Source organism: Epargyreus clarus, unplaced genomic scaffold (assembly GCF_041222505.1).
Source record: "Epargyreus clarus isolate Ecla_fem2 unplaced genomic scaffold, WU_Ecla_fem_2.2 ptg000007l, whole genome shotgun sequence".
Taxonomy (NCBI): Eukaryota; Metazoa; Arthropoda; class Insecta; order Lepidoptera; family Hesperiidae; genus Epargyreus; species Epargyreus clarus.
Window position 1 is genome coordinate 20,687,530 of NW_027332215.1, and position 121,370 is coordinate 20,808,899.

The 121,370-nt window shown below is 35.2% G+C and overlaps 4 protein-coding genes and 1 long non-coding RNA gene across 6 annotated transcripts; 4 read left to right on the forward strand and 1 right to left on the reverse strand.

The window, feature by feature from the left end:
* The first annotated feature begins 1,750 nt into the window (after positions 1-1,750).
* On the forward strand, positions 1,751-29,809 carry Atg9 (autophagy-related protein 9). The gene is made up of 15 exons (XM_073075067.1): positions 1,751-2,235; positions 2,792-3,062; positions 3,210-3,330; positions 3,412-3,536; positions 3,629-3,756; positions 4,075-4,259; positions 5,407-5,585; positions 10,458-10,589; positions 11,239-11,413; positions 12,308-12,457; positions 14,058-14,127; positions 16,222-16,385; positions 18,095-18,205; positions 25,451-25,618; positions 27,092-29,809. The coding sequence occupies exons 1-15, from the start codon at positions 2,064-2,066 to the stop codon at positions 27,203-27,205; spliced, it is 2,265 nt and encodes a 754-aa protein (XP_072931168.1). The 5' UTR covers positions 1,751-2,063; the 3' UTR covers positions 27,206-29,809.
* A 4,571-nt stretch (positions 29,810-34,380) lies between these two features.
* LOC140743641 (uncharacterized) lies at positions 34,381-38,346 on the forward strand. The gene is made up of 2 exons (XR_012102482.1): positions 34,381-34,433; positions 34,484-38,346. It is a non-coding gene; the product is annotated as an uncharacterized LOC140743641 (long non-coding RNA).
* Positions 38,347-45,042: 6,696 nt separating this feature from the next.
* On the forward strand, positions 45,043-83,396 carry LOC140743642 (uncharacterized). 2 transcript variants are annotated; one of them, XM_073075068.1, is made up of 11 exons: positions 45,043-45,162; positions 45,414-45,521; positions 73,311-74,258; positions 74,797-74,973; positions 75,059-75,717; positions 76,171-76,277; positions 77,177-77,283; positions 78,111-78,251; positions 78,678-78,855; positions 79,815-79,970; positions 80,479-83,396. In XM_073075068.1, the coding sequence occupies exons 2-11, from the start codon at positions 45,502-45,504 to the stop codon at positions 80,689-80,691; spliced, it is 2,706 nt and encodes a 901-aa protein (XP_072931169.1). In that variant the 5' UTR covers positions 45,043-45,162; positions 45,414-45,501; the 3' UTR covers positions 80,692-83,396. The 2 variants fall into 2 exon arrangements, with proteins under 2 accessions (XP_072931169.1, XP_072931170.1); XM_073075069.1 differs by having other exon boundaries at positions 45,155-45,271.
* Positions 83,397-85,346: 1,950 nt separating this feature from the next.
* On the forward strand, positions 85,347-92,411 carry LOC140743643 (D-3-phosphoglycerate dehydrogenase). The gene is made up of 8 exons (XM_073075070.1): positions 85,347-85,508; positions 86,047-86,188; positions 86,510-86,661; positions 87,881-88,100; positions 88,928-89,060; positions 89,753-89,868; positions 91,593-91,695; positions 92,023-92,411. The coding sequence occupies exons 2-8, from the start codon at positions 86,054-86,056 to the stop codon at positions 92,145-92,147; spliced, it is 984 nt and encodes a 327-aa protein (XP_072931171.1). The 5' UTR covers positions 85,347-85,508; positions 86,047-86,053; the 3' UTR covers positions 92,148-92,411.
* Positions 92,412-93,581: 1,170 nt separating this feature from the next.
* Positions 93,582-111,554, reverse strand: LOC140743645 (uncharacterized). The gene is given in 7 exon segments (XM_073075071.1): positions 93,582-93,841; positions 96,345-96,437; positions 98,098-98,172; positions 99,475-99,658; positions 104,141-104,257; positions 111,296-111,491; positions 111,493-111,554. Coding segments are annotated over 7 exon segments (825 nt in total). The 3' UTR covers positions 93,582-93,743.
* Positions 111,555-121,370: the final 9,816 nt, after the last annotated feature.

Consider the following 121,370-nt stretch of genomic DNA (forward strand, 5'->3'; position numbering starts at 1 on the left):
GAAACCTAGTTTTTTATTATTTCGTGGTTGGAACCTACCAATTTTATGATTTATGTAAACGTAATAAAAAATATATTACTCTTTTACGACTTAGAAAGAAAAATTGGTAACAAAATATGTAAAATTTTCTACACGTAGGTACCTACTCGATCCACAGCGGGTACCTACTACATTTTGTGGTACTACTGTTTTTAAAAAGAACGATGTTTTTAAAATTGGACTATCTTATGTAATAATAAGTATTATGATGAAATAACGTATCATAAATTCCCTGGGGTTCATTCGTTTATTTAGTCAATTAGTACGGATTACTCCTATTACACTAATAAACAATGATTGATAAAAATTACAATTTGAATAATTAACACAAATACATTTATAAAATGATTTGGTTTTGATTTAGGGGTTTGATTCTCAATGCTCCAAATCCATTACCGAAAGTACATTTATTACTCTTCTTCGAAGAGAGAGTAAATAAAAGTCTAGATCACCGAGTTTTAAAATAAAAAGTTAAAAGGTTATACACATAAAAATAAACCGAAAACCTGTCAAGGTTTTGGTTTAGGAATACTATAAACAGGGTAGTTTCGAATTATGTTGTGCAGACTTCGATCACTAATAAGAACGTGCAGATTGACTATATGTTTAAAACTTTTGATTCGGAATAAGGGCTGTAAGCTGTAATGGAGACATCTATCCGTTTTCATTACATTTTTTTGGTTTCTAAATTAGCATTGAAGATGGCGCTATTAGCGTTGTGGTCCTTGTCTATTTTTTATTATTAAATAGTATAGAATGGATATATCTTTGCATACATGGATATTTGGATGTCACAATAAATTGAATAATTGACCACGTACGATTTAAACGCGCACATGGAGCATACCGTCCTACCACTTACACCAAAGAGTATAGTAACCTATGTAGGAAAAGAGAGGCATCTTACGTGATAAAATTGATACGCTTGCGCACAAGCGCTGCCAAGTGAATTGGTGAGTAAAACTAGGCACGCTATAGGTATATAATTATATATATATACGTATAAATAGTACGTATCTATATGATTCATATAAAATACATCGTACCTATAATATCTCATATTTAATAAAGATGATTATTTTTTTATACTGTGTGGAGAGATACAAAATTAAGAGTTATAAAGACGCTTATATTTATTTACTATTTACTATATAAACAGTATTTTATAATAATAAATAAATGCAAACGTCCATATAACTATATTTATTATGAAAACGCTCAGAAGGAATACCAGAAATACAATATATTCTTCCATAATCATCAACACATCGCAAGAACTTGCGCATCGCGCATTCCTGCGATGTTTCGTCACAGTTGTTGTTATTGTTGGTCACCCTGGGAGACGCTATGCCGCACGATATCGCATCGCAGCAATTCGTGTCGCAATTTTCTGCGTTGCGAATTCGCATCGCAGTTTTGTGTACGAGCCCATACACTATCATTTAAAAAATCATTCCGAGGTTTTATAAAAATCAGAAAATAAATTTAGACTATCACCAATATCTTTATTATTTTTATTAATAATGCAATGTTATTTACATTTTAAAGAAATAAACTTTCGAACATTACCACGTCCTTTAACAATATGTAGATAAGATAAAACACGTTTCGTTTCTAACACATATAGAAATGTCGCATGCGTGAATAGAAACGTATATTATTTGACAAAATATGAACCTGTCATTCTTCTAGTTTATTTTCGTCATTTGGTTTGTGATGTGAAGTGTATTCATCAATACTGTTTTATTAGACACTCGCAAAATTCTTTGTATCCTTGAGCTATATTTTTTTCAAAAGATTCTCACGTACCTCCACATGTTTTCTCAAAACAAAACAGTTGTCAAAATTAAAATTCTTTGTGTTTATATTTATTTGAAAACCTATTATTTATGACTTTTTACGTTTCTGGGACAAAGTCGACCGCGTAGACATTAGGATTCATTAGATGCCTTGTACAAATAATGTTTAGGTAGTATATAATGTTAGAGGCTAGAAGATATTAATGTTAAGAGCGACGAGAAACAATGGCTCACTTCAGCAGACGTGATATTACTTATAGCGCATTGAACAACGAACTAACTCCGCCAATGGGGAGAGCCGTGGAACCCATGAATGCTGCGCCTACGATGATCACTCTGGATCACGAACACGACGATTCCACCAATGTTATAATACACAAAGTGCCCAAAAACAAAGGTAATTAGCAAACTATATTATTAATTTCATTCCTTTGTTACTCTTACGAATAAATTACGACTTAAGATGGTCATTGGTGTAAAAGTAAATGCCACATGTTTTTATTATTATTATTACTTGTATAATTAAATTATACATATCCAGTAATAAACTAGTATTACATGATTGTTTATCAATTTGTCATTTAATTTCAGTTGTATTTTTTCCTAAGGTTTGACAAAAACCTTGTGAATTGTTTATATTTATTTTTTATTATCATATGAAATCAAGCAACTCAATTTAACATATAAAAGTACTGAATAATTGAAATATTAACTTTAAGTAAATGAATATCTGTTACCTTTTAATGGCCTTCTTTGACCTTGTATAGTTTGGACAGAAATATGATTATCAAACAGCCTTAATAACATTCAGGTATATTTATTTGATAATTTATTCATATTAAGCAATTAGTTATTGAATCAAAACAATTATGGCCCTTCAAAATTAAATGTGTTACTATAAACCATGTATAAGTGTAAATTTATCTTAGTAAATATAAATGTGGTTGTTTCAGAGGGATGGACACACATAGAAGATCTGGATTCATTTTTTACAAGAATGTACAGATATTATGTATGCGGTGGTTTCTATCCCATGATAATGTCCGACCTGTTCTACCTACTGCAATTTATATTCATTGTGTGGTTCTCAACATTCTTGGTGCACTGTGTAGACTACCCAAGGCTATTTAGGAATGATCCTAAAGCCAACAGGAGTGAGAAACTTACATTAGATGATGTAATTTTTGATACTCCAACATGTGTAGCCAGAATATCATGGCAATGGTAAGATCTGTCTCTTTGCATTTAAATGTGTGAAAGATTTTTGTCTTTTTTTAAATTTTTTATGTTGTTATATATGTTCACCTCATAATTAGTGGTGTTGTGTTTTGGTGGTACATTATTTTCACTTGTGTTTATTATTTCTTTCAGGTGGACTCTTGTTGTGTTATGTTCCATCATATGGTTAATGAGATTAGTCATATCAACATATCACTTATATTATGCTTATGACACAAAATTATTTTATAATAATGCTTTAAAAATTAAAGAGGTATGTACCTTTTATAATATAGACAATGTTACTATTAATTTCTTTTTATATTGTTAACTAAATTTATTTTACACTTTGTAGAGTGATTTAGCATGGATTAACTGGTCCACAATTCAAGAAAGAGTGAGAGAAGCGCAGCCAGAACATCACATGTGTGTTCACAAGCAAGAAATCAACGAATTAGATATTTATCATAGAATACTGAGGTTAGATAAAACTTAAAATAATTATTCTGATTTCAAATTAATTCTCAACTACAATTACCACAGTTACTTCATATCATGATGTTTTTTTGCAGATTTAATAATTACATGGTTGCAATGGTTAATAAGAACCTGCTCCCACTGCAAATACATGTGCCTTGTGTTGGAGATTTCCATTATTTATCCAGGGGTCTTAAATGGAATTTAGAGTTTCTACTATTTTGTAAGTATTTAAGTTTAAAAACACCTGCATGTTTTAACTTTTTTATATTATTTTTAGGTATTTATTTCATTGTTTCCTGAAAAACATCTATTTTATTATTTCATAGTTTTAATGAAACAAGTTACTATAACACACATTATTATAATGAGCATTACATATAACAGGTTCTTCTTGCTAACAAACAGGTTCTATCTACTTTTACCAAAACTTACTAATGCTAGAAATATATGTAACAATGGTACATCTTGTTTGAATCATACAGGTTCTAGCACCTTTCAAATGTATATTAAGAACATGTATAATTGTATTGTATTGCAGCTAGTCCATGGAGTCCGTGGGAGAATTGCTGGCAGCTCCGTGAGTGCTATAAGGATCACACAAAGCGGATGATGCTGGCTAGGCATCTGGAGAGACAGATCTTGCTGCTGGGGTTGATCAATCTGTTCCTAGCGCCCCTCATACAGGCGTGGCAGATACTATACTTCTTCTTCAATTATGCTGAGGTAGGGATTTATCGATTTTGTTACTATTTATTGTATGTGTGTTGTATGCTACCTTTAGTTGACCCAAACACATACAAAGACATCAATATCATAAAAAAATGCAAATTGAAATTATATTAAATTTAGTACATTGAGATTATATTTAAGGGATTGTTTAGATGTATGTGTATGAAGTATTTCCTTTTTTCACAAAACATTATTACTGAATTTAAATCAAGGTTTTCTGTTTTAAGACATAAAAATGCAAAACAATGCAAGTAAAAATTATAGCCTTCGTTTTTATCTTGTGGTTTCTAATATACTTTCTAAAAATAAAATATAAATAGTTTGTCCGATATGCGGTAGGTGCTAAAATGTTAAATAAAATACGATATGCTAGTTATAAAACAAAATTAGCGATCTCTAGCAACACGTGTGGTATGGTGATATATCTATATACCATGCGGATCCCAGGTTCATTCATATATGTATTCTTATGAAATCAGTTATATATTCCAAACCCTTATCACTTAGGGGTATGAAAAATAGATAGTAGTCGATTCTCAGACCTACTGAAAATGCATATAAAATTTGGTGAAATTCGGTAAAGCCGTTTCGGAGGAGTATGGTAACTAACATTGTGACACGAGAATCTTATATATAATACTTATATATAAAATTATTTTATATATGTTTTAATTTTATATATAATACTTATGTATAAACATATTTTTTTTTATATAAGATATATTTTTTGCTATTGTAAAATTGTTGTATATGCGTGTTTGATATATTTTGCTATTAGAGATGTGCCGAGTCAGGTCGACTCGAGTCAGTACTCGAGTACTTACATAAACTCGCATACTCGAGTACCAATAGTGAGTACCCGAGTACCAGTAATACTCGAATACTGACGTTACTCGTACACTACAAATACTATTTTTTTTGCTCTTCCGTATTTTTTGTGTAGTGAGTGGCGTTTTTTTTTTTTGCTATTGGACTGTATGTTGTACAAAGTACTCGAGTACTTTGTGAATACTTTGGACTCGAGTACTGACTCGATTCTTTTTTATATGAGTACTAAAGTACTCGAATACCAAAATTGACCGACTCGGCACATCATTATTTGCTATTTTAATATACGTTGACGTTGTGTACCACGTTCCAGTTGATAAAGCGTTCGCCGGCGTCGCTGGGGCTGCGCACGTGGTCGCTGTACGCGCGCGTCACGCTCCGCCACTTCAACGAGCTCGAACACGAGCTGCGCGACCGTCTGAACAGAGCGCACAAGCCCGCCACTAAATACCTAGCGAGCTTCTCGTCACCGATCACCACGGTCATCGCCAAGTACGTATCATATTTAGTTATTATGAAGGGTAGCTAGTGTTGTGCGTATTGACGCTCATCATCAACACATTACTGTTCCACTGCTGGGCACGGATCTCCTCTCAGAATGAGAAGGATTAGGCCATAATTCAACGCGCTGGCCAAGTGCGAATTGGTAGACTACACATACCTTTGAAAACTATTTTTTTTCAGATTAGATTTTACACGATGTTTTCCTTCATCGTGAGAAATTTTAAAAAAATTAGTTTTCAAAGGTAACCTTGGACCCTCTATTAAAAGACCGAGTTTCTTAACTTATCACTGCTCTCAAAACTACTCGAAATACTCAAACTGCAAAAATATGCAAGTCTCAGTACAGAATACATATTTTTGTCGTTTGGCGTGGAGTGAATGGGACCGTGGGGTTCTGACGGTCGATCTTTCAATTAGCTTCTTTTCAAGCGATTGATCGAGTGCACCAATGACCAAAGGGCTGGTGCTTACCTTGACCAAAGAATTAGCTTAGCTATTTAGCGGGGTAACGTCGCCAGTGTTTTGAGTACTCTTCCAAAGGACAACAATTTGGATGAAGGCTATTATGTTTAATTAAAGCTATCACTATTTTTATAAAGCTTTTGTATGTATATGTATATACTACTTAATTTTGTTTTGGTATTATATATTAAATATCATTTATGTATATAGGTTTCATGAAAATAAAACTTTGGTGGTTACAAATAAAATTGAAGTCGTCGTCGTCAACCCCGTACTGTCCCATTGTTGGGCACGGGTCTCCTCTCAGAATTAGGAGGAAAAGGCTATAGTCCACCGCCCTGGCCAAGTGCGTATTGGTAGACTTCTGTATTCAAAGATACCTTTTAAGATACCTTTGAGTACTTTTTTTATGATCTCTCAGGTATGCAGGTATTTTCCAGGATGTTTCCTTCACTGTTGATTTTTCCACAAAATTGAAGTGTCTGTTTGTAATTTCAAAATATTTTTATAGGGTAATTATAACTAATACACAAATTTTGTGTCTGTCTGTCTATGCTTTATAATTTTCTAAAACGCATACGGCATTAACTGGCAGTTAGCTAATGATAAGTGGTAATTTGGGTTACTTTTGTTTAAGAAGAAAATTGCCTGTCCGCGAAGATAAACCCCAAGAAAAATCCATATTTAATTATTTACACTTTAAACGCGGCTAATATCTATCTAAATATATTCACATTGCCTTGCGCTTTGTCTATTTGCGATTCAAATCTGACGCGACGTAGTTTTCCAAATTATGCGCATACTCTTACGTTGGTAGTCCGAGGCATCAATCTCTGATATACCGATAGTTTGCGAGGTCATATGTATATTGCGAATTATACGACTGTTATAACGTTGAAGGAAAATATCGTGAAAAACTTAAACGCTCGAGTTTCCTAAAAGGTACCACAAGTTAGTACAAAGTCAGCGGGATGGACTATGATCTAAATGTCTCTCAGTCGCAAGAAGGTCATGCCTAGCAGTGAGAAAATAATGGGTTGATAACGCAGATCTATATGTATGATAATTAATGACGAGCATGAAATCTATTAAAATGTTGTTACATAACATTATGGTTAAGTTGCATGGTAAGTTGGTAACTTGTAACTGCCACGGTAAAATTGGTGGCAGGATAATAATAGATTAAACTTACGCATATTTTGTTACGATTTTTTTCATATAAAATATTACAAAATACTTATGAGTGACCTTCTTCATGAATTAATAATATTATTTTCGTAAATAAATTTAATTCTATAAATGTAGTTATTTTTTTTCCTGAATTGACTGCTTTTTAATTGATGTCATTAGTGTATTACTCTTCTTTATTCGTAATGATATTTCTTTTTATAATTTTCATTGAATAAATTAATTCATTCTGGTACGAAGTTAAGTGACTTAATTAAAAACACTGTTTTATTGCATCATTTATTATATTCACAATAGCTGATGACAGCTATGTATCTTGAAAGATGAAATTTACACAAATTTCTGGTTTCTATGGTTATTATGTTTACGTTTATGCACAATTAGGTTTGTACAATAAACTTTCTCCTGAGGTATCTGTAAACGGCTAAGTAAAGAGTTTATTAAAGAGAGTCATAAAAAAGTTCTGGTGCATACAAGAGTGTTTTTTTGCCCCTTCAGACCTTGCTATTGTTCATAGACTTCTGTGGTATTTATCATAATGTATGTAAAATGGCTTGCGACCAGTTGGCTTTATTTTTTGCTTGCATGATTCACATGTTACTTAATACATTTTCATATTAACCACAAACAATATACATTTCATCTAAAGTACTATAAGTAGAAAATAGTTTATTTATATTATTGTAATTTTATTGACCATAATGATAAAATTATGTTATTTATCTTACAATAACTTAAAAATAACAGTTTCTTCATGTTTTTTTAAGATATGTTTTGATATTATATTTCGCGACATACTTAAGAACTGCAATTGCGAATATTTATGTTAAAAGTTACGAATTGCTTGCAATGCGTGCTGTGTGCTAGCTCCTCCTAATAAATAAAGTCAACGTTTTTTATTCAATATAACCATTGTATGTTGTGGGCACTGGGTGGTATTTTAACGTATACAATCTAAGTATTCTGTTCCCAAAAAATAGATATTATATTCTTAAAATATTTATGATTACACAATTACAATTTGTGTATTAAAATTTTGTAACAGTTTTAAGAAAAAAATTGATTGTTTTGGGTTGTAAAAATATTGATGAAGTTCTATATTATTTTTATATTTAGATAAAGAGTAGATCTTTATCATTAACTAATGATTGAACTACGTTTAAGTACAGATGCAAAGGAACCCTAAAGTATTTTGCATGCATGAATGTTTGCATTGCCTATTATTAAAGCGTAATCTATATACGCTTGCATGAACCGACATGATGCCTTGCATGAACAGACAAGTAAATAAGTATATTCATTTAGTAAATTATGAATGTAGTCGCCTGTCGAGACCGACCGACGCCGACTGTCGCCACTTATTGTCAGTGACGGTGGTCGGTTTGCACTGTCATTCATATAAGGTGGATTGACTCATTGTTGTTCGACTTCGGCGACACCACCTCCACACTTCTTTCTGCCTCATAACAGCAGCGTTAAGCGCACCTGTGTTCTGGTTTGAAGGGTGGTGTGGTAAGGGAGACATACTTTTCCGAGGCGTTCCAGCTCAGTCCTCAGGGGTTGCGGCCGACCTCAGTATTACAAAAATAATTTATTCGAATTTAGTTGTAATTACAATGTCTAAATTTGCATGCCTCGACAGGTGGAACTTGGCGAACTTACATACTTTTATTGTTATCTTATGTCTTACAAATACATGTTCTTGCAAATAAATATATTTGAATTTGAATATCTAATCCTATCTGGAGTTGATTACAGATGACCATCGGCGGCAGTAGACACTTACTATCACGTGGACTGCATGCTCGTCTGCTGCTCCTGTATTATAAATATATATTATAGCCTACTATCGCTTGTGTGTTGCCTTCCTTACTATGAAGACTTGATAAGTTAGATTTTTGTATGCAGTTAAGTAGGTATGTATATGTATATTAAATATAATTCTATTCAATGTGCATAGCATTGACGACAATGTCACTTGAGTAGGTTAGTATTACGTCTTTATTTTCTTTGGAACATGTTTATTTTAATGTGAAGCTCAAGCCAAGATTTATTACGCAATATTGTTCTTTTTTTGTCCACGTGTCAATATCAGTTTTGTGTTGAAAATATTCATTTGGCGTCGCTCCCGAATTATTACTGAACTTGCGAATGGCGTGGGAAGAGGGAATGTTTTGGAAGCGTAGAATAATGGTGATGACGTTGCATTTTACCTTGTGATAGAAACACCATATACGATTGCAGTCTTGCTTAGATTATTAAATTTAGTTATAAGGCGGACGGCTTCCTGATGGAAAGCCATTTTCCCCTATGGAAATTTGAGTAGAAGAGTCGTTAATGCATGAGCTTTGTTCAATTTCATATTACCGGAACACGTTCGAAGAATATGAGGAAGATCGTTCCGACTTTTTTGTACGCCTGTATGATTTATTAATGGGTTTTAATCAACTTATAATAGTGTTTGACGCAGTCAAAAAATAACAGTACATACGATATATTTTATGAAAAAAAGACGTTGAAAATATATTGAATCCGCTATTTATCAACGTTTTTCAATTCTCATCGTTCATCTATTGAACCGTAATAGGAAGATATTCGCGTTCTTTATTATATAAATAAATACAGTTTTTAATTGTGTGGCAAAAGCCGTTGTAAATAGCATGGATTTGTTACCTGCTAAAGGTCTCCATCAAGTATTTATAAATATTATATTCCTACGACATAAATATGATCTTTTTATAGTAATAAATAAGAATTCATACAGCACGCTATTTACGACAATTGCACAATGAATCGTACCATTGCGCGTAATGACGCGAATCGAAACTTATTTTATAATTGCGAATGTGTTTTTGTTTGTTGGCTACACTTTCACGTCTTATCTACGATCATTATAATTTTGTACACATGTTGTCAGGCGCCCAACAGGACACAGGATACTATTCGGCGTGTATATCATACCTTTTATATAATTATCCTCTTTAGTTCGTACGTATATGATTGTGTGTGAATTTTAAAACCCATTTTAACCCTAACCAATTATGGCAATATATGATTAGTTTAATGACGTTATACTTAGTATGGGAATAAATCTAAGGATTTTCTAAGAAGAATGAGAAAAAAACAAATTTTTAAATATCTTTTTAATTTGTAACTTTATGTTGTAATAAGTAAGATATATCATTATCGTAAGCTCTATTAACTTTGCAGGAACATAGTGTTCCTATCTGCGAGCGTATTGGGTGTGTTGGTGGCGCTTTCGGTGTACGACGAGGACGTGCTCACCGTGGAACACGTGCTCACCATCATCACCATACTGGGCTGCGTGCTCGCCGGAGCCAGGTTAGTGTTGTATATTATATGAGTTATTATTTGTTTTTTTTTTTTTAATATAGTGTCCATTTTGCTTTCATAATTATTTATTATACACATAAAATAGTAATGTGACTGACTGACTGTGCCAGAGATTAATGTATAACCAACTTCTTAAAATTAAGGCTACTTACTTTGGTAACTACTGTAATTTTGGTGAATCCTACTACCCCTAATATGTTAAAATCTGTCAAGTCGTTTGGGCTGTAGAGCAGGCCAAAGAAGGAAACAGATATACATAAATAGGCTCGAATAATATTACCCTGCATCATCATCAATCATCATCAACCCATTACTGTCCCACTGCTGGGCACGGGTCTCCTCTCAGAATGAGAAGGATTAGGCCATAGTCCACCGCGCTGGTCAAGTGCGTGTTGGTAGACTTCACATACCTTTGAAATCATTTTTTTTAAGATTTCTCAGGTATATAGGTTTCCTCACGATGTTTTCCTTCACCGTTTTAGCAAGTGATAATTAATTTGTAATACGCACATAAATTTGAAAATCCAGTGGTGCCTGGGATTTGAACCGAAGTTCAAGAGGCTGAGTTTCTTAACCACTAGGCTATCACTGCAGTTACCCTGCATAGTAGAGTAAAAAGCATGTTACAACGTTCCAGGGCCCTGATGGGTGAGGAGGAGCGTCTGGGCGGTGGTTGTACGGGGCCGGCGCGCGGCGAGGAGCTGTTCGTGCAGGTGCTCGGGCACGTGCACTACCTGCCCGCGGCGTGGCGCGGCCGAGCGCACACGCGCGACGTCGCCGCGCACTTCCAGCAGCTGTTCCAGTTCCGAGCGGTGAGACAGGACACCAGTTATATATGCAAGACCAGTTTTCGTCTAGCAATCGAAAGTTAGAGGATTATGAAGTTGATTTGTTGCAAAGACCGACAACTGAAACCAACACCATAACAGTAAATACTGGAATTTTTGCAGAAAAGGCTAAGTCATTTTAAATATTTTATTTTCTAAGTATGCTACGATATGATATGATATCCTAATTAAACGTATGTCATACATGACATTATAAGAAGAACGTATACGACATGATGCGTTGCGCGTACGATATGACATATCTCGTGCGCGACGCACACTTTTTTATTGTTAAGGTCGTTTATATCTGTCTGATAAAACAAATGAAAGAATCTGTTGATAAATAAAAGAGTTCTCTTTTAACTATTTTGTCTTAGCCTATTTATATACGCCACTTATTAAATATCAATCTATCCAATTTTTGGCTTACGAAAGATCGAAATTTAACAGAGTTTAGTAGGGTAAGTGTCAAACATAGAACTTTGGCAGGCATAACTTTGGATGGATTGATTAATAATGGCTATAACATAGATAAGGCGGATAATAGATATCTTGCCGCATTGTAATTGAAAGAAGCCATTAAATGCCATAAACGGCTGACAAATCTGTCAGACATTTAATGACTGTTATGGTGTAATTTAATCGGAACAATGCCGACATGTGCAGTTAAGTGGTGTAAAAACAGGAAATCGAAGAAAAAGTGCGGAGAAATATCGTTTCATTCGTAAATTATCTAAAATTATTTCTTTTTTATATTTTTCAAACACAAAAACAGATGACAGTGTCAATTTAAATTGTCAAAACTGTTTACATTTTCTTGTTAGGAGTGAGAAATCTTTACTAATGTATGGACGATAATGAGTTATAATTTGATTGCAGGTGTACATCCTGTTCGAGTTGCTGAGCCCGTTGCTGTGTCCGCTGGTGCTGTTGGTGTCGCTGCGGCCGCGCGCGCTCGACATCGTTGACTTCTACCGCAACTTCACCGTCAGCGTGCTCGGCATCGGCGACGTGTGCTCCTTCGCTCAGGTCACTTCATCATCATCATCATCAACCCATTAACGTCCCACTGCTGGGCACGTGTCTCCTCTCATAATGAGAAGGATCAGGCCATAGTCCACCGCGCTGGCTAAGTGCGTATTGGTAGACTTCACATACCTTTGAGATTTTTTTTTCTATCTCTCAGGTATGCAGGTTTCTTCACGATGTTTTCCTTCACCGTTTAGCAAGTGATAATTAATTTTTAATACGCACATAACTTTTAAAAATCAGAGTTGCGTGCCTGGGATTTGAACCTCGGGCCCCTCGATCGAGAGGCCGAGTTTCTTAACCACTAGGCTATCACTGGTACTCAGGTCACTTGCTACCATACATATAGAATGTCAAAGATACAAAATGCCAAACGCATTTATTAATTAACATCCAATATTAAGATAATGAGCCTGACTTGGCAACATAGCTTTTGTGTTCAAATCATTACACAAATTAATAAAATACTAAATTTTTATACTACTATATTATTTATTCATATTATAAAAGAAGTATTACGAAATATAAATAAATACGATAACTTCTTTGTATAAAACATTTTTGCTCCATTCTGGCCAATTTATTATTCTTATCCACTTTTCACGTACCTCACTTGGCTGACTTGGTATCCTTGAAAATATATAGGTGATACAAATTTTATTCGAGTTATAATAACTGGCTATTTGACATAAAAATCAGAATATGTAAATTCCGTTACAATCCGTCAACCAAGTTTATTTCCTGTTTACGCATAGGAAACAAACATCATCGCATTTATACTATTTTTGTGATGCATGAAACGATCTTTATTATTCGACATAATGTTGATGTTACATTATATCGAAACATTATCGATATAATATAACATCAACATTTTGTCAAGCCCGAACGTAAATAAATAAATACTATATTTTGGTAATTTTACATCTAGCTATGAAATATATGTATTTATAGCAAGATAAATGAATAGGAAATTGTAAAAACTATGTATGATACCAAATAATATGAAATTCGACGAAATATTTCTTAAAACCCTGGGATAGAAAAATCGTATTTACCTGTGAAACGTATACTTCTGTGAATTATTTTTCCTTGTAACAGTACAATTGGCAATAGAGCAAGACACCATTGTAACAAAAAGTCATTAATATATTAATAGTAGTATTACTTTCGGTAAAATCCTAAAACGTCTCGTAATCGGGGCAGTTTAGGGCCGCTTATTCAGAGAGAAATTGACATACCATGACTTTTCGTGGCATCTCTTTTTCTCTAGCAGATTGTCTATATGGGTTGACATATTGTCTTTCTCTTGCTTTGTTGGTCTGTAGCGCAGCGAAAAAATTCTAAGTCTATGCTTGCTACTATGGTTTGTTACACTTGCCACGTGACGTTTAGGTGGTATAGCGGCGGTGGAGTAACTTGCGTTCAATGACCGAGTTCAATTTCGTGAAAAATAGATAAAATTCACATATAAAAAAAAAGTTGTTTTAGTCTGTACCTGTGAAATCAAATAACAAATACTTAGCACATTTAGAATTTAGATATTTTAATATGCCATACTAATAAATGATGATAAATAAAAAATATTTCATAATTACAGTTAGACATCCGACGTCACGGGCATCCGGATTGGCAAGCGAACGGGAAATATAGTGAAAAGCTTAAAGGAGGTGAGACATCATTGTAATAATATTTACTAATACTACAGCATTAGCTAAACAGAATCATTATGCACTTCGGAAATTATTATTAATAACACTGTACCTAATAATGTAATTTCTTGTTTTTAACCCAGCGTTGTGCTTACATACGCAGGATGAACATAACTGGTAAAGCTGTTTAATACATTGCAGTATATACAGATGGTGTCGTTGATAGTTGTCTCATTCCCTCTTATTGGCATGGAACATAGTTATGTCTTATAACATTGTATCTGCATTGGTAATCATTATGTTGATATAACACCCCTGTTGTTCTTATCAGAATAGTAAACAGTAGTATCATCTATAGATGTTTTAACTGTCAAATTATTGAATGTGATTCCTAGTATTATACGTTATGTGTAATAAATTACTCTATTGTTGTGTGCGTCTTAACTTAAAAACCTGAACGCAGTATATCTTATTCTGATGTTATCAATGTTTATTTTTGTATATCTTACATATGTATACCTTATGTACTTGGTAGTCTATGGCGAGGCTTTAAAACATGGGTAGTTATGGCGGTTGCCAACAGAAGAGAAAACTTTTAAAACTATGAAATAACAATGTTTTTGCATTTATCGGAATTTCGATACATTTGAGCAATATACTTATAAAGAATAATCTTTTTTATAAATTATTTTTTTTTTACTGACATAATTAAAAATCTTATTATATTATTCAATTTGTCTATAAAAAAGAAACGTGAACGCTATTTTTCCTTGTAACTAATGAGTCATCGATGAAATATAAATTTATGAAATTTTGCCACATAATATGGGACCATGGAATGGGAGCAAAAGAGAACCATATATACTTATTACGATATGTCGTTCTCTTTCGTTTCATTTTCATTACACGATATTACTTCCTTAAAAGTTTGTTCCCAATTCTATTCAAGGCTAAAAAATCTTAACTTGAATATCGTTTCTTGAATTATCTTTCATAATCATTCTTAACCTTCGTCCACTTGTTACCGAGTCGGTGTTCGGAGTTCGGAGGGTTTCAAATGAAATGAATGAAATATATTTATTTTGTATAGCTGTATACCTACAAACTTTTACAATCCTACAAAGTAAAATTCATTCGTACATCCAAACACTAAATTGTTTTTAATATTTTTCAAACCCGACAATAGATGATTGTGACAATTTCAATTGTGTAATCTGGTTACATTTTGTTGTTGGGAGTGATTAATATTTAGTAATCTTTAACTATAATTATGTAATTTAATAAATGTATTTGTAATCATATACAGTGAAACCTGGTTAAGTGAGACATCAAGGGACCTGCAATGTCGTTTCACTTATAGAGGTATTCCACTTACCCAGTGTCTCAGTTTTCCTTGCCCTTCGGAACATTGTGATTCAATTTTATGTTTACTCTGAATTATTCTACAAAGAGTAGATTTTGGCACATTAAATTCGGCACAAACTTCTTCGCGTGTCTTCCCACTTTCATAAACGGATATTAACTTCAGTTTTTCACGTAATGATAACGATTGTAGCTTTCGTTTTGACATTTTTCAAATAAACATCTGTATGATAGTAAAGCGAAACTAAAACTGAAGGTAATTGAAGCTCAAAATTTGTACTTACGTACTTGGAATTACGTGTGGAATTTGTGGGTAGAATAAGAATGAGTAAACAAACAATGTTACTCAGTTACAGAGGTTTATGCGTATAAAATTTACTCGCTATCTCAGTTATAGAGGTAACTATGATGATAAATCGAAAGAACAAATCCCAGATATAGAGGTTTACCTCGTCCCACTAACAGAGGTAATTCAGTGCCAAAGTGTTGGGACCTCAGCATGAGTTCCAGTTATGGAGGTTTCTCACTTATCCAGGTCCCACTTAACCAAGTTTCACTGTATATTTATTATAGTTGTAAAAGAAAATTGTATTAGTTCAGTAAGCAGAATATACTTCCCCAATTTGTCCAGAGGTGTGCGTAAATGGCTACGTCACAGTTTTTACCTATAGCAGTCGTTTACGAACAATTACTATTTGTGAATTAATGTTTTATGTTCAATAAAAATCTTTGAAAAAAAAATGTGTGCAGGTAACACGCAGTACAACCAAGGCGAGGGGGGCAAGACGGAGCTCTCTCTCGTGGCGTTCTCGTGCCGGCACCCCGGCTGGCAGCCCGCGGAGCCCGCGCAGCGACACTTCCTGCGCTCGCTGCGACAGAGCGTGCACCACGCGTTCCCGAACAACAACGTGCCTGTTAGTCCCATTTTAGTTACCTACACAAATATAGGCTTATTAGCCACCGCTGTAAGTCTGTCAGACACAGGCTTAAGTAATAGGATTAGTGGCCTCCGCGTCTGTCCGTCTGTTTGTCTGTCTGTCACAGGGTTCTCTCACTTGAACCGTAATAAACAAATTTGGGATTTTTGCTGTATATGTATGTGGCCACTACAAAAATAAATAATAATAATATCTTAAAAATAACCATGGGTCACCGTACAAAAAATCGCTGTTTTTCAGCGTTTACGTTTGTCTTCATCTATAGAAACATGTCACAATGATTATGATAACAAATATAGTAAGAAACCCTGCGGGTGAGAGTTTGACTCGCGCTTGGCCAATTATTAGGACTCCGCAGTTCATACTTCAAACCCAATGGGTGCATACGGATATACTAAAGCTCCGCTTGTCCGTCTGTCACGGGGCTCTTATCTCTGGAAAATACAAAGATGGAATTGATTTTGCAGCGCTGTAACGGTATATACTAACATGAAATAAAAATAAAAAGAGTCTTCATATAGGAGACTAGTATTTTCGGTTTATCTATTAAACCATAATGGGAAGATACTTTAAAAAAATTAAGTGCATCTACTTCTATAGCTGCATATCAACAAGTATTATAAAAAATAAAATATGCCGATATACGCACAAGTTTGACATACACCTCTCTAATTAATTTTAGAAGCCCGTTTACCTTATCGCTAGGTTTAACGGTTAAGGTACCGCCATCACACCTGTGCGTGAAGAAGTTCTTGCGTTATGGTGGAAAGCTGCAAATGCCGGCTGATTTACATATGAGGCAACCTTCCCAATCCCCAGTGGTAACACATGTCATTAACTTCAGATAGAACCCCTTTTATAGGAGTTGGTTGCAGATACCCATGGACAACAAACGCCATTTACTATCAGACGGACTATACGATCGTATGTTTTTTCAAACTTAAAAACCGTAAGCACCGAATGATTAACTTGTATGTAGGGATTCTTCGGGAAATAGTTCGTTTTTTTAATCGATTCAAATTGGTTCTTTCTTGATTTTTTTACTCGGGCTTAAGCGTGATATGTAACCGGATAGTGCATAGTGAATAACCGGATAATTCGGAATAATACATAGTGAATACACTTTTCGTATTTCGACTCCGGTAGCATTACCGCCACATGTATTTTTGAAAGGGAGATATTATATTACTACGGATGGAAATAAGTAAGGAAAAGTTGTCATATAATAACTAAATTTTCTAAATCAAGACTTTTTTACATCAAGTTTCAATGGTTGTGGTAGTGTCATGTTTTTCGTTGCTTTTTTTTAAATTTTTCATAATTTTAATTGCAATTATTTTTAAGTTTTCCTTTATTTCAAAATAATTATCTTTTTTTTATTGCTTCAAAAGTATAAGCGTATTTATGTCACACGAGCTATAAAATAGTATACGATACTTGTGACCTAAGTAGCCTATTATGTGCACGGCGTTTAGCGTCCTCGCTGCGCTCGGGCGATAACTTCACGCCGTGCCATAATAGGCTACTTTGGCCACGCGTATCGTAATGTACTATTCATAAAATCTTTTCTATTGAAGATTGAAACAATAGCTCCGAAGAATTCTTACATTTTATTGTAAAATCAAAATTTCATTAGAAGTAGTATTGTAACGTACTATTTCGAATGAACTGTTGATATTTTTCAGAATAAAACAATGTTGGGCTCGTATATACAACAAAGTATATTTGGTGCAAACACGCCGCTGCCTGCAGTCTTATCATACTACCAGCAACACAGACAAACCTACAGGTTACCTGTAAGTAATACAGTCTTCATTAATAACGAACGGTGATGGGATTGTTTGAACAAGCTAATATTTAACGCCTACGCTATTTTCCTTTAACGTCGTAAATTTACCGTTTGGTATGTGTTGGTATTTTGCACGTTTCAACTTTTTTATCCTAACCACTTTTTTCGTAATTTTTGTAATTAAAATTAAATAAATATCGACCGATTCTGCTGTAAAATGAGCCAACTCCTGTCGCCCATGTTTTAAGGCCTTATTCTCTTCGGAGATCTATTCATGCGAGGCGAAAATTGCGCGAAATCTACGGCTCCATTGCTTGTTATACTAACCGCATTATACTAACCGCTCTTGCTACTTTATTCTCAGAGAATGAGTTCCTGATAGGTTGCGTACGAACGAACAATGTTAGTTTGAATTGGCGTTGAATTCACGATGAAAATATTACAATCGTTTATTTGCTCTTCAAAAGAAAAATATGATTAGTAACTTTACCTTTTACTCAAATTACAAAAATAACTAAACGAATGAAATAATTAATCAGCATTAAAATGAATGATTTTGAAATTCACCGAATGCACGAAAGCATTTGTTGCTTTTTATAATTGTCGTGGACACTGGCGACCTTAAATGGCGTGTTGAGTCGTCATTGTGTGACAAAAGTCATCTTAGATAATTTTGAACAAGATATTAGAATTAAGAGATAATAGTTTATCTATCGTATATATATATGTAGGTAATATTATTCTTTTGTTATGTCGTGTACCTTTTTTTTTTAGTTTATCTTTTATATATTTTTTCCGTTATGTTCAGAAGTTCAGCGCAATAATAATAAGTGTTAATAGCCATCTCTAGTCACATGACTATTGGACATCCAACTTCAGGAATGCATTCTCTGAGCGGTCTGATTCATGACAAGATTAGGGAGGTAGATTGAAGTAAATGTAGATATAATTTTTTATTAATATAAAAAATATTTTATGAGAAGTTAGCTATTTAGTTTTTTGATGCATAGGTATGTAGGCTATACATAGCTAATATTGCAGCTTATTAAAAAAAATTGAATTGTAAAGTTATCAAAATGTTTATAATTTTTTTATTTCATAACATAACTAGTAGTAGTTGTAGTGTGTATAAAGTAACGTATTGATACTTGGCACTTAGACTGTTGAAGTAGATCTAGGGATCACTTTACAAAAATTAATCTAATTTAAAATATAGTTTAAAAAAATTAAAAAAAAAAGTTTTTTTTAACTTTTTTTAAATCGGTTCAGAGTTGCATATAATATTTTTATTAGTACTCTTAATAAGTCCCGTTTGTTATGGACTTTAAATTAAGAAGACTTACTATTAATAAAGTGATGACGATGAAAAAAATAATGATAGTACGTTTAAAAATAGTTTTTCTGACTTTCTGAAATTTAGGCTAGAATCTGAGTTTCTAAAAATATAACCCAAATTATTTTAAAACAACTAAGAATCTGTGGATATTCATGGGGATTCGATCGAGATCCTTCACCTCCCTGCCATCTATTATCCTTCGCTTAGAATACACCTTGTATATAAAAAAGTAACTATAGTATAAGCGTTACGTATATAGAAGATTTTTTATTATATAGATTGTTGTCATTGGCGAATGTTTCATGTACTTTTCAATTTTATCAAGCGCACAATATTCTTACTTTCTTATGTATTTACCTAATTTACACTTATTATTACACAGGCGTTTTCGGAGGAAATTTCACTAACATGCTTGTTCGGTATTTGTATTGGTTTGGCATTGTTGTATGGGTTTTGCGAGATCTGTAATAAATTAGATTATTTAAATGGTACGAAAATATGTTTTTGACTTACTCATTAAGCTTTATAATTTCTTCGTTAGTTAATGTTATACAATACCAAAGCTTTAGTTTTTATTACCAATAGTACGGGAGTCAAAGAGGGCATTTTTTACTTTTCTTACACGAGCGCGGCACAGGAACGTACAGGGGAATACCTTACACCCTATAGAATACCTGCACTTAATGTATGACGCTCTTGCAGGGCAGTCGATCAGATGAGTAAAAAAAGAAGATAGTTTGTAAGACTCGAGCGCGTCTTACTGGTGTATGCTATCTCTTATGCGTCACATAATCAAATTATAAGATAAAAACAAGACAAAAATATTTTAAGTCGTTTTTATAAAATCTTCAAATAATGGTCAGATTATGGATGAGCACGATCAGGACATGAACCTGAACCATGTATATAAAAAATCTGAAACGTCGAATATGTCATAATGGCCACGCTTTTACATTTTTACATTTTTTACATTTTTTGTGAATAAATAAATAAATAAATAAATTTTCAACAAGGTGCATTGAGTCTGCGCCTCCTCCGAACCTTTCTGAATAACTGACGAGCTCGAGTTTCTCCATGATATTCTTTATTTTTACATTTTTATAAAAATGAAGAATTGTTCGTACCCTATTTAGTGTATATGCTTCCCATGGGTGAAAAATTGTAGATCATATAACCATTCTTTATAACATCTAATGTTTAAAATACAATAGAAGCACAAGAATTAACACACACACGGATATAGCATCGTGGGCTCCCCTACTAGACTTAAATGTATATTACCGGTATAAGTAACGTAAATTAAATAAAAAAAATAACTAGCTATGAAGCTTAATTTTTCATGTCTCATTAGTATTATATAAGCAGTTATTAATGAAATTATGTTTCTTATGTTATGTACCTATATTCTTCACAAAAATTTCATCAAGTTGTTCTCTTCGTTCGCGTAATTTGTTCGTAATACCAACGAGCCTACTTAAAGAATGTTCCAGATACGATGATAATAAATTCTGTTCAGGTTAAAAAATCATTTCGATTCTTAATGATGATATAAAAAATGATGCCAATGATCGACGATCACATCCGTGTCTTCTGCGGATCTGATTATGACAAGACTGAATTTAAAAATGAATTTAATATCAAATTAGTGCAACATCAAATGGAGTGTGTAATACGTGTAATACGGTTATTTAGGGTACAGTAAGGTTTTAAATATTGGAATGCTTTATGAAGAGATTACATATACATATAACGAAGCGTCGAAATAAGGCATGGCGAAATTTGTGTTTTGCTTGTTTTTTACGAACACATTTGTCATAAGTATTTCCTGCTGTACACCTGCATACCGTTCTAATCCGAGGGCCACGAGATGCGACGCTCATAGCAAATCGCTCTGCAAGCGTCAGAGTTGAGCATTAAAAACAAACAAACGAAGATCGTTCACATGTGTTAAGGCTACGAAATTGTGGTGCACGTTTTAGAGAAACTTGGAATGATGCTTGAAGCGAATAGAAATTTCTAGTGGGGCGTATGTTTCGTGGTCTAAGAGAATACCTACTTCTGTAATTTGACAGCGAATGTTTCACTGATAAATCTGCTAGCGAGGTGCAAACAAGATGGACGAATTATTTGTTATTCAATTGGTGTTACTGGTACTACTATTTCGACACCGAAAATTGTTATTGTAAGCGATATCAAAATGATTAATAGATGTGTGGAATACTTTATGTATACCTCCTTTAGGCAGGTATTTTATAACAGGATGAGATACGTGGAGCGTCAGAAACGTTTTAGTGTTTTGTACATTCATAGTTCCACACACAGGATTTTTTCAAGGGAGAACGACGAAAATATACGAATACACCTTCGATCACTAATAAGAACTAGATACACAATCCCATACAAAAATGAACTTAAAAAGTGGCGTCAAATTGACGCTAAAAACAAAGAAAAAAAAAAATTGACGACCGTGGTTTGTCACTTGGACAAGGAATTAGTGGAGACGAACTGTCATTACTTTTAATATTCTTATTAGGTCGAAGTAATTAATTTTAATGAACATAATAATAATTTATCAATGAAAGTAAGTAATATGCAGTCACAATTTATTATAATAAAAATATAATAAGTTTAAAATTAAAATATAACCAAATACAAGTAATTTAATTAAAAAATCAACAAGCTGTTTACGCCGTTATCCAACGAAATATATTGCCCACGACTAAATAAATATGTAGTAAACCAACATTTATTTCAATTATTTTTACCTGACTGCCAAGGAAGGGTTATGTTTTTCGCGCGTATCTTGTATGTTTGTCTTTATTTATTTGATCGGATCTAACAAACGGCTGGATGAATGTCGACAATTAAGGTGTCATTATATTCGTCTCAATGACCCGAGTGTCCTTAGATAGGTGATAGAAAAAAAAATCAAGATGGCGGATTTTTGGCGCGAAATAGTAATATTTAAAAAAAAGTTAACCGAACCTATCGAGTATGATATCAAATGAAAGGAAATTAAACGGAGATTATAAAAACATATAATTTGTATATATATAAAATAGCAAGGTGACTGACTAAATGATTTTTTCATTTTTCAGAAATCAACGTACAGCCAAAACCGCTTAATTTAGAGTTCTGAAATTTTGCACATGGGTTCGCTATATAGCGTAAATAAGTACTAAGAAAGGCCTTTTGGAAATTCTACCCCTAAGAGGGTAAAACAGGGGATGACAGTTTTTTTCAAATCCTTTAATTTTGAAGCAACTACTGTAAAATTTAGTATTTGGCTTTCTGGATAGGAATAAAGACACACCTATTTATCCCTTTCCGAAAAATCAACCCCATAGAGGGCAAAATAAGGGTTAAAAGTTAATTTGAACAACCGTCAATTTTGACGCAAACACTATGAAATTTTGTATCTGGCTTGTTGGATAAAAATAATGAAATTCTACCCCTAACGATATAAAATAATCACTAGAACTTTGAATTACTGAAGTTATATATTCTATAAATCGTAAATGGTGGATGTTTTTCCGAAATAGTAACACGTTTTAAAAAAAGTTAACCAAAACTATGGAGTGGGGTATCAAAATAAAGGAAATTAAAAGGTGATTACACACATATTATATGATATATACATGTGTATAACACATCGAGGTGACTGTCTGACTAAATGCGTAAGTTGCTGCGCCAGACACCAACGTAAAGGGAAACCGCGGATCTTTAGCGTGCTGGAATTTTACACATAGGTTCTTTATATAGCGTAAATGAGCCCTACGAAGATAAAATAGGATAATATTGTTTGAACATCTTTTGTTTTTGAAGCAGATACCTATTATAAAACTTTTTTTTGGCTTTCTTGCTAAAAAATGACGAAACGCCTATTTCACTGTTTTTGAAAATTCTACTTCAGCCTTTATAGTGCAGTCGGGTTTTTGATTATTTTAATTAAATTACTTGCTTACTTTGTAGTGACAGAAATCCGTTGTATATTTCTTCTTAAATTTAGAGTTTTTTCCAACACCTATCTAAGGACATTTGGATATTTGAGACGAATATAATGACACCTTAACTGTCGAAATTCACCCAGCCGTATGTTAGATCCGAGGGAATAAAATGCAGTGCAGCTTAAGTCCGCTTATAAAGATACATACAAGATACGTGCAAAAAACATAACCCTTACTTGGCAGTCGAGTAAAAATAAAAATATGGAATCAACAGGATGCCATTAATTCCCTTGAATAAAGTGAGTTTATTGGAAAACAGTCTTTTCGATGGATTTTTATTTTTTTTCCGTATCTTTTTTGGCTATGTTAAGCAATCTTATTTTAGTGTATCTTTCGACAATAGACTTTATTATAATAATTCTATGACTATTGTCGCGGCAGTTGGATGAAAAGACATCATAAAATATTATATATATTAAATAATAATTTACTTAATAATTTAATTTCACTCATTTACTATTTACTCATTGCCTATGTTTAATTATTATACAAAACAAATATTTTTATATAACAAAAAAAAGAAAAAATAATAATTAAATTAAAGAAAAAAATATAAAACAATAGCGCCTCCATTCAAGTTAGAACAGAGTCACCATGTAACCCGAACAAATCAAGTGGGCTTGCAATAGTAAGAATTGTACGTTTAGTAACAGACTTTACAATTTAAATGGTTTATACATTCTGTTGATTTTTGTTGATAATTTTTAAAACTTAAAAATAAATTATTTACGAACGAAATAGCAGTATTTATAATTGAGTGATAGCAATTACCTACTTATAATAATAATACTTACCGAAAATACGATATTCCATCATTTGTTAGCGTACTAGACGTGTGATATTTGCAGTTTTGAACGAGCACTGAGGCATGTTTATTCTCCGAACGTTCAAACACTACTAACTTAAAAGCGCACCCAAATGTCTATTTGGGTGCTCTTTTCGTCGCGCCATTTTTTTGTCGCTGATTGTGTATCTAGTTCTTATTAGTGATCGAAGGAATACACAAAAATAAACCGAGAACACATGATCTATATTCATTATTTAAATATCTGGCTGGCTGGGATTGGAATCCGGAACCCACTGCGAAGTTGTCATCGTCAAGTCATTAGTTTTGGGCACAGGTCACCTCAGAGTGAGTAACTAGGTCACAGTTCACCGGCCCAATGCAAATTGGTATACTTAACCACCAACTTTTTTTAAAGAACTTTAGTGAAATAATACTTAAATAACTGTACAAAATTAGAGTTACGTGCCCGGAATTCCAACGTCGGAGTCCGCAATTTATAAGCCGAGTGTTAAGCACAAGGCTATCACTGTTTATCATAATGAAACTAGGGTATCACTGCAATACTTGGTGGTCATAGTCTATATTGAACCACCCACTTAACAGTGGGTGGTTCGATACAGATGTTCACAATGCCGCAATATGTGCACGCCCGGGGTTGTAAGACGTCCTTTCTTAGCTAGGCGTTCATAGTCGTTGTCCCCGTAATTCCGGGACTAGAATAGGGCTACGGTATCCCCTGCCTGTCGTAACAGGCGACTATAAGGGGGCTTCCGGGGTTGCGGGCGGCAAGAGTGGGAGCTCGAATCGTCCAGTAAGTGACCCCGGGAAGGACGGTGATATTATGTGTTGTCGCATACCATCGTAAGTACCACTACATGGTGTGGGAGGAGCGAAAATTGCTCCCCAGGTAAGAGCTCGTAAGGGGCATCGCGCTCGGAGGACTCCGGTTGTGTTCCATCGGAGATCCCGGAGTTCTCCACCAAGCGCTGAGGACGGCCACCGGTGGGGTTTTAGTGTGGTAAAAATTCCACATAACCCGGCGTCGCTCCCACGTCGTCGGGTACCTTTTGTAGGTTTCCCCCTCGAAAAAAAAGGTGTTCACAGTTGGGCAATTGTTTTCAGGACATGGACGAGACGAGCGACGAGGAGGAGGCCGGGGACGTGGGCGAGGCGTCGGGCGCGGCGTCGGGCGCGGCGTCCGCGCTCGCGCTGGACGCGCCGCTGCCGCCGGACGAGGCGCGTGACCTCTCCGTCAGCACGCTGCATCTGTACGACTTACATCTGTCGCAGGTGGGCGATGGCTTCTCGATACCATTTGCATTAAGGCCCGGCCAAACAGTACCATGAGTTTTTACGTTTTGACAAATGTGACTGTTTTGGTTTTTTTGTTTACGTATTGCCCATACAATTTCCAATCAGCGCCCCTTGCGGATTATATCAGAACTTGGAAATTGTATGGGCCAATACGTAAACAAATACCAAAATAGTCATATTTGTCAAAACGTAAAAACTCATGGTAAGGGTACTGAACGCGTATTTAGCGCCGCGCTAGGCGTCAGCGCTAAAACAAAATCCTGACGCCGCGCTCTAGCGCCGACGCTTGTCGCGGCATTCGGCGTTCTTGTCGCTGGGCGTTGTATTTTTTACAGATTTGCGTACACGCGTCATTGTATGGGAAATATAACGCGCGTACGCATACGTATTCTGTGTGACCGCTTACTAGTAACTCAGTACAATACAACTCAGCGGCGTCAGGAATTACTTCTAGCGCTAACGCCCTAGCGCGGCGCTAAAATACGCGCTCTGTGTGGCCAGACCTTTAGCTTTTCTTTGTTTCGTATCCTACGGGTAAAAACGACGGTTACTAAGCTTCCACTGTCTATCCGTTTGTCTCTCTGTTCGTTTATAACAGGGCTCTATCTTTTGGACTGTAATAGATACGATACTTATTTTTTTACAGTTTATACAAGTATGACTGCTATAACTCATACTAAAAGTAAAAAAAGCTTGAAAATAAATGGATATCAATATACAAGAAACGGCTATTTATCGGGGTTCTTCTATTGAATTTTAGACTGTTTTCTTTTGAATCGTAATAGATATAATAGATAGACAGTGTAATTTTTCACAGTGCATTTACTTTCATGGCTGCTATAATAAATAATAAAAATAAAAATTATGTATTATGTAGGATAATATTAGGTTAGCAAGTAAGTTCCTGCCATTTTCTTTTTAATTTAAACATTTCGATTATTAGGAATTTGTGGCCCTATGTTTTCAATAATTTGATTACAAGAAAAAAAGTACATTATTAAGTGATCAATTCTTATTTTTTATAGAAAAATAAATGTTAAAAACAATGATAGGAATTTAGTAGCTAACCCATTCATTACAATTAAGGCACCTTCCATTTAAAATACTCCCAATTATACGCTGTCACAGTGCAGATGTAGTGGATAAAACTTCATGTTGTATGAAGAGTTTCAGCCAATATATCGTGACTATGGTTCAACTAAATTATTGTATCATCCGCGCCAAACTGTTAGTCCGTTCTGAAGTTGTTGCGTGCAACTAAAAGCATATATTCCGTAGCAACATAAGCGCTTACTAACACAACTATGTACCTGGAGGGTCCCGCGCTGTCCTTCCCCGCTAATATCTACAATTTGTTATTCGACGCGACTCGTTTCTATATTCAGAGTGGACTAGCGGTTTGCAAATAGAAAACATAATGGTGTGAGTACACTCCTGCCGTATTCGCAGGCGCCGCAGAGCGCGTCCGTATCGGCGTGTTGCACGAACAACTGCGGCTCGCGGTCGCGGTCGGACGCGCGGTGGGAGACGGGCGAGCACACGCCGCTGCTGCACCGTCCATAACAGTGGCGGTTCTCGCCGCGCGCACCGCCCGTGTGGCTCTAGCGCGCCGCGAGACTGACGAGCTGACGTCACGTCGCTACATCACGAGGTGTTTGTCATGGCGCTGCTTCAATTCCAAAGTATCACAAATGAAAAAATATCAAAAATGTTTTTTTTTACGCAATAATGCAATCGTAATTTTATATTTGAAAAAGACTCCCATTGATTTTGCATTCTCAGATACAAAAATCTCTTTTGTACAAAAATGCCACATCTCGAAAACTAATCTGTGTTTAACATTAATTTTAGAAAGGCAAAAAGTACGTTTATTATTAAATTGGCTCTCCTGTAAAGAAGTGTTATTTTGATTTATGGTAGTTTTGAATTGAAGCAGCGATATGTGTGTACGGACGCGTCGGGCTCGGGTTGTTATCTATACTTGTCTTGTTTTTCATCAATGGCTCGCCCGAAAGATAAGAGAGACAAAAAAAACAATTCTACAACGAATCTGTCCTTGTGATAAATATAAGATACTAAACCGAAACTTGATCAGTTATAAGACAAGTGGAGAAATTCGGTTTGTTCCGGTCTTCCATGTAAGTCTGTAAGCATTAATATGTAATAAATGTGACCGAGGAAAACAATTATTACGATGCCCGTCGACGCCTGTCACGCATTATTTATAAATTAAGCCATTCTCGTCTTATGTATACTACGATTTTGACCTCAAAAGTACACAATATCTTGGATATCATTATTATTTAAGCTATTTACGAAAATTGTCTTTCTTCCATGGTTAACTCTAAATAATACCCCAGTTTCGACTTCACGTACAAATTTGAACGCATACTTAAATTTTGTGCCTATAAATTGTTGACTACAATGTTACATTTGTCACGTACTGACAGTGGCTTAAATTTTTCATATGATCAGATGAATATAAATGTTCTACAATAAATCCTTTGACACGAATGAAACAATTAGATAGATTTAACTTAAACAAAGTACATAACGGTTGAAAAAAGGCGTTTTCGTACCCACTGAATACGTCAAATAAATTGTGAGTGATAATTCTTTAACTATTTGTGTCTTCCTAACGATCAAAATGATATTTACGTATTTATTACGTAATACTTTACATAGTAATTAAACTATATTAACGTCTATTCATAGACGAAAATGACTAAAAATTTACATATAATTAAATCTAATAAAGTGAATTAATATTATACTCGTCAAATTATAGAATGGCGTCTCTGACCATTTCAATCTTTGTCTGTTTATATGAAAGATCAATGTGGCTAGGAAATATTTTTGGCTCAGTCTATCTATACGGAAAGTAACCTTAGGTAAAACTAGAGAGAAATTAGGTTAGAGAGATTGCGAATTGCCAAATACACGTTACCAATTCTCCACATACGTTTGTATTTATACTGTGTACTGAACTTTCCACAGTTATTTGTGTGAAGGAAATATGCTATTAAGAGCGCAATTCAACTTCCACAAACACGGAAATCAAGTCTTATGCTCTTTCTATCTTCCTTCACCTACATTTAACATAAAGCAGTGGCCAGAACTATACATATATCAATGTTTGATGGCAACGAATTTACTATACACATGCTTTGAAACAAACAATCTTCAAATTTCGAGCATTTTCCTTTTGTTAAAGTTAAATTATAATTCAGGATGTGGAGGAGATGGGAACGTGAGGCAATCCGGAGATAGTTGTACCACCACACATTGGTTGTACAACTATCGTCATAGTGTAGGCTTCGAAACTTTGTCCATGTAACTTGCGTGCTAGGGTGCAGTTGGTCAACACTTACACTCGTTAGTAAAAATCTAAATAGTTTTCGTCTACACAATGTTCGACCTTTGGCAACCTTTCTGGGTAAAAATTTGGAACATTTTGCAGGCAAAAATTGTTAAACAATGATTATTACTGACGGGCGTTTGTTTAAAATCCCTGCCCTTTACGTATTTGTTATTTGTAACTATAAGTACAATTCTAAGGTTGAAAAATAAATTGATACTCGTATGCTACCTTCATACGCACTTTATGCGACGATTATTATATGTAGCAGTAAAACTCGCCATTATAAGTGAATAATAATCTTAAGTTTTGATATTAATGTCGTTCGGAAAATGAATTGTTTACAAATAGAGCTGATAAAATATGAGCGATTTTTACACGCGTAATAATTACATTTGTAATGTAAAATTTAAGATATAGTAACATTAACCATCTGCCGGCATCGGCGATTGAAAGTTTGGCATCGAGTTGACGCTCAAGTGATTTTTAAATATTAAATAATATTTTTATATCTATCCGATTTTGAAATTTACAGGTAAGAAGTATGTAATAAGTGCACGATTGATTAATTGTCTATTAATCGCATCAGTAATGAATATTATTATATTCATCTATCATATTCCCGTTATTTATAACCTCTCTTGCTTATAGGTCGATGGCAACATATTGATAGCATCTTGGCTTGTAATAGTAGAACTTATGTATATATAATGCTTCCGGCAGAAATATTTAGGAGTAATCAATGCACTAACAGTGAACGATCAACGCGGTATAAGTTCACTATGTTAGATTTGACCAGGAATAGAGAAAAAAAGCATATTGGGGTGAAAATAAGAATTTTAATGATACATGTACAAATTATATTATAATTATAGATATTTATTTACATAAATGGTATTCATTTCGTTTTTATAAAAAAAATAACATGTAAAGAGTAAGTAACATGCGAAAGAGAAGACAATAAAATAGGACACAAATAAACAGTTCAAATCTGGACAATATTTAGCTAAATTATACAAATCCCTCATAATCTCAAATTGAAATATTGGAAGAGCACAATGCTAACAAAGAATACGCGTGAAAGTGATTTAAATTCGAGAAAGCGAGAAAGGACGTATTACAAAATAAAATTTGAAACGTCAACGGCACGACTACACGCTTTGTTCAAAAAGTTAATAGTTGAAATCTGTATTGTTGTGTGGATGTTTTAAAATCGTGGGGTCTAAAAAGAACAAGTGCAATTAATATATTGCACATGTTCTTTTTCGATAATACTGAGAACATTTGGGAAAGGCTAACTGGTGATATTTCATTTTATTATAGTCCGCGCCAAACTGCTAGTCCGATCTGAAATTGTTGCGAGCAGGTGCAGTCATACAATTTGCTATGGCGACGCGATTCTTTTCAATATTCAGAGCGGACTAGCAGTTTACGCGTACTATACCTAAGTTGTTTTTTTGGGTATGATTTGAACTGCAACTGATTAAGTGAGGCACATAATACAAAAATTATCTTTACCAAAATGTTTGTTTCGTTGAATTGTTTTCGAGAAAAATTTGAATACGTGTGCATTAATTTACCTTATAATCTAATTGCTCATGTAAAGACACGTTATGCGTGTCTTACGCATGTATTCTAAACAAATAAAATATTTTATTAACGACGTTTTTGTGTCAATTCGGTGTCAAACTTCGTGGCTTTAAAATTGAAAATAAAAGCATCATCTTCTTTAGGCTAAAAAAACATTGATTCTATTTCAATAATATTTTAAGATGAAGTTCAATGCGCTAGTAGTTTGCTGTAGATATACCATTGAACTCAAAATTAATAAAATATATTCTATGCTAGGTTTTTTAGTCACATAAAAAATATAAAACAAAAAAAAAAAAAACGAACATTGTATATAAGTAATGTCGCGTATTTAGTATTTCGGATAACGACTTGACCAAATTTAACGAGATTATGTTTAAATAATGCATAGTTTTATTTTAATTCACAATATTATTCGAACTATGGATATTTTTGATTGCGTTCAATTTATTTATACGTCGATAACACAGTGTTTAAATAATTCTATAAAACTGAGAATAGGGTATACCCAGATTTTAGTAAAAAAACAGGAAATATTTTATTTTTACTTAATGCAAATTTATTAATACATAAGGGTTCATGATAATTTGAAGTTTATATTTTGATTAAGTCACGGGTTGTCTAATACGCTATGATCTCTTTAAAGTATAAATGTGATATACATATTTTAAATTATTTTACTTACGGACTTCTATAAAGTAATATTATGAGCATATTAAAATTAGTATTTTAAATATTTGATAAATTGAAATTAATATTCAGATATAAAATTTACAAGTCTCGTTGGATAGTTGAGTATTTAGCACGGGAATGTCAAGAAAAAAAAGAAACTTGCACATCACTATTTTGAAACGCCATCTTAGAATGTTACAGAGAGCGATGACTGGGCTGTTAATTCAAAACACTAAGATATGATGTGTCCAGTACTTTTAAATCCTTTGATATAATTCAATAAAGAAATGGAACCGCCCGTGAATAGTGAAACATATTGTACATTTTAAATATTTTTGTATACAAAAAAAAATATAAATAAAGTGAGACGACTCCTAAGGCCAATTTTAATAACACCAAGATTTATAGTAATTGTTTATTTCAGATATAAATCGTGTGTATGTCTTAGCATTGTAGAACTATCGTGGACAAGTCGTGTATTCGAAATTCCCTGTTATATGTTCCCAAGTTACCGTTAATTGGTGCTTCTTGTAGCGGATTGGTCGTATGCAGAGACAACGTTTGCACATGACGATAGTAACGTCACCATTTAATTTAAAAAATGAGGACCGGTCCTACAATACTGTACAATTTTATGATAAGCTGATGAGCTATAAGATTTTTACGTTATTAGTATTCACTGGTTACATACAGTATGTTAACAATAATCATATTACCAAATACCTAAATATAAAATTCAAAGCCGGGGCCGTAGGTACGTGGTTAACTAATATCTACATGGATTCCTGCGCTGCCCGGTTCATTGTTAATATCGTCACTGTGACTGACCAATGTTGCGAGAAGAGGCATCAATCTTGTATATTATTAATAAAGTCATACGTGTTTTTTAGAAATCATGGCTTTAGAACTCAAGGAGGTATTTCAGCCGCTCATGCGCGAAGTCGTGGAACCGCAACATACGTAGAAGTTCCGCAAATGCGGCGGCGACGTGACCGCGAAAATCTGCGGTTTCTTGAGTTTTAAAATAAATTAGCTATTACACGCCCGCACGCGGGTGCGGTGAATGACCGCTACGTAAGTTTTTTTGCGGTACGCTGCAGGTTTCGTAAATGAACAACATTTATTACAACATATATTACATTAAATATTAACAACTGATAACATAAATGAGGAAGATTAATTTTGTGAGTATTTTTTTTATTAAAAATATCTAGTTCGCAAAATTACGTTTTTAGAAGTTAGGGCTTTTTTAAAGTGTATCCCATTTACGCGACACAATACCTCCATTATAAATTCGCCTATAAATTACGTGTTAAGAAATCAATAATTTTTAATGTATATAATACATAGATTATTTATGCATATGTTTTTGATAATACTGTATATTGCCGTGGGTTAAAGACCTTGAGTATAATACGTTGTAGTTCGAGTAGGTACTTTTTTTACACTAGGTAAATCTAGTGGGTACCGCCTTAACTACGTTTCATCACGTTTCAGGCTATTGTAGCGAGTATCGATGCTATTCGATTTTCTAGCCTGATTAATTCCTACATGTTTAAGCAATAAATTATAAAGTTATAATTGTTAGCTTAGCGTCGCGATGGTATCTTATTAGATTTTAAGAAAGGCATTGATATTGGTAACTGGATGTATATTAGTTTCTGGGTACATTTATGAATGCAGATCCATATTTAAACAATCTTAAATAATATAGGTATCCCCTGTTGGAAAAATACTTTAAAACTGAAAATTTAACTTTCTAGTTGTGCGTACCGATTCCACATGTTTTAAATGGAAATTCAACAGTTACTTATGACAGTTTCTATAACTAGAATTCATATTTAAGGTATGGCAAACTGACGTGACGTCAAATGTCACTTCTCCTCAGTTTAGTATACTACGAGCGTAAGTAGGAGGCGGGACGTAACGGTATCAAAAAAGAAATATCGAAAACTAAAACTAAATTAATTAGGAATGAGAAGAAGTTCAAATTATAGTACTTCTGTATATATTTAAATAATAAGTTAATAATTATATATTCGCATCAAGTATTTAAAATTTTAAATGAAACATTATGTTTAACATATTTGTGGAAGACGGGAATTTTTAAATTTTTAACTGGTCAATGCTTATGAATAATATTACATAGCTATTATATACATGATAATTATATTAGTATGTAAACAATTCTGTACAAAATGCGTTATATAGCATTGTTCGAACTAAATTTATAGTATTGAAATACTGTTACCTGGAATTGTAATTTAAAACAAAAATAAGTGGCCTTTCAATGTCATTTTTGATACATTAAATAGTAGTGAAAAAAATGTTGCGAGTGTAAAAATTTGTGGAAAATTTAAATCAATCTCAAAAAAAGCCTTGAGTACTCAGCTCACCAATGGAGGTCAATAGAATTCTAATACAAATTGTATGGATTCATCTTTACTTCTTCTTTACCTTAATATAGTGAGATCTAAGTGAGATATATTTATTGGTTTAAATTTTAATATGTCATAAAAGTGTGGCTTCCAAAATAACTCGCATAAAAGAATTTGATGTACAAATATAATTATATTTGTTCTATATGTTTTAGCCATAAATAAGATTTAAAAAAGGTCATTCTTATTAATAGTATTTATTTATAAGTCTCTAGCTATATAAGTAGTGTAAAAATTCGAAAATTAAATGTAATGGCAATACTTGTTTTTAGTTAACATCAAATTATTTGATGACTTTTGGAAGTACAATATTAATATGTAAAAATATATAATATTATTTGGATATTTTACCGCTCTCTGGAATACAAGTACACAACAATTGAAATTATGTTTTATAGACCCATATTTCATACATAGCATATGATATCTGTATAGAAAAATATATAGTACATCACAACAGTTGACATTATTGTTTATTTATCAGTGTGTAATGTTTTTTTTCGGTGCTATTTATACGATGAAGGAATAACATTACCGGAGTACAATTGTACATGTACTTGAATATAGGCTGTGATTCCATGAGCCAATATGATAATTACGTAATTGCATAAAGCGTCTTTATAATTTGAATTTTACTAATTCATTGTTCTCTTATTTAAAGGAAACATCACTATTATTACTAAATTCTTTACCGTCCATAAAAATAAATCTGCGAATGTTTTTAAACAGAAACGTTTAAAAACATTCGCAGATTTATTAAAGAAAGTTAAAAATTATAGAAAGTTAGTATTATTAGTAGTGTTTGGAAGAAACTGAGTCCATATGCCCGACGATGCCATTTTAATTAAGAGTGCAAAATCGTTCGCAGTTCAATCAAATTACACAACCTGTGTGTCTTACCCATAGCATTTTCGCCATACTAAAGACCTACAAAGCTTGAGAAAGAGATACGTAAACCCATATAAACAATTTACTGCCTGAAGAGATGCCTAAAAAAGTTAAGCCATGTCAATTTATTTTGGAATAAACGACCTTAAGCTCCCCCGATTACGGAGCATTTTAATATTTTAGAAAAATTAATAAGGCTCATTAATAAAGTGCTTAATTTTTATTACAAAATTGGCTTGCTCGATTGACGAATGTCCTGCCCAAAGGCGAAACCACGAATAGAAGTAGAAAGTTCACAAGAAAATCTTTTTATTTCACCAAAATCTTCAAGAAATATATGATTAAAATAACATATCAATTGATTCCGTACAGATCAATTTTGGTCATGAATTCAATCTGACTTTTTGTATCTTTGTCGTCCTATATCTATGGTTTTACACTATATGGTATATAATATAAACAATATGTTTTATTGGATATTTAACAATTAAGAGGCTGCATTGCATTCGGATTAATATTACGGTTAAATTATGTTTCAATAGTAGTGACGTTAACTTTAAAGTGAAAATGATGATTGTTTAAATTATGAGGCGCTTTATTTAATTACTTCGATATAAAAACAATGTTGAATATGTACTATTTTGTATGTATAATCTGTACCGATGATCTGTTGAAATTGAATACCCACTGTATGCTAATGTGATTGATTTGATTATTTATAGAATGTTAATCTGTGATTTATTATGTGTGATGTTGGTTTTTAGTTTCATTACGTATTATACTTTTACCTATATTTATAATTACGGTCCACTGTCCACAGAAACGTAGCTTGAAAACACATATTCGTCGCCGTATGCGTCGTTACCATACGGTGTACAAATAAATCTTCTTTCGGTGGCTCTACTACAGTAGATGCCAATAGGACTGTTACCTCTAGCGGATTGAGGCGGAAGGGGCGGTCCGCCCCGGGCTTCCGTACCTGAGGGGCTTCCAAACACAGTTGCTAAAAAAAGGTCGTCAGAACCAAACAATCTGTGTAATGTGTATAAGTCAGCGAAAAAACAAAGGTGATCGAATCACAAGCGAATAAGTCTATGACACATTAGTTATTTTGTAAAATCAAATCAAAATTTTACTCTGATTCGTCGTCGGCGTCCTTTCTGCCCCGGGCCTCCGAAGACCTAAGTCCGCCACTGACTTATATTTCAGTCTTTTTTAGAAAAGGAAAGATACCGTAAATACCAGGGGGTCCGCATTTCTGCTACTTTACGGTTTTCGGTGAAACTGTGTAAGTGAATAAATTAAACAATCCTGCTTCACCCTCAGCAAGCTGTATTCAGTGGACAGTGGACCGAAAGCTGCTTGTTATCGGATATTTATCTTGAAAGCAACTAAATCACTTTGGTACATAAAATATTCAATGTTACTTGTTACGGTTTGCCAAACCTGTCAATTCTACAATTAATTCATATTTTATTAATAACGTGTTGAAGTAATAAATGTTTTGTACTATAAGTAATAATCACGATGTTTATTACTTTCCTTCAACATGCGGCCTTTTATGCTTTTTACGCTTCTAACAGCTTAAAACATTAGTTTTTTTTATGTACTCCCGCTATGATTGTTCGTATATGTGATTATATTAATTATCAATTTCTTAGCGACGTTTTACTTATGAAATTATTGCTATAATAATGTAATATGATGCGATAAAACCAATTCTCGTATTTAACGCAACTACAGAACCTTTGGAGGCTAAGTTTGAATATAATTGTTAGAAGTAAGTTTTTTCTTTCGAATTGTACATGTAACTCATATAGCGTTTGATACATAGTATTGTTAAAAATATAGTAATATATCTATGTGGTTTGGCTCTATAAGCCTTTTAAACATAAATTAATTCTCATTATATGATCGTAGGGTCCCCTAAGCCCATAGCCTTTTGCATTTCGTATGCTCTGTGTTAAAAGGAACCTTAGTGACGTAAAAATCAAAAAGGTTAGTTTTAAACCTATATTAATAAATAAAGGTTACATTGATAAAAATATATTTTATAACAATATACCATCTATATTGATATTGGTCGAGGTCGGTTCAATTGATCGAGCCTTCTATAGATACTTATAAGGACACCTACTGTTCTGTTATGTGACTTAGATGCATACCAACTGTAAATTTGTTATCAGTTTAGAGTAAAATAGTTGTAATTGTGTCGTTTAATAAGCCTACAGTCTTCTCTCATTTATCGCTTTAGGTCCTAATGCGCTTTTCAAATCAATAAATGGCAATTCTGATATAAGGATTTTCACCGACGTTCAGGATTGTCATGATAAATGATGGTTTTTATTGTTCAACAATTGATTTCTTATGTACAATATAAATTACAGTATTTTTATAAAATAAAATTAGATTTATTATAATATGTACCCTCGCGGCGAGAAAATATAAAAAAGGAAAAAAAATGCAATAAATATAATTAGTCCTAATTAAATAAACATTGTTATAGAATATGTGTATGGCTTTATAGCTAAAGTTGTACCAAATTCGCGCAAATGAGTCGTAATTTTCTTATAGAATCAAATTAAATTTACTTTGTTAAACTTACATCCCTATTATATGAAACATTTAATACTTTATATATCCTATATTGATACAAACGAGTTTCACTTAATTATAAAGGTATTTACGAGGCTTGCATTCAAGTTATGTTAAATCTGTACCGATGCATAGTTGTAGACGCTGTTTATAGATAATTATGTATGTAGTAGATAGTCCTGTTTACTCTCGTATTTTTCTTCTTTAATGTCTTAAAAACTTTTTCAATGTTTCATTCTTCCATATTTAGCTCCAATAAAGACTCTTAGAATTTTAAAGTTTTGCATATTGTTTAAATTTCATTTCACGCTCTCGAAAAGCGTAAGTTTATAGGGATAAGAATAGTTGCCGAATTTTCGTTAACGTTTACGATCAAAGTTAATATTCAATTTTACGATGTCGCTGTGATTTTTTGTACGAGTAAGTTCGTTGGTTATTATTGCTTTATTTTCATCTGTATCTTGTTAAGATAATAGCGTAGACTTGTGATGTGTTCATTCGTTTAAATATTGAGTTATGTGCTGTCACGGGCAGATGTCATTATGTGCGTTTTATTGGATTAAACTACTGGAAGTTCTCTTGTGTGGTTAGCACGGACTACTATTTTTCATATATAATATTTTGAACTAGTGACAGTTTGTGCAATACATAGGTCATAGAAACAATAATCCAATGAATCGAGTTAGTTGTTCGAGCTAACCATATGGGTTTTCGGAAATTGCGTTGTTATCATTCAATACGTGTGAACCTAAACGATATTTTGTACTCATAAACGACAATTGCCCGGCTCATGATGATCACGATTAGAAGTAACGTGTCTAATATACAATTATATTCCTGTAACTTTTTCTTATTACAATAAGATATGTGTAATCCACGACTTCCACGAGGACTGTGCGTTCGTTTATGGCTACTTTATTTACCAAATTTGTAAATATTTAGTTCAATTTATCAATAAGTAATCGTATTTAAGTGTATTGTGATATCATTACTTATATTTTTATTTTCATGTGTTTTAAATAGGTTAGCTAGTTATTTTTTAAATAGAAGTGTTTCAAAATTAATCATTATTTTGATACGAGCGAAGCCAATTATAAATAAATGTCAGTACGAATACTATCCACTTTTCAAATAAAGCATTGTCAATAAAAATTATAAAATAACATTTGTGTTTTATTTTATGACATTTTACCTATGCCTATTACCTACGTGTACAATAATAATAACAATACACAAATGCTTCTAAAATAGGTAATTAGTTTTGTTAATAAGTATCTACCTTATCAAAAAATTGTCAGCGATTCATTGAATTAATACAAACTAAATTTGGAATGCTCTGAATGAATTTTATTTAAGTGGACTATCATAGCCACACCTGAAACTAATAAATAACGAAAAATGTTGAAAGGAGTTAAAGTACGAAGTTGATTTTAATAATAACTTAATCTCCAATATTAGACGTTTTTTATTTAATTTACCTAGCAGGAAATCGAACGAATTCATTTTGAAAAATAAATAACAGTTTTATTCCACCATCGGATAGTGACGCTTATTAGGATAAATTCTGGGAAGTAGTGATAAATGACAAATTACAGGAAAATCACATTAAAAATACTCATCACTTACTAATCCAAAAATCTCGTAAACACCTGTATTATGCAAAAATACTGATTACTAAGCTATAACTGACTAATTCTACGATATTATGTCAATAACTACGAGAGTGTAACAGCCAACAAAGTTTCCTGTATTTCGCTGCTTTTGTCGTAAAGTTATTGTTACCTTAGTACCTTACAACCTGGCTTTTGTTTTGGGTATCCCGTCATTATTTCTGAATTTAATTAATTATTTATAATAATTATAACAAAACCACCTTTTAAATAGTATCTGGTTTTAGTCTGGAACAAAGCAGCGTTTAATACTTCCGTTATTAGATAGACATACGAGTAGGCGTGGCGATGGTGCCGTTGGAGTCGAACCACAATGGATTTTACCATCTTCAAAACCTACGTGACGTCTAAAACATGCCTCACAACGGACAGGTCTTAAAATCAACAGGGACAAGGCAAACATCATGTCTATGACTTCATGTCACACCCGTATACGTTGTTGTTATGCGAATGGGGTTACTCGCAGAATCCACCTAGTTTACGTGCGGAAAAATATGGAGTGCTTTCTTATCTCAAAATCCTCATTTTTAAACTTGGTTGAATTTGAAAGTATTCGAGCCAGTGACGACTTATGGAGCTCTATCTCCTGAACTGTAATAGATAGAAATTTGAAAATTTTGCAGAGTATGTATAATGGCTGCTATAACAATAAATACTAAAAATAAAAAGTTTAAAATATAAAAAATACAAGGAACCGCTATTTTTCGATGTTTTTCACTTCTATCTATTGAACGTAATAGGTAGACTGTTAAAATGTTCATAATGCATGTAGGTACTTCAATGGTTGCATTAATAACTAATACAACAAATAAAAGAAATAAAAATTTTGGTGGTATGATACTCTCGAGCTGCGAGTTCGAATTGCACTTGGGCAATTGTAATTATATAATAAGAGGCCTATGTCCAGCAATGTTCCTCAAAAGGCTAATGTATGGATGGATAAAATAAGAAAGCATTTAGTGCCTCATTTGCAAATGTATTTCTTACATTGACATGATTCTTAATTTTTTAAACATATTTCATTTTCGTCAGCTTTTAAGCACTACCATTGCAATATAGTTAAAACTTCGGTATTAATTTGTGCTTACGGACATATTCTTACGCGATAAGATCTGCTTTAACATTGTAAATATGTTCTCACCGAGTATTGCATGTTAAAATCATCATAAATGTTAAAATCTATGAGTAATTTACGATATTTTTAAGATTTTTTTGGACCTACGAAATTTCCCGAGTTTTCGGGATCCCGGCCCATTTTTCCCGTCCCGACTCATCGTGTTTTTCTCGGGAATTCCCGATCCAGGAATTCCCGACCAGAAACCTTAATCTACGCCCATTCACGTAAAAAACATATTAAAAAGTATATAATGTATATAGTAAGTTAAAATAGAATGACAGATGACATTATTACGGTAATCACTACCGCCATGATGTTTTTCCACTGTTGTGTTGCAAGTTTAAGTGTAAATTATTGTTTTTAAACAATTAAACGAACATGATTTGAAGAAAATGAACCCCTACAAATTGTTCTTTGCATGTTTTCTTAGTTTTTAGTATAGTGTACAAAAGGTGGCCGGGAGCCCATACATTTTGAAACATCTCCAATTAGCCAGTCATAATAAGTGTTTACGCACAAAACTTTGAAAAATCGTAGATTTCTTTGTGAGTTTGAACTGAAAGGTTAAGAGGCCGAACCCAAACGACTAGACCCATTCATCATCGCCAAATATCTAGTATGTATAACCCATGTTAGAGTGGGGCTTGCAAATTGATACGATTTTTTCTAATATAAAGGTTCAATTCAAATATAGGCCTACCTCTATCAATCTAGCCTAGCAATCTAGGCCTGTACTTTCTTTAAAGTACCTAATGTGTGTATTAGAAATTACTTGTTAGGTACTTGGTTTACCGATAAAAGTTACATCAGACTGATGTCCGTGTGCCAGGTGTGGTAACGGTAAAAGATAAGATTTGGTTTGGCTAAAATGACGTTAATGATATTAAGATTTGGTGTGATCAAGGGATTCTAACCACTAACCAGGTCGCCACTCTTAGCGCATATGGAAGACTCCGGAATTTTCCATGAAACTGGCGTCCCCCTAATGCGGTGCATGTTTTGGACTCTACCCAGGTAAGCATTTACGCTCACCATATTTTCGGGTTAACGACGTTTGCGGTCACATATACAGTCATCCCTCCCGGGTTCACTATCTGAGAACCGATCGCTTGCAAATCAGAAGCCTACATTTAGTAGTCTCTTACGACAGGCAGGGGATGCCAAAGCTCTGTTCTGGTCTCGAGACTACAGTAACAAAGTGGTTATCATAGTTATGGTTTAAACTCAGCCTTTCAATTGCACGGATCGAGGTTCGTATTGGTTGTACAATTGTGTAACCTTTGACTTTTGAAAATTATGTGCATATTAGAACTTAATTATCACTTGATATAAAGGTGAAGGAAAACGTATATGCTGAGAGTTATTTAAAAAAAAATGTCGAAGTTATGTGATGTCTACTAATTCGCATTTGGCCACCGAGGTGAATTAATACTAAGAGAAGACCCGTCCATCGTCTATTGTCTGTCTCTGTCACATGTAGAGAGCACAATACTCGTATATGCCAATCATTATGCCGTGGACTGCCTTTCATTAAGAATAGGAAAGATCTACATTATAGTCAAATAACCTGGCCAAATGTAAATTGATTAACTTCAGAAAATTTTTAGGATTTTTTTGAACTCGTATACTGTCGTTTTAAGGAACAAATAAATGTGATGGTTATATTTCCAGACTACCAGAATTCTTATGTATGTACCTCGGAAGTTCAGAATATTTATTAAGTTAAAACAAGTGACTTGGCAGGACACTGCCGTGCCGCCAGATTTCTGCATTAGGTAATTACTAATTACTTAATGCTTAAGTAGTATAAATATTTTCGAAGCAAATACTGCTTTAAAGCTGACTTTTTATTAAAAATACTAGCTTTTAGCCGCGGCTTCGCTCGCGGTCAGAGGTTTTTATCTATCCCTCTGGAACGGTACTGTTTCCGAGATAAAAAAAAAATTAATGACAATTGGTCATGTTGTTAGGCGAGAAAGTGTAGTGCACAAACAAAAACATTCACATACGCATTTATAATATTAGTTAGGATTAGAATTAGGATAGTTAGGATAATAGAAAAACTTTCGCACACGTAACTAAAACCTACACCAACGATTGACTGGCGTAACATGCGCCTTAAGAATCTGTGTCACTGGGATTACCTGATTGTTTAAAATGACATTAAGGCTTCAAATATCAAAATGAAGACGAACAAGAACTAGTCGGACTCAATACTGAACGGCACGTCCTTGACTTTTGATTTATAAGAGTGGACCGAACTCCCTGACGACATACTACATTATTAATTTGTCTTCGTTAATATTTATTTACATCCAATGTGTTTTAATATGTGACTTAACTCACATTCTATTTCACTTACGTCCAAAATAGAGAAATAAGAAATGAAGAGTCTAACAAAATATGTAGGTATATTGTATTAAATAAATTGTTTTTAGATATTTTTAGATACGAATATCCGATATAGTCGTGATCTACATTGAAGATGAGAGTAAAGATGACTTTTCTTCTAAATGCAAGACATTGGTGATATTAAAATATTTGATGATTTTGATATACGAAACTAAAATATACGAATACCTACATGCAGCTGTTGGTAGTAAGCTGCTTATCTGGAAAGCACAGCACAGCCTTAATTTATATTTATTTATTCCCCGTGAAAAATTTCATCATGCGTACCCTATCGTGGTCACACGTAATTTTAATTCCTTACCCTTGAAATGAGCCATGGAAACACACCATGTGAAGTGTACCCTCTCGTGAAGGTAATACAGCTTAATAAAAAAGTCAGCTGTTTATTATACCTACATACCGTGAAATACCCATTTACAAAGATATTGTAGAAGATGTTTTTCCGAGAAGTACGTTGACTCATTTCTTTATGATATTGACATGATATATACAACATATATTAATTACAAGCTTAAAGACGAAACGCTTCATCGCGACATACATTCCTCGGTCTTTGTGAGAACCTGAGACCATTACTTGATAGACTTGTGTAGTAATTAGCCATAATAGTTAAGTTATATAACCAAGGTAAGTAGCGTCCAATTACTCCTGTTAATTTCAAAGTAATTTTCACTATGATCAGACTACAAAAGTTTTAACAAATCAATAATATGTTGCCTATTATATATATGACAATAATATACAAAATTAAATATTTACTTAAATATTCTTAATTACTAAAAATAATAAAAATATATAACAAATAATTTAATTAAAGATCAAAAACCCGACTGCACTAAAAGACCGAATTATAATTTACAAAAACGGTGCAATAGGCGCTTCATTATTTTTATCCAGAAAGCCAAATATAAAGTTTCATAGTAAGTAGGTATCTGATGTTCAAACTATCTGTCAAGGCATGGTCAAGGCCTATTTCATCCCCGTACATGAGCACATTTACGCTATACAAAGTACCTATGTGTAAAAGTTCGGCTGTGCGTTGATATCAATCAGTCAGACAGTCATCATGCTTTTTTTATATGTCGATATATATTTTTGTAATCCTCTTTTAATTTCCTTTATTTTGATATCCTAGGTTTGGTTCGCTTAATTTTAAAACGTGTTACTATTTCGCGCCAAAAAGCTGCCATTTATATTTGTTTTTTCTAACACCTATCTAAGGAAACTTGGGTATGTATTTGAGACGAATATAATAACACTTTAACTGTCGAAATTCATCCAGCCGTTTGTTAGATCCGAGGGTATAAAGAAAGACAAACATACAAGATACGCGCGAAAAACATATCCCACAGTCAGGTAAACGTATTTTGATTATTTTACAATATACTCGTATAATATATATTTTGAAGATCAGAAAGCGGATGAACATCCATTGACTATGTGATTTCTATACGGATCCGATCTCATACTATTACGTAGATTTTTGTTAATGTTTCGACGCGTTGATGTCTTTTGTATGGCGCTTGCTTGATTTAGTAGTCAAAAATAGTTACCAAATAGTCGGAGCTGTCTCATGTTTACGTGCGGCCATCACTGTTACTTATAGATGTTTACAACACCATGAATGCCGCCATACAAATACCAGCTTAAAGATCCTCCCGGATGTGGTTTTTATTTTATCCAAGGACCTCTTGTTAAATACAGCATACTCTAGGCTTACGGTCTTACAATTATCCATTTTCCAATTCAGAAGCATTCTAAAACGAGCCAAGTATTGGAAGACTGCCATTGTGCTCTTCTGGATTGCGATACTTTAGCAGGTAGTAGATAACCAACACGAATCTGCATCATACTACCTACAAAAGGTGTCGTAGGCTACGATATTGTCTCTTTGTGGCGTAAAACAAAACTGTCACCAACAAAAGTATAATCAAAATATTAGTGTGAAAGTAAACAAACATTACTTAAAGTAATATAAATAACAAAGAAGACAAATGAGAATAAGAGAGAATAAGTTGTGCATTCAGTCATTTTTTTATATTGTAGGACTAGGAATATTGTATTGCAATTTGTCATTCTCAAAAAGTGTACAGTAATTTCCTTGCGTGGCCTTAGTCGGGGCACGGTGGACGAGGCTCGGATAGTTCTCCTCAGTGTGACGTGGAGGCCGAGCGGAAGTACCGGCGACGCACAATCAGCTTCATGTGAACTGAGTTCGTGGGACTTCCGTCCTTATCAAAGATATAACTAACTTACTAACTTTATGTTACTTAATAATTCTGAGTGAGGCGTTTAATATTTGCTTCGTAGTATAATACTGGAGTATAAATATTCAACAATTTACCGATTTATGACTTATATACCTTGCAGGATGTACAGGATATTTCGCTATGTCGAAGGTGAACTTTACTTATTCCTTTCGAACGGATAACTAAGTGATGCTGCTTGTACGGGGGTAAAACTAAAAAATAATGTGTTCGAGTAATTGAAGTAAATATGAATGACATCGATAGAGCATTTACGTTGGATACTCCACGAGAGCTGATCGGCAGAGATATTTGGTGGGGAAGCAGAACATGGCAGGGGAATGAGCATCGGTAGGGTCCAGGGTATCGCAGTGTCCGCGGCGCTGTCGAGAGGCGTCGAGGGTGAGCCAGTGGTGGCAGGCAGAGCTCGGTGCATGTGGGCGCGCGGCTATAAGTAAGAGGTGCGCACGCGGCGGCGAGGTTAGTCGCCGTTCGGCAGCGCGTCGCCAGCGGTGTTACCCCCTCCGCCCCCCGGTGCGTCTCACCCCCGCCGTACTCGGCGCACTCTGCCGTTCCTACACGCACTCGCCTTTCTCACACGACCGGCGATCCTCGCTTGCGCAACCTAGTTCAAAACCGAAAGGTCGCCACTATTGGCATTTACACGCTCTCTGACATTAACGTTGCATTTAAATGTGCGATGCAGCTTCCTCGTTGAGCTTCACTGTCGCAACTGTGTGTCGTTTGGGAAAGGCGCGTGTGCTGACGCGAGGTTTCTGTTGCAGCCAGAAGCCGGAGTATCCGGCCGTGCGCCCGTAGACGCACCACGCACGCACCGCGCGCTCCGATCGCTCCGATCGCTCCTCGCTCGCCATGGACGCCAGGCTAGCGCTGTAAGTACTATTATTATAATATTATACTGAATACTTAAATAATTTTATCCTGATTTAAATAATCTACTCAATAAAGTATTATTCTAATCGAATTAATGTGCAAGTATGCTAATTGAATTGATTCCGATTCTAGAAGTCCGCTGTCGTAAATATGCGAATATTTCATAATAATGTGGTAATATTTACACAATCACTTTCTAATAGGCCATAAATAGGTGTTAAATGTCATGTGGGAAAATAACATCTCCGAACTTGTCAGCGAACATTGTCACTTTCATCGAGTGTTTGCATGGGTGGATCGTGAATCTCGCGGCTCGCGGACCGCGGTCGAGCTTTACGTAATGTTAGAAGTTATAGGGATACGAGTCATCTCATGTCGCGGCCGATACCGCGAAAATTTGATCTGATTTCTCGTGTGGAAATCAGGTGTCGATTGCTCAACAGCAGTCAACTGACATCACGAATGAGGGCGCGTATTTCTCAATGAAGACTGCGAAACATGGCTTTTAAAATATGCACGACTTACGGCGTACATTGTCTCCCTCGCAGCTTCCATGCCGACTCACAGTGGATGCACCAGAGAACACAAAATGTTTTCCTACGTAGCAGTAATGTTTCGCTTAATGTTCTCTGATGTCTCTATTTAGATTGAAAATTTTCTATTCAAAAATAATATACATTAATAGTCGCCACAAATTTGCGGCCTCATCCGTTGTACGAACTTTCCTCTGCGCGAAGCTTCGTATCGAATCGCGTACATTGTTCTCAAACAGTTTCCCTTTGCGTACGATATGGATATCTAAGTATGGTTATTATAATGCTTCGATTTTTTTTGTATAACTATATAAACTTTTCATAAGCACGCAGTCAGAAGGTACGTACCTGTAAGCACGGTTTGTAAATGTAGATAAAATATGCAAGCTGGTTTGCATTTCGTATCACAGCGACATATTGCGAAATATACATTATTAATGAAAGGTATAGATTGATAAATCAGAGAGGTCGCGTCTGTATTTTAAAGTAGACAACGAATCGAGTGTTTACCTCTACAATATTGTAACTACGAGTAGAATGCTAAATACTCATAATGTTAACATTATAAGTACTTATGTTACATACACGAAATGTATTTGCATTACGGGTATGAAGCACTAACGTAACTAACTAACCTTGCCTATGCATATACAAGTAATATCTAGGACATTAGAGTGTAGGTACGAGTATGACTCGATAACAATGATTTAACAGTCTATTGTCAAAACTCTCTCTGTAATATTTGCGACACAAGTGCTAAATAGTTAGGAGGAGGTAAGCTAAAATGGCACGATAAACAAATATAATAATTCTTTAGTGACTAATAACGAAATTCTTAAGCCGTGCCCTGACCTATTCAATGTTTTTGTTGGCATCAAAAAACGTGGTTATAATAGTTTTTTTTTGTTCTTAATATTTTTATTATTGAACGTATCAACTTATAATTTGTATATCATATACACGAATTGATGTATTATGAAATTGAACATTAGATCGACCTTTGATAACATGTTGTGATCAAAGCTTTATTTTATTTTTATTCGTTTTCCTCCATTCTCAACCGAAATAGGTACTTACATCATGCAAACTTCTTGTAAACACATTTAAGGTATCCGTGATGAAACGACATGGCTATTTTTAAAACATTTTGTATTTGGATATGTACAATATATGTATTCGTATGAATATAAGGAATATTTTCATATTCTGAGGAATTTAAATTAAAAACTTTTTTAAAATTAACAGTAATTCAACAACAACAATAATTATGTATTAGTCTCGTAACATTGAAATACTTAGTTATTGTTGTTTCTCATCAATTTATATTACGTTTACAAATGTAAAACGTTGTTGATCTAAGAACTTGATTGTAGTTAGGTATATGTCTGTGTAAATAGTCACATCACATATTTATACTTATGTTCAAGTGTACTAACTCATACTTAGGTGACTTTACGACCCGCGTGGCGGGGCGGCCACTATACCGGTCTGACGCGCAAAGGGTCCCGGGTTCGATCCCCGGCCAGACAGATATCTAAATGATGAATTTAGATTTCTGTTTCTGGGTCTGGGTGTTTGTATATTTGTCTATGTGTGTGTCCATGGCACCCACGACACAGGGAATCCTAGTGTGGGGCTGTGAGTGTAGAAAGTGTTTATTTATTATTTAGTACTTAGTTTTAATGTTACTTGTTATTAGATAATTGACCACGCGTTACTTAATTGAACGATTCAAAATTGCGTAGAACTCACTGTATTACTTATGTATAAATAATATATATACATTTGAAAAAATCGTTACAACTCGTTTGGGATACCGCGTATTTCTGAGTGAGAGGCTGTAAGTCAAATGAAATAATTATAATTGTGAAATTTTACAAGATTAAAAACTTATTGCAATGTAACTAGTCTACCGATTGCATGCCAAACTTTCAACATTGGCGTAGATTCTTTCTGGAATCGTTTACAATCAAGACGATTTATATGGTTTTATCTATCGATGACTGTTCACTTTCGCTGTTAAAAGAAAACTCACTTTTGTGTGTTGTCATTGCTGCTACGTAATTTGGATAACTCTTATTGGAATACAAATCAGCATGTATCGAAATTTCTCCGCGATACAGATTCGTATGTTACACCGATCGGAGTACGACACACGAAAAGAAAGTGCCCATAGGTATTTACATCGTGCTTTAAAATACTGAACGCATTCGTTACGCTATGATCTGCATTAGTTAGTGGGGTTTATCGATCACTCGCATGTGTCAGTTATATAATATGTATAAATGAAATTTATTCTAACGCTCGTTTTAAATGACAAACCATCACCCAAGTACTTGGTGTGCTTTTACACCATCAAATAATTTGCATGCTCATAAAAATTGGTAAAAAACACTTATATCCAGAATTTTACCGTTCGCATTCTAAATTCGATAAATATTTACTTATTTCAACATTTACCTCACAAATGTTGGGACCTACCTATAAGTGAAAATAAATTTAACTAGGCTCATATTCATCAATATGTTTTTGTACATCTAAATACAGTCAAGTCAAAGTTGCCGATGGCATACTTAAACTAATTTTCTTACTCAGTACATTTTACTACAAGTACTTAAAATACAGACTCACAAAAAATTGATTCGTTCGCAGTTTCAACGTGTTGTAATGAAATTCAGGTATTGAGTGTTTGGAAAGCAGAATTGTCTTCTGAAATTGATTGTGTATTTAGAAGCCGAGTTCCTAACTTGGTTTTATCATGACAATTCAAATGATATTTTATACATAATCAAATACGATTACTATGAATTTTTATGTAACAGCGTATTTTGAGCTATACCTACGTAAGAACATAAATATAAAACAGTTTGTTCTCGATAGATTTTTGAACTTTTATAAGTTGAAAGCATTAAGTATAAATCTGTAAGGGTCGTTTATTTGTCGAACACACGTTTTTATGAAGTTTACACGGAATATTCGCGATGTGCCGAGTTCCGAGTGGTACAGCGCGCCTCCGCGGGCCATTCTTGTTCCATTAGCGAGACTCGTCTTCCACGTGACCTTCACTTTCCCTTTTCATATATTCGCTGTAACCGCTTCTATATCTTAGTCATCGTATCCTTGCAACCGGATTTGGAATTCATAAAAAATATCCCGCTACGATTGATTCATAGAAGTCATTAATGTTAATGTCATTTGCGTTCACTATGACTATGCTCGTAATTATGATATTAGTGTAATGATAATTATTTTGATGTTTTTGCTATAATAATTTTAGTGTTTCTGGTTTACTCGTACAATAAGAAAAATGTTTCCAAAAACATAACGTCGGTATTAGTATTTTCCAAGTCGTTTCATTAGAGATCGGGATGTATTTGTTAATAATGACTTGATTGGGAATAAAATATGCTAAATTACAGGTTTAAAACGTTTAAACGCCGTAACTAATCGCTCTAGCCCTGTTCCGCGTATTTTTTTCAATTTGTACGATGTTTCATGGAATTTAAATTAAATGGTCGTGCTGTCCACTCGGCGCTAAATGGCACCTGCGGCCCATAAACCATTAATTTAGTTTACAGTTATTATAAAAACAATATAAGTACGTCTTAATCGTTTCCATGTTGAATTGAAGCCAAATAAAACCCTGAACATTTAAACTACAATAGTTTAGACTCCTAGCGCCGCAATGTTTGGTGAATAATATCATCGGCGTAGCTACGTCGTAGGCTTGGCTTGACCGCCCGCCGCCCAGGGTAGCCTTCAGGAAGTCCCGTTTTGCCCTCATAGCTAAAATATTTTATGTAATCTTCATAACAGTGTGTCGAAAAGTCTATGTACATATAATGAAGAGACTATATAATATATTTTCAAAAGTGATTAACTCTTTCTGGAAAAGAATTGAGGGGCGCAATATTCACGTGTTGCCTTAGGTACATATAAATAAATATAGGATATATTATTGTTATTTATAAAAAATCTCGCTGGATGCCGAATCTTTCCAATTAATTGTTTGTTACGAGTGACCGAGAAGCATTGGCCCCATTTTTTTACGCTTTTTATCGGACTTGCGACTATTCGATATTGTTTTGGTGTAAACATGAAAATTCTTAGATAAGTAACTATTGGGAGAATATTGACAAACTTATATGATTAAATAATAATTAATCTAATTTCCATTTTTTTCCTTCTTGTTTCGTCAAAATAGGTTTAGCTGTGTTAGAGTTAAATAGATAAACAAGAACTTAAATGGGTTTTTATGTGTGTTGTGCAAATAAACATTATTGGTTGAGAAAATGGCAACATTTTTTATCGTGACAAAATATAGCTTTCTAATTATAAAATAAGAAACATATAAACTGTTTATAATATTAGATAATCTAATGGTTTTGAAAAGTGTGAAATCGGTTATTGCCCGGTCCATATTAGTGTCAGATTGTCTGAGTTTCAAGCTCTACGTTGCGGCATAGGCATAGAGCCAGTGGCGTGGCAGAGCTGACGTTTACGTCAAAGACCATCACTTTCGCCTTTCGCATACCAACTAATATGAACTCGCATATCACTGTAGGGATGGCAATCATTTTGTCGAATGGGATGTTTAATTACCGTCAAGGTAGCTGTGAAGCTGACTCTATGACGTTTGTAAAGACAGTTACTAAACATTTTGCTTATCATACTCTATAAATTAATAAGTTTTTTATATCGATTAAATGAGTATTGGGTAAACGCAGACAGATTTGTTTCAATATGAAAATTGGATGCGGATGTGCAGCACATTGATCAGCTCATAATAATAACAATATACAATTTTGCCTAATATTGTGGAAACATTAATTTGGATGACATTTATATTTTAAATATTAGTAGAAATCAAATTTAATCTTAAATATTAAATTGCCATAAAGCAGTTTAGAAAGATTGTCTTAAATTGCTCCGAGGCAATTTTACTTATGTTTTTAAAATGTCAGTACGCAGATCGACATTCATAATATTATATGTTAGTACATACGTGTATATAATTTCTTTTAAATAACGCAATCTGTGCACGTAGCTTTTGAAATAATGCTAATAATAAATTATATAATGTATATTGCAATATACATATTTTAATTCTATGTAATCGGAAGTTATGTATATTAGACAAAAATAAGCAGTGAATGAAGAAGTATTTCCGAAACTAATAGTAATGATACATAATTATTTTATAATGTTCGAGTAAACGACAAAAAAGACAAAGTTACTCGTGGGAAAGACAGAGCACGCGATTCATTGTAGATATATGATGTAATTAATCATTTTGCTTGTATAACTATCTTACAACGTTTAAACGTGAATTTAACGAAATGATAAATGTCGGCTGTGATTAATGCCAACTTGACGTGTACGTTCATAACAATGCTGGCTTAATGGGCTAGGAGTCGATGAGCAATCGCGGACGGACGACGGGAGTTTTCGGCGTGTCCGGCGTCGAATATCTCGTTGGAGCAATCGAGTTCGCTTCTTTGCACTTTCTACATCTAGCGGACCGATATGTCAAGGGCACCCGGTGGCGGCGGCGACAGCACGGCAGGTCACGACCCATCGCCACCCGCTAATCCTTCCACGCTTACGCAAACGCCGACGACCCGCTCGTGACTCGCCCGAGTTCCTCCGGGCCCGCTCCGTGCCGCTTCGCTGCTCGCTCGCAACCCACTGCGTATAACTGTTGCAACCCTTAAATTTATTTCGATAGTTTCAGCGCGGTCAGGCTTGTAGCGATAAATTACAGGAGCATTTTTCTCGGCACGTGCGTCGTCTGCGGCCGCGTAGGCGGCTCGAGTGATAGAATCGATGGCATGTTGTAATTTCGCGCAACTTATTCGACCCGCGGCAAGAATGCGGTTAGCTCGTGTCCCAAATATGTTAGCTGCAATTCGGATGAAACTATGCATGTTCTATACGTTCAGCTAATGTTAGTTTCACGGTAAGAACAGATACTAAACTCTTGCATAATATATTTATTCACGATAACTTCGCGTGAGTCCGGTTAATTTAGTAATTATTGCTTACCTCGGTAAAAATTTACAGGGATATAAAATTAATTCATGATTAGTGACTTCAATAGAAAGTAAAACAATTAGTAATGGATCGCTAATTATACTAGAAATGCTATAATTATTACTCATTTGCCAACTATTTTGATATTCTATGCGTTTTTTGTGATCTGCTGTTAAGGCGTTTGTTTGTATGTTTTTTCTTTAAGAATATAGATAAGCTATTATATTACATATGAATATATTATCTATATTTCGGATTGGACTGATGCTTTCATAAATGATTAATGTAGTTAAATGCAATGCGCTGATGAAAGTAATAAACTGAATGTTGTAGAGTAGTCCACACCTAACCCTAGTCCATATCTATAGTTTTAGTTCGAACATCTATATAAAAATAACAAATAAATAATAATAAAGACAATATGTAAGATAACATTTTCCTGGAAGATACAATATCTGTAAAAGTACATAGTATTTTCCCGTTCCTTTATTTAAATTGGCCTAGCAAGTTGTAGATACCTACTGGCTATAAAATTGTCGTATATTATTAAAATTAGTAGCCAATTTATATGTCGGCCCGAACGATTACTAGAATTTACTGAATAATATTCAACGCGAGTGACCTTCCGCAAGAATAGAATACCTACTTGGTTCTTTATTTGGCAAAATCTTGTGGTTGACATTTTACTTAATTCACAGATCACGTTCTAAGTGAGACGAGTGTGTTATAATGGCATTAACGCCACGAGTTCAGGTTTGCTTTGTTAATATTACCAGTTCACGGAGTACTAAAACATTTGAATTGGTGTATTATACAATTAAAATGTGTTTTACAATAAAGTTTTTTACATAAATGTTATTGTTAAGTATGTATTTATTCAAATGTAAAGCTTCTTTACTAAATATTTTCGCTTTATTATCATATTAAATGAAATAGTTTAATAATTAAACGTTATAAGTTAGAAACGATCGAGTGACAGGACGAACTGATTATGCAACAAGGACCATTGGAATACCTGATACGTTTCAAAGTAGGTTTATAATGGTTGTAGTTATCGACTATGCATATAATCGAATATACTTATACCTACTTGGCAAAATAGACGTTTGCAACAACTTCAAACAATCTTTGCGCAAACTCGACATTATATCATAGCGTTTCGTCACCGAGCGCGCATCATGCACGGAGAAAAAGTGCAGAAGTGTCATAAGAAACTGACATTGGATTAACTCGATTGCATCACTGTCATTAAATACATAGGCTTCGGGTTCGACCCCGGGTCGAGCTTCGCGACGTAGCATCGGCGAGACGCTTCATACTTACGTACATCCCGCGTTTTATGAGCATCACTTTCGGCATCGGCCAGTTTCACTTTCTGTCGATGACCTTTGTTCAGGAATGTGCTTCGAGATAACGGATGAATAAAACATCGTGTATTTACTTCTTTGTTGTAGTGGTCACGGCGGCGACAATGTTACATCGTAGCCATTACTCGGTCTCGTCGCTAAGCTTTCTACCACATTCACTGTTTACATGCGACATGCACGCTATTGTTTATGGCGTTAGACATCATCAGTCTGTCGGGTTTGTGAGAGGCTAAATATGGAGCTGCTTCAAGGTGCTTTAATATTGTTATGAGTTTATATTTTCGTCATTCATTATATTTGGTTGTAGGTTGTTCATCCAAGTTGTTCTTTTTCTAGGCGAGAGTTTTCGAATCATATTGTACGTTTTCGGTATGTTTTGACCATAGATACTGATCTATGGTTTTAATGGATTAATGTGTTAAAATATGTAATCCTATCGTAACGGTGCTCATTCACCAGGTATGTTCGAGGTACATAAGCTACAAACGTGCGTGCAAATCAACTACTTGGATTGTTTCATTCCAGTTGATGATTAGATAGGTACACATCCCTAACTTAGCTAAATCGTACATCTCTAGTAGAAAAGCATTTTTATGCTTGTAACAAGATGATTTTGAAGGTGGTAGAACCTTTTGTGGTTCGACTCCGGCGGCACCACCGCCACACCTATTTCTACCTAATGACAACAGCGTTAAGCGCTGCTGTGTTCTGGTTTGAAGGGTGCGGTAAGGGAGACATACTTTTCCGAGGCGTTCCAGCTTAGTCCTCAGGAGTAGCGGCGCATCTGTGGCCGACCTCAGGTGGGAATATCTAATCCTATCTGGGGTTGATTACAGATGTCCATCGGCGGCAGTAGCCGCTTACCATCAGGTGGACTGTATGCTCGTCTGCTACTCCTATATTATAAAAAAATAATGTACTATGGTAGTGACTCCCTATGTTGCTTAGCCTGTTTGTTTTATTATTGCTAAAGGTTGCGCAGATGTTAAATGCCGTCGTCGATATGACGTGTCCGCGTTTCGGACGCTGTGCGCTGACCTTGGCTCTTTCTACGTCCATGATACACGAGATTATTACGAAACCACTCCTAAAACAAGGTTTAATACTTAAGCAAAGAGTATGAGTATGGCAAATAATAGTTATTAATTCAAACCGTCGCTCCGAGTGTGGCCCCGCGCAACGGGCCGAAGGCACCGCTATTAATATACCGTAACATTTATTTAACGCGTCTTCATTTGCCTAATGAAGCTGTTATATTATGCTTTATTAGAAATATATTATTATGTTGTAATACCTGTTACGGTTATTATCACATCGAACATTTCCTGAACTTTTTATGGCCAAATTAGCATTTATGATGGTCGATGAAAAACAGTCACAAACTTCTGCTGGCGAATATTAACACTGTTCCTAAGAGACAATATTTTCGGTCATGTATCGGGGCCGACCGGAAGAATGTGTTAGATAGAATGCGTATATATTTTTATTCATTTTATTATTCTGTTAAATCTTAAGATTAATTAAGATTCCTGTATACTTATATTTAATTCAGTGAGAGGCTTGAATTAATTAGTTCTAACGGCAAGAGACAAAATAAATAAGTAAATTTCACTTTTATCCATCATATTTAGTTACTAGTACGTCAGTTTGTACGCATGAACAGTTCCTGTTTACGAAACATGTTTTATGTACTTACCGACATTGTGGTAAAAGTTGATTTTCTACTTGGGGAATTGTAGGTATTTAGCAAATACGCAGACCTTGAAATGTCTTTGGACTTTTACTGCACCATTCTTAATTGGGGAATACCTTTTCATTAACCCATAAAATGCATAATCGGTATTTTTTTATTTATCGACTTTACCATTTCTTTAATATTCAAGATGCCAGTTATCTTTAAATAAGATAAACTGCATTTTCTATAGAAAATCTTTAAATACTATTCAATACAAAATTTCATACATGTTTACGTTACGAAACAAAAATTCTTAAGACAAGCTTTGCTTGGCTTGTATAGATTATAACCAATGCATAAATTTAAACAATATTCTATCTACCAAGCAGGAGTGCTAGTTGCAAAATGTTTGCTTTTTTGTTTTGTATGGCACATTATACCGTGGTTTTTGGGTTTTATCCCTGGGCGACAGACGTTAAACCACAAACCAATACAGGTCTGTGCCCTAAATCTTTTCGGTTCTATTAATGATTTAAGACATTCGACATCCCACCGTATTCCGTAACAGAGCATCGGAGTGTAGACACGTAGAGCATCATACAATTCTAGACGAGACACCTAGCACTTTAAAAGGTTTACAACCGAACACAAGATCAACTTGCGATATGAATATCATTGCATGTTAAAGTATAAAGTTTACCTTTCAACCATTTCTGAGTGATGGCTTGTTAGTCTAATGAACTATTTGTGTAAATTTGTACGTTGTGAAAGACGCGTGTTGCGTGTAAACCGCCTTGCAACTTTCGGCACCTGCCTGGCGGAATAAAATTTGACAATCGCGCTATTTTGCTTATACTACTTGGGTCTACTTCATAGTGTTGCGCTTAGTCATTCTATTTTTACAGACTAACCCTTGATATGCTTGGGATAAAGCCTGTGTTCGTACTTGCTGTCGTAGCTAATTCCTTTATTCACGAATTCCTATTGTTTTAAACGTGAATACCTTTAAGTATTACATTCAAGTGCGCGACATTACGTATGCTAATTCTTTCGTAGTGACAGTAATATTTTAGCGTCACGCGTAGACAGTGCAGTGGGCAGTGCGTGCGCTGGGTGCGGGCGGCACCGGATTAGGATTCTGAACAGGCAGCCTGAGGCTTGGCTACTAGGCATGGCTCTGAGTAAAACTAATCAAAAAAATATTTTTAGACCAAAAACTTGTTTTTAATATTAATAAGTATTGACTAGGCAATAAATAGATCTCAAATATCGAAAATCGATATTATATTTTTGTGATATAATCATTATTAAACGTTTTTTTCCTGTTGACCTTATGTTATTTCTCTTTAACCTTCTTTCGCGGCACGAAAAATAGATATTATTTTCATCAAACAAACAAATTCATTATTTTCATTATAAATTAATTTCAAAATCGTTCTTTTTCTGGAAGAATTTGCTACTTACTACTCAGGGTAGCGCAGTAGGTGCGTGCCTGCGCCGCGCCACATCGGCTTTCGAATAAATTAAGCCATATGGTTATGTGAATTCTGCAATATTCAAATAGGCATTATGCCTATGTATTTGAATGTATTTTCCTTGCCTTCTCATTCGAAAGATAAGTTCTGAAATGCGAAATCATAAAAGTAGGTAATTTGTAGAGTCGTGTTCATAATTATACGTAATAGGTGAATTAATCCGTTTCATGTGGATTCATATATTCAATGCGAATGACTAATGAAAATCATAAAAGTTTTCTATCTTTTCAAAAGTTTCAGGGATACGAGGATATAATTAGAAGGAAGTCCGTGAATTACAACTTTAGACACGTAATATGATTTTAAGATCGCTCTATACCAAAATATCCTCTACATTAATTAGCGAATTACTGTGAAAAATTATTAGAGTCCATTAATGATTTCCGCAGTTGCTTTTGATATATCAATTAACACTTTACATTATCCAATTTGGTTAATATATGCACAAGAAAAACGCTACGACTCTATATCTGTACTTGTTTACGTCTTGGCCCATACAATTTCCAAGTTCTAACACAATCCGCTAGGGGCGCTGATTGGAAATTATATGGCAAATACGTAAACAAATACCAAAACAATCATTTTTGTCAAAACGTAAAAACTCATGGTAAATGTGATTAATTGTCAAAATGAAGAATGTTTCGTATGTAAAATGTATGAATATGTATGTCAAATGTATGAACACAAATTGTACTACCACTTTTTATGCATTACTCTAATTAATTGACTTTTGTCTGACTTACAGTTAAAATAAAAATCTTTCTATTACTTACTTATAATATAAAAGCACGCTGACTTGGTTGTTTTACTAATTTGTAATGTTAGATTCATTTAAATTAAGGCGATTAAGTCATTTTTGTTGCGTTTTGACATACATTATAAAATAGCGTTCTGCTTTACGTTGATTCGAAAGTATATTAGCGTGTGGTTTCCGGTGATATTATTTTATATGCTAGATACCGTTATGTAACGCGATGACATCTAATGAATAAATAAAATTGAAGTGTCGGCCTGTTTTTAAAATATATTTCATTTCATATCTATTTTGTATGCTTAAATATGGTGTTCTTGAGAGCTAACCTTGGAAAATATTAAACCCATTTGTCATAGAACTTTCATGTAAAGATAGAGAACTTTACGAGGGGTAAAATGTATGTAGATTTTATCAGATGACTCCGTAAAAAATAAAAAATACCGTGTGAGCCGCAGGCGTGCGCTTAAACTTGTATTAAACATTTAGGAAGTGTGTACACAAATAACAAATGTAATTGGAATCGCATCTAGCATTGTGTGCGTCTATCGCGCGGTCGATCGCTGATGTTCGTATGTTTTCATTGTCCGGAGCGAACGCAAGCGTGTCTGTCGGTGAAATAATAGAATTACGGAACGGACGCACTTGTTTTTTCCCCGCCTATAATCTAGAAGGTTGAGACCTTTCTACATTGACAACCATAAGCGTTGTTTCCGTATTGGCAGTTAGGGTCACATGCACATGTTACTGTGATATAATTATTATAATACGATGATAATATTCACGGACCATCGATGCTATACAAACGATATAGCAAATATTAAATCTAAACATTACAACCATAAAATTTAATTTGATTTTTTTTACGAAAAAAATATTGTTTATCTAGGTAACATTAATAAAATGCTCGTGTATTCAATTTAATCTTTGTGTGTAAGTATTTAGTTTAATATTATTCCTTCCTTATTTTTCCAACAAGACGTTTTATATAAAATCTTGAAGATGTGTAGTCAATATCACTGACTTAAAAAAATATCTGAGTAAAAAGTAAAGGTTTTCGAAGCCTGCGAATTTCGATGTAAATTTTAAAAGATTTGAAACTAAGCGAAACCAATTACCCAATTTAAGTTACAGCCTTATAATTTGTTCGCCGCGATGTAGTTCGATTTAAATCCACATTTGACGGATGTTCAGCATGAGCGGCTTAATCGTCAGGTATGAGTAAGTCGCAACGTCCGAGGCACGTTAGGAGTGTTAATTATTACGTGACCACGTACCACAATTCAGTTAGACGAGGGGTTGATGAACCGTAATACAGTTTAATACGTTAATCACGCTGATTTGTCACTAGTAAGGATTGTTTACTGTTGTTAGTTAACTGTTCATTTGGATGGATGATGATTTATTTGTAGTTCATTTTATAATAGTAAGTAATTTTCGTTCACCTTTTGTAATGTGTATAGTGTATATATAGTATAGTGAGTGAGGCCCTCGACTGATCACCTTATGATGAAGCAGGAAATTAAAAAGTTTTTAGACTAGTTTAAGATCAACATGTCTATAGCAACTCCTAACCATACATGATTTAGATGTTAGATATATTTTACTGATATTAGAAAAAATCGCTACCTTCCGTCAAACTGATTTAAAAAGTGGTAAATGGTTTTGAAAATAGTAACCGCACCATTATGTACATAGCTGGCTGTAGTTCTCATTAGTACCTAATAATTCAGTACGTTTTAAAATTGTCTTATAACATATTATAGCCATCTTTATGTCATCGCATTAGTATCATGATGAGAGTAACAGTATAGGTTGCTCAGCAATTGTCACTCAGTCAGCATATAGCTGAATGCTATTATGCTGTCATATTCGCGAGGGTTGCACTTGATTGAGTGGAAGTAAACATGTCTATTATCTCATGATGGCCTGGTTTTATAGCCGGTGTTTGTAGAAATGTTTCTGTCTTCAATTTATTGTTGTGCCACGTTCAGCGATGTGCTCATACAGCTCTCTTTAATGGTCGTTTAATAGCAGTTGCAGTAATACAAGATAAATGCATAAGTTATGAGTAAAGCTTTTATTCATCCAAATAATGGACGTGGTATCTATACTGTAGTTCCATAATTCAAGCAAAAATGAACAAATATTCGTTTATGCTGTTACTTGTGCTTGGAATGACAAAAGTCTCTTATCTGTCCCTTTAGTATGAGTTTTTACGTTTTTAAAAAATGACTGCTGTAAAATATGGGAAATAGGTAAACAAATTGTATTTGTTTACCTATTTTCCATACATTTCCAATCACTTCTGATACAGTCCGCTAGGGGCGTTGATTGGAAGTGTATGGGCAAATACGTAGCCAAATACAAAAACAGACAATTTTGTAACATCGTAATAATTCATACTAAGGGTACTCTAACTACATAAGTTCTGGTCCATATGAGATAATGTAGTATTTTATGTTTAGCAAATAAATCGAAGTACGTATCAAATTTCAAGGTTACCATTGACATATAAACAATGAATATGCAATTAACATTATACTTGTAATAGTCCAAGATCCCAGGGCCACCAGACGTCACGTATTTTCTGACGAAGGAAATGTGGACGATTGAGTAGTGTTACTATGTACTAAGAACGCATGCCTACCTGCTAGCTTGCTCAGACGGCCAATTTTCAGGTATCAGGTAATCAAGGTACATAAAAACTTTACTTACCTCACGTAAATTCTCCAAGCTGATTTTTACGTATATTTTAGGAAATATCCTTAAAAATAAGTCGCCAATACTCCCAGACACTTTCCGTCGGCCGTATTGCTTTGCAGACGCTTTAAAGCTCCCAAAATAATTACTTAACTTCACGTAAATTCTGATGCTCCATTTTTATATATGTCTACCAGACAACTATTTTAAAATCTTTTACAAGAAGACAGACCGATCCAAGGGGCCAATCATCCCCTAAGCTCAATTTTAATGCCTCTGTGGGTAGGAGCGCGAGGGCATTATCCACGCGACTTATCCATGAGACTGAGTGAGACATGTATTAGGATATATTGACCTCTCTCTCTCTCTCTCACTCCGTTACAATTTACTCATATAACTTAATTATTAATATTAAAAAAAAAATCAGCTAAAAAATAAAAAATCAGGTAAACAATTAAAAATTAACTTGTAAAAAAATGCTCATTTGACTACAATAATTCTAGAATTTTATCCTACAAGCTGTTTTGATAAATTCGAAAAAACTTCAATATTTTTTTAAGCAATATCAAATACTCGATAGTGTTAACGAATTCATTGAATAACAGCAATTTTTTTTTAATTATTTATTTATTGGGAATTAATCATAAGTAAAATACAAAGTAGAAAAATATTAATCTCTCAAAATTTCTGAGTAGTGCCTCTAATCTTCATTATCATCGTCATTGAAATTAGACAATTCATCATCCAGCCAATCTTGATATTGAATATCTAAATCGTCATTGTCGCTATCAACAATGTCCTCATTTCCTTCCACTGTAAAAAAAAAATTCAAACAATGAAGATCTGAAAAAATTGAAGTTTTTTCGAATTTATCAAAACAGCTTGTAGGATAAAATTCTAGAATTATTGTAGTCAAATGAGCATTTTTTTACAAGTTAATTTTTAATTAACACGCTTTTATTAGCTTCAGACGTATGTATGTTGGTATGTTGGTATGTTAGTATGTTAGTATGTAACGGAATCTTTGAACATGATTTTAACCCCCTTAAAAACGTCGGATTAACTCGAAATTTGACATACTTATTAAGGACCGATGACAATTCAATATTTTAAACATTAATAATTTTGTACCATTGCCCTTATCAACATCCTCAGGATTAACGATTTTCAAGGCGAGATTGTTCAAGCACCTTCAGCAAAGTTCATCGCAACTTTAGATTGCAAATAATAATTGCTATTTAGTTTCAATAGGCGTAACTTTTATATCGTGATTTTTAGTTTAGAAAATAATAATGTTACTTCCCTATAACTCAAATGTTCTGAAACATATCTATAATGCCCTCTTGTAGAATGATTTTTAGGATTCCGTACTCAAAGGTTAAAACGAAACCCTCTGCGGTCTGTTCGTCTGTCGTTGGGCTTTATCTCTTAAATCGTAATAGATAGACACTTGATTTTTTAGAAACGATGAATAATGGTGGTCGCTATAACGAAAAATACTAAAAATTAATAAATAATTATAGTTCAAAAAACTAAAAAACACGCTTTTATGATAAAATCAACTAAAAAGTAGAAAATAATTTTCAATCTAAGAATCAATTAAGGAACAGTAAATAGTATAATTGTGGAAAAAGTGTGGGGTGCTCCATTTATCAAGTTCGAAAAGCACCCCACACTTTTTCCACAATTATACTATTTACTGTTCCTTAATTGATTCTTAGATTGAAAATTATTTTCTACTTTTTAGTTGATTTTATCATAAAAGCGTGTTTTTTAGTTTTTTGAACTATAATTATTGTTTACCTGATTTTTTATTTTTTAGCTGATTTTTTTTAATATTAATAAGTAAGTTATATGAGTAAATTGTAACGGAGTGAGAGAGAGAGAGAGGTCAATATATCCTAATACATGTCTCACTCAGTCTCATGGATAAGTCGCGTGGATAATGCCCTCGCGCTCCTACCCACAGAGGCATTAAAATTGAGCTTAGGGGATGATTGGCCCCTTGGATCGGTCTGTCTTCTTGTAAAAGATTTTAAAATAGTTGTCTGGTAGACATATATAAAAATGGAGCATCAGAATTTACGTGAAGTTAAGTAATTATTTTGGGAGCTTTAAAGCGTCTGCAAAGCAATACGGCCGACGGAAAGTGTCTGGGAGTATTGGCGACTTATTTTTAAGGATATTGCCTAAAATATACGTAAAAATCAGCTTGGAGAATTTACGTGAGGTAAGTAATGTTTTTATGTACCTTGATTACCTGATACCTGAAAATTGGCCGTCTGAGCAAGCTAGCAGGTAGGCATGCGTTCTTAGTACATACTAACACTACTCAATCGTCCACATTTCCTTCATCAGAAAATACGTGACGTCTGGTGGCCCTGGGATCTTGCTCTATAAGTGCACTAGACTCGAGAATACCTGTTTTATTCAATTTTTTGTAAGTGCATCGTGTGGGTTGCGTAAAGCCTTTTTTGATATACGTAACCTGTTTTACTAAATAGTTCAATTAGGTTTAAAATGGAATTTGATAAGTTAACATGTTTTTAAACCTACCTAAAAACCTAAGTCTACATTTTTATAACAAACGAATGTGGCTAATATCCTGATGGGAGGATGGCATGAAAATAAGTGTCAACTGCCACGCATAGTCTAACCAACTTTATATACTCACTAGTTTTTGCCCGCGGCTTCGCCCGCGTTTAAAAAAAAATAATATAACATACTAACATACATAAAACTGAAAATTCGTACCTTCAACTTTGCTAAAGATCATCACTTGATCAAATGCATAGTTTACAATTCAATCCTTACTATCGATTAAAACAATCGATTTTTTGGGTCCAAAAGATCGATTCTTCGATTAATCGATCTTAGATCGCCATCCCTATTTCCCGTGGGATTTCCGGGATAAAAACTATCCTATGTCCTTTCTCGGGTCTCAGACTATCTTTGTACAAAATTTCATTAAAAACGGTTCAGTGGTTTGGGCGTGAAGAAGAGACAACCAGACAGACAGACAGACAGACAGAGTTACTTTCTGATTTATAATATTAGTAAGGATATAGACTTCATATAGAACTCGGATTTACCTTAAGCCGATTACATATTATGAGTTGCCACTCCTGAAGGCTTAGGTAGTCACCTTATATTATGTAATATAAGTCTTCATCTTAAAAGATCCCTCTTCTATAAATATAAAAGATTTTTCAAATAACAATAAGTACTGTCTACAGTATTACGTTTTTGTAATTAATTTAACGTTGTTTAGTATATTACATAAGGCTACGTAATCAGCACATTACGTTTTGAAATTTAGGTAACTACAGACCGGAAAAAATAATACAAACGACTTCAATTTTTAGCAATTAGTGATTTGGTATTTAACAAGCTTAATTAGTAATAATAAGCAAGGAGCTACGATTGGTATATTTGTGTTACTAAGCATTACTTTTGATATTTTTTACATATGAAGTCCTATGGTAACGTGGATGTGGGTAAAACCTATTATTTGGACTTTTTGGATAAGTACGTTTCTTTTCAGGATGAGAAGTGGATAATTCCATCATTCTGCTTCGAATGTATTGTCTATCAATGACATGATCATATAATGTATCCTAACCACCTGAACGTTTCCAAAGGGTGTTGGAGATTTTTTAGGATTATCTGATAGTTATATAGGTGCATAACGAGTAGGCCCGTCAACCTTACACGCACTTCGAAGCGCGGAAATGCTCATGACAGTCATCATTTACCATTAGTCGTCACCTGCTCATTTCTCTAACGTCTTTGCTTTGCACTTCTAATTCGTCAAATTCAAATCAGAGATGATTATAATGGGAGTTTGTATTAAAATATTTTGTATCGTTTATCTACTTACCTTCACAACTAATTAACTTCATCACAATATGCTAATTGTCCCGATTAATCAGATGAAAAGAGCAAATGTTTACACTAGAGAAACTTAACTATCTTCGAGTATGATTCGTTTACCAAGTGCGTGACAGAGACAGCATGAATTGCAATCGACAATTGGTTACGCTTACATATTTGCCCCCGTACATTCACCGGCGACCTCGGAGTCGAAGTATGACAGGCAGACCAGACCTTGTCTCAGGATACTGCTTTACACACAGTAAACTACGTTTAATGCAAGTACACTTAAATATGTACAGAATTTATCGATCGCTCAATAGGGCAGTGTAGGAAGTCTTCTATGTATTTAATGATAATGCGCGAACGTGTTTGGAAATATTCCATTTCACATTCCAATCGTTACATTCAAGTTTTACTATGTTAGTAATAACATGCGTTGCGATCTGAAAATTGCAAGCTTATGGATTTACGACAATCGATTAACGTTAGGCAACAATCATAAAGATATTGTAAGTTACCTTGAAACATGCAGCAATACGATCCGTATAATTGTTTAACAATTTTTTTACAATAGCACTTTCTAATAGTAATCTACGGTAATTATAATCGCTTACATGTGTAAAGTACTCGTAAAGCCAATTTTACGACACCTTTCTCAATGTCGATGTAACTAGTTTTTTTACTGGCTTGAGGCAGCTCTTCGTGGTAGATTGTTATTTTATAATATCGGAGTAGAAGACGAGCATGTACTCTACCCGATGGTAAGTGACTATTGCCGCCTATATGTGGTCAACCCTAGATAAGATTAGAATCCTACCTGAGGTCAGCTACGTATCGCTACTCCTGAGGACTAAACTGGACTGCCTAGGAAAAGTATGGCTCCACTCCTTTACCACACTGTTCAAACTAGAACACAGTAGCGCTTAAAACTGCTGTTATTAAGCAGAAATAGGCGGTGGTGCCGCCGGCGTCAAACCTCTGAGGGTTCTACCAACTTCAATACATGATGTTTAAAATATAAGGGAAACATCTTCAAGGAAGTATTAAAGTCCTAGTAATCAGCGTGACTAACAATGGTTTGAAGTGTCAAGTACCAACGTACCGCATCTTTTTTCGTAGAAAAATATAGAAGTAGCAAATGGACATATCTGTTGCTGTTTAGTAAGATAACCTTAAAGAAAGTCTGACTTAATAGTTATCTGATTTACCCACAGCCTTCAAGCAAGATTATGGCAGTGTGAGTATTGTTAGTATGAGACAGGAAATAGCGCAGTATTTCCGCGGACAAGGCACACAGCTCTTTTAAAATGTCATAATATGTTTAATAATAACGATCCTAGCAGACATGCTACTTTTAGTGTAGGGATGGCGTTTCGAAAAGAATCGATTCTCCAAAAATCGATCTTCACTCTTTTCAGCTAAAAAGGATGATGTAGCGAAAAAAAATTATAAGAACCAAACAAGCACTGAAATACGTATCCGTCGCCAAAAAATATCTACAACACATTGAACCAACTACGAAATGATCGACTATCGATTTTCTAGGATGAAAGATCGATTCACTGAATTGATCCCGTACTGGAGATTGATAAAAATAAGCGATTTTTTTTTGTGTTAAAGATCGATTCTTCGATTAATCGATCTCAGATCGCCATTCTTATTGCAGTGTCGGTGATTTGCGTTTTGCATCTAAGCTGCATCACGTTTTGGCTACTGCATTTGGTTGCGGTGAAAAAAGCATTTCTGCGGTTTACTGCCGCGACAGCTTTTTATGCCTGTGCCATAGAGCGATTGATCCCTGAATTAGGCTTCTGAAAGCAGCTAAATTTTGATCGCGGACAAGTAGGTCTGCTAGGGCCGTTGCTCCTATTATTCTCGAAATGTCTGTAAGGTTTATAAAATTTATAAAATCATTCATTAAGTTATTAAAAAGAAATCGTATATATCTACCTACCTTAATTACGAGTTCTAAAGTAGCTGTTTAATTTGGACATTAAGTTGGGTATCGTATTTACATCGTAATAGATTAAATTACTCACAGATGTAATCGCAACACAGGGGCCGTAACAGTTGTAAATGTCATACTTAAAAATGCTTAGGTGCGGAAGGTAAAGAGTTTCATATTGTTTAACATTACAAATTAGTTATCACGTCACTTAATAAAAAAGAGCTCATAGAAAGTGGGTACATAAGAGAGCGGAAAATTTCCGGCCATGTACGAGTAGGTATATTATAAATACATAATCACTAGTGATGTAAGTAGGCAGGTTTATCCCGCGGAACTCTTATACTTGAATTACTTGTAATATCTTATTGAATTGAGAAGAAGTAATGACAAGTGATTAGGCATTTTTGCACACATTTGCAATCTAATGCAAGCCTGTACAGTGTACATACACAGAATAATTTTTATTTTATATTTGAGCCTAACGATAAAGCAGTCGTGCTACCTGATGGAAAGTAGTCAACGTCGCCTATGGACATTTGCAACGGCAGAGGATTTGCCAATCGTTGGCTTTGTAATAAGTTTCAGTTAAAAAAACAAAAACATTTTTGGTGTGTCTCAAAATGCAGTAAATGTAAATGTGCAGTTTAGTGTATCATCTTATAAACTTGATATTCAACACAAACATCTTACGCAAGTCATGCATTCGGATAGATAAATTTTATTACGCATATCCGGGTTTCTGTGAGTCACTGACGTGGTATGTTTTGTTGTCAACCACGACAAATTATTTAAGGCTGTATTGTACAACGAGATCCTTGTTTGTTGCAATTTGCTACAACGGATAACACCTTTGCTGTTTAACAATACATTTATGTATTGGTTGTAAATACAATTTTACAGTTCTAAAGAAAAGTGTTCATGTGATATTTTTGAGTTTTACGTTTAATTCTAAAGCTCTACTTATTTACTTAGGTACGTAGTATTCATAAAGGTCTGATGTCGTAAGAAGCTAAAAATACCTATGAAATCGGTACATGAAATATATAATTTGAAAAGGAAATATTAGGTAGTGTTTTCAGATTTATTCGACAACATTCCAAAGGATGTGAATATTGACGAGACTTTACGTATTGATTGAGTGAGCAACAGGAAAATACTTAAGTGCGCCATTGCACCGTTATTCTTTACATACCCTGTAGGTACAAAAACAAGACTTCCAAAATTTATTGAAAGATGTTATAATGGCCGGGTCACGACGCTCGCCGGCGACGAAAGGAAGCACCTACAACAAATAACACTGCCAAGTGAAATCGACACGAAAACCAAACACCTGAAACCGGTTATTTCTTTATACGAACATATTATTACTTCGTTTAGGCGTTATTAGTAAGCATCATTGTTACAATCGGACAGTTACGTATAATTCATTGATTCACTAATTAAAAATACCCACGCAAATCACGTACGGTGGTTAAAAGGATTCATTTGTCGTGAAAGGGCAACGAATGAATATTGATACACGCGTTCCTACAGTTTATTTATACTGCCTATTTATATCACGTTAAAATAACTTCGATAGTACAAGGTATCGGCCGAAGTATTTTACTCACAAATAGTGTTATTGGCCGTGCGTTGTGGAATGCATTAAAATTCAGTGTAGATGTCCGTGATTATTTTTTGCAGTGCATTCCTTCGTACAGGATGACATTTCCAACGTTGCAATCCTTCATTTTGTTTTCGCAGTTACTTTTTGTTGTATGTGGACATTGAACTCTTGTATGCAAAGCCGCGTTCATTGTTCCGGTCTGAACTTTACTAGAAAGCTTAAGCAAGCTTTTTCGTAGGAAAAGTTGTTTTAAAATAAACCAGACACGTATGACTTGAAGGCATTGGATATTCATATTCAAATATTTACTTAATTTTTTAAGTTTTTCCAAAATAACTGGATAGTTATAGAGTTGTGAAAATTGATTGCAGGTGAACATTTGGGTTTCCAATGGCATGACAAATATTTTTATATTCAACAATTGAAATATGCTGTGTAAGCATAACCGAAGTGCAGAATTAATATACTATAGGTTTCTATTTGATTAAGATACAATATTTATTTAGATAGAATAACCACAACACCTGCATATTTCAATTATTACTTTAAGTTTCTTGCTCCCTACTGTCATTGAATTTAGTTACTTTGACCCTAATAAGACCAACCAAGAATCACTTACTACAAAATATTTAGCTTTCTATGTGTTGAAAATAAGATAGTTTTATACTAAACGTTTTACAAACTATCGTGTTTTTGCGCGCAGTTTCTTGCGCAGTTTCTTCTCCATAGCGAAATACTTTCCGAAGTACCTAGTTGACGATAAAAAAGATGTCTACAAGAATCAATTTTGAATAAATGCGAACATTTATATAGTATACTTAAAGCGCACAAGTGACAAAGACGCAAATAAAATTATTTTCTATAGTAGATACAATATTTTCCTTTCGATTTGTATAACTGCGTGTGTATCCAATTCTTGTGCTACTAAATCGGACCATTTACGGCTCAGTTTAGTTGTAACAACTGAGTAAACGCAAAGAGTAAAAAGTACTTAAAAGTTAGTCACGCCTAACTTCCGTCAATATTTCAACATTGGAGCGCTGGCTGCAATCACTCCATTCAGTTTCCGTGCGCACTTCGACAACTTTATAACATTTGTATTATTGTAAATACTAGCATCTCCGCGCGACTTCGCCCGACAACTATCGCGTTTTTATCCATTCATATCCAGTTTCTATTAAAGAATAATAACCATTTTTTTCTATCAACGTTTGAAATTTTAACAGTTTTGAAAAGTTTCAAACTCTGGACGTGGTATGTGATCTATGCATGAAAGTTAAAATTTGTTATCACTTATCAATATGCATTACAATAGCATAGAACACACATAAATTAAAAACCGCAGTTTTTATCTAATATTTTAGTTGTAGTATATTATTTAAATTACTATTTCAAAAAAGTTAATTAGTGATTATTTAAAGCCCTTTAAAGGAAATAATTAACAAATTTAATTAGATACTAAATAAATTAAATTTATTAATTATCTATTCAGGATACATAGTTAAACTTCTCTCTATAGCCGTTAATTATTTATCAACTATGTAATGATAATCCGAGATAATGCACAAGAATGTGTGGGAAATATACACAGCCCTTGACCCACTCTGGGCAGGTGGAACTGGACTCCCACGGAATACAATCGCTGTTAGCCAAAACACCCGCTTAAGGCTGCTTTTTCACCGCACATGTGTGAGGAAGCTAAGGTATGGAAGTGGGTCAAATCCGCCAATTTGATTGCTTGTTCCATTGTTTAACACTTAGCACTGGTGGAAATGGGTTCAAAGCTATGTTTCTATAGGGATGCAAGCTAAAGACCTGAGACCGTTGTCCTTATGTACAAGGTAGAGTATACGACGTAACAGAGCAGTAGATACCTCACGAAGCTCAACTTCATAGCACTTCCCACAAGTTAAATAGTTTGATGACAATGAATTATAATGTATCTGGTAACATATTGGTCTCATTTCATTATGTTTAAATTCATGTGAGCTGCTCGAGTATTTAAGTGTAGGTACAACAATGGTTTGTTGGAGCAAATGTCGCAATCGACACACTCAATCACGGAGCATAGAAACTCAATGTAGATCAAACAAAGAAAAGAGTTATAAGGGCGCATGAAAACAAATTACAAATGCGTTTGTATTTATCCGGTTATAATTATTTACTTATACTTTTCCTGGCTTTATAACTTCCGTTTACTTAGCGCCCTCGATCGCGCAACCTTGCGACACTTTGAATCGTGGAGCTTTTCGCTTCAAACCTGTTCTTTTCGATTTTATGCCGCCACTCGGTAAGCATCTGATTAATAATGAAATACCAACATACCGTCGTGCAGCTATCGAGTTACCGCATAGCATTAGACTCTCAATCATGCCATGACAGGTTATGACAGTGCAAGAGTTCAAGTAAAAATGTAAAACGACTTCGTTACATAACGTTCATATAATTATTTATGGTAACGTTAATTATATGTGTACTTGTAGCGTCTTTGGACGGCCTATCTCGTGTTTACCATAGGCATGCAAAGACCTTAATTAATACCCAGTCACAATACACCAAAAAGATTAAACGTTAAACTGTAGGGTAGCTACATTTTATGTACCTACCTACAAAGTAGGCACAGTTTACTTTGAAGTTGGGTACATTACAGTATTATTATTTGTTTTTGATTGCCAGGCGGCTGTTTTGACGCCGTGTATTATTAAAATCATAGTCATAACTAATAGGTTACTGTTACTATTGTCCCGTGTTCAATGCTGTTGCTTGCCTCGGTATTTTCATACCTGTAATCAGATATTTCATGGCCGTTCTTCGTGACAATGACATAACTAATAACGCGTGAAGTTGCAGTATAGCAAAGATTATGGGCAAACGAATATTACAGAAATATAATGCGTGACTTAAATAACATTTTTAGTTAAATCAGTAATTGTGTACGACTGATTCGTTTCCTAAATATAATAAAGTTTGTAACGAGGACGTGGGACGAAATATTGCATGATTTCTTTATAAGTGCCTGAAAACTATTATTAGCCGCATTGTAGCTAGACCGGCATTGTTTTCCAACTATTTATTGCATAAACAAATAATTATGTTGGTAATCATTTTTAAAAGCTGAACTCTGTGGTACCTCTATCATTTGTTAAAAAAAGTTAATAACCCAAATAAAATGTCGACGTACACTATAAAATTTTCGAAATAAAACCTTACAGTATTATTTCATTTTCTCTCTATTTGACATTGATATTGAATATGGGATATATAGTATATGGCATAGGTAGTGAAATGTTTATAAAATATTTTTTTCAGAGGTAATTCTCGACGTGTAGTATAATTTGGACAAGGCGATTGGTACCTTTAGGTCTCCTATTGTTTCAATAACTGTGTGGGTAGATGACACCATTTTTTATATTGCAAATGTGGGATGGTACGCAATTTAGCATTTCCAAGGATGATTAGACAAAACTATTTTGTAATACGTGTTTGTCATTTTGACTCATAATACATATTAATATATATAAATCAATTATTAAAGAACTTTATTTAACTAGTTGTGGAACTACCTCGACCAAGAAGCATAACTTAGTCTAAAACCTTCCTCAATTTATGACCGATTAAGCTCCAAAATAACGTTTCGTGTGTCAATGGCATTTCCAGAGGTTAGAGTGTCCAAACAAATAAACGATCTCTTCGGCTTTATAAAAGTAATATAGATGTTGTTGCGCGATTTATTTTAACAGTGAAATAAAGAAATGATCACTTTGTTGTCCCTTTGCGAACACTTTTTGCGAACTCTATTTTTTATTACGTTATGAAGTTTCGCTGTGGTGCGTATTTTTATCCATTACTGGCTCCTGCCCAAGAAACAATATTAGTTTGTGCAACTATTTTTTGTCCTGCTTAAGCAAAAACAATTGCTTAAGTTTAACGGTTGCATGTGATCTAAAATGTAGGTTTGTGGTGTTACAATTTTTTATATTTCCCAAGACGAAATATTTCAGCTCCGTCACTGGTCGCCAAGTATATCTCGTTTAACAACTTCATGCTGTATTCGGACCTTGTATGAATTATGAAATATTTTTAATGTAGCCCGCGGGTGGTGACCGCTACCGTTTACGATTGCCGTCACGTTTAATTTCCGAGTAACGATCGCCTAAAATGCCCACTGATCCTTATCTTCAACTCGTGCACTTTTACAGAATAGAGATGGAGGAGCCGCCCGTTCGTCGACCTTAGATGTAATCGAGTCACGAAAATTACACATTAAGACAAAAACGTGCGTTACATTATATTACACGAATACTTGTAATGATAATCCATGCGCTATGCTGAAAGGTAAAAAAACAGCTTATTACATTTTCCTGGATAAAAATATAATATACTAATGTAAATTTATACATGAAATGATATGAACTCCCACATCGATACCCATAGCCACTACAAGCATTTAATACATATAAAACGCACAGTATGCTGATTTATAGATGTGACAATACTCGTAGACGATAGTACCAGTCTCAGATTGGTTCCTTATACAATGGTCTAATATAGGTTGTTCGAGTAGATACGCTCACCTAGCCTTGCGCTCAGTGCGACCTTACATCTAGTGAAATTGAACCAGTACCTACCGCGTGTATACCGGTCCGACTGCACTCGTGTGCAGAATTATTGAGGCTAAGTAATTCATTTCAATGTCTATTTACTCGAACACTGATACTTTGCAATTTAAAGTAAACATTTAAACCTTAAAGTTCTTTGCATACCCGGTACGCCTACCTTCTAAGAATTTCGGTATTAATGAATAATTGAAGCCTGGAAATAATTAAAGTCGGGTAAAGTCGCCGCGTATAAAACGCGGCTGCTACCCGTCGGCGTCCTCCCTCGCCCGATTTCCGCATACCAGCGTGCAAGCACATACGAGAATTACTAGAAATTTCACGGAAGTTGACGTCTTCCGACACGAATAATTGGATTTATATTTAGTGCTTGCGACATCAGCCGATGCATTTTTCGAACATGAATTACTGAGTGACTGTATTCTGTATATCCTATTACAATACTAATAAGGCATCTGATAATTTGAGATTGCGTCTCTTCCATCACGAATTCTATCGTATAATAAGCGAGCGTGCGAGGCGGGTCCGTTTCGAAGATGCACTTATGATTTCGAGTTGCGTGAGAGTGAATCCGTCGAGCGAAAGTGATCGTCATGTTGCATTGCCCCATCGATTTGCACTTGTGCGGAATTGGCAAGCGTAATACACACCCACGTTCTGATTTTCGCTGTCAATTTCTCACGACCACATCGCACATACGAAGTATTTATTACTGCAACGATTGACAATGCTTTTTCGTTGCCTTCTAGCATATTTTCACAGAGGTTCTTTGCTCGGCAGGGCAAATAAACTAGACCGGTTTATTCCGATAGGTCTATGCAAATGCAATAACAGTTACGCAAGAAATTAGTTCCACTTTTTGCAGGTACTAGCGTTGCTCCGCGAATCTTTGTAGTAATGATCTTTTGTAACATTTATGTCTTAGTACCTATGGGTACCCATTCTAAGACGGGAATGCTGTGACGAAATAGATGACTCACGGTTCCTTGTGCCGGGTCGCGGGGCCGCATGGCGCTTGTAGGCGCAGCCGCCAGATGTCATCTTGCTGACTCACGGAGCACTGACTCTGCATGCAGCAATGAAATTAAATTTCGTAATGCCTTATCTACATGGCTATTTCTCAAGACTTGTTTCTTTTGTTTTAGATGTCTCGTGCTCTGTGCCATCTGCCCGGCCTTAGCGGATGAAGATATTATCACAGAACCCCGGCCAGGGGAAGAATATGTGTTGGTAAGCTCGGGTCAACAAACTCCGTTGAGAAACTTTGAAACTTCCCACAAGATTCCTGAAAAACATCCACATCACCGCGTTACTAAGCCGGAAGATACCAATGATAAGATCATTAAGAAACTGCACAGTGGCAAGGCCAAGCACCCTACCGAGGGTATTGTGTCAATCGAAGAAGACAAGAAGGCAGTGTTTAAAAAAGGACAAAAAAGTAAAGTATCGGAATCAATTGAAATCGATGTCCCAGTTTCAAAGTTAGAAGATATAAAAATAAAAGAAGACTTGAAGGATGTTGAAACAAATCCTAAAATGGCTGTCGCTCTCGAAGCAATGTCAGAATCAGGAAAATTAAGTAGTGATTCTGGAACTACCACGCAAAAGCCTATACTTACAACATCGGTTCCTACATCAACAAAAGCGTATGATTACATTCCTATCAATTTTGATACCATTGATGATATAAATAGCGGTTTGTTGTCTTCAAATTTAAAACTAGATACAGCTGGATCTGAACAAAAGCAACATTCACGAATTCAGATAAGGAAGGCACCAGGTGGCCAGGATTACGAATATGAGTACATCTATTATTATTATGACGAAGATGAGGATAATAAAAATAACGGTACTTCGATAACCGAAGCTACTATAACAAACTCGCACGATGGTCCACCAAAGATTGAAACTGAGAATCAAATAGCCAAAGATATCAAAGCTAGAAGCAAATACAGTACAATTGATAGGTCTGGCGGTACCTCTGCTACAACTCCAGAAGTTCAAAATGAAGTAATCTCTCCATCATCTCGGGGACGCTCGCGTGGCCGCACCGTCGCGCCAGCTCCCGTCGAGGAAGAAGCTGAAGAAGACAGGTATAATTCACACACATCTAAATAGACAACACATTTTTTTTTCTCTCGAGGGGGAAACCTTCAAAAGGTACCCGACGACGTGGGAGCGACGCCGGGTTATGTGGGATTTTTACCGCACTAAAACCCCCCCGGTGGCCGTCCTCAACGCTTGAGAACTCCGGGATCTCCAACGGAACACAACCGGAGCCCTCCAAGCGCGATGCCCAACGGGCTCTACCCTGGGGAGCAGTCTTCGCTCCTCCCACACCATGTATGTTTACGACGGTATGCGACCACACATACCGCCGTCCTTCCCGGGGTCGCTTGCTGGACGGTTCGAGCTCCCACTCTTGCCGTCCGCAACCCCGGAAGCCCCCTTTTAGTCGGGGATGCCGTAGCCCTATTCTAGTCCCGGAACTACAGGGACAAAATAGACAACACCTATAAATATATTTTATTAGTATTATAAAGGACACGCCTACATTTACACCATTATACATTATTACCAAATTTAGTTCATTTACATAAGTGCTACAATTAATAACAATATTTCTGCTAGATTACCTTCCAGCACGCGCTTCCCACCACGTGGCCGAAATTTGGCAGCAACTAGCACTACCACCTCCGCCCCTGAAGTTAGTTCAGAAACAGTTAAACAACGCAGCCGCCCTCAAGCCGATAATGTTGCTGACGAATCTATCGGCCAGACTAGGAGTAGGGCACGTGCTCATATTAGGTAATACCCATGCTTATTTTTTTTACAGAAATATGGACATTTTTTAGTATTCATTTCATGTAATGGCAAATAATTTTATTTTCAGGCGTCCAAGTTCTGAACTAGTAGATCTTGATAGTTTTAAAACACATTCGGGAGACATTCCGGCACCGCACAAAGAACAACCCACTCGTTATTCGTCCGAAAGTAAAACAACTACAGAATTATCTGAAGCTTTGCCGACAACCAAAGATGGATCACATGCCAAGGAATCAGCGAGAGAAGCGCATAGTCTATCCGGAGGTATCAGGTTCCAGGAAATACTAGACGATTCTAAACTTCCTTCCGACTACAAGCAGACAACCACCTATGAACAAGATACGACCGAATATACCACAATGACCGCAATGGAGAAGGTCGCACTCGATTTGTATGCATATGTAACTGGCGAGAATTTAAATAACGAAATAAGCCCGTCCAGCGACTTGCTCGGGTTCGACGGCTCAACGACTGTCGATGATGACGCTTGGACCACAGAACCCATAAGCACGACAGAAGAAGAAACCACACCAACTACAACAACTACCACAACAACTACAACCACGACTACAACGACCACTACACCCGCGCCCACGACGACGACCACGACTGCTGCACCTACTCGTCCCTCCAGATTCAAGGGGCGGCCCGGAGCGCGCTCCCGTGCGTCCGTCGCAACCAGCGCCGCTACCGAAGCGCCTCAAGAAACATCAACGAGAGCTCGAGGTAATAATTATTATAAATGCCGAACCATTTAACATCAAAGATGTGCCATGTGAATATATTACAGTGTTCGAGCTGTACCATCCGAACAGGCGAAAGTTGTGACATCCGATAATTACCGTCCAACAACAGCGCCGACCGGATATTTTACTAGTTACGCTTTCATCTCTTCTCTCAAACTTATCTCTTATTCTCCATATATGTCCTAAATGTTATTTTCTTGTTAATATGTAAACGGCTTATGCGAACTTTCTTGGCTATTCTATGCAGCCTTGCGATTTTTGCGATCTAATGCGTGTATTGCTGAGCATTTTCTTCAGTTACACCGTGTCATCCAACTTTCAAAAATTGCTACATCTTATACTTTCACGGTCCCGCTGTATAAGGGGATATAAAATGTGACTTTCACAGAAATGGTTTTGTTAACGAATACAATAAATGAGTATTTGTTGACAGGTCGTTTCGGCAAGCCCAACGGTGTCCGCAAGACGACCGCCGCCGCGGCCGCCGAGCCGCCCACCGCCAACACCGCCGCCGCGGAGAAGCCGACCACTCAGACAAAGGTTTGCATATGATTGTCTTCAATTCCTTCACCAACACGAATTATGCGATTATGTAAAGCGACATGCTCTAGCGAGTGTCTGCTATGCGAATAATATTACTATTTATAAGCCACTGTTTAAGATACAACGCCCCGTATTAGTACCGACATGATAATATGTAACGCGCAACGTTTATCTATCAACTAGATTGGCGTTACGGGTGTTATGTGTTCCTTAAATATCCATTTTATACTTAACATATAATATGTTAGCGTTAATCTGAATTATCTAGGCAAAAATGTTAATTTCTCTTTCAAGAAGCATTTCACAAATGTTTATAAATTAGTAAGACACGATGTTAATTACTTAATTACCTTTTATACATTGTATACTAAAATTATGTATGTTATATCGAAATTACGTTTTAATTAGAATTACTTTGATATGCTAAGTAATTAAATGGTCATATAATATAGATATAAGGGAAGAATTTGAAAGAAGACAAATTCATTGCACAGAAATATAATTCATACTGAAACTCTATCTTTGACTATTAATCTATAATAAGATTGTTTTATGTTTGTCATTTTCATAATTACTTATGCAGAAAATCTAGTTATTGTGTAAATTTGTTGAAAAGTCATGCTTGTTGGTTGTAGGTAATTAGGAAACAGAGTCAGAAAGAACGCATGATTTGAAATATTCCTCACTTTAAACATTAATTTCAGCGTACTTCTGTTGCGGCATTATTATTAGCGTATTAGCGGCAAAACCGTTACGTTTACATAATTCACATTTCACTTTTAGCCAGATTTTAGCACATAGGCATGTATTTTTTCGTTAATGATATTAGCGTATTGCATCGTGTTATGCATAACATTTTTGCGTTTAGGATTAACGTAGTGTGTCGTTTGTCGCAGGCGTTCGGTCGGCGCGGGCTGTTCGCGGGCCGCACTCGCCCGAGCTCCACCACCGCTGCGCCTGCGCAGGACGCCAGCAGCGCCGCTAGCGAATCACCTGCACCTAGGTGGGTACAATCAGGTTTTTGAGGAGAAATCGTCGTGAATCCATTACTTTCCACGCGGGCATAATGAGAAGGATGTCCACCACCAAGAGAGGATTGGTAGACTTCAAACACGTTTGAAATTATTTAGCAAAACTCTGTAGTTTGTAGGTTTTCTCACAATATTTTCCTTCGCCATTATTAGATAATAATTAATTTCGTAAAATCATAATTGCCTCTGACTGGTCTACTAACTAGTATTTGCTCCCCAGGTTAGCATATTTTGAGGGAAACCTTCCCATTTTAAAATAAGATATAATCCTACCTATCAAAGAAAAGTCATCTAATTATATCGCTAACTTTCTTGTCTGTATTCTATAATGCTAGACCGCTACGTTACGTCATTCAACAAAATGATGAACGTTTTGATCTTACTCAAAATAATATTATCTTCTTTATAACGTCACTCATCAACTTTTAGCAAGGCAAAACATGTTCTAAATAGACAATCCCACTCAATTACTGTCTGTTACTACTAGGTTGAATGTAACGCTCACACCCTAATGATATTCACCTTATAAAAGGTTCCTTAAAGGTTAGCGCACCTTTAACAATAACAAGTTGGTTAAAGTTTGAAAGATATCTTAAAGGTGATTATAGGTTTGCTGCTATGTTCCTACAATATTTTCATCGATAAATACCAGTACATAATAATTATCGAAAATTTGATATCAAGCCTGAATCTTATCTTTAATTGTACTATTGAATAAAGATAAATACTAGTGAAACATAGCAATAATAAAAGTAGGTATGTACTACTTCTGTTAACTTTGCCTTTTCCCTGTGTTTAGGCCAAGACTGCGCCCAGGTTTGAGAAGAGCATCGACCACGACGGCGGCGCCGGCGTCCGGCGAAGAGTCTGACTCCACATCGCCCAGCGTCGGTTCGGGAGAAGTTGTAGAAACCACGCCCATTCCTTCCAGGACTATTGGGTAAATAGTTTAATGGAGAGCCACTTTATTTGATTCATTTGTTTGACAATCAATATAGCTAATACCATTATAACCATAGAATGTCACTTAGCAATTTCTTCATACTAAACGTCAAATTTCAATCTGTGTTTGTAGTAGTAGGTATAAAAATTGTTATCTTAAATTTAGAACACTACAATGTTAGTTCAATATATTATAATTCGATTATTTCTATGAACACGTATACTTATATGATACCTACCAAAACATCAGATCCAAAACAAATATCTTAATTTATTATCATCTAATTAGACCTCTGCATGATTGGGGTTGAACACTTTTTCTGTAGTTTACTATAATTTGGTTTCTATAAAATATTACCTTTAATAATTACAGACAATAAAAGTTATCAATTCGTGTAAAACTAACAAAATACTGTTTCTATAGCCGTAAGCCAGGTTTAAGGCCCGCGTCGTTGAGGCCCGGCCCGAGACTGAACCTGCGGCCCAGCCCTCGCCTCAGGCCCGGCGCGTCCAGCGCAGCGCCCGCCGAGACCGCGTCCGAAGCCCCCGCCGAGACCTCCGCCCCCGAAGCCCCCGCCACTGACGCCTCCCCTGACGGCGAAGTAAGATTTAAACACCACCACTTTTTTACCACACTTTTATTAGTTTACCCTGTATGTTTCTAGGTATGTATGTATGTAACGGAATCTTTAAAGACGATTTTTATCCACTTTAAACCATCCGATTAATTTAAAATTTTGAACACTTATCAAGAACCGATGACGATACAGGATTTTAATAATTAAGTCCCATTCTCCTCATTAGGATCGTCAGGATTAGATAACGATTTTTCTTGTACGATTTTTGCGTGGTTTTTAGTTTTTAAACTATGATTATCCATTTTCTCTCAAAAAGGTACAGTCAGATTTAATAATAGTCCGCCAAACTGTGAAACCAGTTGTCGGCAGTGTTTCCGTGGATAGGGACAGTTCTAATGTACTATATAATTCTTTTTATCCATTTAAACATTTAAGTAAACAAAAAAATATTAAAGAAGTAGGTAAAAAATATTAAACGTTTCATTCAGGTAGTTAATAAGACATAGGTATTATATTCGATGTACCTTAGAAATCTATAATTATTTTTTTAACCCTTAACGCAAAAAGAAGGATGTTATAGGTTGAACTTGTGTATTTGTGCGTTTGTCCGTAGCATCATAGCTTCTAATCAGAAGAATTGATTTTCATTTTATTTTTAAAGTTGATTAGATCGATATTTTTCTTAACTATGATTAAGCTCTTCAGCTGTTTAAAGACCATCAGGTCTTTTAGTTGAAGTCTTTTTTTAATTTATTTTACAGCTATTTTAAATTTAATATCAACATCGGGAACTTTCGTATAAATTCTAAAGTAAATAACCAATAAGTCACTTTCTAAACCAACCGGAATTTGCAGAAAATAGCTGTCGTAATATCTTAGGTAACTACGATACAGGTTTATTAACATTTGGTAAACATTTCTGGTATGTGAACATGTGACGTTAATCCGTGGAACGAGTAAGTTTAAAGAGTATTTTGTGGTAGGGTGCGTCACCAACTCCGGCGCCAGAGCAGCCCCGCGGCGGGTTGAAGCTGCGCAACCGTCTGCAAGTGTCGCCGTCACCGAAGCCTCGTGTAGCCGTCTCCGCTCCGCCTCGCCGCCCTAATCCCCTTTTGAGAAGAAAACAGCCTTCCACTGAGGTAATAAACAGATTTCATAGAGTTACACCTGTTTTCGTAGATTCGACTCGGTTTTATGACGTATATACGTATAATAATTACAGTAATCAACACTCAACTCGCTTATACACCTGTGAACCAAATTCTTTGTTCCATATATTTTAGTAAGTATTTAGTAGTAAAACATTATAAATGTATAATTTTGTGGTTGCAACCCTTTTCATGTTCCATTACTGGGCATGAATATTTCGCAAAATTTAGAGAGAACTGAACATAAAATAGTTAAAAAGGGTGTTTGTCCACCGCCGCCGACACCGGACCGTCATCGAGAACGAGATGACGGCGCCGAAATCTCGGTACTATCGTCAATTATCGTTACGATGCTCGGGTGACGAGCGTGCGGTGGACACGCGGCTATAATATATATGTAATTATGTACCGCTACCTCGACGCCGTCATCTCGTTCTCGGTTACGGTGGCGGTGGACAAACTTTTATACAATAGTAACTAAAAGTTGAATTCTCTGCAGGCCACAACGGAAGCGGCGAAGAAGGCGTCCACGGAGACGACGGAGGACAGCACGAGCGCGGAGAAGGCGGAGACGGAGACGGAGGCGGCGGGCGCGGGTGCGGAGACCACGGCGGCGCCGCCGCTGCGCGGGCTGGACGCGCTGCTGGCGCGGCGGCGCGGCGCCGGCGGACGCCCCGCGCGGCCCGTGCGCGGAGCACGATACCCCAAATAAACAACAATGACACAACGACTATAGATACGTTGCGTACCCGCAAAACAACTCAGCGACACGCGAGCATTGACAACAATGCACGGTTTTTATTTTACTTACATTTTATTAAGACAAATATTAAGAGATAGAGCTATTAGAACAATATGATAAAAAGACAATGTTTGACATTGCGTTTCAAGTTTCATTCATGCGTTGTCTCTTTCTTGTCAGTGACATAATTAGTGCGGACCAGACACGAAAAATTAACAAAATTTAATAATCTCCTCATTTAGGTACTTGTGATATGTGATTCCATGAAACTTGTTTATTTTTTTCGCATAATTTGTACATGTACAGATTACACGATAAGGCATTTTGAACCATATAAAATAAGACATTTAGCGTGTCCCGTGCATATGTATCAATTACTACGCCGCGCGAGAGCGACTGAGTCAAGACACTACAATTATGGTCTTTCGTATGTTTCATGTTTTGCGCGCTAGTAACGTATCTTTAGTTATTATATCATTGGCCTACACACGTAAGGGTATAAAAGCAAAAACGCGCCAATCCAGATGCTTCCAAAACATGAACTGCTGAAGTTAAAAAGCCAAATAAAACTGCTTCTATTCAAAAAGGTCACAGAAGAGACTATTTAAAAATATAAAATATTTGTTTCTAAATTCTCCATACAGCGATTTTCTGCTTTTGGTTAAGAAGTGACGTCATAACTAACATAGGTAACTGAATCATGCTATCGATGTTTTCTAAACAACTTTCTGTCCTTATCAACATCTTCTGGGACTGTCAGAGCCGTTCTCCGATCACTTCGTCACTCTCGATCAACTCTCGTGACGCCGCCCTGCTTAATTAATAGCATTATCAAAAAATACTACTGGTCAGACAACGTCATACAAAGTTGTACTGAAAAGAATGTTAGCGACGCAAACCTATAAAATGTTCCCCTACCAAAATCACTCTAGACGCCGAAGGCCTCAGCAGACATGCTTCTTTTAGCGGCAATTAACGCTGTAGCTGCTTTATGGAAGCCATGGCTCATAAACCACAGCGGTAAATTCAGTTTAGGTATTTTGTGACTGATGCGTGTTTGCTTTTATACCCCTTTCTGGTTAAACATTCGTGACATGACAATCGCCCCCTTAACCAAGAACACAAAAATATCAACGCTTCAAGTGCCCGAGACAGATACTTGTAAAAGACGATACTGAATTATTTTTGTACAGCCGAGAAGCTAAACGTTAAAAAGCGCACATAAGTTCGAAGATTTCTAAACTACCTTTAGATTTATGAGGCGTGAAGACCTTAACGTTCTCCAAGGTACTCCAGATTACTCTTTTCTTGCGTATTCTGGTAGTAGTAGTAGCTTCGTAGGACAAGAATCTTCAGGTCGCAGAGCCAGTGAAGTCAAAGTAGACAGTCTCGTGCCCTAATTAGAAATATATTCCATCATATACGTCAGTAATTTTGTTTGTTTCATATCTCTATATTTACCTTCTAATATAATTACTATTCATCATTCACACGTGACGTCATGGACTTGGAATTTGAATTGCAAATTTAACAAAATGTTTTGTTTTCTTGGTTATATAGGCATAGAAAGTAAAAACATGTCATATTCTTAGTCAATTTATTCTCCAAACTGTCTAGAGATTAGAGTCAATTATTGTATTTTTTTCCACTTTTTTATTTACAGTTACAATAATATGGTACTTATATTTAAGATTTAATGTAGGTCTTTAACTTTTTAATATAAATGTTTGATTATCAGTTTCAATATTTGTCCTAACGGATAATCTATTTGCCTGGAAATATTTTTCCGTAATGTTAACGATACGTGTTGTGTACATATTAGAATTAAATAATTATTATACAAGTACGTGCCCCGCGCTTGATCTCCACGGATCTGAATCGCCCGGCCTTTTTAACTTCATAAACCAAATTACTAACACTCAAAATCCATTGCAAAGTGGAGTTGTTATGTTCGCCAAAGCACCCGTAAGACTTGGGATAGGCCATCTTTGCATGTACCTTCGTCTGGAATGTTCTAGAACATTTCATTTTCCATAATTACTCCTATGTTTATTAAATATGTTTATCTACTAGTGTAGAATATTTACGATTACTTAGTCGAGGTAAAATCTGCTGAAATCTTTCTACAGCACCATCCAAAAAGGTTTAGGCGTGTTATCTACCCGTAATGTCTACAACGCGTGACTCTAGGCCTAGTTACTTTTAAGGAACTAAAAAGTTGTGCCTTCACGTTACTCTGTCGTTCACGATGGGGAGGGTGGTCCAACACTGCTTCGGCTTGCGCCTGTGTGGACCGGAGCATATGTGGTGGCAGCCGCGGCGGCATGACGCGCAGCCGTCCTCGTCACTGATGTTGCAGCTCACATGTATTTCGAGATTGTTGCTTCCAGAATGTTTAATCACCTTCTTTTAGCTTGTAGATCTTAAATCGATTTATTTAGTACATCTTCAACGATACTTGGAAGTGTTGAAAAATATATACTCATTTGTCTTTATTTATTCTATTAAGTGATGAACATGTAGTAGATCTAAGCGAGAAGTCGTTATAGTTCCGTCAACCAACATCAATATGACATTAAACGTCTGCTGAAGCACTGATAGTTAGTGCCATCGTGATATGTTTTGTATCTTTCATAAGTGTGATAATAAACGTAATAATAAGGTTATAATGTTTATATCTGTTGTTTTATTGTCGTCCTTTCCCTATATCGATGATCCCAAAAAGAGATTTCCTATAAAATGACTCTTCGAAGAAGCAGAAAACAAGCGTGACGTAATATAATATGATGAAAACATTTGGTACTATTATAATAGTAACCATTCTTGGGTTGTGCTACTATCTTTGATGAACCCCAAATAGGATTTTAACTGCGTTTCTATTACCAGGCCACCGGGGGGTTCAGTCGCAATGCACATAGCAGTTGAATCATCGAATGCCAATAAGCATTTTTTTTCTTTTAAAGGCCGTTATTATTCATACCACACGTAATAAACAAATAATATATAGGTAAATGGAATCAGAAAGTTACAACAGACTACTCATGCTCGTAGGTCATACGAGATAACCTGAACAAACAATACAGACTACGTAATTATTATCATTATCGCAGACTCATTTCGATAACATTAATCATTTTTATAAGGGGAGTTACATACAAATTACAATGTAGATCAAAAAGAACAATTATCAATATAAAATTAATAGAAATAATGTAATTAATATAATATTTATTTTAATTCTATCTTTCTACTAGTTTGCCTACTCTTACTGATTTTAAACAGAAATCCCATTTCTAGAACTGACTCCAAAGAGGACTATAGGCTTATATGAATACATATCATATCATTAATTTGATTTATGTTTTGGTTAGAATGGTATGGTAAGACAGACCTTTTTAAAAAATATTTTGATGCGTCGCAATGATATATAAAATTTTTAAAAAAGTTCCTCACACGTATTTGTGTTTCTTCATTAGAGTATTGTGGCTTGAGCATAGATTAGTAAAGATACTTCGCCGCCTTGAAATTGAATGAAGCTACAAACGGCTTATTAGTAAGTTCTTTTTTTGAATTCTTGACAAATAAAAACATTTGTAGAGAAAATTTACGGATAAATAACTAATACTGCGTAATTTACATAATAAATAAATAATTATTTAAAATATTTTAGGGACATTTTAGCACGGAGACGTGGCAAAACTTTTTTACGCAACTATTTCAATTCTCAAAACTGGGTACATTTTCTTGTTAGGAGTGAGTAATCTTTACTAATCTATGGACTTGAGTAAGTGAATTAGAACTATCCCACGACTGATGAACTTCATGACGCAAGACATAATGTGTCAACCCCACTTCAATATTGAATTAATTATTTACTTAAGTGAAATCGAGTTGCTATGAAAGAATGTCAATACATTCGATTAATGTTTGCCACGTTCCTTTCGCATTTGCGAACCATCGAGATTGCATCATGACTTACGTAAATATTATTCGTGTCATCTCCTTACGTTTAGCCTTTTCCAAGTTATTTACAACGATACAATACAAACAATGATTGTTGAATAACAGTTATATATATTAAAATGTAGTACCTAGTTAAGTTTTTATGTACATTCGTACTTACTTAGCTAATTCTTCATATTATCGTAGTATCGTAACAAGATTTTTTGTTACGATAATACAAAATAACATTACCTACTAACTCCGTAAGGCGCAAAACTTAAACGGTGTTATTTAGCTAGACTTTGGTAGGTCAAGTCTAGTTTATCGTTAATCTCAGGTATTATGGTACTCCAATACTTGTTCATTTATAATAGCGGAGAACATAAGTACCTTGTTCTTTATGTTTTGTGAGAATCATTAAAATTACAAGTTAAACTAATTGGCATATTTTGCTATGATAATAATGTAGGAATTCATAAACAAATCTGAAGTTTGCTACTTATATTATTACTCGTGGATTTAACGAACGTGAACGTTACTTAAAGTACGTAACAAGAGGACAATACATATTACGATGATATCGGTAATAAATATCAAATATTGAAACTGATTTATCAACTTGATCTATAGACGGAAAGGTCATTGCACACCATGTCCGCGCTAATAAAAATTGCGCGTATGGCAATGCGTCGCTGCCGCCGCGTGGACAGCCGTGTGCACTGATGATAAGGCGTTCGACGACTCGCGACTGATCCAAATTGCCTTGCGTGTCGCCGGCATCAGTCGGAATCGGGCCACGGAACGCGAAGCACTCCAGGAATCATTTCACGAGATATTCCTAAACTGTAAGTGGATTATAATCTCAATAATTCTATACGTTACATGTTTAACATGTCAATGGTGATCGGTAGTAAGATCATTCACACATTCGCTTCGATTTTCATCGAAAATTAGTCGAAACAGACCGTGACAAGGGTAATTAATTGACCATTACAAATGATCGCTTCGTTAAGTATTGCGTGCACATCGCTGTTGAGACCGTTTTATCAAATCAATGTTCCGAACAGTTCCTCGATTTGATACATAGATTTGTCAGTAGTATAAGACTTGTAAATAAGTACGTAATATTGCCGGCAACTATTTATTAAGTCGGTAGATGAGGAAATATGCAATCATATACAGCTATTTATCCTGCTGTGATCACAACAAATGTCTTGTAATAAATATAATATACGCATGGTCTTACCAGAAGCTCCTTAACGGCTATTTTATAAGGACAAGAATAACCGGTTATCATTTGATGGGACATCTCGCGTGAGTGTCTGGCTGTATAAATGTTTTAAGTGGCCTTTATAAACTGACAATTTGTAAATACATTTTTAGATCGACAATGGGCTTGGACATAAAGTCGGTTCTTGTGGTTGACGGCGTTGGGGCCAACTGCGCCGAGATTCTTAACTCTCACGGCATTAATGTTACGACCAAAGCTAAAATTACCAAAGACGAACTCCTCAAAGAAATTCCTGTAAGTATTGATGCATTAACAATATTAGGCTTTTGGGGATGATTAGAATGGTTGATTTTCAATGAAGTAACTTATTACTATACTCAGGAATACCTATCCAATTATATACCTAAAAGATGATGTTTGATGTAGTAGCATAACCAATTCAGTAGAGAGAAATATCAAAACTTTAGATCACGTGGTACTTTCGGCTAATCTTAGCTTCATTGTAGTATATAAAATATAGTCCTTTCATTTCTTTCCTTTTAATTAACGGGATAGACCTACAGTTGGTATGAATAAGAATGTTGATAGTTTCTAATCATATTGTCACACGTATAGAACCATGAAGCTCTGGTTGTCCGCTCAGCGACACAAGTCACAAAGGAGGTGTTGGAAGCAGGCACTAAGCTGAAGGTGGTTGGACGCGCTGGCGCTGGAGTCGACAACATCGACGTGGACGCCGCTGGCAAGAGAGGCATCGGTGTCATCAAGTGAGTGGCTGTTAAACGCAGCGACGGATTTACCATTAGGGTCCTCCGCTCGTAAGAGGGTCCCAAGGGTACCAAGAAACGTTTTATGGTGTCCTTGTCAGTGACAGCGTATCTGAATCCCGAACGTTGCAAATTATTCTGATTTAGTTTCTTTCACAGAAATACTTAAAAATGAATCTCTTGGAGCAGGTCAAATGCAATAAATATTTTTTATAATATAAAACGAAATAACAAAGGAAACAAAAAAGTTTTGTAAACTTTAAAAAAAAGGGCCTCGTGAATTTTATTGCCTAATTAAGGTTAATCGCTCTGTATTAACGCTCGGTTTCATACAACATTATTGATGTTACTCCGATACTTTAGGTTTGACAGAGGTTTAAACGTCTCATGTGGATAAATGTTAATAGAAGGGGATTTTACGGACTTTATTTGCATGTTGTGGTCAAAGCCAAACCGTCTCACTAAATTACGTCCAAAATATGACATAAATGTATCATCATGTACAAATAGTTTTTTTCATTACGTATAAGTATATCTTTTGTTTTACTTAAGTAAATATATCTATCGTAGTTAGTATTAATATACAGTGCGTCGTAATGTCACCTTACAATATCGATAAAATCTGCAGTCAATGCACGCTTATCTTTCTTGGTACTCCTGTGCCACAATATGTAATTGCAAAAAATGCGAAATAAAAATCGTATGTTAATAATGAAAAGGTAAATAAAACGATGACGCAGAACGTATTTAAATAGAGTTTCATATTTGTCATTTGAAATTGAATGTCAAAGTAATTACAATCGTTTTTTGCTAACACATATCTTGAACATGAGTCTCAATTAACTTTAATAGGGATCAATTCGTGTTTGTTAAGTAAGTATTTACAATAAATTAAAGACCAAACCAAAATATAATTGTGTGTTTTCATTAAATATGTAGCTGAATTCGTCGAAATTTATAGCGATTTCGCTCTTTTAGCCATGGCATTACTTTAGTAAAGCAGGGTTCGTGAGTAGACTTAGGAATATGTGAGAAAAGTCTTCAGAAATAGGTACGAATAGAAAATTAACAGAACAGGACTTACTTACTATCTTCTGACCATCATAACCACGGTTAATCATAGTTATGATGATTCGTGAGGGAACCGTTACGTATAAGTTCAGTACATACCTACATAAGTATCATGATAAATAATTAAAACAAATCAAATAATCTGCAGTGCTCCTGGAGCGAACGCGATGAGCGCATGCGAGCTGACGTGCGGGCTGACCCTCGCGCTGGCCAGGCATGTGGTGCCCGCGTCGGCCGCCCTCAAGGCTGGCCGCTGGGAACGCACTCAGCACACCGGTACCGAGCTCAACGGGAAGACTCTCGCCATTCTTGGACTCGGCAGAGTCGGCAGAGAGGTTGCGATCCGAATGAACGCGTTCGGAATGAAGGTAACTGACATTAAAAGTGTGGGTCCTATTGTTAAGAAAGGCTGTTGTGATATAGAGCATTGTGAGATGTTCCAATTCAGATTTGGTAACTGCAGGATTTTCCTGTCTGATTTCGATTTTTGATAGATGCCCATGACCAGTATGACAGTTGATGGGCGTGCTCATTTGCTATTCCCATAAAAAAACGAATGATAACGTAAATTTGCAGGATTGCTGTAATAACCAGTTAATCACATCTAATACATAATACTTACGTTACTTCTGTTATTGTGCTTAGATAGATAAAACTATAGGTTTTAAACACACATTCATCTGTTCAACCGCAATGCCATTGCGAAAGACTTAATGTTACAGATTTTTGTTTACATTTTCCTCTTAGTTCGCTTACGTATAGCAACAGTTCGTTGGCTATAGTTTAGGTTACATAACAGTCAGGCGGCATCTTATTCTACGACCATTCTAATGACGTAGAATTTATAAAACTTGTTGAAAAACTTGTTTATAGTTTTTTATACTCACCTTATGCGGAGCGAATTCTGCCACCCATAGAAATTTGTTAACAACTATATAAAATAGAGATCTACATGAAATTCGTCATAGATGCGTTATCACCTTAGGATTGAAGATAATACTCTTCAATCCTAAGGTGAAACGCATATGGTAAACACGAATCTAAGTGCTTCACTCTTTTGAAAACAGAAAGCAGTACCTACTACATTGCTGCTATAAAGCAGGAATAAATGGAGCGGTGGAGCCTTCGCAGTCGTTAGATTTCTACCAGGAACATCTGGAAATGTGGAATTTTAATATGTTATCTGAATTTTCAGATTGTTGGGTTCGATCCCTTCGTGACCGCTGAACAATGCAAGCAGTTCCACGCAACCAAGATGGAGCTTGACCAGATCTGGCCAGTGGCTGACTACATCACACTACACACTCCACTCATCGAATCCACTCGCAGTATGTAATAAATTAATAATTGATCTTTACCTAATTCCGATTAGTAATGGTACGAATAATAAGTTAGTTTTCTTCATAACCTTAATCTTTATCATTTTTAGACTGATTGAATTTAAGATTTTTTGGTTTTAAAATGTACTAAAATAATGTTTCATTACCTATATCTTGGCATAAATAAGCAAGTACTTTTTATCAAATATTTGTATTGTTCCGGGTGTACAAGTTATGATATAAAACTAATAATAGAAATTTTGCACACATCATTGCTGTATAAAAAAGGTTGCGTCATTTTGTTTATCAATTCCCGAATTATATTGACAATGACAATCTAAATAAAATGTCATATTAAATTGGAAGAGATCAAAAATATCAATATCATTGTCGTCAAGGGCCTTCTTATCTTATCATTCTATCGATGACTGGTACTTTTCTAGAGTTATTATTATGTCTATTATTAATCTCATATTGTAATTTTGATTAGTCATTTTGTCATAATAACAGTATGGCTTGAAAGTTAATCTATTATTGTTGGTACCTATATTTGTTCCATTTATTGAAGCTATTTCAATATAAACAATTTTGTCTCCATTCCTCTACCTTTGATATTATCTCTTTTATTTGTTTACATATTTGATAATTGTATAAATAGTAAAATCACTGTAGATGAACAAAAAGTTGTTTTGACTTTACAGATTTCATTAATGCGACCTCATTGAAACAATGTAAGAAGGGCGTGAAGATCATAAATGTGGGTCGAGGTGGACTTATCAACGAGCGAGACTTGCTCGACGCGCTCAACTCCGGCCAGGTAACCTATGACGTTAATAGAGAATGCTACTATTTTGCAAACATGACGCTAGCCTAACCAATATTATAAATTTAATGCGAGATTGAGTTTATTTTTTGTTTTATACGCTATCATGCCTTAACTATCTTATCAATCGTACACACGTTGTCAGGGACCCAGAAAAGGACATAGGGTAGGTACGTTTTAACCCGAAAAAAGCACTATTCCAGAAGGATAGAAAAACAATTATTGTATTGTCATCGACCTCTGATCACGAGTGAAGCCACGGCTAAAAGCTAGTATTGAATATTTTGATATATATGTAGTAATGACCTTTTGGTATAATGGCTTCCCGAAATCCCGACATATTACACGCTTTAATTAACAACTGTCTTAAACGTATCTATGGTAATAAAATACTTGTTTAAAAAATGTTTAGTTATAGAGATGATACTTCCATAGGTTAACTTTGTTTTCAGGTTTTCCTAATGTCATGTAAAACACAAAATGAATAAAACATATAACTTAAGGGCTTCGTGACATTCGTTTGGCTGACCCAGTGCAAATTCTAGTCACGAGTGGCATTACGCGAGTGCAAAGCACGAACGTGTTCAACATTGACCAGCCACTACACAATAAATTTAAATAGATTCGTTGAAAATTCCATATCGTGATTCCAATGTATCTAGCTCATGGTTGGGGTACCTTTGCTATGGATTTATTATCTCCACCTTCTGTTTATTATGCAAGCCATTCCATTACTTGCGGTTTTAAAGCTATTAAGTCGTTTATCTATTTATTCTCTTATCACATTTATTTCGATCTCATTTTATATACTATGTACCTTTTTCATGAAGTCAAAACAATTTTATTATCGTAATCGTAATGACAATGGAATATTTGAGAGATAACCATGTTATTTGTTATCTATTCTAATATAATATTATAAAGAGAAAAACTTTGTTTGTTTGTTTGATTGTAATGAATAGGCTCAAAAACTACTGGACCGATTTTAAAAATTCTTTCTCCATTCGAAAGCTACATTATCCACGAGTAACATAGGCTATATTTTATATGAAATATATATGAGAAATAGATTTTGAGGCGGTACAAAGTTTGCCGGGTCAGCTAGTTAGTCTTATTACCAAACAATATCAGTTACGTACTTATTATCTCAATTGTAGAACATATCTAATTCCTTTTTATGTAAAATCTAACGTCAACTATAAAATTGAAACGAATGGGAAATCTAAACATATTACTAATACTTTAATACTCAAAATAAATCACCGTTCATCGGTTTCTGTAGACATACGGTAAAAAACATTAGGTAAGCTTCCGCATCTTCTATCATGAATATCTCATAAAATTACAGAATGATTGTATTTTGTATAGGAAGAGCTATAAAATTTACGGCCTCAGACGGTACCTGTAGAGGGCGGCAAAATTTAAATAAGATTACATTTTGTCTTCACTGAAATTTGCAGACATATACATTTAATATACAATATATACTTGACTCGACAAGCCGCCCCAAACGGTGCAAACCATGCTATACCATAATAATCGTCTGACTTTTCTTCCAAAGCATATGTGTTCTAGTAAAGTGTATTTGGGCCATGTTTCTCCTCCCTGCATCAGGCAACGTCGGTAGACTTCATTCAAACTCAAGAGCAATATACACATGGAAGAGAGTAAGAGTCAACTTTTCTGCTTCAATTAACGGGATTTTAATTTTTGGGCAGGTCGGTGGTGCAGCTTTGGATGTGTTCGAGCAGGAACCTCCAACAGACCCGCTGACTCTGGAGGTCATCCAGCACCCATCAGTAATCGCTACTCCTCATCTAGGTAAGGAACTATGCCGACCAATTCTTTTTAGAACCTTTTGGTACCTGGTTTTTGTGAACACATAAAAAAATCGTAATTCCCAATTCATATTCTTTTCGTGATAATCATGTAGTTAATATACGTTTTTTTAATTTTATAATACCTAGCCCGTGGATAAATTATATCATTGCCGTAATACGTAGGTACTACATATTATAATATGCGTGCCGAAAAAAATTAAGTGTCAGCCTACAACACACACTGCTGTGATTATTACTTACATTTATATTAATTACAATTTATACAATGACAGAAATAACAGAATAGTATTTTTTATATTTCTTATAGGTGCTTCGACGAAGGAGGCTCAGGTGCGCGTAGGGCAAGAGATTGCAGAACAGTTTGTGAATTTGGTTAAACCTGGCACATACGCAACCCCGCTGGCGGAGGTCACCCGCATTCTTAACAAGTGAATCCCTCGAAAGGGCTGCAGTGATTTAACTAGTTACTAATTAAGCATTTATAAAAGTAGTAATATTTTTAATATGTTAATGTTAATTTTGCTACTCTCGTGTATGTGTCAGTATTTTCGAACACATTCCGAGAAACTGCTTGCAAAGCGAGTTTGATTTCTTTACGCAAAGTAAATATTATTGCTCGTGTTCTTTATTCTTTTTTATTTTGAATATGTTTACCAATTTAGAGTAAAATTATGTTTAATAAAGTATTTTTTTATATTTACGCCTTTTATTTTTGATTTAAGTAACACGAATCCCTTCCCAGCTGCTCAAAACTATTATAACTAGCAAAAACCTATTTATTTTGAAATATATTGAATTCCGACACCTTACTGTGGTTTGCATGTTTATGTACTGCGCTGCAATGCTGTGCAATTATTCAGTGTCTTGCAATCACGCAACGCAAATTAATATGTCCTAATTATTTTAATTAACTTTATGAAAAAGAAAATCATTTAGTGTTTAGTTAATAATATGCGCAATACTTATTATAATTGATTACCAATGTTAATTTATGCATAATATGTATTTAAGCTTATTGTACTTTACCCTTAGTATGAGTTTTTACGTTTTGACAAAAATGACTGTTTTTGTTTTTGTTTACATGTTTCCCGTATATTTCCAATCAGTTCTGATACAATCCGCTAGGCGCGCTGATTGGAAATGTATGGGCAAATACTTGTAATTAAAACGTAAAAACGTATACTAAGGATACTGAACAGATATTGGTGTTGTTTTATTGATTTGCGAAATAATGTGTTGTCGACAAATGAGAAGGGTGACTGTACTTGTCGAAAGAAAATGTTTATAAAGGCTGCGGCGCCTCCTTTGATTAATTTTATTTATTCGATTTGGGCGTAAATCTAAATAAGGCATGACAATGTATTCGAATATACAAATAAAGAAATAAAAGTGGATCCGAATAGGAACGGCCTTCATCCATACGTTTTATGAAAACGAATAAGGATCATATTTTGATTTGATCTTTGAAATGATGATGGATGACGAAGTAAATGAATATCTAGGCCGATTTGAGAGATAATCCTTTTTCATACAAAGTTTTTGCATGGTTCCATGGATAGTTGACGATGGAATATTCTAACTCTTAACGATAACTCTATCAAAATCATCTAAAAAGCTTTTGCCATTTAAAATATTTTAACTGGTAGGTTGGCCTCAATTTTTTTTTCTCCGCAGCCCAGAATGGGAAATATGATCTTGACATTCCTCCCTTTTACGTGCCCACCTTGAGCTATTAAATCTCTGTCCTCATATGACCTTCAAATTAAGTATCATATATGCGCTTAACACCGAATTAACTGACATATAAGATTGCTATTTCCTTTCTATTGACGTATTTATAATTGGAAGGTAAATAAATATACAATGTATATTTAAAATTATTTATTAAAAATTACTTAGACATATAATTTACAAATAGTAGGTATAAAATCGTCTCTAATTCACCGGTTGTATCCGGAAATGGCAGTATCACTGGGGGTTGAAGGAGGGGGAGGAGGGTGAAGAGGGGTGAATAGGGTTACTGAGAAACTAGTTGGCGCTTCCTCGCCTGAATGTCCTGCCGGTCCTGGCGGGGGCCGCGTCGTTCTGTTCCTCGGGCTCTGGCTCCTGCACTGACCGTTGTGCTGCTGGGAACATAACATCATATTTTTATAATATAATAATAGCATACGCGCGCGCATTCCTCTTGATGGTAAGTGGCTACTGCCGCCCATGTAATCAACTTCAGATCTAATTACCCAGGGGGCTACCCGACCTCGAGTAGGTACCTGAGGTCAGACATAGATGCGTTGCTACCCCGGAGAACCAAGTTGAAACCTCTCAGATAAGTATGACTTCACCAAACCCCTCAAACCGAAGATAGCAGACAAGACACAGCTGTTACATTATGTAGAAATAGTTGAGGCGGTGATGCCTCCGGAGCCAAATTGCAAAGGGCTCTACCACCTTCGAAAATTAAGGGGAGAAATGTAATCGCTCGTTAAATACACTGTCTCGTACACGTCATTTCGCAAAAAGGGGATGGCTAGATTGGCGAGAGTCTAATTTGTTGATTTAGTTTTATTATCTTGGTTTATTTTGGATACGATTGTAAGAACGCGATGAATATTGCTTTAAAAAATGTCCTTTTCAATATGCTATATGCTCTGGTTTTCTAATGAAAATATTGCAGTCTAAGACCTCATTTCGTGATCCATCAATGTACTGTTTCTGGCCATATTATGTACTCTTAATATAGTTTTAATAGTGTCAATAAATATTTAATACCATTGTTACTTTTTGTTGTCTGATATTGAGTTTATTATGTTCATTCCTTTTAAGTTATCTCGCTTTTGCTTGAAGGAGTGCCTTTAAATACCTATTTCCTAGTAACGTTTTCTCTACCATAACAGCATTCAGTAGCCTTGAATTAGTGTAAATGCAAGTGTCCCGTTGCTCATAAGTGTAGTTCAAGTTATCCATTACGCCGCATTTTCCTTCAATGCACATAAATTAATCAGTGTGCGGTATCTAGTTCAATATTTGTATTTAATTAACCAGGATTCAGGCCAGTTTTCTAATAAATATAACTGGTAACGCAAGATATATAAGTAAAAATAATACTCAGTCGACGAATCGAGTAATGCAGAATAATTAAAAGCTCGTTCTGAGGTTCACGCCCGTGTTTATAAATATTTGAACACATAACTAGCAATAACTGCATAATAGTCAAATAGCAATTTTTTCTACGTATGTTTCAACTGTTCCGTGTATTATGCAGTTTTATTGATGAATGGACACTTTTTGTATAAACTTTATCTTTATATATTACTGAAATATTAGCCAATGTCGGTATAGTATGAAACAGCAAAATGCATGCAATGTTATGGTTGCAATGCATCTACGTCTCTTAAGAGTATGTAGAGCCTAGAGAATAGTTAGCAAAATCGCACATTACAGAGATTCTATATAACATAAGTGGCAATAAACGTGACAGGGGCCTTACGAGAGAACGGGTATATAAATTGGAAATATCATAGGAAGAAATGATGAAATGTTTACCAACACAAGAATAAAAAATCACGTTGTTGTAATTATAGTTACAGGGAAAATGAGTGCCGAATTTTTGGCTAAAAATAACAATCCGGAACTGAAAAGGAAACCTTTAGAACTCCGAAACTTATCCACCCCTACAGGTTAACACCGTATAAACATCCCTTAAACTTTGCCAACCGAAGGTAGGTACTCTTTAGCTCGAAATATAGCAACAAAAACATCTATAGCTACTATAAGTCTGACGTAATTAACCCCATTTCTATTATGGTACTACATATTGCATGTGCATACAATTGTTATAATTTATTGCACTTAGGAAATACGAGTGCCGCTGACTGCGAAACGTTAAATGACTCGAAATATATGAATTTTGTGCTTCGATTTATAAAAAAAAATGCAATGATATTCACAAAGGGTTTTGTTTGTAAAAAAATAAAGTGCTCAAGTGTACCTTTAGCCAGAGCTGGTTTTGTTGAGACTGGTAGCACTCAACATTGTGAAAGGTACTTATTACAAGAATTCGTATTGGAGGTCGCACTGTTCTGCTTTTGCGTCACTATGACTTGCGTATACTGCAATTTACAATGTCTATTGTCTTTGGTAACGCCTTCGACGATATGTGGCCCAACAGGAAAAGATTTAGATAGTGGGTGTACACGCCTTAACTACCCATATCGTGTTTTGTATGCACTAACCATAACGACACGCTACATGGAACACGTGTACCTAATAGATCATAGTTGATAATTAAAATAATCAAATAATGCTAGCTGTTTACCAATACAAATTGATATCATTCTTCACGCTAGAATATATTGTTGTCTAAATTTGAGCATGTTAGTTGTGTACGAAAATTTGTTAATTATTGTGTGTTAAACTTTAATTTATTTTTCTCTGTAATTTTTCGTTTAGAGACTGTTAGGAAGAAGAGACTGTTAGAAGATCTAACGTGAAGAGTGTACCATTAATTAACAACTTCTAGGGCCTGTGATTCATTTCGGCCAAAGTAAACGTCATACCCATTTGCTATGCAATTAGAAATTACACTAGTAAAATAAAAGCTATTATTATTTCTAATTGGGCAGAGGTACTTACGTTTGCCGCCGAACCTTCCTCTGCTGGGTTTGGCTGTAGCAGGCGCTTCCTCCGCGTTAGTTTCACGGGTAGCTGTGTTGAATCGCTTCTTGCCTGGACAAACAAATATAATTTTTGTAAGTAATACAACATGTTTTTGTTTATCAGAAGTCAATAGATATATGACCCATGCATTCATGGATATCCGGTATCATCTTGAACCGAACTAATTAAACAACTGTATCTACGACGACAAACACCATTAATATCATTTTACTACATTTTATTAAATAAAAGTCCGAGGATATAGGTACTATTCCTGATGTTAAGTGATCTGTGTCATTCACGTACATCTATCTTCGTGATAAACTAAACTAAGGACACGTGACTACCATTGACGATAATACATAATAATATAGCGTTGGTGTCGTGAAAGTTGAACCACAAATTGTTCTTTCACCAACAAAAATTAAATATTGCGCTAAAGGTTTCAGTACCCTTAGTAAGTTTTTAAGTTTTTACAAAAATGACTGTTTTGGTATTTGTTTACGCATTTGCCCATACATATCTAATCAGCGCTCCTAGCGGATTGTATCAGAACTGATCTCTGCCCTGTACGCTCATATTTTTGGACGTATTTGTCAGTGAAATAAGATGACGAGACTTTAAAAAGAAGACTTTAAAAAGAAGAAGCAGTAAGTTATTTCAACGACGCTACTTGAATGTCACAAATATCTAAAGCTACCAGCTATTAAAAATATTACTTGTAGACGAGCCGGGCATTCACAATAAAAGTAATGATTGAGCATAACTCATAAATATTTCTACAAATTATAAGGAACGTATTTCATGTGGACCGATGGGTAAAGATACTTTAGGCCGTGTTGTAACACAATTTCAACTGCTTTGCAGGAAATAAATTGATACGAATAATATATGTAGGGCAGTATAGACTAGGTAGTATCAGGCTAAAATGAATGGCTACCCTATGCGCTACGGTATTGGCAAAATATGGTTGTCAGTTGGTGACATCATCTGCGTTTCTGCGTAATAGTTGGTTTTAAGTTTTGTGCAACGAAACAGTTACCAAAAACTTCCGAATATAGCATGTTGATCGGTCAGTGCTGTCAATATTAATAAAACGTTTTAAATGTTGCTTAAACGTAAAAACATATAAATTTGGTTTGCAAATCAATTTTACAGGCTGAGGAAAAAAACAGGTATTTTGAAATCCACATTCTGTTCAACTCATAGTATGTAGACACGTATAGATTTTATCGCAATCGTAGAAAAGCGTCATCCAAGGGTGTATTCATAGTATGTTGGAAAATGCAACTAAAATCATTTACACAACGCCAATCGCCTTAGGCCGTTCACATCAAGGCTAACACGAAACTGCCGTCTCACCGCAGCTGACACGGCATCGACACTTGCCAATTGTTGCATAACCACACCCCGAACACGCTATCGCTAAACGGTGAAGCAAATAACTGCTACATCACTACGAAAGTATGCGAATCGAAATATTACACGACTAGTTTGAATAACCATCGGATGACCTACCAATATTACGTTAAAAAGAATTTGTAAATAGTCAATGGATAGAATATATGTTTATTTATTTATTTTAATAATTTTAGTTTCTATCTTTGATTTTCCACCCGGATTTTTCCATCTTATTCTCAACACTACTCTTGACCATGACTTAAAATGACTAATACCTTAAAGTATTATGTAAAAATCTTAAAATTACATGCATTTTATAATGACTTACTGTAGCTGGCTTTGGCTGGGGCCTCTGCTAGAGACTCTTGGGGTTGAGACGCGGCCGAGCCCCCGTGAAGCTTAGCTGAAAGTAGAGCACGAAGCATGAAACATTTGAAGTAAGAATTACGTTACAAAATTTTATAATTATTTTAAGCGGTAATGAAATCTAAAAATGTATTGAAACATATTTATATTCTAAAAAACAGATTATAAATAAGAAATAAAAAGTGTAACCCAAAATATAAATATACATTCTATTCGCCAAATTAAAACATACTTAGGTTGTTTTAATTAACATTGATGGTAGTTCATTCTTTACTAACTACTGTGTCTACTAAGCAATCTGGTTCTTATTATTTTGGATAGATTTGATCATTCTACTTTCATGGCCCTTTACATGATAAAATCCTATATTTTCCTTTTAATAGTAAATCGGTTGCATTATTCACTGTGTTGCGTTATACTCTGTTGCTAGGGCTGTACCACGCGCAATAAATGGGCGCGCCCTATAAAACATAAGCTTAAAGCTACTTCAAACTTATGCATAACTTCTACGAGATATAATCCCACGCGTGTATTTGTTGTTTTTGCTTTGCATAAAGATATATCACGAAACCTCTAAAAGTTTTAATTAGTACCCTTTTTATGTATTTGTAAAAATAGGTGAGCCTGAACTTAGGGCGCGTGAACTTAATTTCTGTACCATTTGGATTCGTACGGATGTAAATTTAAATCTCTGTGAAGAATACGAATCATAGATGTTCTAGGCACACCTAAGGCTTTGGACCGCTTTCGAGTAGTATCCAGGATTATCACGAATAGACGCTCTTTCACGCTTGATGATTTCGGGATCTTTTGTTGTTCTAGATCGGCCGGATGGTGGCTGATTCATTATTTAACCTGTCTCCTCGAATTTCTATAGCCTTTTCTTAATCAATTGAATCGACGTTTGGATTTGGTCTCGAGAGGGAACCTAAATGAAAAAATCCCACTCCGATGTATGTATAAATTTTAATTTAACCCTTTTCTGTATATAATTGTCTCTCCTAGTTAAGCGGGCCTAATAATACACCACCACGATTCAAGGTAGGAGATACGGACGAGAGGCCACCACTTGTTGGATATTTAAGCCACTTAAAAGCCTGCGCTAGTTTAATGGCTATGATAACAGCCTGGACCAGTGGTTAGACATGCTCTCCGCAGCATGGAAGCATACTATAAATGGTCAAACAGTCCTACCAACGAAACCTAATCGTGCCTGACATTGCTTGAAAAGGTTTATTTTTATCTAAGTTCATATAGCGCGCGCTTTGCTTACTTTACTTACACTTTACATTATATAAAAAAGTAAAACGTTTGTTATTTTTTATGTATTGTCAACTACCTTCAGCAGCCTGAGCCCGTCGCCTCTTCAGCGCTTCTAGGAGATCAGTGTTACTGCGGAAAGGCCTCACGCCTCCCGCTACCAGCTTCTTGCCCTCGGTAGATGACACCGGAGCTTCTGTGGAAGGTTCTTGCGCTTCACCCTCTGACGGATATTCCGCATCGTCCTCATATTCAGCCTCCTCCTAGAAAACGAAACCTCAAATTGTAACATTCTTTGACTAATTCATTGACCATAATATTGAATGAAATCCACAGCATAACGACATTTGCAATATAATATGAGACGCAATGTTTCAATACATAGAGTACTATACCAAAATAATAAGTTTATTTTTCACTATGAGCCACCCAAAATACAATCACTACAATTATAAAACTGGTTATTTTCAATAGCAGCTTCAATAACACCTGAATCGACTATCGCAAGAAGGCTACGGGCACGTACATTCCAGTGCCGGTCGCGAGCGATATTTTGATCAAACCAGTTCAGCGAACACGAATGCATTATCTGGAGCCGGTACCGACGTACGTAGAAATGCCACCGAGGAAAGGGAGTTGCCGTAGAGGTCACCCGCGAAGGTGACTAGTCCATCGGCCACCAGTCCCACTCGCCTTGAACCAGATGGAATCAAGAGAAACCGCATACGATGTTCGCGATTTTGGATATCATCCTTCAATTAACCATTAAGCATATTATTTTTTACGTTTACAACCTTCGTATTGTGCTCTTTACATTTTACCGAGACCGATATCTGATTTTCCTTGTAATTGATTTTGATGGTATAAAAAATGCCTTTCAAATAACTTCTACGGCTTAATGCGATGACCTCAGGTGAGATTTTCCTCTCCGAGACGATGGTTATAAGCTCGTAATGTGGCAAGGATTAATAATCGGTACGTTTTTTTTAAAACTGTCCTGCTCATAGAAGAGAAAAGCAAGGTTTTCTGTTCCATGGTCCTGCTACAAGATAAGAATATATGTATATGATTTCCTGTGACATAATAAACAGGATGCAAATGTGTCTTGTTCTGTCAGACATTGCTTACGAGTTTCACGTCCCTTGTACATGTTAAATACTTGCTAATAATTGTATCAAGTAGGATAATAACGATTAATTCAATAATTTGGCTATAAAATCGGAGTATTTTTTTCCTGAATTAAATCCAATTATAACCTAAAAATTTGTGTAGAGACTTTCCAAAATTTAATTTTGTGTTAATTGGCCACTAAAGAGTTTATGTGTTCATCCGCTTCTGAAGGTAATTTAACAAGCTATCATTTAGTTATTGCGTTAATTCTAAGTTCATGTCCCACAGGTCGCGTTGCAGGTGGTTGAACTCTTTGTATATCGGTAAAGGCAGCTCCACGATTACATGTATTAAGATTTTCCTTATTACTAACAGTGGTTTAAACGGCTGTGTTCTACTTAGAAGGGTGTGGTAAGATAGAGATACAAGATTCTTGTACATTTTCGAGTAACAGACATACATGGGCGGCTACGATCGCTTACTATCAGGTGCAATTCTTCCATAACAAAAATGGAATACGCACTTGTTATACATATGTTATAAACATACAAGAATCCTGTAAGTCAAAAACAGATATTCTACTGTCCCTGTGAACTAACTCTTAATATCCTATATTAGTATATCTATTTTACCACACCCTTCTAAGTAGAACACACCCGTTTAAACCACTATAATAATAACACACACAGTAATAAGGTAGAAATCTTAATATATGTAAATATTATATTGCAATACCCTAGCAGGGTGCATGCTTGTACTATAATTCATTTGTAAGACCTATGAAAATAAGCATGAGCAATAAAGAATTTGAATTTGAATATTATTATAGTATACTTATGATTATATTTTTATATTTATAAAATTACAAAATTTATGTAAGAACCAAATATAAATAAATATAAAACTCACATGATAACACAACAGACAATCGTAATTGCAGTCATATTACAACTTCATTATTAAGTATCTGTCAAGTTAGCCCACATGGTTCATTAGAGACTTTAAACCAGGCTCAGATTTTTTCACATATTAATAGTAGCAAATGCACAAGCAGCCCAGCTGTTGTTTAATTATTTGCCACTCATGTTCTACTAAGTAACTCAAAATAGAATAGGTCTGTAGTCTGGTCTAGACTTAAATTTACTCGTATCTAGGATACACGAAGAATGACGCACCTTTGAGGACTAAACTACTGAGATGCTACTTATAAGTATTTATAATACTTACCATTCAAATAAAAAACACAATTATGATTGCTATAAAAGAAAATAGGTACACCGACAGCATCTACATATATAATGATATAGTTTTGCTGTTTCAGAGGTAATGAAGGTAAGTTGAGGTATTCGTTTCGGGTATTAATGTCTTCCTTCGCAAAGGAAAGTATGAAAATGTACTTGTATACCCATTCGGTCAATAAACTCACGTACAACTCGCATTTCGTTGCACAAATATAACAGTAAGTAAAAGTTGTTTCATATTTCCAAATAGTTACAAAAATAGATATAAAAAGCTGGAAGTTTTCACAAATTGTTACGAAATATTACCTCGGAAGCATGACGAGATATATTTATCATAGTTATTTATTGCTAAATATTTGTTTCACTGTTAGGCTTCTTCAATTCCAGCGAATACGGCCTAACAGCCCGAAAACAAGCATTCTAACTAATAATGAAGACGAAACTTATGAAATTCCCTGCAGTAACGCTAAGTAAGAAATATTGTGACGGGAGCATTGTGAATCGTTATAGCAAAGAAAATCAAACGGATTTAAAAAAGAGAATTTCAATTCGGTGCATATTTTTTGTGTAACAGTAATTAAATTATTTGCCATTTAAATATTACGTTAGCAAGAAAAATCTGTTATTCAATCATTACATTATATTTCGCTTTTGTTGCCAATAAAGATACTACGATCGATATTTGATTAGCAAATACTTAATCTAAATGCTGACATAACACAAAATGTTTAAGAGTTGAACGAATTATGTCTATAATAGAATATATTCAGCGTTTATGACCTGTTTACCTTAATTAGTCACACCGGAGTCACACGTCGTAAGCATGGTGTGACGTAAACGGGTGCTAGGCCTAATGATGTGACTTTTTATCATAAAGGTCAAAATATTAGGATGGTCACTTGAATATGGCGGTAACGCGAGCGGATTGGACGGCTGTACCTTATGCTTTCTATTTTTAATCGTTTACTATTGCCAGAGGCTCTTCGTTGTCGCGATGTTAATTTTAATCATCGATTAGGAAGGTTCACTCTACTAGTTTCATGGTACCAGTTAAGAGAAAATAATTTAAGTATGGAGGAAGATATAATTGTTTGTTATTTTCCTTATACATACAATGTAGAGAATGACTGAAGGTTCTCTACATCCTGTATGACAACATCTATCAGATACGCTTGGTACTTCTTGTGAAGTGAAAGGGAGGATATGTCTCATATCTTAGGACTTTGGGTTTTTGCCGTATTTTCTTGTTATTATGGAAATGTTAAGATATTACAGCCTACAGATGAACGATAAACAATTGATGCGTATAGGTGTCTGTAAATGTTACTTGTATGATTTTAAGCGTTAATTCTTTGCAATATACGCCTATTGACGTATCTTACTGGTTCTAATAGTGCGGGAATTAACAATACATTACAACACATTCTTAGTATCTACGTTGCTGACACAGATTTTAACTTGACATACGTCATAATAATGTGTACTTAACTGAGTAAAATAATTATATCATCTTATATGACCGGTTGCAGAGGGTAGGATTATGATAGATTTCAGTAAAATATTCTTTAAATCACTTTTATAAAATCATTGATGAGTCTACTATGTGGTAAATATCAATACGTCTACGTTAATTAAGCAATCTTAATTAATCAGCGTAAAATGTTATCTGTAGTCTACCACACACGCCTAATTCATTTAGGAATTTTCTCCTTATTAGAAATATTATAAAAACGCAAGCATGTCACTTTTGTCACACAGTTGTTTGTGACATTTAAATTAGTATATGATCCCTTTGTTACACCCGTCATAGTAAATCAGATGGGTTCATTCATTAATTCAACTAATTAGTTCAACCGTTAAATTAGTTAGACTTTTTCCCACTAGTTCAACTGCTGTCTGATGAGCATGCCAGGGCATTCTGTCTGAACCTTGTCCAGACAACCAAGATACTAAGTACTAAACTATCAGTCTATCACTGCAAATCTACCCCCAAGCACAAAGTTTGCGGTTCATTATTAGGTTCAATGAACTCAAAAAAATATAGATGACATTTATAATATTAAAATACTTATAGATGTTCTCTTTTATGGCTATTATCAACAACAAAGTGTACAAATTAATAATTACGAAATAGGTATATTTATTATTTTTGCGCAATTAATGTGACAATGACTATAATGATTAGGTCATCATTGTGTATAAAAAATAAAGAACCGGATATATCGGAAATCTACTATACAAAGTGAGAAATGTGAATGATCATCACGTGAACTTTGAAATAAATAGATCAAATATCACATATTTGCATTGACTTGTAGCATATAGATGTATGAAAATTGGAATATTGCATAAAGTTAAGGTAATTTGTAAATGAAAACATTCATGCATTTTTACCTGTGGAGCTGCTGTGGTGGTGGTAGTGGCTTTTCCCTTGGCTAGGAGCCCTCTTTTGAGGAGACCCCTCGAGGGTGCCGGTCGGGCTTCACCATCGTCTTGCGCGCGAGCTGACGCCTGCCACGCCACGCACGCTAAGAGAACAATTCTGAAAATCACAACAACATATTTTTGGTTAATTGACAAAATTAAAATACTTAGGTGACTTTTTGCAACCTGCTATATAGGTACAAAAATAACACACAGAAAGGACATAAAAAATATATTTGAGTGCCCGAAAAAACATTTAATTACTCTCTTGTTATACATTTTTTTAAATTACAGTAAATATAAATAAAATTGAACTGAACAATTCAAGGGCTTTTTAACTCAGTACATGTTACATGTAAGCAGTCCGTATTTCTAGTAATTATTTGTCTGTACAAACCAATAGATAGACACGACTTTCTATCTTATTTGGATAAGACTGAATAAGAAGTAGCCTGATCATTATACAGCGGCTTATAAATAATGCCTATAAGGCTTTGTGTTATGATTACAGTGTAACTTAATTGAAATTAAAACAAGTGAATGTTTGTACATGGATTAAATCCCCACATTTGAGATTCAAAGGTAAGCTTAATTCATATTAATCCTTAATACTAAGTATAAACGAACAAAAAACCTGATGCAATAACTGCGCACGAATATTTTATATAACACTATCGAGCCTCCGCTTCAATGTACAAAATGTCAGGGATGTCTATTAAAAGTATGTAGTTATGTAGTCAGCAGTCGACACACGACTCGAGTCTTAAGCTATGCATTAATTGCCTAAAAGATAATGCATGCGAATCAAGTTTTTACCAAGCTTGTCCTTGTACCTTCGACCTTTATAAGTCAAGCCAATATTTTAACGGCACATAGAAGTAATCACAAAATAACTTATGTTAACGTCTTGCTAAATTTACCTACACACACGCTATTGCTCATAAATTACTGGCACATTATGACATACTAACAGGTATGTTGATATGCGAGACCTGTTAAAAAATTTAATCACATTAGATTCTATACCGAACGATCCTGACTTAAATATCCTGTTACTCGGTATTATTACATGATAAAAGGTCGTAAATCTTCATAAGGTCAAGAAGTACATTGGTCGATATTTCCATAATGAATGCAAATGAAAGGAGTGACGATTTAATTACATACATTTTTCTATATCCGCGTCTGCGGTGATATATGTTCTGCCTAGTTGTATTTAAATGTCAAATTATACTAATCATTGAAATGAGGCTGGGTGAATGTCGTGTAGAGGTGGGTCGGTACTCGGCGAGGCGCGTACGGGAGTCGAGTGCGTGAGAGCCTCAGTCTACGACGGCGGTCGTTAAAGGTCAACGCGTTGCTTTATAGATAGTTGAGTAACAGCTCCTCTCACAGGGCCGGGTCAGGTGGAGACTAGACGAGTTCCGCATCCGCTTCCGACCACAACCACGCAGCTTCCCTATCAAGCTGTTAAACTTTATGTAATTTTATTAGCGGCCAGCCGATTCACACGCCTTGCGCATCGACAATCTAACGATATGCGTAGTCACGATTTCAATATATAACCTACGGTTAACAGACATAAAAATCGTAAAGCGACACGCAAGATAATATATTTACCACGTGATATATTGCGGTCCCTGATAGATTTACTATCGACGGGTTAGTATGCAACTTTCGATGCGCATTGTGTATTGGAAATCACAAAGTTAGCTAGTCGAGTCACGTCGGAAAAAGTGTAACTTTCTATATTAGTACATACACAGCAAGGCACGCATGCGGGTGCTCCGAATGTGTAATTGCAACCTCAAATCACGGCAAGGTCAGTCGGGCAAAAACCAGAAGTAGTAAGAATTGGGCGACCTCGCAGAGCAATGCGGCAGCCGCCCGCCGCCTCTCCACACCACCTCGCCAACCGTGACGGTGTACGCACTTTTAACCAGAAATTCATTCATCCTGCCTTATTATAAACATACATAATTGACGACCTTTCCATGTATTGTTTTTGCCGCGCACAACAGTACCTTATGTATACATATTAACAACAGGTTCTTCTAATATGAAAATGCAAGTTATTCTAGACAAAGAAACGAGTTGTAACACGATTTGTTGATGGTTTTTCCTGCACTTAACAGCTATTTTTTATAATGTGCAACAAATTGAGTGAGCTCATATTAAGGGGATTTTATCGAATAAATTACAACATTCATGAGAAGTAGCGAATCTTCTCACAATTCAGTCGATGTGCAAGATGGATTGAGCAACGAATGAGTGTAATGGAAACAATGAAACATAATGAGGGCAGAGGTAAGAGAGAATCTCCTCGATCGCGATTCTTTTTTTCGCATTATGCAAGACGCGGTCTAGCCTTAAAGAAACTATGAATTACCAATATCAATACAAATTGCTCGTGGGTCCCTGTATCATATAGGCAAATGTCAATCCTCTTATTGCACAACGTTGTTTTATTACAAAATATCTGTATGTTTGCCGCAATACTAGCGTTAGGTAAGTGGTATTTTTGAGTGCATCTTCAACCAGTCGTGCCTGCAATTAAGTGTGCATGTTGTATCTGCGACACCTGCTTAAATAATCACTTAACATTCTGCACGCTACCTCCACAGCTTAATAACCTCAATAACCTAGGAACTTTTAGACTTACATTATCAATTTTGTGAACACTATCCAAACGCACAGCAAAATATGCAAAATAGAGTCAGAAATGCTTCAGGTCCGACCTCCAAAAAGAGGGATTTATAATTCAGTAACATACTTAAGAAAATACTTATGTATCTACATAATAGCCATCATACGAACACTGCTAGATGAAAAAGAGAAAGAAATACGGGACAAATACGCAGAAATACTTCACAACTCGTTTGTGGCATTTGATCTTCAGGTGTAGTGGCCAAAACTGCCGGAAGTTTTTATACAAATATCCGACGGCAAAAATGTTTACTGCCGTAAATACAGGTATGATTAGGTACGACTCTGAGAGGCTAGTCCTCGAAAACTAACAAGACGTGAATTGTAACAGAATTTTAATACATAATCTTTATTAATTGAGGCCAACAACTGGAAGTGATTGCATTTATTACGACCAGGCTCAGCAAGTACCGACTTTATAAAATGCATATAATAGCGTAGTTTTATTCCGAGTACTGTTTTTGTCACTTACATTTTTGAGATTAGGGTTTTTTTTATAAGATTAGATGATAACGACGTTTTATTTAAAAGCGTAAATCCGTATTGGTGGTAACACCTATTCAGATGAAACATCATTTTTTACAATATTATCAAGTGTGTTTATTCTAGCTATTTCTAGGTACTTGTGAAAAAATCGAAAAGAGTCCATATTATCCTAATAATTTACTATAAAATATTTTAAAGAGGAAAACTTTGTTTGTTTGTTTGTTTGATTGTAATGAATAGGCTCAAAAACTACTGGAGCGATTTTAAAAATTCTCACCATCCGAAAGCTACATTATCCACGAGTAACATAGGCTATATTTTATATGAAATATATTTGATAAATAGATTTTGAGACGGTACAAAGTTTGCCGGGTCAACTAGTTTACTATAAAGAGTTTCCAAATATTTCTAAACCTAGACTCTATTTGTTAATTAGTATTTGCATTCATAGCGTTTCAACACATCTTTAGGAATTTAATGTATAAAATTCCCAGCGTCTGTCATAGTTAATATCGCCAACGGTTCGTCTTTCTTGTCTCAAGATGTGAACGGGAAACCACAAAAACATAATACCACTGATGATATTCAGCACGAAATAGTTTTATCTTATTTAAATATCTCTGTATCTAGTCAACTCACTTTCCGTTTCTCTCAAATAAGAATACAATAAATGAAGATCATATCATCATCCTAGATAATTTGGAAACTTTACTTTCGAAGATATTTAAAGTTTACGTAATGACCACTACTTTATGAGAATGGCCATAGTTAAACTAAACGTAAACGTAAAATGTTAAAGTTTAGGTTTAGGAATTTATAAGAGGTAGACATTTTATTATAAGTACGTGATTTTATTTAATTTTATGTGAGAAAATGCTGATAATAGCATTTAGACAATTTATCGGTGCATATTAAATTACTGTAACTTTGGTGGAACAAATGAGAACCTCAATCAAGTAAACCAGCATGCTTCCAATATTTCTAAATTGAAATAATGAAATAAATAAAGGGGAATTTAATTGAAGTGGATAAGTACAACCCAATAAGATCCTCCGCCTCTATATGTCGCCATTGACACTAATGGATGTTTGATGGGTTGACCTGCCGGTGAAAAATGACACATGCCTTGTACAAGGATACAACCCACACCCACACAAATGTACGCAGGTAGTAGTTGCAGTCTACCACCGGTTAGCAGTTATCATACAAAAATTATACAGAATATATTAGAAGCAAGCATGGAATTCAAATTTGCAGATTCCAATGGTTTTTGGGGGTCCACAACAACGTGGAACGTCGTGGATCTCAGCAGTTCATGCTGAGAGTGACTAACTCTACCAAAAGTCGAGTACGCCATATTTCTGAAATTCTCTTGATTATTTTTATTCCTTTTCTTCATAATTATTACATTTTGTATTTTTGCACTACTCTTGATTATTTTAAATTCGTTTGATTTAATTATCTTCTGTAATTGATATTTAGGATATATACCGCATAAAAATATAATTAAAAAATTTAAACTTTACTTAAAGAGTGGTCATTTTTTATAGAATACAGAATCCCTAATAGATAAGTTATAATTGATTGAACGTCCAACTGTTACTCACGTGTTGCTATCATCCTACATAACATTGGGTTGCTCAATCGTAGGTCGGGGGCTAGCTTTCAACATGGGACCACTCAGACAAGGAACCGGTTACAGTTTCGCTCAATTAATTTGAAAATTAATTGGTTTGGAACACTAGGTCAGCCCGTGCTCCTCATAATTAGGTTTCTAAGCCATGAATTATGAAAGGAACACGAAACATTTATTAGCTCTACTAAGTTATAAATCTACACATAAATTTGATAACTACACGTGACCCTGAAATTTGGTTTTGGTTATTTTATTCTTATTTATAATAAAACAAATGTGTATTAAGAAACCGTACAAAACTATTCTCTATATTACAACATAACTAAGATTACTGAAATATACAGAAGATAAGGGCCATCTCAGTACGTTATTCAAGCTGCACATGTAACAAAAGTTAGTTCAACAGAGCTTTCGTGCGATAATTTTATTCTTATATCATGCAATTCATCTTAACTGCGAGATCTCCGTCGCAAACTGATTAGGGAGTGCGGACGGAACAATACGCGACTTGTGTAACCTCGCATAACATGGCGACAAACACGTTGCGTAAAACTCTGAGAACAATGTTTCGTTATGTTTCCGATGCACGCTTATCTGTGCTTACATATGAAAATACTGACGTGAAAACGTCTAATCGCCCGTTATGTACCTTAATATCCATTCGAACTTTGTGCCACACAAATTGGGTCGGTAGTTTCTGAGAAAATCGCGGACTTACAAGTTCATATACATACAAACGTAGCGGTCGAATACAGAACCTCCTTTTTGAAGTCGGTTAAAAATACCGTCAGATTTGAATCGCAAATAACTAACTAACTAACGAGACTAATGTTAACAACGTTTGACCCCACAACGGGTAGAGTTTGCGAGAGTTCATCGTCCATTCATTATTTTCTTTAATACAAACATAATCAAAAGTGAGGATTAATTTACATTAAAATCAAGAACAATTGATTACATTTCAAAATGTAATATTCAAAAAGTAAAAGTAATATTAAAATGTAATATTGAAAAGAAATGTTTTATTAGCAAGCAATTTATATGCAATTTATCGTTATTTACAAAGTGACAGATAAATTAACTGTTTGACTATACATAAAACAATAAGTTGTGAAAGATCTAGGATTATATCAATAAAAGCTTTTATATCCGTTTATGTAGGCACATATAACCACTTAGATATAACTACCTGTAAAGTAGAAACATTATCCATACATACTGTATTATATAAGAACCAGCTATTGGCTCCGTGTAACCTATGCCCTTTAATGTAATACCTACCATATACTTAAAATTCTTAAAAGATCAATAAAGTATTCTATTAAAATATTTATATTTATTGGTATACGAGCCATTATCTTCAAAAAGTATCTAAAGTATCTTCTAAAGTGTCAACATTATGCACCTTAGTGCATACTTTATAACCTACCTACTTATAATTAATCATAAATAATTGCAAGTTCGCTTACTATATCACGATTTATGCACACTATATTTATAGGTATGAAACTCCCAAAACCAGAAAACATATATATTTTTGGAATTTTCAATATGGACACTAGAAAATTATTATTTACAGGGTTTCTACAACAACGAAGATAGCGAGTAAAGCTTTTCTCTACATTGTAAGCTCTTATATGTAATACACTAACATATAATTTAATTGCATTAAATTAATATATTTTGTGTATATTTCTTTTTTATATTACTGCAATAAAGATTAATAGATGTTATATTTACTACTACGTTTAACGTTGTAAAAATAAGCTTTTGTAAGCTTAAATTTGGTTCCGTTTAATCGACGGCCCTTGTATGACGTAACCAAAAAATGAGTCGCAGGTAATCGCGCATAGACACAATACCTTGCACTCCAAGACCTCTTAGAATGACATTACCATTAGAAAGGCAAAACACTTAAACAAAAACTTGAACGTCGATGCATTGAACATTCCGTTTACGAGAGGTAACTGTTTAAATGTTATTTGGGCGCTGACAAGAACGGTGCCTACTGAAAAGTTTATGAAAATAGTTATATTTATTCACTTTCCAATTAAATCATGTCGCTGTGCGGGTCACAAAAACTACTTATGAACATGTTATTAACGTAAGTACAACATAAATGCTACGTCTATCAGATAATACGCCAGTAACTGGTACCCGTCAGATGGTAGTCGGGTACTTTAAAATATAATCGCAATTGCATTCGCACAGCCGGAACGGGATCCCCGCATCCAAAATTCCCTCATCGAAAAAATGTTGTTACGTGGACTTTAAGTAAATAATATTCGTTTACTCACAGGGGTAGAATCCTCATGTTTGTGTTGTGTCGAGCGTTGAGCCGGCGGTGTCGTAAGTGGCACTAGTAGGTCCTTTCTCCGCGGAGCGGCTGCGTGCAGGTCCACAACGTACGGAGGCCACGCTTGATCTGCCGTTCCAACATCGACACCTTCGGTACACTCCGACTTTCGGCGTCGCTGCTGTGGCGCGCCGCCCCGACACCACTATAGCCTGATTTATATTCGAAGTGGCGCGCGCGCCGCGACACATGCCGATCATTGCTCGCATAGCGATGCTTGGTCATTTGTTACCACCTAAATAGAGTAAATCCTGGTGTGACGTACGGTTACCACCGTGACTTGACTTTACAATAGGTTTTTTTCAAGAAAATTGTAACGGTATTCATTTAGAGCTCAAGTAGATTAGTTAAGACAATCCGATAAGCTTTCTATTTAAAAAACGATAATCTCTTGGAAATACAGTCGGTATTAGGAATAATACTTATGTACATAATTAAGTTATCGCCATTCGTAGTCATATGCAAATTTTGTAATAAATATTGAAATGACAAAGGTGACCTTTACGCGATGTAAAGGTTCGTTTTTGTTCGATATTCTTAACTGCAACCTCTGAAGTAAATAACAAGTAAATAGGGAACGTCGTATGCAGCATTGCGTATTTACTTGCTATTTACTATAGTATTATGTATACAGATTTGCAAATCATGATATCGAGAATAACAAAATTTTCGCAAACCGTCAATCAACCAACTTGTTGTCTAGCAGTAAGAAAATACCTGAGTGTTAGACAGAGTCCACTTCAGTGGATTAGAGTTCCGTGTCTAAAGTGGAGATGTAACTATTTCTGCAACTTACAATACAAGAGACATACAAGTCGGCAACTTTCATTAAGGTCAGAGGTGAAGATAACTCCGGTATCCGTGCGGTAACGTCTAGTCTAGACGGACGAGGTCATATAACGCTATGCTAATGGGATACCAGTGATACGATATGTCCTGGGTAATAATTTCTGTTTTCTTTATCTAATAATTGTATATACCTAGATATATAAGTATGTTTAATAAACATTAAATGGCAAGTTTAAAAGTCATCACATAACTTAGTCAAGTGGCATGGTAGGTGTTCAGTATTTAGAACTGGTCGAAATACTGATTATAAATAAAAGGAGTAAATTCAAATTTAAAGGTTGACGTTTCTGTCATAACACACATTGTACAGACAGTCGGTATTCAGATTTCGTCACGGGACGTATAATATAATTTATATTTATTACGGGGGTCCTGGGGACCTATTTGGACGTCGCGAGTGTGTGTGCATCACGGTCGATCGGTCGCCGAAGGGAGCACCGCACAGTTCTACGGTATTTATACATATATTCACCTACATTATTGTTTCTAGCGCACAAGGGTTCCAAATTATATCTCGGATTAGAAACCAGCGACCTAAAACTCTACATTTTGGTCACTTCGAGTCGGGATTCGGGTTTCCGTGCTCGCAAGTATATTCTTGTGTGTTGGTGAACAGTAGTGTAGACATCGGCACACGTCCACGTCGTTTGTAAATACTTTGCCGGATTATAAGTATTTACAGCGGCTGGACAACATCAAAAAACGGGTGTACTCTACAATTATTACGTAGGGATACACGTATTATTTTCGGTTACTATTTTATTTATGTACATCGGGTACTACAAGAAACGTCAACGGTTTTAGGCGTTTTTTCGGACTATTATTAGTGTTTCGGTCGGGTTTGTATTGAGCATTCTCCTGTTTCGGGTTGTGTCGGTTGAAGGTGGTAGAACTCTACGTGGTTCGACTCCGGCAGCACCACCGCCACATCTATTTCTGCCATTACAGCAGTGCTTGGAGCTGCTGTATTTTGGTTTGAAAAAGGTGTGGTAAGGGAGATATACTTAATCGAGGCGTTCCAACTTAGTCCTCAAGAGTAACAGCGCACGTGTGGTCATTTACACCAGGTGGAGGTGGACTGCATGGTCGTTGTCTACTCTATTATTTCGGTCGGTTTTATTTCGGTTTGGATTTTATTATTGCGGATTATAATTTATATTCGGTAATATTTTGTGCTTTCATATTTGTCAAGTCGGTTGACATATAATTTTGTGACAGCGTTCTATCGGTTTAAATTTAATTTTATTTTTTCTTATTTCATTTTTTTGAAATGGCTCCTAAATCTAAACAAAGGTTGAATAAATTAAAATACGATTTAGCAATCCATAATTTGGATTCTATTTACGATCTTTCTCAGCGGGAACCTAAATCTGAAATAGATAAAAATAATTTTAAAATACGGTATCATGATTTGGATCGTAATTATGAAGAATTTACGTCGATGTTTTTGGAGCTGCAATCGGAATTGGACGAAGGCTCTGATGTGGATTATTCGGACGATTTTAAAAAATATAATGGAATATATTATGATATCAAGAGGAAGTTTTTGGAAATATCATCTTCGGAGACTGAACATGGTTCGGAGTTCAGGTCAATGGATGATGGTGACAAGCGGAAGCGGGTGGTTTTACCACGGATACAGATTCCTACATTTTCGGGAAAAATAGAAGAATTTGTTTCATTTATGGATTTATTTAATTCTTTGATATGTGAAGATAATGCTTTATCTGATTCGGAGAAAATGTATTACTTATTAGGTTCATTGGCTGGAGAACCAAAGGTTTTATTGCAACACTTATCTATTTCGGGAGATAATTTTTCGGTTGCTATGGATCTATTAAACAATAGATATAATAATAAAAGATTGTTAGCAGATAAACTATTTTATAATTTGTTTTATATTTCACATGTCACCAAACATTTAAGTTCTATTAAATTATTTTTAAATACATTATTAGAAAATACGAAAGCGCTTGAAAAGATGAATTTTCCGGTTGATCAGTGGACTCATTTATTATTTTACATTAATTTTCAAAAATTAGATAATAGTCTAAAAAAAGGTTTTGAAGAACGGTTTACAGGAAAGGAGTTTCCGGAATTTAAGGATTTAATAAAGTTTTTGGAAAATGAACTTAAGATTTTGGAGTCAAGTGGTGATTCACATCGGACATGTGACACTACTAAAACTCATGAGGCATTTCAGGAAAGTAGGCAGGTAGGCTGCAAATGTTGTAAAAAGGGATTACATCATCTTTCCAAATGTAATAAATTTTTATCTTTAAGGGTGGGTCTTAGGAAAGACTTTATTAAAGAAAATAAACTATGTTTTAGATGTTTTAACTCTCATAAGATAGCGGACTGTCAATCTTCATGGGTTTGCTTTAAGTGTAAGTCACCTAAGCATCATCATCTTATTCACATGGATTTACCTCACTACCAGACAGCATCGGGCAGTGCAAGGTCGGCGGCGACACCTACTGTGACCGGTAACAGTAGGGCACATGCCTCTAATGTTGTCGCGGATAAGGTGGAGGATAATCCATATACTGCATCTGTTAGCGGATCTAACAGGGCAAATATTACGGTTTCGAATCAAGGTGGTGCTTCGTTGACTTCTAACATGATTGAAGGTAACATGTTTAATCGTACGGTTCTTTTGTCTACGGCCATGGTGCATATTAAGGATGAACATGGTCACTATCAAGAAGCGCGTGCGTTATTGGACAACGGTAGTCAAGGCAGTTTTATTTCGGAGAGTTGTGCTAATAGATTAGGTTTAAGACGGTTTAAAACAAATGCTTCTACAGTCACGGGACTGAGTGGCATACCAGTGGATAGTGGTAGAAATGGGGTTAATTTAACGATTCGACCGCGGTTTTCACGTCGACCGTTATTGGTATCTACCGCTACTATTTTAAATAAAATAACTAATCAGTTGCCTAGTTTCAATTTACCTCAAGAGATTTGTAGTCATTACAAAGGACTACCTCTTGCGGATGAATATTTTTACCTTAGTCGGGAGGTTGATATTTTAATCGGTGCGGATTTATTAGGAGAGGTTATGCTCGGGGATAGTATTAAAATAAACAATGATTTGCCTTGTGCTATGGAAACTATCTTCGGTTATGTATTGTCGGGGCCTTTTTCATACGCGGTAAATAATGATGAAGGTGCCCAGAATATTAACGTTTGCCAAACATTTACAAACGTACAATCGGATAATTTTGTATATAAAGTTAGGGACACTAACGATAATCCTAGCGTCATTGCGGATCCGAGACATTTGGATCATAAAATTTATAATAAAAATTATCATCACCGGGATGATACACGGCGATATGCGGTAGGTTCGCCATATTTACCAGATACGTTTACGGTAAATAGTTCCTTTTCATCTGTGAGAAAACGGTTCTCTATCATGGAAAGACAACGTACGGTAAATAAGTTTCGGAAAAAAGATGTAAATTTTATTTAGCGGTTTTACGGTTTTAGATATATTTTTTATATTGTTAATTAATTCAATTCTTTTTATTGGTAAATGTCTATTATTTTCGTTGTAGGATATTTAGTTTTATTTTGTTTTTTAGGTCAAATGGATTGACACATTTAATGGTTTCATTACCTACGGATATGGTGAATGCCACCGGGGTATTTCACATTGCAAACGGATTTTGCTTTTCTTTTATTTTAAAGATTTGTTTTATTATTGGGGTTTCGCGGTTAAGGAATCCTAAAACTTTATGGTGTATATCTTTTTGAGTTTTTATTTGTTCTTGTGCAAAGGTTGTACAATGCACATTTAGAGTCAACGATTTGACGACAGAAGGTTTTCTTGTAGCATTAACTACATTTACTTCTCGGCTGGGTCTTTCACATGTCATTCGGTTTGACTGTGGGACAAATGATACAATTGCAAGAAGACATTTAGATGAAGAGCAGGCTGCATAGTCAGCAAAAACTTTAATGAAACGGATGATTGGTGAACTTGTTTTAACATATGAAAAGCTGCTAGAAACTGTATTTACCAGGAGGGAAGCAGAACTCAACTGTAGACCAATGTGTGCAGTTACGGAAGATCCTCATGGTTTATCGGTAAATCCTTATTATTGGAACTGGAACATAACTTGGCGGATTTACCAAATAATAGATAAAGAGATGTTAATTGGCGCAAGCTCTTTATCAAAAGATTTTGAAGAAGATGGAGAAGTCAATATCTTCACTCGCTTCAAACTAGAAGTAAATGGACTAAACCTGGAGGATTACTTAAAATTTGAGATTTAGTTTTATTAAAAGAAGAGAACTTGCCTTCTTTAAAAATGGAAATTAGTTTGGATTTTGGATTTACTGCCTGAGAAAGATTGTATTATTCGGATAAACTGAAAACAACATCGGTTATATTTATTCGGCCTATGGTTAAGTTTTGTAGGCTGCCTTCGGAATAGGGTTGTCACAAACTTGTTTGTATTAATTTATGTTTATTATATGTTCGGTGTAAGCTTTTATTTTTTGGATTTTGGTTGATAAAGGCTTGGCCTTTCTCGGGCGGGGGTATGTTCAGTATTTAGAACTGGTCGAAATACTGATTATAAATAAAAGGAGTAAATTCAAATTTAAAGGTTGACGTTTCTGTCATAACACACATTGTACAGACAGTCGGTATTCAGATTTCGTCACGGGACGTATAATATAATTTATATTTATTACGGGGGTCCTGGGGACCTATTTGGACGTCGCGAGTGTGTGTGCATCACGGTCGATCGGTCGCCGAAGGGAGCACCGCACAGTTCTACGGTATTTATACATATATTCACCTACATTATTGTTTCTAGCGCACAAGGGTTCCAAATTATATCTCGGATTAGAAACCAGCGACCTAAAACTCTACAGTAGGGTAAAAAAAACATCAAATTACCAACAAATTTAATAACGTAATACTTGAAGTAACACGTAATTTACAGGCAAGTAGTTGATCCAGGTATGTAGGTAATTGGTATTGTTTATAATAATTGTACAAATCGCCTTACTTAAAAGCTTTATAGGTAAGATTCTTAACTACGACGTGGCGTTCTTTGAAACTCCATTAAAATATTGCTTTTTGTTTGACAATTCATCAGTGGATAATATCCTCTATTGTGGCAAGTGTCAAGGCGTGTATAGTCACCGAGTGACCCATCTATTTATCAGTCTGAAGTGTAGGTAGGTACATGACTCCAGTAGCGTTCCCCAGTGGACTCCAGTGGAGATCCCGGAGTCCTCTACGCAGCGCCGAGGACGGCCACCGAGAAAAGAAAAGGTATATAAAAGATATATGCGAAGAATAGACAGCCTTTTTACTTTGTAAAGTTAAACATATAAGATAATCACCCAGCTGTTTCTGTGAGCGGTCAATTCAATAGGTTATATCATCACAAAGATACGAGTCAGAGGCCTATTAGGATCGTATTGGTAAGATTTTCGCTTATTTTATTCAGTGTGCGTTCTCCCACACGTATTGACATTTACCCATTTCAATTTACCTACTTATGAAAAGCACAAACATTATTCTTTATCAACTTCGGTTTTCGATTTGATGTGACGATTTGAAGAAACTTATTTGTATAAATTAATTTATAAACGTGGTGCCGGTAGAATGCCTCGTATTTTTTCTGCGGAGGCACCACGGGCACAACTATTAACAGAATAGTGGTATTTAATGTGTCTCCCTTTGTTTTGAACAAGGCATCCCAAATTATTCTCGTTAGTTGCAACGTACCTGTGATCAACCTCATTCAGATCATTTGAAGTTAAATCAGATGTCCGAGCTCTGCCTCTAACCATCAGATGAACTGCATTCGCTATAATATCTTCATAATATATAAAGCCTGAATGTCTCACATGAGAGAGGTCTAACGCATACTTCACCACGCTTTTTATACCGACTTATGTAATATACCTCTTGAAGTAATGATCACTGAGAATCTTGTCCTAGCGGTCATCCCAACCAAACAATGATCGTAATGCAAGTGCCTTATTTTTTATAGTATACAAATAGCAAACAAGTGTACAGACCATCTGATGTCAAGTGGCTAATGCCGCAAATAGACATCTTTAATCAATACAAGATACGATTTGAATAATATCTGAGGTCGGCCACAGATGCGTTGCTCTGAGCACTAATTAGTTGGAACGCCTCTTGTAAGTAGGTATGTCTCACTTACCATACCAATTCTTATTCTATTATTTCACCTATAAGTGAAAAAAACTTCATATTTTATATCTGGTTATTACCAATACCTAAACATTAATTAAGCCAGGTCAAGCCTGACGATCAGCCTACGTGTGAAGCATGGCCGATTAGAATGTCCTTACGAGCGTAGCTATATCGAACAACCTAGACTCCTTAACCCGTATATAGATCACACCTTGATCAGTAATATTATCTAAACTATTATTTACAATATAACCTGTATAATGTTAATTTTAATACTTGTTTGGCTAATAGTAATGTTGGGAGACGTCGAATTGTGCATCTTGTATCTGCGTGATATTAGTTGTATTTTTATAGTTTTGTTGATGTGTTATTTTACATATTATTTTTCTTTGCGATTACATGTATTCACTTTTAGCTACATCATTCCATAGTGTGTACCTGTGTGTACGCCACATACCTATCAAAGTACTTATTAAAAACTTATTAATAATTATGAGAGCCTTAACTGATGCACTGATACTTTAAATAAAGCAAAGTAGGTACTGTTTCGTTTACTTTATACTTCGATGGTAGACTATCTGACTATAACTACATGTTGTCCAATCTCAGTAGAAGTAATATACACATATATAGCAGCAAACAACAGAGTGGATGGCCGTGATGCGATGTTTGTAAATTTAACAATAATTACATTCGAATTTACGACAAAAGTGACTCGACCGCAACATATAGGATTGAACACAATTATTATTCGTTGGAGTTGCATATTCTTCGAAGGGAGACTCTAAATCCTGATTGACATGTTTTCCTTGCTAGCTTAATTTATTAGAATTTATAAAATAATACTTAATACTTAGTACCTACGGCAAGAGCAATCTCTTAAAATTCTTTTGAAATTACTAAACAATATTGGATCACTTGAAGATAGGAGGTACCTACAGTTGATTTAACATTTCGAACATGCCTACCCTAACAGCCCCGGTTTTATTTATGATACGGCTATAATGTAATGAGGATATTTTGCTGGAAGGTGGCAGAATTTTTGAAGGTGACTACTGATTTTATTTAATTAGTAATCTACTTGAGGGTTAATTAAGATTGATTATATTTGAGCCTTACCGGAGACAGAAATCAATGTTATAAGGCTTAGGTGTATATTTATAATTCCGCATTCGTTTCTTTGTGACACAGAACTCTCGCCACTTCACCTTTATCTCTGCTAATTTACATTTAAAATATCTTGTTTTATTGCCTTGGCTTTAGATGGAAGCATACCAATTTACAAATGCATGTACGTTTAAAATATGTCGTATAAAATATGATTTCATTAATTAATTTTATATCACGGCGTGCGTAAATGGACGTTTTACGCACGCTTCGCGTGCGCAAAACCCCCATTTCCGACCCCGTAATATAAAATTTTATACAACACGCGGACGAAAAATGTTTTTCTGACTCGTGTGATTGCAGTCCTCGCCTGCGGCTCGGCCTGCAAACTCACACTTGTCAGAAAAAAATTTTTCGTCCTCGTATTGTAATGTACTATTTTGCACTTGGCTGCGACAACAGCTGATGAAAAGTGATCGTGCAATATAATCAACCGGTCTATAAAATCTTGCTTTCGATAATCATAGGATATAATGTTCATTATTTATTAATTGTAGTCACATTATTAGACAAATCTACATTTACTAAATTTCAATGATATACTTTTTGTGAGCTTTTGCAAAATACAATTAGCTAATATTATATAGTCGTTGGTAGTGATGTGCGAATATGTTTGTTGGCATCTACGCAATTCGCTTTTCACGCTATTAATAGGCACCTTACGGACGAGACTTTCGCTTTTGATACAATGTCATCACTGCGTTAGGCGTATTCAAATAATAGTCGGTATCTACAATACCGTGTAAAAGGTAGGTAATTGCAGATAGGGAATGCAATCCCGATCTCGCGAGATCCCGTGTAATTTTTCGGGATCAATCCCGAAGCATAATATGACGAGTTCTCGTTCGAGATTGACGGGATTGTGGAGGAACAAGGAGAGAATTTTCCAGTTTGTATATAATTGCTTAATCACAATGTTGCCAACCAGTGTTGAGTCGGCGAGGGCCTTCTCAGCAGCTGGCTACATTGCAAGGGATATTAGATGCCGGTTGGCAGATAGTACACTTGATACACTTTTAAGAAGTTATTTTCAATTCATGGGTGATTACCCATAACTACTTTTTAATCTTTAACTATTCTATACCTTGTTTGAGCAGTGATAGCCTAGTGGTTAAGAAACTTGGCCTCTCGATCGAGAGGTCCGAGGTTAAAATCACAGGCACGCCTTTGATTTTTCAAAGTTATGGGCGTATTAGAAATTAATTATCACTTGCTTAAACAAGAAAGCTTGGTGAAGAAAAACATCGTGAGGAAACCTGCATACCTGAGAGATGTAAAAAAAATATCTCAAAGGTATGTGAAGTCTACCAATACGCACTTGGTCAGCGCGGTGGACTATTGCCTAATCCTTCTTATTCTGAGAGGAGACCCGTACCCAGCAATGGGACAATAATGGGTTGTTGACGATGATGATGATACCTTGTTTTGATTATTTTAATAAAACTGTTAATTATTTCGTTACTTTAGTTAAATTAAAGGATAAAGACTTTTGTTTCCAATAATATTTTGTTTTATGTAACCTCACTATAACCAACAAGCAGTTTTCATCTTTACAGTGATGTGATTATTTTAACTAGACGAGATCCCGAAAATCTCGGGATCCCGCGGGATTGTGATTTCTAATCCCGCGAGATCTCGACTTCACGATCTCGAGTCGGGATTGCATTCACTAATTGTAGACCGGAGCAATATATATAAAATGTAGAGTTTTAGGTCGCTGGTTGATCCGAAATATAATTTGGAATCCTTGTGCGCTAGAAACAATAATGTAGGTGAATAAATGTATAAATACCGTAGAGTGGTGCGCTGT

Bases quoted from the DNA above. Each gene is read 5' to 3' on its own strand.
- Atg9 (XM_073075067.1), top strand. From the start codon at position 2,064: ATGGCTCACTTCAGCAGACGTGATATTACTTATAGCGCATTGAACAAC. The intron at 3,757-4,074 runs GTAAGTATTTAA...ATTGTATTGCAG, and splicing joins TTTAGAGTTTCTACTATTTT to CTAGTCCATGGAGTCCGTGG. The intron at 14,128-16,221 runs GTGAGACATCAT...AAATGTGTGCAG, and splicing joins TAGTGAAAAGCTTAAAGGAG to GTAACACGCAGTACAACCAA.
- LOC140743642 (XM_073075068.1), top strand. From the start codon at position 45,502: ATGGACGCCAGGCTAGCGCT. The intron at 76,278-77,176 runs GTTTGCATATGA...CGTTTGTCGCAG, and splicing joins AGCCGACCACTCAGACAAAG to GCGTTCGGTCGGCGCGGGCT. The intron at 78,856-79,814 runs GTAAGATTTAAA...ATTTTGTGGTAG, and splicing joins ACGCCTCCCCTGACGGCGAA to GGTGCGTCACCAACTCCGGC.
- LOC140743643 (XM_073075070.1), top strand. From the start codon at position 86,054: ATGGGCTTGGACATAAAGTCGGTTCTTGTGGTTGACGGCGTTGGGGCC. The intron at 86,662-87,880 runs GTGAGTGGCTGT...AATAATCTGCAG, and splicing joins AGAGGCATCGGTGTCATCAA to TGCTCCTGGAGCGAACGCGA. The intron at 91,696-92,022 runs GTAAGGAACTAT...TATTTCTTATAG, and splicing joins AATCGCTACTCCTCATCTAG to GTGCTTCGACGAAGGAGGCT.